This window comes from Populus nigra, chromosome 18 (assembly GCF_951802175.1).
Source record: "Populus nigra chromosome 18, ddPopNigr1.1, whole genome shotgun sequence".
NCBI lineage: Eukaryota > Viridiplantae > Streptophyta > Magnoliopsida > Malpighiales > Salicaceae > Populus > Populus nigra.
The window spans coordinates 3,722,910-3,867,088 of NC_084869.1; the positions used below are offsets into that span (position 1 = coordinate 3,722,910).

At 31.8% G+C, this 144,179-nt stretch overlaps 11 protein-coding genes and 1 long non-coding RNA gene across 19 annotated transcripts in view; 6 read left to right on the forward strand and 6 right to left on the reverse strand.

The window, feature by feature from the left end:
• Positions 1 to 4,344: 4,344 nt before the first annotated feature.
• LOC133678222 (thaumatin-like protein) lies at positions 4,345 to 6,028 on the forward strand. The gene is made up of 2 exons (XM_062100467.1): positions 4,345 to 4,913; positions 5,155 to 6,028. The coding sequence occupies exons 1-2, from the start codon at positions 4,847 to 4,849 to the stop codon at positions 5,829 to 5,831; spliced, it is 744 nt and encodes a 247-aa protein (XP_061956451.1). The 5' UTR covers positions 4,345 to 4,846; the 3' UTR covers positions 5,832 to 6,028.
• Positions 6,029 to 12,770: 6,742 nt separating this feature from the next.
• LOC133678335 (putative disease resistance protein RGA3) lies at positions 12,771 to 17,052 on the forward strand. Its single transcript, XM_062100629.1, has 2 exons — positions 12,771 to 15,994; positions 16,218 to 17,052. Exons 1-2 carry the CDS (start codon positions 13,164 to 13,166, stop codon positions 16,267 to 16,269), a joined length of 2,883 nt encoding a protein of 960 aa, XP_061956613.1. The 5' UTR covers positions 12,771 to 13,163; the 3' UTR covers positions 16,270 to 17,052.
• Positions 17,053 to 24,630: 7,578 nt separating this feature from the next.
• On the forward strand, positions 24,631 to 25,617 carry LOC133677956 (probable calcium-binding protein CML27). The gene has a single exon (XM_062100102.1). The coding sequence runs from the start codon at positions 24,768 to 24,770 to the stop codon at positions 25,257 to 25,259; it is 492 nt and encodes a 163-aa protein (XP_061956086.1). The 5' UTR covers positions 24,631 to 24,767; the 3' UTR covers positions 25,260 to 25,617.
• Positions 25,618 to 35,052: 9,435 nt separating this feature from the next.
• On the reverse strand, positions 35,053 to 36,792 carry LOC133678788 (peptidyl-prolyl cis-trans isomerase FKBP17-2, chloroplastic-like). The gene is made up of 3 exons (XM_062101286.1): positions 36,350 to 36,792; positions 35,607 to 35,651; positions 35,053 to 35,527 (listed from the first exon to the last, which is right to left on the reverse strand). The coding sequence occupies exons 1-3, from the start codon at positions 36,724 to 36,726 to the stop codon at positions 35,173 to 35,175; spliced, it is 777 nt and encodes a 258-aa protein (XP_061957270.1). The 5' UTR covers positions 36,727 to 36,792; the 3' UTR covers positions 35,053 to 35,172.
• A 2,280-nt stretch (positions 36,793 to 39,072) lies between these two features.
• LOC133678787 (probable serine/threonine-protein kinase SIS8) lies at positions 39,073 to 51,301 on the reverse strand. Of its 6 annotated transcripts, XM_062101282.1 has the most exons (14): positions 49,923 to 51,299; positions 48,163 to 48,610; positions 46,841 to 46,944; positions 45,418 to 46,631; positions 45,295 to 45,345; positions 45,137 to 45,177; positions 44,532 to 44,600; positions 43,310 to 43,410; positions 42,495 to 42,573; positions 42,278 to 42,376; positions 42,093 to 42,161; positions 40,322 to 40,371; positions 40,061 to 40,237; positions 39,073 to 39,503 (listed from the first exon to the last, which is right to left on the reverse strand). In XM_062101282.1, the coding sequence occupies exons 1-14, from the start codon at positions 50,390 to 50,392 to the stop codon at positions 39,386 to 39,388; spliced, it is 3,090 nt and encodes a 1,029-aa protein (XP_061957266.1). In that variant the 5' UTR covers positions 50,393 to 51,299; the 3' UTR covers positions 39,073 to 39,385. The 6 variants fall into 6 exon arrangements, with proteins under 6 accessions (XP_061957266.1, XP_061957264.1, XP_061957265.1 ...); XM_062101280.1 differs by having other exon boundaries at positions 45,295 to 46,631; positions 49,923 to 51,298; XM_062101281.1 differs by having other exon boundaries at positions 45,295 to 46,631; positions 48,163 to 48,591; positions 49,916 to 51,298.
• An 11,282-nt stretch (positions 51,302 to 62,583) lies between these two features.
• LOC133678595 (uncharacterized) lies at positions 62,584 to 66,516 on the reverse strand. Its single transcript, XM_062100966.1, has 4 exons — positions 66,187 to 66,516; positions 65,186 to 66,106; positions 63,334 to 63,426; positions 62,584 to 63,245 (listed from the first exon to the last, which is right to left on the reverse strand). The coding sequence occupies exons 1-4, from the start codon at positions 66,346 to 66,348 to the stop codon at positions 62,991 to 62,993; spliced, it is 1,431 nt and encodes a 476-aa protein (XP_061956950.1). The 5' UTR covers positions 66,349 to 66,516; the 3' UTR covers positions 62,584 to 62,990.
• A 13,020-nt stretch (positions 66,517 to 79,536) lies between these two features.
• Positions 79,537 to 86,121, forward strand: LOC133678741 (mitogen-activated protein kinase 9-like). Its single transcript, XM_062101223.1, has 11 exons — positions 79,537 to 79,962; positions 80,991 to 81,399; positions 81,474 to 81,601; positions 82,122 to 82,181; positions 83,516 to 83,665; positions 83,900 to 84,055; positions 84,179 to 84,316; positions 84,406 to 84,479; positions 84,708 to 84,809; positions 85,072 to 85,324; positions 85,709 to 86,121. Exons 1-11 carry the CDS (start codon positions 79,726 to 79,728, stop codon positions 85,775 to 85,777), a joined length of 1,776 nt encoding a protein of 591 aa, XP_061957207.1. The 5' UTR covers positions 79,537 to 79,725; the 3' UTR covers positions 85,778 to 86,121.
• A 12,157-nt stretch (positions 86,122 to 98,278) lies between these two features.
• On the reverse strand, positions 98,279 to 100,228 carry LOC133677865 (UDP-glycosyltransferase 73C25-like). Its single transcript, XM_062100002.1, has one exon. The coding sequence runs from the start codon at positions 100,031 to 100,033 to the stop codon at positions 98,573 to 98,575; it is 1,461 nt and encodes a 486-aa protein (XP_061955986.1). The 5' UTR covers positions 100,034 to 100,228; the 3' UTR covers positions 98,279 to 98,572.
• Positions 100,229 to 106,746: 6,518 nt separating this feature from the next.
• LOC133678275 (pentatricopeptide repeat-containing protein At4g02750) lies at positions 106,747 to 110,635 on the reverse strand. The gene is made up of 2 exons (XM_062100555.1): positions 108,627 to 110,635; positions 106,747 to 108,288 (listed from the first exon to the last, which is right to left on the reverse strand). The coding sequence occupies exons 1-2, from the start codon at positions 110,133 to 110,135 to the stop codon at positions 107,482 to 107,484; spliced, it is 2,316 nt and encodes a 771-aa protein (XP_061956539.1). The 5' UTR covers positions 110,136 to 110,635; the 3' UTR covers positions 106,747 to 107,481.
• An 8,379-nt stretch (positions 110,636 to 119,014) lies between these two features.
• LOC133677822 (laccase-1-like) lies at positions 119,015 to 121,382 on the forward strand. Its single transcript, XM_062099949.1, has 5 exons — positions 119,015 to 119,174; positions 119,275 to 119,426; positions 119,507 to 119,748; positions 119,840 to 119,968; positions 120,045 to 121,382. The coding sequence occupies exons 1-5, from the start codon at positions 119,067 to 119,069 to the stop codon at positions 121,151 to 121,153; spliced, it is 1,740 nt and encodes a 579-aa protein (XP_061955933.1). The 5' UTR covers positions 119,015 to 119,066; the 3' UTR covers positions 121,154 to 121,382.
• Positions 121,383 to 132,900: 11,518 nt separating this feature from the next.
• Positions 132,901 to 135,241, forward strand: LOC133679005 (uncharacterized GPI-anchored protein At4g28100-like). Its single transcript, XM_062101561.1, has 2 exons — positions 132,901 to 133,806; positions 134,628 to 135,241. Exons 1-2 carry the CDS (start codon positions 133,147 to 133,149, stop codon positions 134,967 to 134,969), a joined length of 1,002 nt encoding a protein of 333 aa, XP_061957545.1. The 5' UTR covers positions 132,901 to 133,146; the 3' UTR covers positions 134,970 to 135,241.
• A 7,023-nt stretch (positions 135,242 to 142,264) lies between these two features.
• The window catches only part of LOC133678967 (uncharacterized), a 1,986-nt gene continuing 71 nt past the window's right edge, over positions 142,265 to 144,179 (reverse strand). Inside the window, exons 1-2 of one of the 3 annotated variants that reach the window (XR_009836067.1) lie at positions 142,880 to 144,179; positions 142,265 to 142,574 (exon numbers count right to left, since the gene is read on the reverse strand). The exon at positions 142,880 to 144,179 is cut by the window's right edge and continues 71 nt beyond it. This is a non-coding gene — a long non-coding RNA (uncharacterized LOC133678967). The other 2 variants (XR_009836068.1, XR_009836069.1) reach the window with 2 other exon arrangements.

A 144,179-nucleotide genomic window follows, 5' to 3' on the forward strand; every position in this document is an offset into this window, starting at 1 on the left:
GGACAGTATGTAGAACTTGTGGCAGAGATGAGCCGAAAGTAACAAGACCCTCATTCGAGTAAAAACGAGATTCATAGACATGCTACGTACACCAACAATAAAGATGATATGGTAGACTATACATTGTTATCAAACTAGTCCTTGGCACTGGTCTGGCTGTTGGAGTGATTAGCAATAAGCAAAACAAAGAAAAAAAGATATCAGTAAACCCAAAATGTAGTATTAATACGGAAATAAACAATTTGAATAATTAACAAAAGCTAATAATGCTTAGAAAAACACTATTTATAAGACTTATAAGCACTATTTACTAAACAGTGCTCATGTATATGCATGAATATAAGCATTGTTCATTAGAAAAGTATAATATAATGGTTGATTTGACACCCTTTTCACAAAAAAAAAACTTTAAATTGGTTATTGAGGATATGATTGTGATTTCAGAAGGTCCATTTGGTCATTCCTGGATTGTTCGAGGGGTAAGTTGATCTTTTTTTCATTTTAAAAGCATAGTGAAAGGACTAAAATACATTTAGATGCAAAAAATTTAAAAATAAAGTCCAAAAGCATTTTATTCTTTTTATAAAGAGTATTTTGCTAATAATTAAGCTAGGGAAGGGTTAAATTAGTCTTTGAATAAATATAAAATATATTTTTAAAAAAATAGTTGGCGTTTACGCATAGGCCAGTAAGTGGGAGGTAGAGCGTTATGTCATCCTTTTCCTGATGGAGTGGCGTGTGGTGGTGTTGGTTTGGTGGAGTGATGTTAATGACTTTTTTTTCTTCTCCTATTTTTCTCTCTTATCACCTTGAAAATCGTGCTACTTATAGAAAAATCCAGAGTTGTCATCTAATCTATGGGGATGTCAACTTCAATCCTTGTTATTTTTATTTCTTTGCCCTTTTGTAAAATTTTGAATTGTTTTCAATTACAACCTTTAATTCTAATTTGTGATATGTTATTTTGTCCAATTTGATCCTCATTATTTTGATTTGTTTTTCTTTAGCCTTTTATTAAATTAATTGTTCTTTACAATTTCAACATTCAATAAAAAAAAATTATTTTTTATTTCAATGTTGATCATCATTCTTTTGATAATTTTTATCCTTTTGTTTAATTAATTTTTCTTTTTAATTTCAATCTTTAATTAAAAATAAAGTTTATTTCGTATTTCAATTTTGATCCATATTCTTTTAATTGTTATTTTTTGTTTTATATCCTTTTGTGTAATTGATATTCATTTTCCAAGTTAATCATTCAATATTTAATTGGAAATTGAGACATTTTCAAATAGTGTGCTTTCAATTTATTGGTCACGGGTTTGAAAAAATAACATGGATTGATGTTGTTTTATTATTTATTTTTATTTATTTTCTCTTCAACTTTGTGATTTTTTAAGTTTTTTTTTATTAGGTTATCTCGGTCTCATGATCTAGTCCACGGGCTAACTTGGGTTGGCTTGTCCCTTATTTCCGGATTATAGATTTATCATGTTAACTTAGATTTTTTTTTTATCTTAATTCTTACCCAATTTCATCCTTCTATATTTAATGGGCTGAAAATTAAGCTACAATATTGATCTCTTTTTACGGAAAACTTTTCCCCATGTTATCATTATTTTTTATTTTAATTTAGTTTATTTTTTGTCATTATCTATTTTTTATCATTTGATTAAAATAAAACCAGCTTATTTGATCCAATCGTAGATTTTTTTTCTTCTTCTTTAAAATGCATTTGCACTACCTATACATTATATTTAACACATGAAAAAGGCCTTATAGTGTAGCATAAGTCCACGACTAGTATTATCCAAGAACTTTCTTTTATCCTTATACTAGTTAGTAGGATTTTCAATTTCATTCTTCATCACTTTATCGAATATTAGAATAAATATTTTTTAATTATTTGTTTCTAGTTGATTTACATTTGTAAGCTTAAAAGACTGTGATTTTAAATTTAGTATAGGATTATTTAGATTGTATATTTAAGATATAAAACTGATGTGTTAATGTGCCTAAAACATGGATTGCATGTTTTCTAGACTAAATAACTCAATAATGTTACATATAATTATTAATCATTTTCACTGTGAAGACTATGAAAATGCCTAGAATAATCCAAAAATAGGCATACAATATTACAATATAAAATATTAATTACATCAAAATTCATCAAACAATTAAATTGAATAATTAATTAATATTTTTATTAATTATGTTTTTGATATTATCTTATGTTGTTTTTATTTGTTTGAACATTGATATGACAACAAAGGCAAGATTCATTAAAAATGACTTATAGAAGTTTTTTAATGTCTGGATTATTAATTTATATTCAAGTTACAATGAATTTATTTATACTAACTAAATTTATATAATTTTTTTTTAATTAAAACATATTTATTTTATAAACATTAAAATTCATTAATTTATAAATAACTCTAAATAACATATTATAAATTAAGAAATATTATGATTTAGTTAAATAACACACGTGTCAAAAATTAGGAGTTCGGCGTAATCGCTTTTACAAAGTGGTAAAAAAATCAACGTGGCATGTAGTCAGAACACTATTTATTTAAAATTTAATTTTTTATATAAATTTTTTTTGGATATATTGATATAAAAAATAAATTAAAAACATATTATTTTAATACTATATAAAATAAAAAATACTTTAAAATACAAAATCTAATATCCAAACCCGGCAAAGTGTGACAATCCATCTTTTGTCAATCAAACGAGAATCTTACTTCTAAAAACCGCATCATTAGTAACAATTATTTTGTTTTCAAATAATTAGCCCATAGGGTAAAGTAATTCCCCAGCGAATCATTTTCCCATGCAAACGAATCATAGCCTGGTAGGTAACAAAAACGAAAGTTCTTTAGTGCGGTACAACTGCTTTTGGGCTTACCTTTACCTTTTCCTGTCTTCCTCCATGTGCGTTGGCATACATCCAACCCTACCATAACCTTTTTTTTTTTAATATATATTGTTTTCGTGTTTGTTTATAATTATATTAAAATAATATTTTTTTATTTTTTAAAAAATTATTTTCATGTCAATATATCAAAAAAATACAAAATTTTTAAAAAATTCCACCATTTCCTCAAAAACCTTCGAACGACGTGTTTGTTTTGGTGGTTGAAATCGAGTTTTGTACATGAAATAAGCATGTTTGGGAGTGTGGTTGTGGTTACTTTTTAAAGTATTTTTCATTCAGAAATGTATCAAAATAATATATATTTTTTATTTTTTAAAAAATATTTTTGATATCAACACATCAAAATGATCTAAAGCAATATTAGTTGCAATCAACAAAAAAATATTAATTTGAAGTAAAGAAAAAATAAAAAAAAATTAATTTTTTTTAAAAATGCTTTTGAAACACAAAAACAAACAAAGTATTAGAGAGAGATATGAGGGTGTTTGGTTTGGAGGTGTGATAGCTTTTTTTCAAAGATACAACCCTTTTAAAGTATAAACCACACCTTTAAAAACTAAAAATACATGTTTTTTTAAACATCTAGGTGGTGGTCCAGTGGTAAGAGCTTGGGACCAAGAGGTTTGCTCCCTCTGTGGTCTTAGGTTCGAGCCCTGTGGTTGCTCATATGATAGCCACTGGAGGCTTACATGGTCGTTAACTTCAAGGCCCGTGGGATTAGTCGAGATGCGCGCAAACTGACCCGAGCACCCACGTTAAACTAGAAAAAAATACATGCTTTTTGTGTAAATACATGCTTTTTGTGTAGACCCGTATAAAAACAAAAGCCACCTCCAAACCAAACAATAAAAAACCTAAAAAAAAAGATAAATTAACTTTTATTATTAAATTTTATATATAATTAAATTATTCTTAACTTCAATTCCAACCCCAACTACTAAGAAAATCCGCTAATCACCTAAAAAAAAATGACAAGATGACATGGTTACAAAGGAGAGCCAATCTTTCTCTCTCATGAACTTTATTTAGGTTTTATTTAGAATTGTTTTTCAAAAAAATATTTCATAAAAATTTAAATATTTTTTTTAATGACAAGATGACATGGTTACAAAGGAGAGCCAATCTTGCTCTCCCATTAACTTTTTTTTAGGTTTTATTTAGAATTGTGTTTCAAAAAATATTTCATAAAAATTTAAATTTAATTTATATTTAAAGTCGATTTTTTAATATTGTTAAATTATTTTAAAATTTTTTTTAAATTTTTTTTTAAAACAACTTCAAACGTATCTTTAATAACACCGCCTCAAGGCGGTCTTACTGAACTACGTGACAAATGGTTTTTCTTTGTAAAAAGACACTTGCTTTTCATCGTTGGAAGCCAGAGGGAAAAAGCAAAGAAATGGAGAATGTAGTTGCAGGGTGACTGGTCATAGGGCTCCATTTGGGCTACAGAGTACTGGAAGGAATCCACTACGGCATGTGAGCAGGTTTTCTTTCTTTCTTCTTCTTTTTTGTTCTGCGATGCAGACATCTCTCCGACATGACCTTGAAAGCTGTGCAGTTTCTCCACCGTCACTCTCCCTTCTGCACAGAGCAATGGTTGAAATTAGAGGTTTCGACAGTGAAGAGAGAAAGGACTTTCGCTAATGTAATTCTGACCTCAATCAATCAAATTGGCCCCCTCTTTTCAACCTCATTAATCGCTTTTCAAAAAAAAAAAAAAAAAAACAGCCAGTAAGAGTAAAATTTTCCACTCCTCTACTATACCGTCGTGTTTTTTTAGCTCTATAAAAGCCATGTTAATTGTAAGCAACTTAAAAGAAGAGAGAGAGAGCTCTGTCTTCTTCGCTATCCTCAACTCCTTTCTGGGTGTTCACTAGCTTCCCTCAGTCTTCCACCATGGCATTAATGCTGAGATCTCTGCTTGCTCTTTTGCTCTTCACTTCAATATTCTCCCACATTTCAGGTACTAGCTTGTGCCCTCTTCACTTCCAAGTCCTTTTTTGCCTGCTTTCTTAGGCCGAAGCAAAGATCTAGCTTTTAGAAATTTTCCTTTAATTGTATGTGTTGTTATTTATAGTTTGGCCTAGACCATACCATATTGCCTCTAACTGCAGAATATTATGATCAGCCTATATGCTCTCTTAGTTATTTCTTAAATTGTTGATTATTAACCTTCTAAATATTTTTCTTGTTGCATAACGTAGAGGTCTCATCAACAACAATAACACTACACAACAAGTGCACGCATCCAGTGTGGCCAGGTATCCAACCAAGTGCAGGAAAACCCATATTGGCCCGTGGAGGCTTCAAGCTCCCACCCAACAAGGCATACACTCTCCACATCCCACCACTCTGGTCCGGCCGTTTGTGGGGTCGCCATGGCTGCTCCTTTGATGCCTCCGGGCGTGGCCGTTGTGCCACTGGAGACTGTGGTGGCTCCCTCTACTGCAATGGCATTGGAGGCACCCCACCTGCCACGCTAGCAGAAATCACCTTAGGCAACGAACAAGATTTCTATGACGTTAGCCTTGTAGATGGCTACAATCTTGCAATCTCCATAACCCCATTTAAAGGATCCGGGAAATGTAGCTATGCAGGGTGTGTCAGTGACTTAAACTTGATGTGTCCATTAGGGTTACAAGTCAGGTCAAAAGATAACAGGAGTGTTGTGGCTTGCAAGAGTGCTTGTTTTGCTTTCAATTCTCCAAGGTATTGCTGTACTGGTAGATTTGGTACCCCTCAAGCTTGCAAGCCGACTGCTTATTCCAGGATATTCAAGGCAGCTTGCCCTAAGGCCTACTCTTATGCTTATGATGATCCTACAAGCATTGCAACTTGCACTCGTGGGAATTATTTGGTCACTTTCTGTCATCACCGCTGATGTGTGAAGGATTTGTGTCTTCTGATCACTTCAATTAGGAGTCTGTCTTCCTTTGGCTTATCAATGTAGCTAGTATTATATGTTGCTGCTGAGGTGAAGGGCTTGCTTCAGTGTATTGTTCCAGTAGATAATGAATTATGTTATATATCTAATTAATATATATGGTAGTGGTCTTGATTGAGTTGGCCAATGTTGTACATTGAGATTATGATGCCTAATTTCTTCTCTGCTTTTCCCTTAATTTTTACCTGTCATTGAAAATTTTTGAAATTTTTTAGTTTTAAATTAATTTTTTATTGATTTAATATGTGATTTTAAAAATAAAAAATATTATCTTGATAGAAAAAAATTAAAAATAGTATCCACGGCTGCATTCCACATGCTTTTGCTTTTACAGGATTAAGGATTTAGAAATTCTTTGTTTTTCAAATTGTATTTTTTAAAATATATATTAAAATAATATATTTTTTATTTTAAAAAAATTATTTTTGATTAAAATGACCTGAAAAAAAATTAAAATAAAAAAACAAAATTGTTAAATTACTTTTAAGTTTTAAATGTAAAAATAGATGAGGTTTTAATATTATTTGTAATTGTTGTCATGGTTTTTTTTTTTTAAATGAGGTTTTTTTTTATTTTAAATTAATATTTTAAGTGTTTTTGAATTATTTTTTATACTAAGATAATGATAATTTTTTAAAAAATTAAAAAATATATTATTTTAATATATTTATAAAATATATTTTAAAAAGCAATTATTATAATTCAAAAAGTGAAAATGCATGAAAAATGCAATTTGTTTTCACTTTTTTCTTCTGAATTCAATTTGGCATGATGACATGAACAGTTGAAGAACTATTTTGTATCATTATTCGAACGGGGAAGGCAGGTGGCTAAATTTTTTGTATAGATTATTGCAAGTGAAAGGACGTAAATCGTTTGTTATTTTATATCTTTTGGAGACATTTAATCGAACTCTCTGTTTTTTTTTTTTTTAAACGACATTGTTAGAGAATCATAGATGGTCCCTGTACGCCTAGTGTTAGAGACCAGCCAGCCAGTGATGGCTCCGGTAGCAACAAGCTCATAAACTCATGATTTGTGCTAGCTTGTGTCGACAGGAGCCTCCCTGTATGCCTAGTGTTAGAGACCGACCAGCCAGTTTCAACGATGGCTCCGGTAGCAAGAAGCTCATAAACAGCAAGAGATGCCACTCATGGTTTGTGTCGACAGGAGCCTCCGCTGTAATGGAGCTGGCCATCTTTATTGTCAGATGTTTCCCCTCAGGAAATAATGGGGCTATGGTGAAAGCGGGACAGAGAAGCACGAGTAACCATGTCTTCACCTTCGAATACAGTGTGCTTTTTCCCTGTGTATGCAGATTCTTTTCCTATCATGTCTCGTTTCTCAATGTTTCAGCCCTTTTGGGGGGGACACAATACGGCTTCTTTGTTTTTTTTCCTTCTCATCTTTGGCCTATACAAATTTATTGGTTAATTAAAAAAAATAGTAATTACCAAAAATCTCCAATAATTTGATTTGATTTTATTTTATTTTTGCTCGAAGGTTTTTGAGTCCAGAATTTTTTTTAAAAAAAGACCTCAAAATCTCACTGACAACACATTCGATCCTCACCTTGTTTAGAAAATCCCTAGCAATCTCGAAATCCATTTCTCTCACTCTTTGCGCCTAACACAATTTCTTATTCTCCCCATCATCAAGGCTGATTTGATGGCAAGGGCGCATCATAGAGGTGAACTCATAAATCACCTTCGAGGATTGCTTTAGCTCTAGCTGGGAAATCTTGAGGTCGCCCTTCTGTCAGCATCCCTGCCATGGCTTCTTCCACAATCCTGATAAAGCTGTGCAGTGGGGATTTTTACATCAAGTTGATTTCCTTTAATAGAGAGGTTGTAAATTGTGTTTCGATAGGTTGTACTGTTTATATATATATATATATATATAATTTAAATTCAAAATAAATTAATTATAAATTATACAATACAAATATAATACTAAATAAATATAATTCAAAATTTTAAAATATTTCTAAATAGTCATGATTAAATAGATCTTTAACTTAAAGTAATTCAACTTAAACAAAATATCAAAATCTTATGAAAGTAAAATGTATGGAAAAACATCAACCCTAATTTTTTAGTTATTATAATGACTGAAATTTATGAAAAAACAGATGATACGTCGTTTGTCTCAATAGCGAACGCATTGTCTAACTTTATTTTTTTTCCATAAAAATTTAGGTTGAACAACATGTCATCCACCTCATTTGTAATTAAAATAAATAAAAGCCCTCATGAAGATAAAAATTGAAATAAAAAATAAATTAGAGCGCAATTATAAATTTATTGAAAAGAGAAATCAATTTAACAAAAGGATAAAAAAAAAGGGATCAAATTGAAAAAAATAATATATCACAAATTGAGATTGAATGATGAAATTGAAAACAAATAAATTTTTTTAAAAAAGATCAAGAACAAAAAATTAAAAACCAAAAAAATAAGGCATGAAGTTGAAATCTAAATAAATAAGAGGGAAACTCTAGAATTTTGCATTGCTAGTGTGAATTTCAAGTGGATAAGAGAGAAAAGAGGGGGAAAAAAAAGTGTCACTAGTGTCGCATCACTGTGCCAACACCACCACACGCTAGCCCAATAGAAAAAAGATGGCATAACGCTTCCAAGTACACGACAAAGAGGATTTTTAGTCACCAAAGGTGTTGTATATGTCATTTAAAAGACACAAACGCCTCCCACATATACGTTCCAATGACTTTTCTTTTTAATTATATTTTTATATTTATTTGAATATCAAATTCCCTTCAAGTCAACCTGATAATAAAAAGTGTGTGTGTGTTATGAAAATACAAAAAAAAAAAAACATTGTATGCTAGATTAATTAATTTTCTTTGAAATGTAATTAAGTCATTTCAATGTGTTTTAGAAATATGAAAAGACAGAATTGTCTTTAATCAATCTAATAATGACCAATGGTCTTTGTAAAAAAGACCTCAATACCCTCCAATAGCCAATTTAATTATTTTTAATTGGAAAGGCTAAACAATTATTACAATGTTCTAGTAAACATGGTTATTGAGTTTGGATAAACCATATTTTTCTAAGAGGTTTTAGCTTTTGTTAATTAGTCAAGTGATCTAGATAGCTTAAAACATATAAGTAATAGTAGAATTAATAGGAAGCTTGAGGTTAAGGTTAACATGAGAATATTTTGGTTGACCTTGAAAGTTTTATATAGAGAGCTCGTGCAGTTAATATTTTGTGGAGATTGAGTAAAAGTTTTTTTTTTAATGAGAGATATCTTTGGTGTAATTGAGATTTGGATAATAAAGTATCTATGTATACTTGGTTAGTGGTGTGATATCTAATATTTGCATTGAATTTAATAGTTTTTATTTTTATATATTACTTTTTAGTGTTATTTATGTGAGATTAATGATTTTAATATTTTCTGTACTTGAAAACTATATTGTGATGTTTATCAATTGAATTCAAAATAGGATTTGAATGAGCTTTTGGGCACCAATGACCCTACTATCATATTAAATTAAATAGTTTAGTTTGAGTTCTATTTAAAAAAACTTAAACCTTAGGATGAGTTACTCATTTTCAACTTTATATATATCATTTTTTGAGATTTTGTTTTTTTCATATAAAGTTGGTGTATCTAATGATTTGATATGTGAAATTGATTTATCTAACAATGAAGTTTTCATGAAGTAAGTTTTCGCTAAATCACATTAAATATTTAATTTTTTATTTGATTTGATTTTAGATTATTGTTTTGTTTATGTGTTTTTCACAACAGACACATAAGTAGACAATAACTAAATAATTCATGTGCTATGTTGAGAGGGAGCAAAAAAAATTTACATGTAAAAATAATGCCCAGACCAAGGAAAATTCTTTGATGATGTCATTAAACCCAACTCAATGGATCAAATCTAAGACCTCCAGACCATACATTTTGCCCAGCTCAAACCTTAAATTAAACTATATAGAAGCTATCTCGATGTGACCTGGTCAAATTGACGGGTTAGTGGAAACTCAGACGATTAGTAAAAACATAGTTTGACTTTAAAAATATTTTCAAGATGACATCTTTTTTTAAAAAAAAATTGAGACAGTGAGACATTAAATCAACCCGAGTCAACTTAAGTTAATCTACCAAACTCATGTATTCAGTCAATAACTCCATTGAGTTTAATAACTCTTTCTTGAAACTTTTTTTATTTAATTATATAATGAAAACATAAAGGCTTGCAAAATTGAACACCAACTCAATATCATAATGTTTTTTCTGAGACCATGATAACCCCATAAAAATTAAATTGAAATAAATTATGAAACCCGATTATGAACAATTAAGTTTTTTATGGAGTCATTTTTTTTAATAATATGATAAAACAAATAAATGCTAAAAAAGGCGAGCACCAACTCAATATCGATATGTTTTTCTAAGATCACAATAATTTCATAGAAAGTAAATTGAAATAAATCATGAAGCTCAATTCATAATAATTACTTTTCTTCTGAACCATTTTTTATTTAATAGTATGATCATAAAACTGAGCATCAACCCAATACCAGAACACTTTTCTAAGACCATGATAATCTCGTATATAGAAAACTAAAATAAATAACAAAGTCTAATTAACAATTAACTTGATGTTGAAATATAAAAATGGAAAAAAAACAAAAAAAAATGTTAATGTTCCAATAAACAGTTACATGTAAAGAGGGGAAAATGATTTCCCTTCCTCAATTAGTCCTTGTTAACTACATTTATGGCCTGTGTTCCACTGCGGCAGATCAAATTTTTTTCAATGTAAAACAAATGCTAAGGAAAACAAATCCAATACTCGATTTTTTTTTCATATTAATAATTTAAATAATTTGAATAAACAAATACAACATAATACATAAATTGATAAAATATTACATCAAATAAAATGAAAACATCTTGACTTAAGCCTATTCAGAGTATTAAAAAAATCTAATGTTGAAGGGTGAAACTAGAAAACAAAACTATAACAAGAAAAAAAATAAAAGATCCTAGTATATAGTTAAACTGGGTTAACTCGCAAACTCCATGACCATGCGCATAAAAATAGAAAAACCTCATAGAAAAAAAAAGCAAGAAAAAAATTGAAAACCAATTTGGAATAAATCAAATGATAACATAATAACTTCATATAAGACAAAATAAAAAGGAAAAAAATTAAGCTCAAACCCTAGCAAATAAAATATTGTTAGATGAAAATAAAAAAGAAAATATTATTAAAAAAATGTCAAAAAAACTCGATTCAAGCCTACCCTAATCATGATGCAAAATCTTTGACTCAATATCGTGATATTAGGATAACCATGTTCAAAAGCAAACCGAATAAAATCATGAAGTTCAATTATCGAACAACTCAATGTTGAAGGACAAAGATGAAAAATAAATTTAATTAAAAAAACAACAACAAAAATATGAGCAAACTCGAGTTAATCTACTAACCTTGTGACCAAGGATATGGGATCGAGATAAATCAATAGAAAGAAAAGGAAAAAAAATATATGAAGATTAATTTTCAATAAATAAAATGTTGAAAGATAAAATTGAAATAAAGCAATTTAAGAAAGGGAAAAAAAACAAAAGGCAACCTGTATTAAGCTTTAAAATCAATGAATTTGCTCATGAACCTGGGACTAAACTCATAAAAGGCAAACCGTAAAAAATAACAAGCAAAACTCTAAAAAAAAGGATAAAAAATAAGAAAACATAAGTTTAAAGAAGGGGAAAAAAATAAAGTAAATATGAGAAATCCTATTAAACCTAGTCTAATTTTTAAATCTCGCAACCAATGAAATCCTAGATTCCGGGTTCAATAAAAAAGCTTAACGCCCAACCAATTTAATTATGAAGAATGAAATCGTGAAAAAAATACCACTTTAAAAACTTTTCCAAAGAAAAAAAGATAACAATAAAAAAAATAAGGATCAAGTTTGATAGAAGAAAAAACTCAAAGAGGATGAAATTGTAAAAACAAAACAAATAGTTATCAAAAGAACAAAACTAAATTTGAAAGACTTAAAAATGGTAGGGTGAAGAAATTAAAAAACATTTATAATTTACTAGATTACTCAAAATAAAAAATATAATCAAAAGGATAAGGACAAAAAATAAAAGAAAAATAAATTGCAGTGGTTGATTTGACTTTTTGTAAGGGCTAGCATTAAAATTGAGAGAGAGAGAGAAAAAAAAGGTTGTCAGCGCTAAACTAAAGGCGTGTTTGATGCACGCACTACCTATCATGAAAGGTGCACTGAGACCTTTCAAAAGCCACTATAAAAGGCAGTGTTTGGTGGATGGATGACTCCGTATGCGATGTCTAAAGAGCGTATAGGTCATCCATCCTTTATTGTGTGCTATACCCTTGGTATCATGTTTTTTTTTTAAAAAAAAAAAACTAATATTTAATATATATTCAATTTATAATAGTATGCTGAATAAGTTTCAAATTAACAATAAAATCATTATAAAATGAAAAAAACCCTAGTAAAAGAAGAATGTTGATTTTGTCTTGGAAAACAACAAAATAATTTAATTATTTTGAAAAAAAATAAAAAGACCATAAAGCCTTTGATTTTATTGTAGGTGTAAAATAATTAATTTTCTGTGTATAAAAAAATAAAATTACTAACATAATCCTACACAATTGAAAAGACCACCTTACCATCTCCTTAATTTTGTCAAATAACTATTCTATATTCATAGAGCTACAGTAACTTCTCCTCTTCCTTCTCCTTTGGGTCTTTGTTAATGTATTTAAACGGTTATGCTATTAAAAATAGTAAAGGTACCGTAAATAGTTGGATCCAATGCAGTTTAACTCTAAGAAATCTATCCATGGAGTCATTCTGCCTCTTCCTAAAGGAAATCTGATTCTTTTAAAAGAACTCGCATCCCTTTGTCCCTCTCTTCACATTTATTCCATTCTCTTCTTCCTCGTAAACGCCTAGCATATATTCTTGACTTGATTCCTAAGCGAGTCAGTTTTCGAAAATGCCTGAAAATTAAGGGCAAAAACGCCTGGTGGCACATTGTTGAACAACAGCTTTTCCTATTCTCGCATAGTTACATTTAGCTTTTCTATCACCTTCTCTCTTTTGCTGACAACAAAATAGCATAAACGTTGTCGCAGTAGTAACAAAACATAAAAGGCCCTTGTATTTCATTTTGTAATCTTTCATTTCTCGATTTCTACCTCAGAAAAACAAAAAACTAATTCCTTTGATATATTTTTTTAGTATGGCCCACCTTGTTTCCGAACTCTTGGAGCTGCTGAGTTCAATACGTTTTTATGAGGTCAAACAAGAGGTGAGATTGGTTGTTGGTGTCAAGGAAGAAGTAAAAAATCTTACTCGCAAACTCCAGTCCGTAAAACTTGAGGTTGCAGATGCAGAGAGAAGATGGAGGCATGCACAGGACAAAAGTGCCAAAGAATGGCTCGATGACTTCGAAGACATTTGCTATGGATTGGATGACGTGTTGGATGAGTGGGTAACTGCAATTCTGAAATCAGAAACAGAGTCAGAGTATGAAAATCCCAGCAAGTCTAAAAGGAAGCTGAAGATACATTCCTCTCGTTTCGCTTGTGGTCAAGTTAGTCTGCGTGATGGTATTGCTTCCAAAATAAAGAAACTAAATGAAAAGGCAAATGGGTTTTTTGGGCGGAAAAAACCAGATTTTGAAAAGAGCATTCAATATTATGCAACTGCTGTGGATGAAACATCAGTTTGTGGTAGAGGGAAGGAAAAGGATAGAATAATGAAGTTGTTGTTGGGGGAGAGCACTGATCAGGGAGGACGAAGCTCCGATGTCATCTCTATAGTAGGGATAGCAGGGGTGGGAAAAACTTATCTTGCTGAACTAGTCTACGAGGAGAAAAGTATAAAGGAAGAGTTCAATTTTAAGATATGGGTGTCCGTCTCACAATCCTTTGCTAAGATCATAGCTGAAAAGTCAGACTTCCAATCTGTTCCTAATCGTTTTTCATCATCAGATAGAGTTGGCTTGAATGATCTGCTCGAAGAGACTGCTTTGGCAGTTTTTGGAAAGAAGTTTCTTCTTGTCCTTGATGATGTGCAGGAAATCGATTCTTTTATGTGGGACAAATATCTGAAGTGTTACTTTGAGTTTGGTTTGCCTGGAAGCAAAGTGTTGATAACCACACGCAGTGATATGGTTCCGGTTTCTATGAGCAACCACACCAGCCTTTTCCCTCTACATGGAATTACCGAAGATGATTGTCGGTCATTATTTAGTCACTGTGCATGGTTTGGAAACAGTAGTACAGAGAGTGAAGGTATGGTAAGCATTCATAACAAAATTATCAGTGGCTGCAAGGGACTTCCATTTCTTGTAAAGGCTCTAGTAAGTCTTTTGCAAGTCAAAATTTCTACAGAAGAACGGCAGCATGTCTTGGATAGTAAGGCTTGGGACCAATACAAAGATAAACCTGGTTATCCTCCTCTGCTGTTGTGCTATGATGATTTGCCCTCCAAAATGAGACGTTGTTTCACATACTGTGCTGTTTTCTCCAAAGACTGCAAGAAGTTAGAGCAAGAATACTGGATCAATTTGTGGATGGGACAAGGTTATCTAAGGGCAACACAGATTAAGGAAGAGGAATTAGTTGGTAAAGACTACTTTGAAAACTTAATCGCACGATCTTTCTTCCAAAATGCTATAAAGGATGGGAATGGTAGCACAGCAGCATGTAAGGTGCATGATCTGGTGCACGAGTTCGCGCAATTTCTTACCGAGAATGATTGTGTTAACGTTGAGGTCAGTAGTCATGGAGTGATTGGGATGGTCTCTTCTTGGGACAAAGTTCGCCATTTGAAGATAGAGTTTTCAGAAAGGAATGCCTCATTCCCTGTCTCTTTTGCCAGCTTAAAAAATTTGCGTAGCCTCCTCGTTGACTACTGTAAAAGTGACTATCCAATTGTATCAGGGAACCAGGACGATTTATTAAGTCGATTGACTTGTTTGAGAGCATTGAAGTTGAGCCACATCTCAAGTGAAGAAATATCGGATAAGATAGGCAAGCTGATACATCTGAGGTATCTTGACCTGTCTGACAATCAGCGTTTGAAGTATTTGCCTGAAGAAATTGGTGAATTGTACAACCTGCAAACTCTAAACCTCAGTGGTTGCTGTGAGCTTCAAAGGCTACCATATGGCTTATGCAGGTTAATCAACTTGAGGCATCTCAACAATTATCACACTGATAAATTGACTTTCATGCCCAGAGGAATCGAGAGATTAACTTCTCTGAAGTCACTTTACAAGTTTGTTGTGAATTGTTCCTACCATGGTCGTGAATTATCTAGTACTCTTGGAGATCTGCAAAATTTAAACTACCTTCGAAAATATCTTGAGATAAGTGGGTTGGGAAATTCAACAGATATGATCAGTGAGGCCAGAAAGGCACAACTTAAAAAGAAGAAACAGCTCGTTACTTTGAAACTCAGTTTTGTAGAGTGCAGAGCGTTGATACATGACCAGGATGAAGAAATTATTCAAGCCTTAGAACCACCTCCAAGTTTGGAACATCTGGAGATAGAGCACTATGGAGGCATCAAGATGAAAATTCCCAATTGGATGATGCAGTTAGCCAAGCTGTCCAAGATTTGTATCTCCAAGTGCCGAAACTGCGACAATCTGCCTCCATTGGGCAAACTACCGTTCCTTGAGTATCTTGAGATATCGGATATGAGTAGTGTGAATAAAGTGGGCGATGTATTTTTGGGAATAGAAACTAACCATAAAGAAAACGAAGATAAGAAAAAAGCTTTCCCCAAACTGAAAGAACTCAGATTTTCTCACATGTATGCATGGGATGAATGGAATGCTGGGATCGCCCTGGAAGAAGAAGTAATGCCATGTCTTCTTCGCTTATACATTGGATTTTGCGATAAGTTGAAAGCACTTCCAACACAACTTCTTCAGATGACCACTCTAGAGGAACTGGCTGTGGATCATTGCGGTTCTCTGGGAGGCCAATATCATTGGAATGTTGGAGTGGATTGGCACCATATCTCTCACATCCCTATCATCTATTTTGATGGAAAGAGGTAATTAAACTATAAATGTCCTGCTTGTGATTTGGCCTTTAATTTCTTGTAAATATATTTTAACAAATGACAAATTTCTTGTACAATGGTTTTACGCACCTGTGAATTATCAGTTGTTTCGAATTTTCTTTTGTTTGAATTTCTCTACTACTGATGAATTTCTAATGTTGCAAGAGATGGTCAAAACTTTTCTAATTAATTTCTTTTTCCTTTTTTTCTCCAGATTCTCAAAACAAAAGCACAAGTCAGAATCTGTAGAAAAAAAACCCTTTTGAAGCTAAAAAGAGAAGAAAATCCGAATAAAAAAGGGCCAAAGTTCAAGGAAATGGTCTTTACTCTTTACTCTTCAACTTGCTGGAAATGTTGATTTTAACTATCAGGGAAACATGGAGGAGCTAGTACAAGATGTTCATAAGGCAAGCAGTAAATTAATCTTTAGTCCGTGGGTTTTGAAATGAGATTATAATTTACCACTTTTTAAAAAAATTACAGGGACATAGGGACATAAGAAGAGATCATCTGTTTAGACTTCGAGCAGTATGAAGGTTTATGGCAAATGGATAGGAATGAATAACAGTGAATGCAAAGCATATTCTGTAGAGCACATACCGGAGAAACAGAGGAATTCTGCTTTTGAAGGAGATTATGGGTTCAGAAGAACGTACATTCTGCCACTCTTCAACTTGATTTGAGGTATAACAAACTGTTTTTGTGGCTTATAGGCTACAAAACCATTATTGTATTCTCCGAACAGGGAAGTCACAAGTTTGTCTGATCAGTAGTGACTGTCACGACAAAGAGGTTCATCACATCTACTATTCACACAAACAAGAGTGTTTCGTCTGCTACCTTATCTCTTGTTTTGAATGCATGTAAAGTCATCTCCAACAAGTCACTCTACTTTCCATTCACACAAAACCATTATTGTTTTTTTTTTTTTTTTTTTGCGTTTTTGAAATTTTTTTGTTTTAAATTAATATTTTTTGTGTTTTTAGTTCATTTTGATGTACCGATATCAAAAATAATTTTTTTAAAATAAAACAAATATTATTTTGATATATTTTTTAGTATAAATACTTTGAAAAATAATCACAATTATATTTTCAAACACGCTTTAAGCACGCCCTCAAAAGTTGTGTTATTTTTTGGAGAGAAAAATGGGAAAGTTTTGTTTTTTTTTTTGAGAAAAATTAGGAATACTTTCCCAAAGACAAAAAAAAGTTTGGATCTCCCATATCTTTGACTGTGGATTTATCATTTGAAGAAACTTAAAAAGATAATTCTTGTGTTAGTTAGAAGTTAGGTGGAGAAATATATTTGATGAGGCTGGGAGATATATTGCATGGAGGGTGATTTATTCAGTTTGTTTTTTATTTATAATTTTGGATAATATGAAGATAAAAACACTCGAGGCCAAAGATACTGCAAAAACTAATATTATTAGTGTGTGCTGGTATTATTAAAAAAACAACCTTTGAATCAATTTTAGGAGCATCATATATCTGGGATTTTTAGTTTGAGCTAGGGTTTATTGGCATGTTCAAGCCCCTTCATTATTAGTTCAAGCACCCCTTGGTATGGCCAACATCATTTTATAACTGTTTATGAGTGTGTTAGTTGTTGATTTTTATAATATTTTTTTTAAAAAAATATATTAAAATAATATTTTATTTATTTTTAAAAAATAATTTTTGATTTTAGCACATTAAAACAATTTAAAAATATAAAAAATTAAATTTTAAATTAAATTTTTTATATTTTTTTAAAAACATGTTTTAGGATACAATTCCAAACAATATCGTTAAAGTATTCAATCGGTTAGGTATCCTCATGCATTGTTAACTTAGAAGTATAGGAGCCCAACAATGACCATATGTTTATCTAGATAGATTTGCATTTATCCCAAAAAAAAAAAATTGAGTCTTGATGGAAATTAGAAATCCATGAATTTGATGGTTAAGGGTTTAATTTATGAATAAAAAAGAAATAGGTACACTAATTTTTTATCTTTTTCTTTTTTCGAGGAAGGTGATATGGTCTTGAATACAACCTCTCATATAAATATATATATTTTTAAAAAATTTAAAACTACATTGATTATCGTATGACACTTATTGCATCAAAAAAGCATTGGTCTAGTAGTTAAAATATTGTGATATCTCTATAAGGATGAGAATATAAATTCGATACCCAGAAAGTATACTTATTAGAAAGGACAGTTATGAATCCCGAACAAGACTAGTTTTACTTTTTAAAAAGGATGTGAAAATATCCGGGTAAAAAAAAAAACCACACTTATTGCACAATTAAATTACATTGGTGATTTGGATAAATAATGATATATCATTAATTGTTATTATTTAAAATCAAAATATATATATCGAAATTAACAACTTCCTACTGAGTTAGCAAATGTGTTACAAAAACATATTGTAAAAGAAAAAAAAATTAAAAACCTCAACATCATAGGACACTTTTTTCTTTGGTCGGCGCAATAATTATGTGGCCAATCTTTAATTTGGTGCCAGACTAGAATTTATTTTTCTATTTTGATAAAAAAGAAGAAGAAGAAGGTTTATTTAGATTAAAATTAAACTGTAGTCGGTGGTAAGGGAAAAGGCATAAAGAATATTCTAAGAAAGATGTGTGATTAGAAGATATTTGAGATTATTGTAATAATTATTTTTTAAAGTATTTTTTATTTTAAAATATATTAAAATAATATTTTTTATTTAATTTTTAATATTAATATATCAACATGATTTAAAAATATATATAAAAAATTTTAAATAAAAAAATTAATTTTTTTAAATACAATTTTTGAAACGCGTTTTTAAACAGAGGCTTTACTGATCACGAACTTAATTATTTGAAAGGACAGGTGTGCAAAGAGACAACACTTTGACGTTATTCAGTCCACGTGCACGAATCCTTAATGTACGGATCCTGCTTTGGCCTTTTCTGCGTCCGTTCCGTGTACTAGACGCGTTAAAAAAGCAGCCACGCGGCCTCTTCTCTATTCAATTTTGCATCTTTATTATTATTATTATTTATCAAAGCAGCCACGCGGCCTCTTCTCTATTCAATTTTGCATCTCATTATTATTATTATTATTATTATTATTATTATTATTATTATTATTATTATTTATCAAATCATCACCACTTTCCGTCTCTTCCAATCTGTCTTCTTATTATCATTTTATCTTAATAATCATGACAACCTATGAATGTATTAATTAATTAACAATCAACATTAACGATTAAAAAAAAACCAAACCGCACTTGAGGGTCTAGCTGCTGTGGTTAACCGTGTGACTTGTTCCGCTCCCGTCCCGGGTTCGATTCTTTATGTGCATGCCTGTCACCCCCGCGGTGCCTAACCTGCCCCTGGGCTTGCAGGATGTCCAGTGGGCCGTGGGGAATAGTCGTGGTGCGCGCAAGCTGACCTGGACACCCCACGTAAATCAAAAAAAAAAACCTAACCTTTTATTGTTTCATCAACTGTACATCTAAAAAAAAATTGCAGTCATTGTTTTTTTTCATGTATTTTTATTTTTATTTTTTAATTTTATCATTTCATATTATTATTTTTTAAGGTTGGCATTCATAATTTGATTTAATGGATTTTTTATGGGTTCTTGCGAAGTAAAAAAAAAATCTAATTATTGAGTTGTTGCTATATTTTACAAAAACAATATATTGTTTTCTAAATGATTGAAACTAAATGGGCTACAATTGAGAATTAGCAAGAAAATCCAACCATTTTAGTCCCAAGAAAGAAAAAAATTAGGTGTAAAAACCGAGAGGAGACGAGAGAAAAAAAAAGAAAAAAAAAAGGAAAAATGGATCATTCAAAGAACATCAAAACTTTATCGCTGCCACACGCCATCTTGGAAGGAAACCCCTATTAAGATGTTTTTATTAATATCAAGGAAGGCCACCATCAGAGCTCGGAGGAAGTTCCATGTGCCACCCTAATGCAATGACCTCCCCCACATACTAAGACATGAATTAAACACCCAGGAAGTTTTTTTTTAATTAAGTGTTTGATTCTTTAATAACTCTTCAATTTAGATTTGAATTTTATTCCACTCGAAGCCAATGAAGGTCCACTCGGAGAGAGAAGAAAAGATGGAAAAAGAAAGAAACAAGTGGCCTAACCGAGTTTTTAAATTTCATTGTGGTCGTGTTTATGACTTGGATCGTGAATTTGACGTGTTAACTTAGATTAATCAAAATCGATACAATATATTATCATCTCAATAATTAAAAAAACATCATTTAAAAAAAAAACTAAAGTCAAATCATGATTTTACCAGTTTTTCAGATTCCATTTGGACCCGTCAAATAGACTTTGTCATTTTGTGTCAAATCCTATGTTTTTACTATTTTTTTATTTTTAAATTTAATCCATAATTCTCTGATAACTTTTTAATTTAGTCCTGAATTTCATCACACCAAAACTTAATAAAAACCCAACCAGGGAAAGAAAATAGGATGGGAAAAGAAAGAGATAGATAACTTAACTAGGTTAGCTCATTGTAGTGGTGTCAATGTAATGTGGAATTGGCATGTTAACATGGGTTCGGGGTTGATCAAATATATCATTGTCTTAATTATTTTTTTAAATGATGTTATCTTGATTTTTTTTTTAAGACAAAACATATTTTTACCAGTTGTTCAAGTTATCTTTCGACCCTCTAAATCGACTATGTCAATTGTGGCAACTCCCACAGGATTTAATTTAAAGATCAAGTTAGACAAATAGTTGGGTTACGAGGTTTCAAAGTTAACCCGTTAAGTTTGGTTTAATGACACTATCAAAGAGTTTCTCGAGACCTAAACATTCTTTTTTTAAGTTAAAAAAATAATGTTATTTAATATTATTCTTTTTTAAAAAATAAAGTTCGAACATCATTGTTTTGTATTTTTTTTTGTCATTTCAGGTTTTGACCAGGTCAGTTTGGTATGTTGTGAGTTTATTGTTGAGTTTCCTGAAACACTTACACGCAGCAGTAATGGTAAATTCAAAATTTTTCAGGAGTCTCAAGGATCTTGTTAAATAGATATGGGGTTGTTTAGGGTTTATAAGAATATTACTTGAAATTAGACATTCTTTTCTGCTTTGAATAATTGTTTCAAGACTAAGTTATCACAAATTACAAGTCATCTAAGTGTCTAACCTCTAACAGTAATCTACTCGAACCACTAGTGAGAAATCTTTTAAATCCTTTTAAGGAGATATGAATTATTAAACCTTTGAGTGCTATTTCATTTTTTTTTTATGTTTTTCAGGTGTTTTATAACTTACATAGTTTTTGTACTGTGTACCACTTATTATACTAAAATAAGAGGCATGACATTTTTATTATAGGAAAACTTAAAAATCATATGAATAGCAAAATATCAATTTTACCTTAATTATATCACATATATTATTTCAAGATAATTTTAGAAATTTATTCAATCAAATCCCTACTTGATTTTTTTAGGTTTATAATTGTATTTCTTATATAAATTACATTCTAACTCTTAATTTTTATAACTTATTTACAATGAAGTCACAATTAATTAATTATCTCATTTTAGTTTCTGACTAATGATTCTTATGTGTGTGACTCATTAGGTTTTCTAATAAGTTGATTCAAATATAAATCACAATCCTAAATAAAATAGGATTAAATAAATTAAACAAATTAATTTATTATCAATTCAACAATTGATTTATTTATATTTTAAGATCAAGTACAATGTTTATCAACTTGTCATGATCCCCCAAATATTAGAAAAGTCATAAGTGGTTTGATTTAACCTTTCATTAACTAATATCTTAGTGTATTTATTATTCCTTCATTAACAATTTTCTAATTTAGACATTATACAATGGAGTGTGTCTACATTGTTAAACGATGTTTGTTGTCAACACGATAATCATTGATTTTGTTAAATAAAATTTGGAATTCTTTTCAAATATCATTCAACTTTGCGCAAGGATTTATAGTCAATACTATTTGAGAACATATATAATATTTTATCTAATTCACCTAAGATGATGAAACCTCTCTTAATTATATAAATACTTTCATATAGCTCTTGTTATACCCAATATTTGCTCATTTGTTACCCTTAATTAAAACAACATATAATAGAATCAAAGCATAACATTTCATATATAAGATAACTTAATGATCTCAAGTATAGGGACCATTTACATAACTATCACGTGAGTTTTTTTCATAGACACAAATGATCTCTCCATATAGGATTTTCATATAAGTCAACTCAGTGTACATGTCATTTGACAAGTACCTACATATTAGTTTTAGGTATCCCTCATGCTATAGTTTACGAGAACAACTGCTTTCTTTCATAAACGAAAGAACATAATATGTATCAGTCTCAACAACTCTAATGAATATCCAGTCTTAATAGAGCATTGACTAAAAACTTCTAGGAACAAAGTTTTGATGTAATAGTAATCCTATAATTATAACAACTTTATGATTTTCTCTACAAAATAATTTTAATCCTAAAGACTTTATCTTTACTCTAGATTCATTAATCAAATACTTGATGAATATTAAAAATAAACAAGCCTTTGTTAATAAATTAAATATATTTACATAAACAAAATCGATATCACATGTAACCAACTGATTGATTATATGGCATATACACTAACATTTATGCCTTTTTTTCAAAGAAAAAATGCTCACATAAACGTTACTAACAATCTATACCCGCAGTGAAGCGCAAACAACACTGATAACGTAACTACACCAACAGCCTATATCCCTTACAAAGAGACTTAGTAGAAAGCAAATTCCATAAAATTTTAAGAGGAAAAAAAAGGCATCGTTAACATATCTTGAATTCCATAAACCCAAACCATTACATCTTTTAGGTTGGCAAACTTTATATCAACCAACTAAATGAGTTTTCCACTTACTATATGTAAAACCCCAAATAAACATACATGATACAACTCTACTTCTTAGTAGCTTCACAAGTAAAACCTAGTAACTTTGTTGACTGCGTGGCTTACATTAGTTTAACTGTTAAAACTGGTTGTGTTAAGAGTTAGTTTGCCTACTAAAGATAGATGCTTAAACTTAGAGTGTGTTTGGCAGTGTGGTAGCGGTTGCTTTTCAAATAGCTTTTCGTGCCGAAATACATGCCAATGATGTTTTTTTATTTTTTAAAAATTATTTTTAACATCAGCACATCAAAACGATCCAAAAAGTACAAACCGCACTCAATTTTAGCAAAAAACAAATATTCAAAATTTGACGAAACGCAGGTTGAAACGCACAGCCAAACAGACCCTTACAATAGATGTTTAGCCTGTCAATACGATAATCTGTACTTTACTTTGTCAACAACATGCTAAGTGTTTTGTTAATGTAATGTAGAGTATTTTTTTTAATTAGAAATAATATTTTTTTATTTTTAACATTAGCACATTAAAATTATCAAAAACTATAATAAAAAATTCATTTTGATACTTTTTACACAAAAAATAATAATTTAACAAACATTTTAAAAAGCATATTGAACCACAAAACAAACATTTTCTTAGTATTTAAGTATTCTTGTTAACCTAAGTATGGATCGAAGATAACCCCAGATATATTCCTAAGTCATTAGTTGGTGTGAAACCTAATAAATTATAAATGGCACGTTCCACCAAGCATTGGTATTAAAACTTGTTTGGGAGTATGGTAAGGTTGTTTTTCAAAGTGTTTTTCTCTTGAAAATACATTAAGATAATGTTTTTTTTTATTTTTAATATCAATATATATCAAAATGATAAAAAAAATATTAATTTAAAACATTTAATTTCTTTTTAGAAAAATATGGTCTAACCACACTCTCAAATGACTTATCAGGAGAGCAGAAAATCCAAGTTTAGGTGACATCCATACATAGCTTGCATACATGCAAAACACCAAACAATTATTCTTAAATAATATTTATTAACATAATCAAATAATTAAAAATAAAAATTTTACATATAAAATATTTTAAAATAAGTTATTTTTTATATGACACAAACAAAATGATGTTCAGTATATAAGTATTTTTATTATTATAATAATTAGTTTCACTCTTTGTTTTCTTTTAATTTTATCTTGCCTTTTAACTATAGTCATATACATAATTTATGAGATTACAAAGATTATAATTGATAAGTTACAAACACAATGTTCCCAAATATTACAAAATAATAATAATAATAATAATAATAATAATAATAATAAGGCATCATAATATGATACAAATCAAGATTAAGTTACTAGAAAAGTCTTCTCGTTTTTTTTTTCATTGACCATTTTACCTCTAATTTAATCACTAGTAATCCAATTTAAAATCCTCACAGATTTTAAGATGGTTTATTTATGTCATCACGCTGTGTTTTTTTCTTTTTAAAATAAATTTTATTTATTTTAAATTATCATTTTTATATACTAATATAAAAAACAAAATTCCATGAAATTCCCAAAAGCAGCATGGACCATCCAATTTTTCCGTCTCCCTTGCCCATACTTGTCAAAAATAAATATTTCATCTCTCTCTCTTCCTTGTATAAAAAGTTATTTAAAAAAAAAAATCACAAATAACTACCAAACAAACAATTCTATAGTATTCGCCTCTGTCCTCTCATCCTATATAAATTTCCAGTTTCCTTTCCTCACCCTCCATAACCCCTTTCTCTTTACTCGTGCAACGGAAACTCGCTTTCCTGCTTCCCTTTAAAAAAATTCCCAAAAATGGCAACCCCAAACGCCAAAACCACTGCACCAAAACCCGCCGCCGCCGTGAAACTCGACGACACGGAGGAGCTCAAGGTGGTCTTTGACCAATTCGACGCAAACGGTGACGGCAAGATCTCAACTTCGGAGCTCGGAGAAGTGCTGAAATCCACGGGGTCCACCTACACCACGGAGGATCTCTGCCGCGTGATGGAGGATGTCGACACCAATAAGGACGGACACATTGATTTGGCAGAGTTTGCGCAGCTTTGTCGATCGCCCTCCACTGCGTCCGCCGCCTCTGAGCTGAGGGACGCGTTTGATCTGTATGATCAGAACGGTGACGGGCTGATCACAACGGCGGAGCTGCACCAGGTGCTGAGCCGGCTGGGGATGAAGTGTAAGGTGGGCGAGTGCGTGAAGATGATTAAGAACGTTGACTCTGATGGTGACGGGTGTGTTAATTTTGAGGAGTTTCAGAAGATGATGGCCGCTAACATGGGTTCCTAGATCTTTATTTTGGACGGGGACGATTGATTTGATCAATGGATGATGCTGCCGCCGGTGGGGTATAAATTTGGAGGGATAGATATACGTAGTTGCTTTTTTCTATGCACAACTTATTTAATGCTTGTATGGGTTCATAAAAAAAACCACATCTTTATCTATATTCCAAACAGACCCTAATCTATTTTAGCATGGGATTTTGGGCCATGTCGCTAACTGGGTATTATGTGGTTGGTATTTTGTCTTTGTTATTAGTACCCAGCTTCGTCTTTGTTGATTGTTGTCGAATGTTTAAGGTATCGTACATCTTAATATCAAGAACACAATAATAAATGAGTCAATAACACACCTCTTGAGAAAATTGTTGATGTTATTGAACTGTATGCCATGAGAATCTTTGATGTGGAAATTTCAGTGTTCGTGAAAATTCTAGAATTTTCCTTGGTAAAGTAGATTCTTGAAGGGTTTCAAAGGAGTTGTAGCAAAAAAACAGGTGGTACATGTGTTCGGATAAAGTAGTAATGAGTGATGATAAAGGAGGAGCAAAAATTTGAAAGAAAGAAAGATAACGGTACATGTGGGCTAGGTAGATGATAAATATTAACTCTTTTATTCAAAAGTATACAATATAACTGAGATATAATTTTTAAAATTACCTGATATTAAGTATTGTATTATCTGGGATTTCTTTTTGTTTATTCAGGTTGCATCTTTTTTCCATAAAGTATTGGAGATATTCTATAAAGATAAATTTTTCTATTTAACTTTTTAGAGCACGGCATTCCTCAACATCATGATTATGGTTATGATGAAAGTGAAAAAACTTGTTAGGGTTTATTGTGTCCGCGATGCGAACCTCATGATTACAAGGAAATTATGTTGCAGTCCATTAAGGATCCTTATAGAATTAGGAGATTTTCAAAACAAGCTATAATATTTTTGTAGGAAAATGATCGTTGACAAATAGGAAGTCCTTCCCGAACTTCGATTCACTAAAAGTTTATCCCAACATAGATAAATACCTCTAGAATCTTCTGGTAAAGTTTCAGCTCGATCCAACCGTTAGATTTGGAGTTATGCTTAATAGCATAAAACAAGATAGCAGGAAATTTTACGCCAAAATCTGAATCTAACCTTGTTTGAATCGTATCAATTCGTCTCACTCTTTTGTATCTTAAGTTCTAGAATGTTTGTGATGTTTTAAATGTGCTCTCTAGGATCTGTAAAACCGTCGTAGTTGTCCAAGTTGATCTTTGCAGAGACACATTCTTTGAAGAGGTGAATGACAAAGAGAATAGTCTATCACATGGTGGAAGTAGTGTTCATTTTTAGGAGGTCATGTGGTAACTGATCTCGTCTCGGGTTTGGTTTTTTTTTTGTCGGGGAGTATACAAGTGAGAGTTAGAGGAGGATTAATGGAGATAACTATGAATGTGGCAAGAACATGTTGAGGAGTGCTTTTCTTAGTGAGAGTGGGCCATTTAAATAGTTAGGGTATCATACATACTCCACAGATCATTATGTCTTGTTCTTTTAAGGAAATAGAGTTATCTTTATGTATTTGATATACTTATATTATTCTATCTTTTTAGTACCTTATTCTTTGTGTTTTATGCAAGATCTATGTCTTACAATAGCGTATGTAATTTATTTTGTGCTTAATAGTGTTATGGAGACATAACATGTAAAATGGAGCTAAATGAAGCATTTTTAACACAATTTCAAAGACTAGAAATAGCATATTGGGATGAGTCATGGGAGCTAAGAAGTGTAAATTATAATTGCATTAGAAATCCAACATAAACACGGAATCCTAGTGGGATTAGGATTAATTAGAGAAAATCTACTAGATTTTTGGACGATATCTGAAGCTATACGTTAACTAAAAAGCAAAGATAAGTAGAAAAACTTGTTTTTCATAATTGATTTACTTATGATCATAAATTATATTAGAAAACATATATAATTCAATGATTGATGTTAAATTATCCTTGAGAAACACTTCCTTTAAAATTGATGTTAAAACCTTTTCTCTATATATTTTACATTATGTCAATTTATCTCTTAATTTTCAGAATTGATTTCTTTTATTTTCCTAACTTTCTAAGATGTTTTTGTTAGTTTAGATCATAAAAAACTTATCTTTTACTTACTTATCAATTAAAGTATGTTTAGTGCAGTTTTACTTGATTTGCTTTAATTTAAATTTAAATAGCTTGTCTTGATTGAGTAATTAAGTTCTAATACTTGTATCTTTATGGTATGATACCTTTATTCTGTATACTACAAATCATTGATTTTAAAGGTTTAAATTTGCATGACTTCAACACTCATCAGTATTTTGTGCACGTAATGGAGTTGCGTGTTGTATTTCTAATAGAGGAGTGCAAAGTTGTTCTTAAATGGCTTGAACAAAATTATTAAGCAATTGGAGTTGATAGGAGAGTTGTTAGAGACTATAAGGGTTACAGTTTCTACGGTGAAGAGATTAGTTATTCTATTCTTTACTATAGTTTTATTAGCCATGGAAAATACTTTTGATGAGGAGTGAAAGAAAATGAACTAGCTTTTGTTTTATTTATCATAGATAGCGCAATTGATGAGGTCAAAAAACTTTTTAGACATGATTGGGCTTTTCATGACTGTCTTTTAGGTTGATGGAGTGACTAGGCTTGGCGAGTCCATGAGCTTTCTTGTAAAATAAGTCATGTATTGAGACATGTGACCCTCTAATACTTAAGCTAGCAAGTGTAGGAGAAATGTAGTGTGTGTGTGTGTGTGTGTGTGTGTGTGAAGAGAAATGTATGAATAGAAAATTTATGTGTGTAGCATGGAAAAGATTGTCTTGGTATGTATTTCTAGGACTTATCTCTTGTATGGTCAAGAACTTACTCTGACTTTTTATGGCCAAAAACTTGCATGTTGCATGGCTAAGGCTTTGCGTATCATAATATGGCCTTACATCTATATGGCTAAGGATGGGCTTGCTTTCTTACTTGCTGACTGAGTATATTTATATACCCTATCCTTGAACTTACTATATGGAGAAAGAAAATATTTTAATGAAATATTGAGTTATTGGGTGTTGTGTTATATTTTTTATTGGTGGAGATGTTGGTAAGAATATTTTATTTGATGTGCCATACTTACCATTAGTGGAGAGTTGATGACCTTAGCTAATGACAGTGTCTTTGGCTAAAAAAATGGTGTTTGCATGGAAAAAATGCATATAAAGTTTGTGTGTGCAATTCTTGAAATCTTAAAAAAAAAAATACAAAGATGTGTGCGAGGATGAGGATATTATTAACACTAATAGAAAATTAGTAAATAGTGACAAAAATATTAATAAAAAAATATTCTATAAACAATTTCCAATGAAAATAGCAATAAAAATTTACATCAATAATTTCTTATGTAAATAGCAATATAATATATTCCATTGTCGCTATTTTTTTATAGGATTTTTAATAAAATAGAGAAAATAAAATGATAAAAATTGTGTCGACAATTCCCTTCAAAGTCTAACATATAGATATTTTTTGTAAGTGATTTTAAACATTATTAACTAGAAAAAAAAATTTGTATTGATGATATCATATCTCATCTCTTGTTTATTCATTTCCTGCATCCCTTTAAAAAATGGAGAGGGTTGTTTCAGATGCATGTGACAAAAAAATATTAAAAATGATTGTGTTACTTAAGTTTATAATTGTCTTTCTCTTCATCTCTATCAATTAGGTGCATGAATGGTATATACTTTAGATTTTGTTTAACACTTCAATGTCAAGATCATCCTTGGATTTTTCTGAACTTAAAAGAAATAGTATATACTTTACAGATGACATGTTTAGTTGTCACTATGAAAGAATATCTAGAGGCTCTAATATAGGTGTATGACTTGAATAGCAAACGAATTGAGTCATTGGTAGGCTACAAATGTGATTCTAATCTTGTTTGGCCACCATCAATTTGGCTTATTCCTTTTCCATACTAGATTGGGCGAGACATCGTTGTATTTGTTTTCATTGATTATGATGCTTTTATGTCCAAATCAAATAAGCATATTATTATTATTATTATTATTATTATTATTATTATTATTATTTTCCTTTCTTGTTTGATTATCAACAATTCAGATCTATCAACAAGCAGTAGAATTGTTGAAAACTTGACGATGAAAAGTTTAATCTTTTGAAGAAAGCCGAAGGTTTTATATCTTTAAAGGATCAATTACAGAAGAAAACACATCACCTTAGCAATGAATATAAGGGAAAATTGAATGTTGATTTTGCGTTTAATACTAATAACAATGTTTATAGTTTTAATGGTAGTAGCTATACAACAAAAGCTCTTTGTTCTAGAATTTAAAAGTCATGAGAGATTAGCAGTTATGTTTTTTCCATGGTTACTTGGGTGTGTTGTTCTGCTTGAGCCATAGTATCCAGTTTACTTATATAACCCAGCTCGCTCTAAACTTAAAGAACATAGACCTATTAGCTTTAATATTATAGTAAATTATAGATCTGCCGAGTGATTTGGTCAACATGCACAACATATTGGTGGTCAGTGATTTCGATTCTTTCATCTTGATATTTTCATTTGTAGAATTTGAATTGTAATCAGCTTATCCTTTCTTTCAAACATTAATTGTATGATGAATTCTTTATTTCTAGGATAAGATTCAGAGCTGCAGTCTACTATGATCGAAACGATGGAGGTGGATGAGTTAGAAAAGCATAAACATAATAGTACTAGAATGGAAGCTTTATCCCTATTATTGGAATTCAGAATCAATAACAATTAAAGTTTGATTTTTGGATCATATCTTAGTGATCGAGTCATATTGTAATTACTATAATTTAGTCCTAAAGTTTAGGTGCTAGTCTGTCAATTAACTTTTTTTAGACGAGACCTTTTCCTATATAAGCCATGTATATGAGTTGTACAAAGCATAATGAACAAATAAGAGTAATAGTAGTTCTTTCTCTTCATTATTAGTTCATTTGTTTTCTTTATGGTATCAGAACAAAAGTCTAGTGCCTAATATTGCTCATTGTTTTTGCTTCCGCCAATATCATCATGACTGAAACTTCATCAAAAAAGCATTTGATAAAGATAATGAATTTTTATGATCCCTATTACATTCATCCCTCATATCACACCAGTCATGCTATCGTCACTCAATCCCTAGAAGGTGACAATGACACAACATGGAGTCATGCCATGATGATGTCTCTAGAAGCCAAAAATAAGCTTAGCTTCACTGATGGCACGATCAAAGCACTTTTAAAGAAGGACCCTAAATATAGAGCTTGGAGAAGATGCAATCAGATTGTGAAATCATGGATACTCAATTCTATCAACCCATCCCTAACTAATATCATAATCTTCTCTAACACAACTATTAATGTCTGGGCAGATCTTAGTGAACGATTCTCACAAAGGAATCTTTTATGTATCTTTGAACTCAAGCAAAGGATTGTTGAGCATCGTCAACAATAACATACCATAGCAACTTACTATACGACACCCAAGTCTTTTTAGGACAAGCTTGAATCATACAACGATTCGCCTTTATATAACTGTGCAGAATTAAAGCAGATTGCTGAAAGAGAAGAACATGAGCGGATCCTTCAATTCCTCATGGGCTTAAATGACACATACTCTGCTATTCGTGGATAAATTATGTTGATGCAACCACTTCCCAACATTAAAAAAAATCTACTCACTTCTGCTTTAAAAAGAAAAGCAGTGACAACTTGTTGATGCTCATGATAACCTTATTCATGCCATAAACGTGAAGAAAAACACAAGGAACACAGAGAATAAGCAACCTACAAGGTTACAAAATAGCAAAGGCAAATCCTTATATTGTACACATTGTGAGGGCAAGACACGTATAGTTGATCGTTGCTATTATATCATTGGATTTTTGCCAGGGCACAAGTTTCATGGTAGAGCTGTCAAGCTACCAAACTAGAACAAATGATTTCCAGCCAATAATACCCACAGCATGATCAAACCCAACACTACAGCAAATGGACTTCAAACCATACTTTAGTTCATAGAAGAAGAGTACAATCAAATAAAGGCATTATTCGGTAAAAATCAGTTTTGTGGAAATATGACAGGTAAACACAATTCCAAATGTTGTAAAGCTTGTATCATTAATAACAGTGTAAGTAATCATAAATCCTCTTTTTCTTATTTTTTGTCTCAAACACCTTACTATGATATTGTTCATTTACCTAATAGCTCGCACATAGACACTTTATCAATTGGTTTTGTACAAGTTAATCCATATTTATACATCAATAATGTCCTTCGCATACCCTCCTTTCAAGTTAATTTGCTCTCAGTCAGTAAACTTACTTATGATTTAAATTATATTATCACTTTTCATTCTAACTTTTGTATCTTATAGGACCTGAGCATAATAAAGATGATTGGACTCGAGAAGGAGCATAATGGCCTATACTACCTATCCAAGCACACAACCATCAAGTCACCATCAGAAATTTGAGCCAAGCCATCTTCACCATTCTAGATTTATGGTATTACTGTCTAGGACACCCTTTTACTACACCATTTCAATTTTTATATAAGACAATTCTTAATTTTTCTTTTCATCCTAATATGCATTATGAAATCTGCCTTATGGTAAAACAAACCAGACTACCTTTTAATTTGAGTTCCATTTCATCACATGCACCTTTTGATCTTATACATTGTGACATCTAAGGTCCCCATTGCACTCATTCACATTCTGGTGCCCGCTATTTTTTTAACAATTGTAAATGATTTCTCACACTGCAATTGGATACACCTTATAAAATTTAAATCAGAACACAAACTTTACTAAAATCCTTCATTGCATTTGTCAAAACACAATTCCAATATGATGTTAACCAAGTTAGAGTGGATAATAGGAGGGAGCGAGTTTACTTTTATGTGACCTCTCTTTAACAACTTAGGAATTCTTTTCAACACTCTTATCCAACAACACCACAATAAAATGAAATCATAAAGCGCAAATATCATCATCTTTTAAATGTTGCTCATGCTCTACGATTCCAAGCTCATATATTGCTTGAGTTTTGGGGGGAAAACATTCTCACTGCAGCCTACATAATAAACCGATTACTAACACTTGTTCTTTCCAAACACTCACTATATGAAAAGCTTTATAATACCACACCTAATTACCATCACGTGAAGGTTTTTGGTTATCTTTGTTATGCCACCAACATTACACTCTCCCAAAAATTTGATTCTAGGGCATGCAGATGTGTTTTGTGGGTTATCCTCTAGGATAAAAGGCATATCGTCTTTATGATCTCTCCACCAAAACCTTTTTCTTTAATCACGATGTCACATTTCATGAATCTATATTTTCATTCTATACTCAACCTTCAAATAAATAAACTAGTTAGCCAGACCCCTCAGTACTACATTTACCTTTACTAGATGTCATTTACCCACATATACTACCCACTTCCTTACACCTATCAGATGCCCTACCTACCATGCTGCCAATACATTCCTCACACGGTATTACAACAACTTTTCTCACGCCTTCTCTTTCCCCAAACCACATCATACAATCATTCTCCTTTAGGGAATTACCATCTCCTACATCCATACATAATACCATTAAGACGTTTTTATCATCAATAAAGTCTATGTCACCTATCATTCCATGTTGTAGACACCATGATCGCCACCGACTACCACATCTTCAAGATTACCATTGCTTCAACGTCATCATGCTTCCTCCTGTATCATCATCTTCTCGTCGAGGTACCCTTCACCCTTTTATCTAATTTTGTTTCTTATGTCATATATCTCTCTCACCATAGTTTTATTATAAGTCTTTCTGCCCATACGAACCAATATCGTTTGCACAGGCTGAATCTAATCCCCGATAGAGGGATGTTATGCAAGTTGAATTAACAGCCCTTGAACAAAACTATACATGGACTTTATCTCTCTTGTCAGCAGGAAAATGAGCCAGTGGGAACAAATGCTTAAATAAGCTTAAACACCATTATGATGGCACGATTGACCGATTCAAAGCTCGCCTAGTCGCCAAGGGTTACACATAAATGGAAGGTTTTGATTATACAGACAGCTTCTCACCTGTAGCCAAATTAGTAGCCTTTAAATGCTTACTTGATGTTGTTGCAATCTGTAAATAGCCCTTGCACCAACTCGACATCCAGAATGTCTTCCTTTATAACGATTTGGATGAAGAGGTTTATATGCAACCTCCCCCTAGCCTTCGTCGACAGAGGATGAATATGGTGTGTCAACTTTAGAAGTCCATAAATGGCTTAAAGCAAGCATCATATTGGTTCTCTAAATTTTCAACAACCATCAAAAGAGCTGGATTTCAATAATCCAAAGCAAACTATTCCTTATTTACTAAGGTACGAGGTGCCGTTTTTACAACGATATTACTTTATGTTGATGATATGATCATCACAGGAAATGACAATGCCACAGTTTAAGAGCTTAAGAGATTCCTTCATAATAATTTTTGGATCAAGGACTTGGGCCATCTTAAGTGCTTTCTTGGAATTGAAGTTGCCTACTCCAAGCAAAGTATTGTTATTTCCCAACGTAAATACACTCTAGATATACTTAAGGATGCATGTATGATTGGGGCAAAACCAACTAAAATTTCAATGGAATAAAACTAATGACTCACCCCTTTAGATGGTGAACTGCTCAAAGATCCATCACAATATAAATGCCTCGTTGGTCGTCTTCTATAACTCACCATCATAAGTCAAGACATCACCTTCCTAGTCTACGTTCTTAGCCAATTTATGCAGCATCCAAGGAAAACCCACCTAGATACAGCTCACCGTGTTCTGCGTTACTTGAAGCAAGCACCAGGCTAAGGCATTTTATTGCCATCATATAGGAAGCTGTAGTTGAAAGGGTATTGTGATGCTGATTGGGCAAGTTGCCCAACGACTAGACGATAGGTTACTGGCTTCTATGTTTTTCTTGAAGGAGCACCTATATCTTGGAAAAGCAAGAATAATCGATTATGTCACGTTCTTCAGCAAAATTAGAATACAAATCCATGGCATCACTTACTTGTGAATTAGTTTGGCTCAAACACCTTTTACATGACCTGCAAGTGACACACTTACAGTCAGCCCTCTTATATTGTGGCAACCAAGCTGCTCTACACATCACAGCCAACCTTGTATTCCATTAAATACACAAAACACATTGAGATTCACAACTACACTATGTGTGAGAAAATACAATTAGGCTTAATCAAGACAACTCATGTTTATTTAGCTCAGCAAATAGCAAATATATTCACAAAGCCATTTGATAGCTTATTATTTCATACACTACTTCACAAGCTAGGAACTTTGGACATCTATGCTTCAGCTTAAGGAGGCTTGTTGGAATTTCAGAATCAACAACAATTAAAACTTAATTTGTGGATCGTATCTCAGTGATTTGATTGAGTCAGGTTGTAATTATTATAATTTAGTCCTAAAATTTAGATGCTAGTATGTCAATTTACTTTTTTTAGACGAGACCTTTTTCTATATTAGCCATGTATATGAGTTGTACAAAACATACTAAACAAATAAGAGTAACTATGGTTCTTTCTCTTCATTATTAGTTCCGTTGTTTTCTCTACCTATTTTGGCTAAACTCAAGGTACATTAGCTAGACCATGACCATGATAGTCTACTCGTGAGAATCACCTGCAGCCATTCTGTTTTTTATTTATTTATTTATTTATTATTATTATAGCTATATATTATAAAATGGAATATTTACTATGTTCGGTATATTTTTTCAATCATAATTCAGGGGGGAAAAAGGAAATGTTTTGAAATATTGTAACAGAAACTGAGTGCACTCTCCGGATCACGATCATTTAAGCTGGTGCAATGGAAACTCTCTCAACCTCAACAATATACTCAAGAGTTGCAAATGGTTGAATCTGCACACCGGTGCCTAAATCTGCACCATTCTCTCTAAAACCTAAATTAGGAGGGACTATAACTCTCCTTTTGCCTCCAGCCTTCATTGATCTCAGTACATATTCTACCCCTTCACACATTCCCTTGCTATAAGGCCTTGACCCCATTACTAAAGCCAATGGTTTCCTGTCACCGCCAAATGTGTCCACAAACACTTCTCCACTGCCTTCAATTTTCCCCTTGAGATCAATCACCACCAAGTCCCCTGGCTTTGGAGAAGCCCCGCCACCTACTCTCAACTCATAGTACCTGTTATAATAACAAGTGCAATGAGTTTCAGGACAAGAACATATGTCACGGGGGTCTCATGGAGTTTGGAAACAATTACCTTATGCCATTAGGTAATGCTACTTCTTCCTCTTTATCAACATTTCTGTACAAGACTGAATCTTGTTAGTAGCAGCATGGTTTTAAGACTGATACAAATGGTGGGGCTTTCTAATCATTAAGGAATCTTAGCAGTATATTTCAGCTAGCCATGAGCCATCCAATTCATTCGATGGTTACTAGAGTTACTGCACTGTACATGGACAAGTAAAAATGACACCCACTGGCATGTCATCGTGTCAAATCTTTCAAAGTGGTGCTGGTATCAAAACTGTTTAGAATTAATGGTGGCAGAATTTTCATTTTAGATGGTAATCACAATCAATATTTCTGAAAATGTTGTGCCTATAATGTTCTGATTTCACCAATTCTCAAAGCACTAAAATTACCCTGCTTGCTGGATTCATGTTGCTAAATAAATACCCACTGTAATTTAGTGCACTTGTACTTGCTGCATTCTGTCATCCAACGTTCAGAATCTGAAAGCCCCAGTTCATTATGGTCACAATGGAGGTTTTCAATTACAATTTCTAACATCAAGCCAGTAAGGGGGTTAATGCTTATTCATTTCTCAGTGAAATTCAAACAATTCTGCAAGACTGCAACTCAATGAACATTTAATTTAATTCATGTGCCTATAATAATTTTCAACTCTTCGCTGGACAATCGAGGAAAGCAATATGAATAAGGTCAGCATCAAAGTGAAATAACGTGATGGATTGATCGAAAAGTTATGGTACAGACCTTGTATCTGCTTCTTGTTGGGAGACTTCGATGCGGGTCTTGATCTGTTCTGAAACCACACCAACTGCAAGAAAGGCTGCCCATGCTAGGCCAGCACCAAGGCCGAACCGCCTAGTTAATGTGGAAGCTATCCAGTCAGTGGTTTCAACTTTGGTAGCAGAATTGCCAGCAGGTTTAGGAGGCTTCTGCTGTTGCACTCTAACCGAGGCTGGTAGCTGCGGTTGCTCAGATGAACTGCTGCTTAGCTGTGGAGATGGATTTGGCTGCGAGGGTGGGAAAGGTGGGGTGGGAGGCGGAGGTGTTTGTGATGACGAAGAAAAGTTAGTTCTTGTTAACGGATGGGAAAGAAATGGTGGAGACCCAAAGAAGGTAGCCATCTTTTAGGCTTCAAGATAGTTTCTTGGTTAAGATAATGAGAGATGGAAGAAAAAAAGCGATTCTTTGCAAGTGTAAATATTTGGTCCTACCCTATCCTTTTATGTGATAGAATTTAAATGGTGGATCTCTCTCTCTCTCATTGCTACCATTTTAAAAATAAATTTATTTTATTTTTTTATTTTAAATTAATTTTTTTTATATTTTCAAATTGCTAGTATTAAGAATAATATTTAAAAATTAAAAAAAAATATTATTTTAATATATTTTAAAAAATAACTATTGCATGCCTGCTCTCATTTTTCAAATTTCTCCTAAAGCTCCATTTTCGAGTCTTTCGAGTCATGAAACATTTAGGACTCCATTTTTCTGTAATCACAATCTTTCAGAAATTTAAATGGATTTAGGTAATATTCACACACAAAAACCAATTCCTTCATGATCAACAGCATCACACTAGTTATTGCCTCCTGATAGAAGTGCCTGTAATTCATGGCTGGTTATGATCTCATGCTTTAAACCAGTCCCATTCCATCCAAATATCCAGAAACTAGAGAAAATTAACAGCAACAGTTGCAGGTTAGAAATTAGAAATGGAAAAATGATTAGTATCATTTAAGGCCATCAATCAATCCCTCCAATTCTTTCATCCCGAACCTCCTTCCACCTGAATCAGCTTCCTTACACATTGTCCGAGAAGCTGAGTCTTCTCCGAGAACCCGACTGAGATGATATCTTGCAGCTGTCCCTTCAACAATCACATGTTCATAACATTTAATCAGAACTGCCTGATGCCACATCCTTGATATCAAATCACACCTTCCTTCATAATCTCAAAACCAGTCCTCCGGGAAGAATCGATCGTGATCCAGCAATCCAACGCCATTACCAACGCCACCACCTCATCCAATGCCCGCCAAAGAAGGAACTACATCGGCATGTACCTCTCGAGCTCGAAAAAACATGGAAACACAATCGAAAACGGTATCAACTTCAGCCATATAAAAAGCTTAAAAAGAAAATACCAATCATAAATCCGAGGAACAAACAACAAACCATTCCCATGACTTTCAGAATTTCTTACAGCCCATCTCAAACAGAAAACCAAGTTAGCTTCTTAACCCAACTTTAGCCCCAACCCAGAAACCTCTGAAATGCAAGAATCATGTCTTCCTAACAAATCATTAGCCACAACAACAAAAACAATCCCTGAAATACAAGAATATAAGACGGTAAATCCTACGATCGTTAGGAGATAATAACCAGGCACAAAAAGGAACCGCAAATTCATATCCTGCTGCGAAAACCCATTTTCCTCATCATCTCCTCCTTTGCTAATCATCACCATCATCATCTTCAAAACCTAAAGCATTCTTCTCGGCATCAAATTCAATTCCAGAATGTATGATTTCAGGGAGCTTAACTCCATCATCAAATTCAATGTTTTGGAGAATGACGGATCTACCATTGGAAGGGAGAGTGAAGAGGGAGGAAGAGTCGGCATTGTCTTTCCCGGTGAAGGGTCGTCACGGTCGAAGGTGGGGCGGAGGGGATGAAGGCTACCGTAGTTGCGGTCAGCAAGGTCGAGGCGGGAGAAAAAGGAATCGAGGGAAGCGTCGCGGGTGAGATTGCGGGTCCCGTTTTCGATCAAAGTACGGAAAGTGAAGAGCCACCGAGAGAGAAGGATTAAGGTGGAGAAATTAGTATTGAAGGTTGCCGTGGTTTGTTTGATAATCTGCATGGTAGTGCGTAGATTGTTGATGCTGAGGCGGGTTTCACCAGCCATGATGAAATCAATGAAAAGTATAGCTAAAGGTTTTGAGGGAGTTGGGTTTTTAAGAAAAAATAGAAAAAGAAAAGATGGTAGGGTTTGGGCTACGGCGTTAGCGTTTGAGATAATTTTGAGGGAGGAGGGTTTTTGTGATGATGAGAAGGGATGGCAATGAAGAGGCTTATTAAACAGTATCTCTTTCGTTGCAGGGAGGCGCAAATCCAGAATGTGGTCTTTGGGAGGGCAGAAATGTATCATTTTCAATTTGCGGTGGCATTGCTTTAGAACTTAATTGAGAAGTCTCTAGAAAACAGGTGAATTTTGGAAGTTTTGTGCCCTTTGGGGGTTACCAGCATCAGGAAATAGCTTTCCTTTCCAACAGTGCGATCTTGCCGCCGCCACCCCCTTAACCTCGGCAAATACCCATGTTTTCTACCTGTGAAAAAGGGTGAGGTTACTCCCCAAGTTTTGCTTGGGACCCAATGAGTTGGAGCGTTGCCCTTTGCTGTCTGCTCTTCGCAGCAGCAGCAGCAGCAGCACAAAGCTGACGGCATTTTAGATCTTGCCTCAGTTTCCATGGCTAAAAAAAAATGGTTTACAACTATGTTGTTGCTTCTCCAGTTCATATGTGAAAATTTTTACAAAGAAATATACAACCTTGAGAACGGCTGAACAAGAAAATAAAACAAGGGAAAACAGAAAAAGAACCACAAACATCTCAAATCAAAGCATATGTCTGGTCTTCGACCAATCTCTCTCTCGTTCTTGTCCCAAGCAGTCTGCGATTTGCCTCCATATTTAGGCAATCCAACGAAGTTAATGCTCAGTTTAGGCACCTACTTGCTCTGCTAACCTGCCTGATCTTCAGCTCCTTGCGACAGCTGACCCTTCTAATGCCCACTTCTCAACGCTGAATTTGGTCTAGGCACTTGTGGACCAGTTATAGGCTTCTGCAATAGCTTCAGCGCAGCCATGATTTCTGCAAATGTTGGCCTCAATCTTGGATCTCTACAGTTTCAAGGAATGTCTAACGTCAATTTTATGTTGATTCACTTCACTAAACAGATAAAGAACACATTTAAAGTAAAATTACATGCACTGACATGATACATAGCAGCATAAATTTGATCTATATGATATGCTCAGAAGCTCTAACATGTAACTAGCTGTGTTTCTTTCACGTGCATTGATTGAATTAATTCCTTTGGAGATACCAGTGGCAAGTCAGTGATCAAAATGCAATCTCTACAGATGAGGTCGCTGCTTCAGACACAAGGGCCCAGACTCGACACCTGATAATTTCTAAGAGATGTTTTACTTCTGTTTTTTAGGTTCAAATATGAAAGAGAGGGAGAATGGGCCTTTAAAAATCGTTACAATATGTTCAGTCAAGCCACCAGTTTCATTAGCATTAGTACAGCTTCCATAGGTAGAAACTGTTTATACTCTAGCTTAACTCAACCAGAAATATAAAGCAATGAATGTTTCCAAACTATCGTATCAAACTGAGATGAAGAAATCAGGTATATCTAAAACAGAGAAGATAAAAGGACCCGAATACTCACGTCTGCCAGCACTTCCTAATTATATCAGCAATTGCAGGATCCATATCATTTGGAATGTCAAGACTGCGATGTTGAAATCCAACCGCACCAACAACTTGCATTGGGTTCATTCCACCCCATGGTTGTTGCAAAGTAGAGAGCTCCCATAAAATAACACCAAAACTATAAACATCGCACCTGCATGTTGATTCTTGCATCAATATAATCATAAAATGAAAAGTTTCTGAGGTTTCTGAAAGAATATTAGAAATATCCGCATACTTTTCATCTGAAGGTTCATTTCTTAGCACTTCTGGGGCCATCCACTCTGCCTAAAGAGTCATACAAGAGGAATTTAAATTTTTACAAGTAATAATTCTAATAAGAAAACACCAACAAGATGATTATTCAAGGAAATAAGAAACCAGATTACAAACTAAATGTTGGTATATGTAAATAACATAGCAGATGAGCTTTTTTATATTAGAAAAAATTTGACCCAGCCCACGACATAGCATGGACCACCTATCTAGTGCAAACTAGCCAATCACCCACTGTTGCATGGGTGGTACATGTTTTTTTTTTTTTCATTTTTTATAAAAGTATACGTTTACGTAAAACATAACAAATAATAATCATTTCTAAAGCAACATAATATTTATCAAAACTAATGTTATAATATTTCCTAAAATTTGGTAAGATTTTATTATATTGATCATATAGTACACAATCTTTCAGAAATTCATATGATTACTTCTTTTTATTTATCCATCTTTTTACATTGTTAAATTTAAATTTATTAATTTATATTTTTGTGTCTTTTCATTTATGGTATTTTCATCTCTTTTTGATGGAATTTTATTATGTTGATCATATACATTGGATCCTTACTCATTAAGTAGTTTACATGCACTCTAAAAAACACAAATTTTTTTGGCAATTAATATACTTGTATCTTTTTTTAAATTTGTTGAATTTAAATTTATTATTTCATGTTTTTGTGTACTCTTCATCTATGACATTTTCATATTTTTAGTAATACTTTATTATGTTGATGAGATTGAAAGTAAAAGTAATTTACATGAAACAAATCAAACATCAATTAAAATAGATTCCTCCTAGTTAGCAATCTATTTGTCAATCCGGCATTCGAAATGATTTCAATTGGAATTGCTTCTACTCTACTAGTATACTAATTACGCACCCATGCATGCTTGAATGGTTGTAATTTCTATGTAAAAAAATGATTTGAGATAGTAATAGTAAAACCACATGCCTTTGTTTGATGCTCAAATAGTCTCATTGGTTATGGTATAGAGTGTTTGGTATCCTGAGTTTTTTCTTCCTTGGCAAGAATTTCTTTTTCTCTTAGCTTTGTTACAGGTTCCCATGTTGTACCAGCACTAATGTATCTTAAAGGATAATCTCCTATATTTAATGTCATAAATTCAAGTAATTTGTTTGCACAACATATGTTAGATTCATGTGTGTTTTTATGATTACTCATTAATTATGGATAATTGTAGTATAAACAATAGACTAGATTCAATGCAATCTTGTGAATGCAAAATGACTTTTTATAATAATGGTCATGTCCCTAAGAAACATTAAAACAAAAAAAGCAAACAACAATCATCCCTCATAATTTTTTTTTTTAAATCATAAATAAAAACTCAAAAATCACAAAATCATGAACCATGATTAGGTGAGCACATGGCAGTACTTAATTCTCCTTGTGTTGATGTGATGAGTGTGCTAAGATCAAAAAACTAGAATTCTAGATATACTTTTCAACTAATAAAAATTCATTAGTGGTTATTAGATTTGAAGTTAATTATTCCTAACACATTTTTATACATTGGTACGAATTCTATAATAAAAATCATTGTTAGTGAACAATCAAATATAATCATTATAATGTTATAATTTATGATAAATCCATGTGATGCATGGGGAAAATGCTAGTACTTGCTTGTGCGCATAGGCATACATACATAAGTACATACTGCATAGCTACGAGAAAGAAAGGTGCAGCTTATCTGGCACAGCTTACCGTTCCTGCTGTTGATCTTGAAGATAGAAATGTGCTGTTCTTTATCCTCGATAACCCAAAATCACATACCTAGATAAGAAAAGGAAAAGGAATTTAGAGTCATGCTGGGTGAAACTTGGAAGATAATAAATGCATGGAAGATATTTCAAATGTTTTTTCAAAGATCTTGGTGAAAGGATAGACACCTTCACTACCCAGTTTTTATCAACCAGAAGATTTGGGGACTTCAAATCACGGTGTACTATCATTGGGGTGCAGCTGTGTAAATAATTCATTCCTCGAGCCTGAAATGGTTCAATTATGCAAAAGAGAGAATCTCCAATGAATTCAACAGGATCAAAAAGATTTATGCTATCTGGTATTTGAATATATATACATATATAAAGATTAACAAAATCATACAGCATCAAGAGCCATCCTCAAACGCCTACGATCATCCAATTGATTGTTAGGCCGGTGAAGTAATCTATACAAACTACCTCTGCAAAACATTGGAATGCTTCAATACACCCTTTAACATGAATATTTGGTATAGAAAAACTACAACTCTAACTCAAAGGCAAGGGCACCACCACAGTTGTTGAAATCTAGCCAATAAACTATGATACAGATTACAAGAAAAACATTACCATAAGTTCAACTAAGAAAACAGAAAAAAGAAAAATAAAATGAAAGTTCCGGTGACAAATTAACACGTCTGATGAGCCAATACAACAGTGTACGTGCCTTAAACTATCTGATCAAATACAAAATCTTCTGATGAAACCATTTCAGTTGTTACAAAAGCATAGAGTATTAGCATCTCCTTTCCATCTTGCTACAACCTCATTTTTCATCGGAACTTGCACATTATCTTATAGGAAAATGAACTGTACAAGTACTTGAGCATCATACAAATTTCATTTTAAACCCAAATTGAGCAGAACAGGTCAAGAAGTCCTTAGAAGTAAGATTATTCATGCATCATGCACCTGAACAAACCATATCGGTGTTTTTATAAGGCTCATATTATACCACATAAATGGACTCTTGGGAGGGAGAATTTGGAGACAGTCCTACCCTTCATCAAGTTTGCAAGAAAATGATTGTTCTCATAGGACCAAACAATGGCCCCTCAGAAAGTTCCATTAGCAGTTAATAAAAAACAAATATTTAATTGCAGATGATATAATATGAGAAACAATTAAGAGCATGGAAGTTATGGAGCACCAAAATACCTAGGAATAAACTCTGTAACAATTGAAAGATTAGGGGCACGAGTTACTGCTCCCATGAAGAGAACCACATTGGGATGCCTGACTCTCTTCATGATTCGAACCTAACAATTCAAACCACAGGCAGATTTGCTAAATTAAACATTTCCTTTGCATATTTTAAGCAAATCCTAGTAAGAAGTATGAAAAGATTTTGCTAACATGTAAAGAGAGAAAGAAATGGCCAGGTGCAAGACATAACACTGCTAAACCTTAAAATTTAAAAACAACTCAACAAAAATTCTGAACAGAAAGGTGCAGTTAAATCAAGCAAACTTATAAGTGTCTAACCTTGAAAATTTAAAATGTCAAACAACTTCTTAATTTGCAAAACATGGACCCTTTTTTTGTAATTGCAAAGATGAATATGAAGCAGCCAACATTAGAATAGAATTTTTCATGATCAATAATTTGGCTACAGAAGCAAAGCATTTCACCATATATGCCTACCAAAATCCCCTCTTTGCACGCATATGAAGGACCAATTCCTGGAAATCATTTCATCTACTCCAGCCAAGATATATTTTATGCAATGACTACAGTGTCCATGATGCGATAGCATACAGAACAAAGCATTGAAATCCTTTGAAGAAAGTTTTCACTGGTTTAGCTGTTAGCAGGTTAAGTATACCAAAGATCTCAGATTGGAAGGCTAATGATTGGAACAAATGATCTGTTGCCAAAGTATTGGAGCCAAAAGAAAAAAAATTAAAAGAGTACTATAACCGTATCATGATTTGCAATTTCAATGTGGCATCTATGAGGCTATCCCATAATGTGTGAATTTTCTGTGAATGTGTTTATATACCTATAGCATCAACTTAACGAACCCAATTATCATTAAGTTGCTGGAACATGTACCCAATACTAGCATAGTTATTTCTTCAGCCTGTCCTTGTTTCTTCAGATTGGCTACAGAGCATGAAAATCACAATACCATCAATTGACACGACTGCTGACCTAAATCATCTACAGTACGAGATACCTGGGAAGCAGCATTATACCATGCAATAAAGAGACATAACGTGCATGGTCACCCAGATATATTCTAACAGTATAGAAATTACCACAAGGTTAAGACATCTTCAACTGCAAGCATTATAAAAATATTCAACTAGGCTTTGCTTTCGAGGATATCAAATGAGAGAATTACTAAGACAACAGCAAGAACAGAATGGGCTTATACCTCACTTCTGAATTCTGCAAGAGATTCACCCGTAATATCTTGGTCTAGGAACCTCTTCACAGCAACTTCCTACGAAATACACGAGTAGAAACAAATATATAAGCATTGAGATAGAGTATTATGATCGTTAGCAGATATTCTGTTTAGTAGGCACAATCACACAATCCCAGCTGTCAAACTTCACTATAACTTTTTCTCTTGGCAAAACTTGCTACCTTGGATTCCCTTTCCCAAAACTGATGAGAATCTTATAAGGATTTAAGAGGACCTAATTTCCTAACATGAGAAACAATTAAAGAGTATACATAACCTCGTAGAATTATATACCAATTGGGTAAAACCTTCATATCTAGGTCTTTTAGATTGTTGGTCCCAATTTTAAATATTTCAAATTGTAGCTCTTATTATCGGGGGGTAGGGGGGGAGGGGTTAGCTAATAGAAAAGAAATGGAGAAAAAGAATCTTCAAATTCAACTGTACTCGTTCTGGCATTCATCCCATATATCATTCCAAAAACAACAAGCCATTTATTGTCTTTCTAGCACATCTATGCAACACAGATAGCAAACAAGCTTCTGCTTTCAGGTCAACATGAAAATACTCACAGTTCCATGCCAGTCTCCACGATATACCTCTCCATATGATCCTGCAACACAAAGCATGCACCAAAAGCAATCAGAGGAAACCTAAATGAGAGTGAAGTAACCAGGATTGACAATAGATATGAAGCCATGAAAATAATGGCATGTGCACATGGCAGTACCAAGTCCAATTCGTTCACCCAAGGTAATTTCCTCCCATGGAATCTCACACTCTGCAACATCATCCAGTCCAGCATCAGATTTTGAGCGATCATTGACAGCCAATCTGTCGGATATTCTCTCACCTTCTGAATTGACAACTAAAGCTTTGTGTTCTCGGCCGCCACTGCCACGGCCTCCACTGCCACGGCCCCCACTGCCACGGCCCCCACTTCCCTTGTCCCCACTTCCGTGTGGCTCATAACCAGCACTATCTGCATCTCCATCACTTCGTGCACCCTGCTCATATTGCTTGTTGACAGCTGCAGTGGTTGCCATCACTGCTGCAGCAGTGGCAGTGGCAGCAGCTGCTACAGGTAGTTCAAGGTTTGAGTCAGTACTTGACTTTGCTGCAGCAACAACCATAGAAGATGCAACAACAGCAGCAGCAGCTGCTGCTGCTGCAGCTACAGGAACCTTTTTTACATATTTCACAGGAGTAACTTCAGACTGCAATGATATGGGTAGTCCAGTGATCTCCTTTGTATCAAAAGGATGTTTGACACCTAAACCTTCCACAGGTTTAGATTGCTCAGGTTGATTACCAGGTGAACTGGATTTATATGGCAGTTCATTAGGAGGCAGTAGAGGAAAAAATCGAGCAGGAACAAGTTCATCTTGATCCTTCACATATCGGATTTCAGTCCTCTTTTTGTGACCATCCTTGTCTTCTGTTGGGGACGTGGCCTCAGCAGTAGACGCATTTAACTGTTCAGCATAAATCTCAGTAAACAAATTAGGAGGCGCAACAACACCACTTTCAAGTAACACATCATGAAGTTTCTGGGCTAACTGTGGATTCTCTTTTGCAGCATCTATCATATATTGTGAAACATCTTTCACTTTCATTCTACGCACGGAAGGAGAACTAACACCTTCAGTCCAAGAAGGAGAGCGTGCATGTGAAGAAGGGTAAATAGGTCTGCCAGGAAGTTCCTGCACTGGCACCTTCTCAGCAATGGAAATTTTTCCAAAATCATTCAAGGAAATTGTAGATTCTTCTTCACCTTTGCTCGGCTTAGTTAAACTAGCACCCTCATGAGAGTCACCTCTAACATCAGATTGGTTCCCTAAAGCAGCAATATTTCTCGATCTGAATCTCTTTTCCAATGTCCCTAATTCTGAATGTTCTTCAAATGAACTTGTGTGTCCACTACTAGAAGAAGCTATACGATAAGAGTCAATGTCTCTAGAAAAAGGACTGGAAGAAAAGAATGAATCATCATATTCTATATGTGATCCAGCTGCATCAGAAGGAATAAGTGTGCCAGGATCCGCAGTTAGATCAACAATGTATTCCCTGAAATTTGCAACATCTATCACCTTAATAAACACTTTTTAAGCATTTCAATTGTTTCCTACAACATATTACAAAATTTTAGAGGCAATTTACTACTGTGCACTGTAATTACCAGCAAAGAATGAGCTAAGCCCTAAACAATCCAGTAGAATTTATTTAACTTCAGTACTGATAGGAAAATAAAATAAACTACTGTGCACTGTAATTACCTTCCATCATCAATCTTTACAAAGTTCATAGCCACATCATCAGAACCGGTGTACAGATGCCCTTTTACCAACCGACATGGTATACCAACACTATCAGCCAAAACCTACACAACCATATATAGCAAAAGGTAGAGATGAGAGGCAATTAGTAAGATACCAGGACTTCCAAACTGTACAAACCATCTCATAAAAAAAATTGATGAAATATGGCAAATTCAAAGCTCATAATTATGAAAAAAAGTAACTGGTCAGGAGACTACATCAGTAATATGTCAATGAATTCTCAAACACTAACATGTGGAAGATACTTGAACTAAATATTCATAGGCATGCTTTTCAGCATAGAACAAAACATGAAAGGGAATGATGATTGGTGTAAATTTTTGCTCTCTTGAAAAATTGGCATAGAATATGAAACGCAGAATTCAATGCTGTTCAACATTCCTAAGGAAAAAAGATGTGTGCAGCTTCAGCAAGACAAGCCATGAAAAATCTCAGATGACTTCAACAATGCCAGTGCCTTTTCCAGGAAGCAGTTTTGCTTCTGCAATGAAAGACACCATATTTCCATGTGCTTAGTTTCAGAAAGTTCAAACCAGGATTGCTATCAACAAAATTGATTTTTTGTTGCTACAAGAAGGATAAGAATACAATTGCATTGCTCACTGGTGCCAAGGCCAATCATTAGTGATCACACGTCAGAATCTTTGGCAACAGCTGCTCTAAGAGAAGGTGAAAACCAGCTTATCTCCAGGTGAGTGTTTTCTATTAGCATGAATATCCATGTTGTTGGTAAATGCACCAATAATTATCCATGTCTTTGAAGAGGTTAGAGGCTAAGTTTAATTAATAAATGTTCTTTGTAGGTCACTTTCTAAAGAACCTGATAGAGGTTGTTTATTGAAGTTTGTTATCGGATAGACTGGAGATGCAGTGGCCAAACTGAGTAAATGAAGATCATTGCAGATATTTGCAATTCAAAAAATCAAGGACCTATTTGGTTCATTTGTGGAGGATGTATTTTAGCCTGCCTTAAACGATAGATCTATATAGCATGTTCAGGATTGATTTCAACAAATCCATCATAACAATTGCAAACTTTTCTCCTACAGCACAGACTCATTAATGGATGCTAGAAGAGTGTTGATAAAGATATGTGCTCAGCATGAGAACATAGAATGCTCAAGTACAAACTTCGATAAAATGTCCAGAACAATTTTCAAATTTGTCTGCAGAAGTTCACTGTTTACCTAAAAGTTGAAGTAGCATCCTAGACTAGGAGTATCTGGTACTAAAATAAAAAATGAAAACTGGAGCAATACCTTGAACATCAATGCACGATGACGAGGCAAGCCAATTGTAAGAGAACCAAGTGGCAAAACCATGCTACCAAGGGTTGCTCTCAAACTGTAGCTAAGACTCCGCCATGCTCTTGACAAGTTGCTGGGATCCCCAACTGATCCACCCATGTAATCAGAAACTAAAACAGCAAGCCTCCGCACGCCTATGAAAACTTGAGATTCTGACCTTGACTTGACAGCAATCTCTAGTGCCTTCTTTTCAAGTTTCAACAAATTAGCGTCAGCGGCCCTATTGACCAGCACTGCTTCCCAGGTGACACCACCTGAGACTGGTGTTGCTTGCAAATCAACAAGAGAAGGCATCTTGTCTGATGTGGACTCGGTCATGATACCATAGAGATCATAAAAACCATCCAAGACCTTGTCATCATAGCTAAGAGCATTGTAATTCTGTGAAGCACGCATAAATCTATGATATGAGATGGGTTAGAAAGGAATAAACAAATGAAAAATTAAGTTTGAGAAAAACATGTCAACTGAAGGGAAACATCTAGTATATAACATATAAACTTCCAATTAGTCTACAAATATCTTCAGCGCATAGCAAAGTGAGATACGATCCAAATCTAGAGACTGCAGAACAGGTCTGCAAAGAAGATAACAGATGTCATGATCGAACGAGAAAAATTGAACTTTGCTATGTTTCCCAGGTGGAGAAAAGTAACATTGGAAAAGCACTGACATTCTCCTAGATGATTTTCCAGTGACAATAGGCCAATAGCAGGCACTAATCCATACATGTAATAATATCCCCTCCATTACTGCAGTATTCAAGACCATGGTTTCCAATTTCTAGAACAAAACCATCAATTATCTCCTTGACAGTGAGTATTCCAACAAGATCATGTCTAATAGGACCAAAATAAGCATGCTTTCAAGTAATTGGTCTCATTAAAATCGGGACACAAAACAGGAGTTGGAGGAACCAACTTCACACACTAGTAAATGTCCAGTCATATATAATGAAAGAGGAAACTAAACAGTCAATTGTCAAGAACACTCCTGTCTTTACCACCATAGTTTCACTTACAATACCAAAATTGAGAAGGATGTGGCTTTCCATGTCCTAAACTTTTTCTCTTCCAATCAGCATTTTTGTAATCTCCACTAACTTGATAAAAGTTAAAAAGTCCCTACTCCTTCCTCCTTTCCTTTTCTTCTTTCATATGTACCAAAATTTCAGATTTTCTAAATTGTGTTCATCATTTGTCCACTATTTCTGCTTTTCATCTGCTTAGAGTTAATAATTCAAAGGAGCATTATAGTGAACTTTTAACAAAATTATAGTGAACCTTTAACAATATTATTTATAATACTATAATGATACTATAGGTTGATAGTTTCAGAAGTTTCTTTCATTACAGATAAGAAGAAGGATGGAGACAGGAACATAGGATTATAACGACACCCTCATCGGCCATTTTGCTCTGCTTCTCTTGTTTTCGCAGTTCCATTGTCATTATGTCAGAAACAATCTAATTAATAGAAGCAATTTTTATAAATTTATTGGCAATTTCAATTTTGTCAGGAGAACAATGTAATGAATAAGTTCCATTCGTATTCATTTTCCTCAAAACCATTGTATCATAGAGGAGTTGGCTTAACAAGTAGCTACGAAGCAAAAATTCTTCCTTGTAACTTTCTACTGTGCTAGATTATGAAAAAGGAAACTTTGAATAGATTAGACAAGAGGAAAATGAAGAGACAAACTAACCCAGTACCGATAAGCAATGAGTTCGGCAAGAGTATGCTCAGGTGCACAAGAGCCCAAGCTTATTTGCTTAACAGCCTCAATCTGGACTGCCTCAGGATCCTCTCTTGCACTCAACTCCAAAGCAAGCTGTATCTGAAACTCCTCCTCAACATCAGGATCCCTGGAGGTGGAAGACACTGAATCACGCCTTGCACCTTCTGAAACATCAAAACCACTACTACTAATCGACTCCGGTTGCTCCACCCTCTCTCCTCTAGTCACATTTGAAGATGGTGGGCTAGGACTTTTCCTATTAGCAACTGAACTTAACCAATTTGAAAGACCCGAAAAGGGCTTATTCTCCTGCAACCTAGAATGCAGAAACTTATTATCAGAGGATGATTCATTACTGGACTTATGGCCTCTTGAAGAATTCGACCCCTCTGCATCCTGTGATTGATTGGGCATGATATGAAGCTTCTTAAGAAAGTTCTTCATAGTATTATACTGATTTGTTCAATGCTAAAGCAATAAAAATCAGGCCATAAACCTCTCCATTGCCTTGGACCAAGCATGAAATCTCAATCACTAAAAGTCTAGAACAAAACCAAGAGAAACACAAATTAAGTTCAAACAAACGAAAAGGCCTCAAAACCCCACAACATTAACTGACCAAAAATCAACCCATCAAATCCAATAAGCTTTTAATAACCAATTCAAGCAATACCAAGTTCAGCTTTTCTAATATCAAGAACGCCCAGATGCTTGAATTGAAAGAAGAAACCTTCTTTTCCAGGGAACAGCAACACCCTTACTTCATAAAGAAACAAAAGTTCCAGCTCAAACTCCTTGTCTACTTACATGCAATACACAAAAAATGACTATCCCGCTAACAAGAATTGATATTTGTTGCCTTCAACAAGAATACACCAATACCAGGACAGAAAAGAATGGATCTTTCTTGGATATAAGGCAGATAGGTACATAAAAGAGAGAAAAAAGAGTCTTAAGGAGGGTTAAGCTTGGAAACAAGAAAAGGTCAGAGATGCAGCAGAGAGACAGCAAAGCCAAAGACAAACAAGGGGGATAGTAGGACCTCAGGAAACCAAGAAAGAATGACCCACTTGGAGTTTTTGAGGCACAAAGATTTAAAGGTCACATAAAAAAGATTAATTTGGTGGCAAACAGAAATAATCTCAAATGGCTCTCTCCTATAAAAAGTCCAAAAACAAAAACTACTATGCCTTTCTCTCCCTTTAGAAGGTCAAAAAACTGAAATCTCTTTTCTTTGTATCTCTGTTGATGGGAGTGGGATCGGAGTCTCAAACTCCCAAGAGCATGGTGATGAGTGGTGGCCTAAATTGGAAATTTGTGAGATATGGAATAGAATGGGCAAGTTGGGAGATTTTCCTTTGAAATTAGTAATGGTGTTAGTACCAACTTGTTGTTTTCGAGTGGATTTTTTCACTTGTCGTTTTGTGTTAAATGCAACCTTTTCCGTTACCTTTAGGAATTTGTACTTCTTTTTTTAATGTTTAGCGGATTTTTTTTTGGTTTTTTTAGTTTTTTTAATGATTTTAATTGGCTAATTTTAAGAAAAAAATTTCAAAAAAATTATTTCAATATATTATTAAATAAAAAATTATTTTAAAAAGCATCACATGCTACAATTTCAAACAACTTTTAAACTGAATATGGTAAAAGCTTTTACTTGCAAGTTGCAACTAATAGCAAGTTAATATTAAGAGTATATACTATATAACATTATTTTTTTATTTTTTTATTTTTGAGATTAGTCTATAATAAGATTGTATTAACTCTTTTTAGTACATCCAATTAAGGTAGAGGGTGTCACGCAAAAAAAATCAAATATTAATGTCTAAACTAATCTGATTGTATTTTTTATTATCGAAAAAAATCACGAATTATTATCTTAAATTAAAAAATTATTAGATGTATTAGTAGTTATATTTTCTTATCTTATATTGATTTATGATTTTTTACAAAAATAATTCGTAAATCTACAGATTTTAAATATATCATTTATATATGTATGATTTATTTCTAGGGTTTGTTGTCGGATTATAATATTGAAAGATGGATAATAATTCAAGTTACTATTAAGATTAACATAAGACAATATATATATGTTACAAAATCTGGTCTTCGGTTATGAGAGAAAGGATGTTGACTTTTGACATTAATCTTAATTAATTCGGATCACCTTTTTCACTATAAATGGAAAAGCTTTAAACTCTCTTCTTACCTAAACAAGAAATCTTGCGTTTTTGGTATGTTTGTTTACATGGTATAATCGTGTTAAATGGTATGTTTTAAATTAATTTTTTATTTGATCTTTCGGTATTTTTTTATCTTTTTAGTGTGCTGCTATAAAATATTAATTTTAAAAATAAAAAATATTATTTTTATATATTTTTAAACAAAAAATAATTCCTATAACAATGTCAAACACTTCCTAATAAAATACCGAAATCACACTACGAAAAAAGAAATCTATAAGGCAACTTTAAGGCTTCTATATATAATTATCTTTACATATAATCACAAATCAAATAAAGGATGCAAAACCCTCTTGCTAGGGTATCGTGATCATTTCATTTGATGATGCATAGTTAACCAGTCAAGGATTATACAGGTATTTTATATACTTTCAAGATACAATATATTATATCTTCAAGAAAAATAATATTAATAAGAGAATCATATTTTTTCAAAAAAAAATTATGATAATATTGTATATGCAATTACATCCTTGGAATATTTCCTTTTCATTGTTTGTTTTTTTAGGTGTCCATTTTATTTTATATATTCGGGAATCCTTTTGTATCATGGATGACTTTAAGTGTCTGTTTGGAAATGTAATTATGGTTATTTTTTAAAGTGTTTTTCATGCTGAAATGTATTAAAATAATATTTTTTATTTTAAAAAAATTATTTTTAAAATCAGCACATCAAAACAATCCAAAACATATAAAAAAATTAATTTTTATAAATAACATTTTAAATTTTTTAGAGATACAAGTTCACTTGGGTTTTCAAAAGCTATTTGAATCTAGATGGATATTATTCTTACTAATAAAAATTCTATCTTTATAAAAAAAAAAACACAGAAAAGATTATCATCTTACTTGCAAATATCAACTTCCCTAGCATAAGGTCAAACTAATTGTTTTGCAATATTTTTATAAAGTACTCCTCCAAATTAAATTTTAAATCTATATATAAAATATTATCCCTTTTTCCTTACTTAGATGATGGAGGTGACAGGACTATTTTTATTGCAGCATTATCCAATATCACACATCAATCGATCTTTTTCAGAATCTGAACAGAAGGCAAAATATAATATAATAAAGTGGAGTAAAAAAAGTTAGGTGGAGGTGGTAAAAAAAGTTAGGTGGAGATAATGGTTGTAAATTCAAGTGAATGTTTATATTTATGTTTTAAAAATATTAAAAAAAATTAAATTTTATTTTTTTTGGTTTTAGATTATTTATTTTGATACGAAGATATTAAAAATATTTTTTAAAAATTAAAAAATATTATTTTAATATATTTTCAAGCGAAAAATATTTTAAAGAACAACTATTACATTATTTTTAAATACCCTTTAATAATTTAATGATTTATTTTTAAAATAATTAAAACAATTCTTTCAGATTTCTTTTTTTTAATGGGAAGATGATCAGGATGACAACTTTGCAGATAAATATACCTTTCTTTCTTACTTACTCTCTGTCCCCATTATGATGCCCTCATCGAACGGGAAGATGGGAGCAGTCCTCAGCCAGTTAAAATCTCCCTTTTTATAAAAACAAAATTTTTCGGACCTGGCTAGATGATAAATGTAAAATGTTTGTTTTTGTGTTTTAAATAAAATTAAAAAAATATTTATTTTATTATTTTAAATTAATATTTTTGATATTTTTAGATCATTTTAATGCGCTGATATTAAAAATAATTTTTTAAAAATAAAAAAATATCATTTTGATATATTTTCGAGTGAAAAATATTTTGAAAAGCAACCACAGTCACACTCCCAAATGGACTCTACATATATTTTTTTTATTTCAAATTAATTTTTTTTAGTATTTTTATATTATTTTGATGCGTTGATATCAAAATTGATTTTAAAAAAATAAAAAAATATATTATTTTAATATATTTCCGAGTAAAAAACACTTTAAAAAACAACAATAATCACAATAACACTCCTAGGAACTTGTAAATCTCGAATAAGACTTGTAAAACAAGATTTATAGACTATGATATCATTATTAATATAATCATAAAGATTTAATTCACATGGAAGGATATCTCTTCATACTCATCCGCTTCACCGACTTTACACACTTATTCTTGAATGTTTTCTTTTCCCATAATCACTGTATTAAAAGAAAAATTATCCAAAAATTTAGATAAGCTTCTCTGTTTCCCTCGACGGGAGAGTTTCCTCTTGCTTGACTAATTGTTGGATGTGTATTTATGATGTAGTGCAGCTAATAACGTTTTAATTACGTGTAAAGTATCAATTTTATATATATATGCCAGAAAATAAAATTAAGAAGGGCCAGGATTTTAGTTATTTTACTATTTAAGATACAACTACAAATATTATTAAAAGAGGGATTGAAAAAACAATTTTTTTACGAGGGCTAAGGTCCCTGCCAGCCCTACCCTGTCTCCGCCCATGTGTGTGTTGATTTTAGGAGAAACTTTTTTTATCCCACGTGATTCGAACACTCAATTTCGCTTTAATAAATCAAGTATAAAACTCATATTAACTTACTTTTAGGATGGACGATGCTAAGCATAGAGAATATTTCAAGAACACACATGAAACATTAGAGGAAGCTATCACTAGGCCACATAAAAATATAGTTCAAAATTATCTAGATGGTGGTCTAGTAGTAAGAGCTTGGAATCAAGAGGTTTGTTCCCTCTGTGATCTTAGGTTCGAGCCATGTGGTTGCTCATATGATGGCTACTGGAGGCTTACATGGTCGTTAACTTCAGGGCCCGTGGGATTAGTCGAGGTACGCGCAAGCTAGCCCGGACACCCACGTTAAACTAAAAAAACTAAAAAAAAATAATACAGTTCAATGGTTCATGATCTTTTTTAATTTTTATTTCTGTTTTAAGAATATTACTTAGTTGTGAACCTATGTTTCTCTTTTAAGAATGTTACTAGTTGTGAACATGTGTTTCACCATGAAGCTAAGTTATTTTTATTTTTTTTTACATAAAAAATATTGATGAAAGCTAAGTTATTTTTTGAGGAAAATGAATACGAAAATGAATACGAATTGAAAAAAGAATTTGATTATATAAAAGGATCCAAAACAAAAAAATAAAATTAAAATAATGATGATCAAAGTTGAAGTTAAAAAAAATAGAGGAAAGTACAATTTTTTTTATTGAATGGCTAAACTGAAAAAAAAAACAATTTCTCAAAATGACAAAAAAAAATTAAAAGAATACTGATCAAATTAAAAAAATAACATATCACAAATTAAGATTGGAGGATGAAATTAAAAATTTTACAAAAGATCCAAGAACAAAATTAAAAATCAAAAGAATAAGAACTAAGGTTGAAATCCCTATAAATAAGAGAACAACTTTGAGATTTTGAAAGGCCAACATAAATATTGAGAAGAGAAGAGAGGAAAAAAGAAAGCAAGCATCTTTGGTGACAAATCATTCCGCCAACACCGTCACGCCTTGCACACGTTGTTAAAAGATTGTGGACGCCTCCCAACATTTATTTTTGTTTTTTTGATTATATTTTATATTTATTAAAATAACAAATTTCCCTTCATTCAATCTGATAATAACAAAAAGAATACATGAAAAAAAATCACTAGACACCGATTGTAAAAATCTTGCTTTTAAGAATAATTTAATTATTACATTTAGCTTTAGGAATGTAAAAAAATTGAGTTATATCTGATTAACTTAATAATAACTAATAAATCTTGTAAAAATATTAAATTACCTTTAATAGTCAGTTCAATGATTTGTATGGGAAAGATAAGGCCATTATTACACTATTTTAATGAACAATAACCTTGAGTTTAAATGAACTGTGTTTTTTCAAGGTGTAGTTTCTTTTAATAATTAATAATAGTATTTTTAATTCTAAAAGAAAAAAAGTAAATAGAAACTTGTATAAATCCCTAATCTAGATACCAATTCTAATTAGGTCTCCAAAGTAATTTTTCTCAATTGAATTCTCAATATATAAAAAATCATTAATTGAGTCCCTTCATGCATTGTAGTGCTCTTTTACATGGTTATTAAATCTAATTTTGGATTGACTCGTCCAAGAAACCAAGTCCTAGGTCACATAAGATGATCCGAGCCAACTAGAAAAAATAAAAAAAATTATATTTGAGATTTTAATATCTCACATGAAAAAGTTTTGAAACAATGTATATAGATATAGGGTATAAAAAAACAAAATGTAGGGCATGAAATATAGTATAATTATCTCATATCAAAAGGTTAATAAACAATTTATATGGATGTAAGATATAAAAAAATTATAAATTTCACATCAAAAAGTTAATAAATAATTTATATGAATGAAGGCTAAAAACATCAAGTTTTACTTGGGTTACGTTAAGTCACCCGAATTTTAAATTGATCTCATTCAAGTTTAATTGGATCAATTTTACCTTTAAGTTTGACTTTTAATCCCGAGTCAACAAGATGCTTTTTCTAAATCTGTTAGACCTCATCAAATCAAATATAATACATAAAAAATTTAATCATAAAAGATATTTATTTAAAAGAAAAAAAAAGAATCATACTTTTTTTATTTAGATAAGCTGAATAATACAATTTTTTTTTTTTAAAAAAAGAACATCATTACGGAGAGATAATTGGGGCAAGCAAAATTTAGAAGGTCAACCCGTAACACTCAGCCGCCACGACTTTTGGATGCTGATGAGGATCGTACTAATCCTCTAGTTAAAATCAATCCATCTTACTGTATATATTTTGGCTTTTTTTGTCACTCTACTTGTAAAATGTTTATTTCCACTGTACCGAGAAACAATTGTCATTATCATTATATTATAATTATAATTATAATTGTAATTATTTACCAAAGCTAATTGTGTCTGGAAAACATCGTACATATAGATTCGTGAGCACTATTTACTTAAACAGTATAATGATTTTGCTATTCTTACCCAAAACAATCTTTAATCAAGTTTTTTTTTCTTTTTTTAAATATAATAAAATAATAATTTTACTCTTAAAAGCAAAAAATTTAAAGTTTTCATTAAGAAGTTTTTCACTTTGCTTTTTTTGTTAATACAAAGCAGAACAAGGAAAATTTATTTTTTAGTAAAAATTAAATATTATTTAAATAAAAAAAATTATTGTCACATGCAACGCACGCTCTATTATATAAGAGGTTGTGATGTGTCTTTATTTTACAATGGCATGTGTGATTGATGATGTCGTGATGTTGTTAGCAAGTTTTTCTCACATCTTTTTTCTTTCTCATCCCATTAGAACTCACGCTGGTCATGCAAAGTTTTTTGGTTGTTCTATAATTTATAGGGATTTTTTTTTAGTTTTTATTCTTTTGATTTTTTATTTTTATTCTCAGTCCTTTTATAAAATCTTGATTTGTTTTTAATTGTTTCCTTCAATTCTAATTTGTGATATGTTATTTTTTTCAATTTAATCCTCATTCCTTTGATTGTTTGAATTTTTTTCGGTCCTTCTGTTAAATTAATTTTTCATTTCAATTTCACCATTCAATAAAAATAAATTAACTCATTCAATCCAATCAGGTTTATAACTCAAACCATGAATTTTTTTTTAAAAAAAACATCATGTCACTTAAATATTATTTTTTATAAAAAAACAATTTAGCTCCGCGGAAAAACATGAATACACGGCGAGTAAACACGCTAAAAATTTATATTACTATACTCTCCAAGTGCATTATTATTGTTCTTTTAATTGAAAAGTGTCGATTGAACCCCTCAATTTCAGTTGGCCTCCCGAGTGAGCAGAAGAGAAGGAATAAAAAAAGGAGTCAGAGATTGGAAACGTCAAGGTCTCTAATCAGTGAGTCGGCTTGGACTTATTGCTGATGGGCGGCTTTGGCTTGTCAGCAAGTGTTAAATGCCTCAACTATAATATGTTTGCCATTCTTATTTAAGAGCCTTGCCCCCCCTCAAAGTGTTGAAAATCTTCAAAATCCCCCTAATTTCCATATAATTATAATTATGTTTTGCAAAACGACCCCTTAAAATTAAATATTATGTATTCTTACCTCTCCAAATACAAACAATTAAAAAACAATGTGTAAAATATAATTTTATGAGGGAAAATGTTCATGTTTTAAGTGATCGTTTTGATAACAAGCAAGTTTATTCTTTGTATTGTTTTCTAGAATAGTATTTAAGAAAAAATCTCTCATGAATATTTTTTTTAAATTCAATAATAAAGAATTTACTCTCAATTTAGAAAAATTGAGGTGAAAAAAGTACACTATGAAAATATTTTAAGATTTTATTTTAAAATGAGAGTGTGCATCGTGACATGCTTACTTGTTTGTTTTTGTGTTTTAAAAGCGTTTTTGAAAAAAATTGAAATTTTTTTATTTTTTTGCTTCAAATTAATTTTTTTTAGTGTTTTCAGATCATTTTGATGCGCTGATATTAAAAATAATTTTTAAAATTTAAAAAATATCATTTTGATATTTTTCTAAATAAAAAACACTTTAAAAAACAACCAAAACTATGCTTTTAAATAAACTTTAAAGATTATGATTGGACCGTGAGTTAGCCGTGTAATTGTTAATTGATCCTGCAATACAAGCTGGAGGAACGCTTTGTCCACTTTATAATATTATTTGTTTTTTTTTTTCTTTTTTGCCTTCCCAAGATGCAACGTTGTAGGCATAAAAGTAAAAAAATAAAAAATAGTAAAACAGAAGCTAGGTTCTTAGTATCCCTCTCTCTCTGTTTTTTTTTATTTATTTATTTAGAAAACTCTTACTTCTGGTATTCTAAGCAGATGTTGATTCTTGGAATGCAAAACAAATTTCTAACTAGATAATGGAAGCATTGTTATTAATATGATAATTTTAAAAAAAAACTTAAAATGATATTTGTTTTGATTTTTTTAAAAAAATCAAGTTAATATGGCCGAGTTGATCGGGTTTCAAATACACCTGTCTGATTGATTATATTAAAAAAACCAATTTCAAGTTGATTTGTTTTTACATTGATCTAGACTGAAAAGAGGGTTGGTAGGGTCATGGGTTCACCTATTAAGGATACAAGTCATACAACTTATTTATTACAAAAGGTCATTTAAAATAGATGTATATTTTATATTGAACTAATTATTTGATTCGCGCTATGTTATGTTGTAAGTGACATTTTTTTTTAAAGAAAATTTGAATATGCAAGCTACTTCAATGGGTTTTTTTTTACATAAAAAATTAAAGTGTAAGTCGAAAAACTTATGTAAATATCTAATTAAATAAATTAATAATTATCTATATAATTAAATAAAAAAAATTGCTAGCAATAACTAAAAGAGAAACTAGAAAAATAAAGAGATAAATGTAAATCAAGATATTTGATCTTGTAAAATAAGACATTTACTCTGTTGTGTTTACTGAATTTGTTTATTAAAATCAATAAAAGATAATAGAAAAAGAAACACACATGAAACTGATTGAATAAAATAAAATAAAATAAATTAAAATTATGCAAAGCCAAACATATTAGAAATATTATTTAAAAATAAATATTTTTTATTTCTAAAAATAAAGTTCATATGCATAAAACAAAACAAAAATTATCGATGAATTAGAATAATATCTTCAAAAATTAAATAAACACAGAACAATTTTTTTAAAAAAAAACTCTATTAAAAAAGGCCTACAAAACCTATGGTCTAGGTCATGATATCGGGATAAACCGATATAAAAGAAATTAAAGATAACAAAAAAAAATATTTTTTAAAATAATGTAAAACAATGAAATCAGAAAAGAAAAAAAAGATATTGAATTGCATTAATTTTTTAAAGCCTTGACCTAAGTCATTAGATAGAAAACATCACAAATTAAAAAATTATGAAGCCCGATCCCTAACAAATCAAACGTTGAAGGATGAAACTAGAAAAAAAAAATCAATCACATAAAAGGATCTAAAACAAAAAATTATAATTAAAAGGATGGGGGTGAAAGTCAAAATAAAAAATAAATTGGAAGGCAACCAAAAATCTTCAAGTGGAGGATTAAATTGAAAAGAAAAATAACTTTAACAAAAGAAAAAATAAATAAGGGCCAAGTTAGACAAAACAATACGATATAAACTTTTATTGAAGGATGAAATTGAAAAGTAATAAAACTTTAACAAAAGAGTCAAGGAAAAAAAATAAAAATAAAAAAAACAAGGACCAACTTGAAACAAACAATATATAATAAATTGTAACTGAAGGACTGAATTGAAAACAAACCAAATTTTTATAAAAGGGTCAAGAACAAAAATAAGAAATCAAAAGAATAACGACTGAAATTGAAACACAAAAAATAAAGAGGACAAACGTGTATTTTTTCGGGTAGAAGAGAGAAAAGAATGGGAGAAAAAAGAAATGACCACTGATGATAAATAATTGATCATTCATTATCACACTTCACATTAGAAGGAAGAGAACACATTAACACTTTTAACGACACGATAGAAGAACATGTTTGGCCACTAGAAGATGTGACATGTATTGCCTAAATGGTGCATACGCCACCTACTTACTAGCACGTAATGAGCACGGGCCAATAACTTTTTGAAATAAAAATTAATTATCCTATGTAAAAGACCAAAATGCCCTCCATATGTAGGGAAATTACAAAAAAAAATGTGTGGAAGGACAAAAATGCCCCCAAACACATGCCTTATTCTTTGTATTTTTTAAGGGAAAAAATGTCTTTTTACTAAATTCTAAGAGGCAAAAAGAAAAAAAAAATTCATTACTCAACAATTCTATTTTTTTTTTTATATTAGAGATAAACAAGTTATTTTATTGTTTGAATTTTTTTATAAAAAACAAACATATTTTCTAATAATCTTTTAATGATCAATAGTTCATTGAAAAACATCAACTTGCCTCGAACACTAAGATATTTATTTTTTTTTCCATTAAAAAAAAAGAAAATAATTTTACTATTCATAGTAATCTATATCTAATACTATCGTGAAAAAGACGTCTTTCAAGCTAGCCATTCAATGAAATACCTTGGTAAATTAGATAGAAGGAACAACAAGTACAATTTTGGCTCGATTTCAACTGAAGAATGGATAAGGGATAATTTTTATAGAACTCATCTTCTTCTTTAAGAGACAACGACGGCCTCATGGAGTCTTTTATGATCTCTAGGCCCATAAGTTAATTTACTCAACAAAATGACGAATCATGTATACAGACATGGATAACGAAGGACATTAACAATGGTGATTAATGCTCAAATTATGCAAGTAGTAACTGACGACTATGATCACATGGAGAAGGAACATCAAAATCAATATCCTCAAAAGTTCTTTCTCATTAAATTTTACAGGGAACTAATCCATGGCAGAAAAGCAAAGGCCTAAAACTTCACGAGAAAAAAGGATACTCCACTCTGCTAGAACCTTTACAGGTGAGACCACATCGCCCTCGGAGGGGGAGTTGCAAGACAGTGACGCCGGAGGGCTCCTGATCACTAATATTTGAAACGGCAACCACCACAATTATGACCCAAATCGCTAGCCCGAGTAAGGATTCACTTTTTCTTTGGTGCTGCTAAGAACAGAATACAGCTAATTAGTTATTTCCAGTTTCAATCACGTTACGATACTATTTGATGTTGAGATAGTGATTGTTTTTCAAAATCTTCCTGACACAGTGGTCACTTAGCTGAAAGAGTGATTTATGGTCAGGAGTTAAAACTTCAAACGTTAGATATGACCATGCCCTTAAAGTATTAATGAGCCCCAACCCCTTACATTCAATTAACCTGACCAAGTCGCTGAGAATTCAAATCTTCCAAGAAGGAAAGAAAGAGGAAAAACAGAGCCCCACAATCCACAAATTTACAAGGTTTTTTTAAAGTAAATTTCTGGCATTGCTGCGCAGGCTTATGGCAGGATCAGCTCTCCTCCTTTAGGACTGCCCGTTGAAGTGTCTTCTGACTGCTGGCTGATGATGATAACTCTGTTTCAAATCAGTCAAAATCAAGTAAATAATGGCTAGAAATGTTGTTTCAAGTCTCTTAAATTCCGAGGGGCCAGAAGAAGATGCATGCAATTTAAATGTTACGCTTTCAGGTTGGTGATGCAGCTAGTGTTAAAACATGAACTTGATACTCAATCCTGCTTACGCCGTTGACAAAAAGGACTGCAGTGATCATGTACTAATTGAAACCATTGTGATGAGAACTCCAGATTTTGTACGTTAGACGACTTAAAGCCATACCACAAAGCAAAACCTAACCACCTGTTGGCACCCATACCCCGTACATAAATGCTCATCAATGCTCAGCTACATTGATTACACTCAACTTGCCAGCAGTAAGAAATCTGTGCATCAAGGCACACCAAACATTCAAACTCGTCAAAACAGCTTGCTAATAGGTTTGTGTTCCAAGCAACACTCAAAGCAAAACCACATTTGAAACTTATGATAAAAAGTGAGAAGTTATGGCAATAACATATGAACTACAATTTTTTTTTTGACAGAACTAACATAAACATTCTCACATTTGAGACAGAGATTGTAGATCGTTAAGACAAATCACTGCTAACACTAACGCAATTCAAATCTAGTCCAAATATACTAAACTCATAATGATATCTCAAATCTAAAACAGAATGAAATCCATGGTCGCTTAAATAAAAAGCTACATCCTCATTTTCACAACAATTAGTCCTCCCTAATTCCCTTTACAGACATTTAGGTTTTTTACTCCTGTCTTGGTTAGAAAGTTTCTTGCAAAGTTCTGATCCTGAAAATGTGGTTCTCTAACATCACGAACAAATTCATGATCCTTGTACATTTCTCCTAACTCTTGAACAGTTGCTGCAGCGGCAGCGGCTGCGGCTGCGGCTGGGGCAGCAGCTGTGGCTGTGGCTGGAGCTGGGGAAGCAACTGCGGCTGTGGCTGGGGCTGAGTTTGTGGTTGAGGTTCCTCTCTCCATGGTACATTAATGTCCATTGATGCAAGCCCTTCTAATTCTTGGATTGCTGCAACTGCACTGATTGTGGCACTGGTCAAAAGAGGCTTTAGGACCCCAGCGGCTTGCTTAATTCTTGATTGCTGAAACAACATAATCAGAGTGAATTGTAGTTCATTACAAAGAAAAGTACATTGCATAGCAGTGCAAGAAAATTGTTGTCTGACTTACAAAAAATTCGAGTTTCCTCTTAAGATCTCCATGCAATTCTGCTTGTGCTTGAAGCTGAGATGCCCTGTTAATTGCCCATGGTGCATTTGCATTCTTGTTTCCAAAATGAGAAGTACAGATGATAATTAATTCAACATGCACAGATGAAGAGAAAATAAAAAACAAAAATGGAGATTTCTGCAATTCTACTCAAGACAGGTAGCAATTTATCATATAATTGACTTAAAAATCACTACAAAAGAGCACTTTATTGATATTTAGAAAACAAGAGTACATATGCATTTAGAAGAAAGCTTCCCTTTGAACAACTAATTTTTCAAACTTCTGACTGACCATATTATCCACATTTTTCTTGAGTTTGCAAATTCATGGCATTGTTCCATAGAGTGGTGGCGATATTGATTAATAAAACAATACCCAACAAAATTTTTGACAGAAACTCAATAACATGTCACAATATTAGCAGATACTACATACCATTACAAGACAAATTAAACACAACGTCAAGTTACTGAAAAGGGGGAGTAGACTTTTGAATTTTGCGCGGGGAGTTACATAAAATGGCGGATATTAAACAATTTAAAAGGAATGAGGACCAGACTTTAAGTAGAAAAATTACAGGGGTTATTATTTTTTAAACCACTTTAAAATCTCAGCATATTTTTAATTTTTCAAGATTTTTCTTTCTATTTGGTGGGGTTGATTTTGCAACTAGCCAGTATATTGGTCCAGCACCAGTTGGTTGGAGAAACTTGAATTCAACAGGACAGATCCATCTCAAATGACAAGTATTTGAAATGATCTAATGTTAAATATCCAAGACCAAATGTGCTTTCTCAACAACAGCAAAGAAAAAAACAGAACAAATTCAAAACTTTTGGACCATGACATGATGATGACTGTAAACACTGCATCAATAGCAAACCAAATCTTTATAAGCCTGACTGAGTAAGGATGTGATAAATATTTTATAAACTCAAATTTCGAAACATGAACTAATTAGGAAAAAAAAAAGAGTAGGCAACTTCTCTCTCACCCCATCCGAAGTAAATCTCATCCTTCAATTTTATTTGCTTATCGATCAATCTCTTAATTTGGCGTGGTTAATAACATCATGTGTGAAAGGCTTGAAATAAGGAGTGTCTAGACTCACTTTAAAGTACAAAACTCAAACTGAGCTTGAGGCACGAGAGGATCAAGATGGCTTCTTATCAGGTTAGATCATTTTTTATTTATTCCTCAAAAAACCATTAATTAATAATGTCATGTCCATATTGTAGGATCATGGTGTAGAACTCCCACATATTCAAGAAGAGGCACCCCATGTAGAGGGATGAGAACAAGAGATTCAGGAAGAGGTATATATTTTTGTTTATTAATTTTGAGTTCCAGTCTTATTTAAAGATTTTTGCATGAGCTTTTCTTATTTAATTATTTTTAATGTTCAATAAGCCTATATATATATCCAGTAAATTAGTAAACTTAGAATATAGCATTGAAAATCAATACTAAGCAAACAAATCCATTTGAGAAAGCTGATATAATGCTAATCAATTCTCAATCTGTTCAATCATGACGAGACCAGTATATTATTAGATAACAAATAACATAATTCTCTGGGAAAAAACACAAACCCTCCTTCACTATTTGCTAAACTGTAGCGATGTCATTTAATGCCTATTTATGCCGCATACCTATCACATATTAAAAAGGAAAACACATACGTTCTTGCACAAAAGATAAACTACCCACACAATTATGGAATTTACCAAACACTACCAATAACAACCAACTATTAACACTATAACAACAGAAAATCAATCTATACCCTAATGCGTGTAAAGATAATTACCTTCCTAGGCCGGCCGACAGGCCTTCCAGAATTCTTCTTAGGCTTCAGCTTCATGACCCCAGGAACCTTAGCCGGGCGACCCGGTGGCTTAGCCTGCACCATCACAACAGCGCCAGCATTAGTTGGGGCTGCACCCTTCCTTGGCCTGCCTCTGGGCTTTGGTGATGCCACATTAAACACAGCTGCTGCATCAGTAGCAGTAGCGGTAGGAGAAGCAACAGCGTAAGGAACAGTAACTGGCTTTAACTGATTCTTAGGTGGACGTCCAGGACCCTTTTTAGCACCCACCAAAGACTTAGGCTTTCTGGGCCTTCCTTGACTCTTCTTGGACCCCAACGGCCCGCTATTCGGTGGCCTCCCTCTTCCTTTCTTCACCACCAACGGCCCAGCTTCAGTCACCACCATCTTCTTCGGCCGTCCTCGGCCTTTCCTCCCCGTCGAGGTGGAGTCCACAGGAGTCCCAACAGAACTCACAACAAGCTGACTTTGAGTCTGGGCAGTAACAGAAACATGTGAGCCAAGACCAGCCTGTGGCTGCCCATTAGCAAGCACAGACGCAGGAGTTGGAGGAAGCCCATTAGCCTTAGTTTTAGGGGGCCTTCCACGGCCCCTTTTCTGCTCAGGAGGAGCTGAAGAGATAGGAGCAACATACTGTGGCTGACTTTGAGGTGGGTTAGTGGAAACAGTAGCTGTGGTAGTTATAGGAGCACTGATGTTTGTGTTAATGTCAGATCTGGGTAACAAGTAAGATTTCTTGTTGAGAACAAGAGCCCCACTATTTTTCAAGCGTTTTAAGTGATGTGTCAACAAATCAGAGTGACTCGGTGATAAACCAGGGTAAGCTTTCTCTATATACTTTGCTATGGCTATCCTGCTTGACCCATCTTGTTCTTTCAAAGCTGTAATCGCTGAATATATCATCTGGCAAAACAAGAAAAGCAAATCAAGATTAGAACTTTATAAGAAACAAGAAAAAAAAAACAAGTCTTTTTTTTGTTTACCTCAGCATAGGAAGGATGGGTTATGGTGGGGGTAGGGTTGGGTGGAGGAGCTAAATGGGGGGTTTCGGTGGTGGTGGGGGTTTCGGTGGTGGGTGGTGGTGGTGGGATGGACGGCGGAGCTGGTGGAGGGATCAATAATGAAGGAGGAGGCGGTGGGTCCATGGAAATTTTAATTTTTTTTAGACAAAGAGAGAGTTAAGGGTGAGAAATTGAAAAGGAGATTAGATAGGGTGAGTGTGTGTTTGGGAGAAATTGAGAAAAAATTGATTTTGAAACGACGACGGCGATGATGTATTGCAATTTGCATAGAGAGCACTGTGTGATAAAGTGGAAATATATATATATATATATATCTATATATATATATATATATTATGCGGAAAAAGAGAAAGGAATCGAACCGTTGAAAATGGCTTTTACTTGCTTTGTTTTATTTTTATTTTTATTTTATTATAAAAGGGGGGGTGACGTTGGAGGGGCTGTTTTTCTGCTACTTTTTATTTATTTATTATTATTATTTCGTCATCTAATCTATTTATTATTTGTATTTATGTCCTTTCCTTTATGTCTTGTGGCATATCGAGCCAGTCATTCTTTCTCCCCTCCGAACTTACCCCAAACTCATCTTCGTTTTCAGGAGGCATCCTCCGTTCTATTATAAATTTATAATTGTCAAGTTCAAGGCGAGGACTTGTTCGAAAAAAACGGTTTGGGTTATCTCTTAATTGTTTTATTAAATAGTGTTTTTTTTATTAATGTCAAATTATTTAAATCACTAAAAATATAATTAAGTTAACTAAGTTTCTTCATATTAATGCCTTTTTCGATTCAGCTTAAATTTTTATCTCACAGTTAGTAAATCTAATTCGGCCTATTATTTGATCCATAATTTGCATCATAAGTTAATCTAGTTAATTTGGATCAATTAGAATGATGTTATTTTAATTTTTTTAAAAAATAAAAAAAATATTGTTTTACAAAAAAAAATAGAAGTTAATTTTGATAAAATTACCAGGATTAACGAGGTCAATTCCAAGTTTTTTTTTAATGTTTAATCCAAGTGAATTATATTAGGTTTAATAATTTTATCTAGCTAAAATCAAAATTTAAATTATAAATTTCTCAAATTAATCCATTATAATATGTTAAGTTTAATAACTATAATTCTAATGTTTTAGACCGAGCAGAGGATGTTAGATTGTTGTGTAATGCAAGGTTATTATCTAATTAGTGCATAATTGTTTAGTCAATAGATGATGTGATTAACAAGTAATTTTATCATTTCTTGCAAGTCTTAATGAAAGTATTGATATTTCATCATTATTATATTCTTAAGGTTATCTAAGAAATGCCACGTACGATTTTATAGAATTACCAAAAACTTCTTTTTCAATCACAAAGTTAATAAGTTGTAAAAACCACCAAAATCCTTAAACTTTATTAGGATCGATGAATTTCGGTTGTTCCTAATATAATAAAGTAGATTGATTTTGAAATTAAGGCAAATATAATAGGCATTGAGATTTCATTTATATATCTATGACTTAAGTTATAAAAAGCAAGAAACATTTTATAAAACGAGAGAGAAAATAAATTATTCAATAATGCAAATACAATCATCTTTCTATGATACACTTTGGAATTTATTTAGTTTCAAAATGTTGGTCACTTTTGCATAATTATAATGTAATTTTCTTTTTGATATAACCATAACATACGAGAGAGAACTAATTTGACCAAATCTAGTCTTATTCATGCTGACTAGTTAGTTATGTAGCTCATGGTTATGAAATTAAGTAAAGGTATTCTCAATTTAAAGTCCAGATCATAAGTTAAGGATTGATCTAGATCAATTTAGTTCTTAATTTATTTTTTAAAAATAAAATAACATTATTTTGATAAAAATAAAAATAATTGGTTTTTCAATTGATCTGGCCTAGATTAGAGTCTGGATTAACATATCATTGAGTTGATCTTTGTTGGTGATGATTCTAACCATCAAACAAGTTAAAATTACTATTGACAGGTTTCACTAGGTGATGGGAGTTTTGTGATGGTTGTTTTAAGTCTCAATGTAGCTTAAAAACCAGATTTAGGTCAAATATGCAATTTTTTTTGTTTGATTTAATGGTTTAGACCTTTTTTTCAGGTTTAATGGGTTGATATGTTGGTTTCTTGGTATTCTAAGAGTGTTTTTGTGATTGAAATTGATTGAAAAATAAGTTTTTTGGGTTAAAACCCCATAGGCTTGATTTTCCAGCCACTATAATGGTGGCCTAACACAATCTACTACACAAGCTAGCAGAGAAAAAAAAGAGTTTGTTGAGAAAAAAAATTCAAAATATATCATTCTCTCACATGAAAAAAATATTCATCAATTGACATATGGCCAATATTGTCTTAAAAAGTTTGTTTTATCAACCTGTCACTTTTTATTATTATTAGTAACCTATTTTGCCTATAACAATATAACTATTTATTCAAAATCAAGATAACTCATATTTTTATTTTTTGTTTTTAAACAGGCTCATCACTTTTCATTTTTAATGTAGGAATAAATTGTAAGTTGTTCTTAAAAGCCTAGATTGATGGGAGTAACCAAATTTATTCTTGTATTCACTGGATCATAACATTTTAGTCATAAACCCAATAGGCATTTTTATGTTTGGGTTGCCCCATTGTGGGTCTTTTACATATCTGTGTGAGTTGTCTTATTATAAATATTATAAATATCACTAAGATTTCAATTCGAAAAGGAAGATGATGTTTTTACACATTCACCCCTAATGAGTAATCAATTTTGATACCTCCAATTATAATATCAACTGATGTAACTAAACCTAAAGAATAGGAACTAGGGAATAAAAAATTCTTGAAAAAAAAGTCACAACAAAAACCCTAATTCATATTTTATTATTGTAATAATTCTTTTTTGATAGTCTACTCTTGAATAAATGATTATAATCTCTTAAATAGGCTTTAAACCAACCTTGAATAATCAGAGTTCTAGTTCACATAGAAAAATAACATAAAACTCAAAAAATTAAGCGAAGATTATAAAATTAACAAGGATAATAACAAGATTGATTGAAACAATATCTTGTGGGCTTTTTTTGATGGCCTTCCCAGAGTGAGTTGGCAAAGCCAGTTAGGCCCCTACATATAATAGGACTTGTAAAACCTCTTTATAAAATTTAAGTTCAATCCAAGTTTTAGACTTTTAAGTCTAACAAATCATTTGGCGTGATTATGCCTTTTCATGGGCTTGAGCTTGTTTATCTGGTCCAAATATATATACGTTAAGCTATTTACATGATTCGAATATAATAAATCCCTATCTGATTGATCAAAACCTCATGTATCAATTTTGAACCACCAATTCTACTAAAGCTAAAATGCGAGCATATCATTCTCTTAGTCTTAATCATGCTGCTTCACTTCATCATTTATTGAGATCTTTTAAAGCCAAATTAAATGATGATAGAGTTTATGCTTGAACTTGTATATCTACTAAAGTTATTGTTATCCTCATCTTTTGTTGAGTTCAATACTTGTAAAGGTGAAAGTGATACCTAAATATTTAAAATTGTATCTCAAACTTGGAATAAGCTTTATAGTTAGATTGAATGACTTAAGCTCAACAAAAATATCATGATTATAAGGGTTATGATTTTAAGTCTGTAAAAAAATCACTATTATAAAAAGATATGGTCTCACCCTTGAAGAGGACCAAAGAATTAAATAGATATGTCTAAACCTAATTTAGGGAATGGACTAAATGGTTTAGTTAAATCATTGCATAAATCAAGCTCTTTAATTTCTCTTCCTCGCTCTCTTTAATTTTCTTAGCAACTTAATTTTTTATTGTACTGTGTAGGTGTTATTATTAGTAGTGATATTTGAGGTTTTAGGTTTATGAAAGAAATTAGAATGTTTTTAATCTATCACTTAATTTACTTCCCCTTATACGTCTCTAAGGCTTTCATGTTAGACAAATCGGATTTAGATATGATTTGCTCCGAATCCAATTCATTGACAGTCCTTGTTGTAACTTGATCTTGATTATATCTAAAAAAAATATTAAAAATTGCATTTTATAACTTATTCTTATTTTTTAATATTGTCTTAGTTATAACTTGATTCTTTCATTAAAGGTTTTTGTCATTCCATCTAGTTGGGTGTTACATATCAAACATTTAATCAATAAGACATAAGAAAATTACAAATTTTACAAATGATCAAACAATTAAAAAAGAAAAAAAACAAAGTTTGAATTTTAAATAAATTAACTAAAAATTATAAGAATAGAGGTTGGGTTTTTTTTATAATTGTAAATTAAATAAATGTTAATCAAATTAAATTAATATTATTGGGAAAATATGTATATGTTTTCCTCTGATTAGGAAAAAAAGTTTTTTTTAATTATAAATTAATTAAAATGAGATAAATCAACCAAATAATTGGGTGTAAAGATTAACAAATTGTTTCTTTGCTTTATTTGAAAAAATAATAGATGTTTTTTTTTCCCACAATTAGAGATTAAAATAATATTCATTAAATATTAGAAAATGAAATTAAAAATGTTGGTTAAGGTATGCATATTTTTCCTATAATTGTATATTATTTTTTTCTTTCAGTTTTTTTATATCATTTTGTCAATTTTTTAGTGCGTAATTTCTTAATGTATTGACACACAAATTAATCTTTAACATGTGTCACCTGTAATGTAAAGTAACTAAATGGAAGGTAAAAATTTGTAATAGAACCTAGAGTAATAAATTATAATTAAAAAAATAGAAAAAAATCAAGAATACATGAAAAAAGAACATAATATTAACTTGTAAAAGATACTCACACTTTGATGAAGCAACTACCAAGTATTAAAAGCTTTTATTATCCTTTTCAATATTTAGGTTTCATTTGATTGGTTATTAATAATGAAAAACTTGAAATGCAAATGAAGGAATTAGAAGAAAAATGTGGGTTTGTATGTAACTTCTTATTTATGAAGTTGTCAACATAAAGGATTAAAAATATGAAATGTTGTGATGATTTTCTTGTTAAAACGGAGTGATGATTCTAAATCCTGTTGATGCAGGAAAGACCATGGGATCTGTATAGCCAAGGGGAGTCGCAGTGAAAGCAAAGATGTCATGTAGGTGTCTTACACAATAACATTTTTATTTGAGTAGGTTGAAATGTTTATCTATAATTTTCTTTAATATGCAAATCAAGAGTAAGGTATAAAAGAATAAAAAGAGTCAAAAAAGAAGAAAAAGAATGTGAGTTTGACTAGTTGTTCAAGGTAATTTGGAAGCTAATAATATCAATATAATACATCGATATCGACATTTACTTGAATTTGATTAGTCGTTCAAAGTTATAGAGGCTAATGATGTCAATGGGTATATTGGCATCAACATTGATAAAGTGGACAATTGACAATACTAAGGAATTTGATTAGTCATTCCGAGTTTGGAAGACTAATAATATCAATTGTTTACATTGGTATTGACACTTCTTAAATTTAATTAGTCGTTCAGGGTTTGGGAGACTAATGATACCAATTAGTTATATTGGTATCAACATTTTTTAAATTCGATTAGTTGTTCCCGGTTGGGAGACTAATGATACCGATAGGTTATATTGGTATCGACATATCTCAAATTCGATAAGTCATTTTTGTTTTGGGAGACTAATAATACTAATGGGTTGTATTGATATTGACATTTCTAAAATTTGATTAGTTGTTTCCAGTTTAGAAGAGTAATGATACCAATGAGTTACATTGGTATTGGTATTTTTTAAATTTATTAATCGTTAACGATTTAGAAGACTAATGATACCAATGAGTTATATTTGTATCAACATTTTTCAAACTTGATAAGTCATTTACGGTTTTAGAGACTAATGATACCAATGAGTTATATTGGTATCAATATTTGTCAAGTTTTATTAGTTGTTCCTGGTTGGGAGACTAATGATATCAATGAGTTATACTGGTATCGATATTTATTAGACTTGATTAGTTATTCTTGGTTTTAGAAACTAATGATACCGATGAGGTTCGTGGGTATCGATATTAATACAGAACAAATATAATTAGGAAATGAACTTGATTAGCTAATTCCGAGTAATGAGAAGCCTAATGATGTCAATGAGTTCTTTGTCATCCACATGTATTAGAAAATTTGATTTTCTAATTATCAGAATGAAAGTTAATGATATTAAATTTCTATCGATATTGACTAGTTACCTAGATTATGAGTGAATAATGATAGCATAAAGAAAATAGAACGTGACTATAACTTATATATATATGTGTGTGTCAATTTGATTATATAATTTATTTATGTTGGTTTATTGTAATTTTTCTCAAGATCATCTCATACTTGTTAAGAGTAGATTTCCTTATCACTTATGCTTGTATAAGCTAGGTATAATATCGTAGATTTTGACTTGTAATATAACTTTGTTTAAGCATGTAAGATTTGTTTGCTTAACTTTCAGTTGTAGACTTATGAACTTTAAATGACCCACTATTTTTACTTGGTGTTTATGTGTGCTGGGATATTATGTTTAGTCTTATCAATATATAATTTTTGTGTCATATGAATAATTGTTTGTGATGTTGTGTGGTTTGGATTTGATTGATGAATGGTTGATGTGGATGATGATTTAGGATAATTGGATAGTGGTTATTTGATAAGTCGATAATTTATGATATTCTATTTACAGAGGAAACACTGCTAAAATTTCAGTTGAGTGCGCGTGCAACTGAATATATATATATATTCATGATAAAGTGATAAATATATCAATATAAAAACAAAAAGGAAAAAAAACCTAAGCAATTTTTTTTTCTAACACTCTAAAAAACTATAGATATGCCACTATTACAATACCCACACAATTATACCATTTCTATAGGAAAACACAGTTTCCTTTTAGTATATGTACTAGATATTTAGCTCTCACTTTGTTGATAATCGAATAAAATTTTTTCAGTAAAACAAACATGTAGGCATTTTCAAAGTGTCTTTTGACAAAAAAAAAGTGTTAACACATCTATTTGACTCTTCTCCCTACGGGTCAAATAATGTTTTTTTACGCAAAAAAATAAATGTGTAGTTGTTGTTAACAAAATAAAACAATGATCATATCCACTAATAAAAACATATAGGATCTAAAGTTAATTTTTAACGTTGTAGAAAAATAAAACAAGGTTGTGAGTGCGTTTCATTATATGATGATTCTCTTAATTGAGAAATGTAAAAATGTTATTTACGTAAAAATAAATAAATAATAAAATGTATGAACCAAGAAATTGATATAAAGTTGATAATGACAATGAAATTCTAAAATAAAAAATATAATCATCTTTGTAAAAGTAATAAATAAATAAGTATGATATTTAAACATAATTCTTCTCTTTGATGCACATATATTTTTTTAATCTTAAAAGTCAATGGTTTTTTTACCAAGAATAAATAATATTTATTTTTGATAATAAATTTTATTTATATAAAACATAAAAAAATCATTGATGAATTAAAATAATCTCTTTGAAATATTAAATACATATAAAATAAATAACCAAAGAGAAGGGATATTAATTTAAATATAAATTTAAATATTATTTTAAAAATAGGTTAGTGTAAAGTGATAAATATACCAAGTGTAAAGAAAAAAACAAGACAAAAACAAAAAATCATAAAAAGTTTTTCCAAAAAAGAAAAGCAAAAGTTACAACTTTGCCTTCACTACACTAACAAAATAAAAAATTATAAATTTTTCACCATTAAAGTAAAAACAAATTAGAAAAATTTACACAATTACAATCTTTACTTTCACTTACTATTTTCTTTCAGTATATTGAATAATAATAATAATAATAATAATAATTAGCATTGCTTTTCTTTTCTTTTCTATCCCGTACAGCGTTTAGCAATGCTTTTGGGAACTAGGCAGGCGTTCTTGGTTTTTGGGCTGCTCAAAGTAGATAGCTCATTCCTGTAATAATCGGCATTGTATGGTATTTATTGGATTTGTCTAACCAAGAATCCTAGAGAGATGTACGTCAAGGACAATGTTCAATAATTGGCTGATTGCTCTTTTATATATGAAAAAATAGCGTCTTGTCCTCCTTCGTTTAATTTTTGTACAATAAAGCCTCTTTGGTTTTTGGACCACAGAAAGTGGATTGCTCAGCTTGTTCAATTATGGGTGTAATGGCATTTGTTTTATCCCTAAATCGTTGGGATTGTAACAAGATAAGATTTAAATTATTAATTTTACCAATCATATCATCAAACCATTATTTAAGACGAGTTATTTAACACGGAGTTGAAATTTTTTTTTTTTTTTATCGTTTTAGATTAACATGGATTGACCTGTGAAATTTATAAGGATAATCGGGAAAGAAATTTTTTTTGAAAAGCTTGGTTCCAGATTAATACAATGTTAAAATATGAAATCGGTAAAAAATATAATTTAATTAAAAAACCTAAATAAACTCGAGTCAACCAAGAAAAATCGAGACGCAAGTCATGCATGTCATCAGATTCGATAATTATTTTATTTCAAGGTTTATATTTTATTTAATTATACGATAATAAAACACATGATAATTTTTTGTATGAAATATTTTGTTTTAAAGTAAAAAAATCATGATAAGCACGTGGTGCCAAGATAGTAATAGTACATCATTGATAACAAAGGGTGATATTACATTCTTTTAGGTTTGAGCTAAATAAAATAATAGATGATCACCAACAAAGGATGAAATTGTAATGAGAGGAAAAAAGTAATAATAATAATAATAATAATGGACCTAGTGGCCAAATGTGCGTAGGCATTAAAAAAAATAGCCTAGCCCGTGCGTGCTAACTTATTGTAATTTTTTTTAAAAAATATTTTTTAAGTTATCCATCTTTTTTATTTAAAAAAAAAGATAATATATGATGTGTTGTCTATATTCTGTAAAATCCAGCAATTAGAGGTCGTTGGAAAAATAGAACTTTGGTTTTTTTGATTTTAAAACTCATTTTTTAAATTATTTTTGACTCATGATACCTTGATAAATTTATTTATAATCTAAAAAAAACTTAAAAAACAACTAAAAACCTAAAATTAACCCGAACCTAAAAAAATCTTATGGTTAGATCTCATCGGGTAAGGAAAAAAAACATCTAAATAAAACTACATAGTAAGATAAACCCATTGTAAATGTTTTTGTATTTAACCCACACTTGCAGATCCCGAAGCCATAAACTTTGACCACCGAAGCTTGTACACACCAAACCTATCAAAAGTGGCTAGCCCACACGCGTACCAGCCTCCTTTAGAGTTATAGTAGCTTAACAAACAGGAGGAATAGAGGCCCACAACCACTCATTTTCTCTGCCTAGTAAAGTGCACCTCCATTTGTCTGAGCCGCGTGCGGCGTGCCTCTCATGGTTCTAGCTAGCACGGATGATGTAGATGCCTATGCTCATGGGCAGTAACAGATTTGCACTGATGGGGATGGACAGTTTGTAAGGCCTAACTTGCACTAAGGGAGATGGGGTCAACGTGCTTTGAGGTGACAATATGACATGACAAATTAAGTATTTGGTTCTTGGAGGAAACATTTTCCGGAGGAAAACCCGCTGCTTCCTTCCTTGAACATGTGCCACATTCCCTCCCGGGAAGCAGGAGATGCCGGGCCCTTGATAAATTAATTTAGATTTCTTAAAAAAAAGGAGATGTGTTAGGTTTTGTTATGGCAGTGGTAGTTTGGTTTAACTATATTTTCAATTTTTTTTTTATAGTTGTTAATAAATTTTTAAGTGAAAAGCAATTTCTAATATATTTTCAAACAAGCTTTATATTTGCTTATCAAAATTTGGGCATACTTGATGAGGGCAATTAGGATAGTAAGAGCCCATTTAGAATTGCGGGGTTGCAAAATTAATATAACCAAGATAAAAACGAGATATCACTTTTAATTCTGGAGTGGCCATAAAAGAGCATTTGTCCTGCACTAATATTTTATTTTGTGCAACAAATGTTCGTTATGATGCACCAATATTTACTATGTCAAATTTGATTTTTCATTTCCCTCGGGTTGCCAACACGACCAGGGTGAGGAGTTGCATATGACTAGTGAGTTGTTAAAGCTCTTGTTGGGTATAAGTGTTTGCAGCAACAAGTAGCCTTGTCCTGCGTCCTAGCCCAGGTGTGCATTGATTGTGTGCCATGAAATAATTTGAAAATGCAAAAAATAAGTTTTAAGAAGATACCGATGGCTTTTTTATCAGTTTCTCACAGACGGCGCCACTGATGAAGTCCTAAAAATTCAAGTAGCTTAGGAACACGACTCTCGGGTTGGATAATCGATTAATCAATTGGTCCAAGCAATTCCATTCTCCTTAGCCAAGGTGGTTGATAACTTGTACTTCTTTTGTAAATGTCTATGTATCATGATTAGTTGATGATGAATAAAATAAATAAAAAAATTATTTAACCCTTAATATGTGTTACATAGAAGTGTATATGCCTTGTAGCTAATCATTTAGTTACATGTAACATTGATTTTGTTCATGTAAATATATTTAATTTATTAATATAGACATATTTATCTTTAATATCCATCAAATATTTAATAAATAAATCTAATATTTGATTAATGAATTTAGAGTAAAGATAAAGTTCTTGGGACAAAAACGCTTTCCAAATAAAATTATAAAGTTGCTATAATTATGAGATTCTTATTGCAGTTATGTTTTGATCACTCTATATGTTGTTCTACTTAAGGGTAACAAATTAGCAGTTATTGGGTATAACATAAACTATATGAAGATATTTAAGTAATCAAGAGAGAATTCATCACCCTAGGTGACTTAAAGAAAATGTTACATGTATTCTCAAATAATATCGATTGTAAATCCTTGCGTAAGGTAGAATGAGATTTGAAAAGAGTTTCAAATCCTATTCAGAGAATTAATGACTATGATGTTAAGAACAAAAATAATTTGACATAGCAAGCATATTCCATACTATAATGTTTAAATTAGAACATTGTTAATGAAGATATAAAGATTACATTGAGAAACTGGTCACTGAAAGTTTAAGTCAAACCACGTATGACTTTTCTAATATTTAGTAGGTTGCTAGATATTGTACTTTATCTTCAAATATAAATCAATCAATTATTAAATTGATAATAAATTAAAATTTTCAATTTATTTAATTCTATTTTATTTAGGATTATAATTTATATTTAAGCCAACTTATTAGGGAACTTAATGGGTAACACATATAAGAATCATTGGTTAGAAATTAAAATAGAATGCTTAATCAAGTGTGACTTGATTATAAATAAGTTTTGAAATTAAGGATTAGAGTGTAATTTATATATGGAATAACAATTCTAGACATAGAAAAATCAAGTAGGGACTTGATTGAACAAATTTCTAAAATTATCTTGAAATAATGTAAATGATATTATTCAGGGGGTAAACCAATATTTTGCTATTTATTGGGTTTTCAGGTTTCCTTACAAATTAAATGTTATGCATGTTATTTTTCATGTAGTACACAATACATAAAACTACATAAGTTACAGAACACCCAAAAAATATAAAATAAAATAGCTAGAACTCAAATGCATACCAATTCCTCTCGCCTAAAAGGATTTAGGAGATTTTTTTAAGGCCAAATACTTTATTGACTTGTGGTTTGCGGTAACCCAACCTTGAAGCAATTATTCAAAGCAAAAAAAAACATCTGATCTTTATGTAATCTTTGTATAAACCCTAAATATCTCTAAATCTTTCTAACAAGATCCTTAAGACTCTTGAAAAATTTTAAATGTACCGTTTCCCGCTGCATATATATGTTTTGGGAAACCCAACATTACAATCAAACTTATATATATATATATATATATATATATATATATATATATATATATATATATATATAGTTTTAGACTAAATGTTAGAGTTAATAATAGTATAATAACCCTAGTTATAAAATCTGAACCGACTCAATGGGTCAGTACAGAACTTAGCTAACCTAGGACTCAACAAACCAGGAGCCTGAACTAATCCGGGCTTAAAAGAAAATATAGTGACAATTGACTCGGCTAGACTCAATAAAAAACTTGGATTGACTAGCAATTCGAGATAAAACTTGATTTTTTTTGATTTTGTTATCAAAACGATATTATTTTGATCATTTAAAAAAGAAGAAGTTAATTTGGGTCAAAGGTGGACCCTCTCGTCTCGTTAACTTGACTTTGTCTCAGGTTAGTTATAAAACTATGATAAGAGTAACTTTTATTCTTGTATATTTTGGTTGAATAATTTTTATTTTACATGGGTATTTTAGAGATAAAAAATAAAAAGTATTATCTTTAAATATATATCCTTTATATACATTTTATTTTAAAAGTACAAAAATTTAGTATAAAATTATCTTTCCTAAAATACAAATAGTATTATGTGGTCGTTGTTTTTAACCATGACCGTAACTTTTAAGTGTTTAGTAATATTAACCATCTAGTAGGTGGTCCAATGGTAAGAGTTTGGGACTAAGGTGTTTGCTCTCCCTGTGGTCTCATGTTCGAGCCATGTGATTGCTAATATGATGATCATTGAAGGTTTACATGGTCGTTAACTTTAGAGCCAGTGAGATTAGTCGAGGTGTGCGCAAACTAATCCGGACACCCTAGTTAATAATATAAAAAAAGTATTTAGTAATATTTTAAAAGCAAAATCACAACTTTTCCTTGAATTATCATGAGAAGGTAAGATTTATAGTTTTTCAAAAGCTACTACAACTTTCCCAAAACGAACAAAAGCGTTTACATCATCTAAATAGACCAGACCATCAAAGTTTGGTTTTCTACTTTTTACCTTAACAACTAAACAAACACGTGCCACGAAATTAGTCCACATACTAGGTAAAATATTTCTTTTAAGTACGAATTTTATATTCTAATCTCGTCATTAATTTTTTTTCTTTAAAGGGTGAAGATAATCAAATACTTGTGGAAATGAAAATGCAACACGTATATTATTTTTGTACTAGTTTATTTATCCACTGTGTTATATAATTGAAGACACAAGAATATGTCCCCGTCCGTCCGTCCGTCCGTCCGTCCGGCCGTCCTATGAGGCTAATTATGTGATGTCATGTCATAAAGTCACAAGCCTAAAGAGTAGCCAACCAGACAAGGGACAGCGCATGTTTTTCTCCCTCTCCTCCGCACGCGTCTCCCAGTCCATGTTTCATACATAAATGAGAGAGAAAAAAAACCCAAACACACCACGCACACGTACATCTCTCTCTCTCTCTCTATATATATATATATATATAGAGAGAGAGAGAGAGAGAGAGAGAGAGATCATCCCAGGAGTGACAAGACAAGAGGTTTTTTTGAATAGATGGCAATCCGAGAGAGAAAATAGGGGGGGGGGGGAGAGCGAGGAATGCTGGGAAGTTGGTGGCTGTAATAGAAGAAAGGGAAATCACCAGTATTTTTATATATATATGGGTGGGAGTGGAACGCTCGTGAACGGTGTTCGTCGCTGGTTTCAACGCCGAAGCAACAATAATAATAGTAGTGGTATTCCACAATCATCGGTAAAGGTGAAGGAGGAAATAGAGGAGACAGAGGAGCAGGAGTTAACTGTGATTGAGGATTTTGATATTTCTGGTCTCCAACTTATTAGAGTTCCTAAACGCATCCATTTCCCTCCTGGTTTTACCATGGATCCTCACAAGAAGGTAACCTAAATCCAAATCCCATTCAAGAATATACATGGATAGATCTCTGTCTTGTGGGTTTTCTTTTTTCTTTGTTTTGTTCCTGATCTCTTCTTTGTTTTCTTTGATAACTACCGTTTCATTTTGTTTTTATGATATGGTTAAATATGTTTTCTTTTCTTTTCTTTTCTTTTTTAATGGGTTTTCTGGGATTTGTTTGGCTGCCCCGTTAATCTGTTTTAATGTGCTTAAATTCTCAACTTTTGATTGCAAAAATATAATGGGTTCAATGAGAAAATTGAGTTCTTGTATGGTGTTTGATATCGATTTCACTTTTGGTACAATGTATTATTCCTTCATTGGACTCATCTGCATTTTTGGGTCCAGAAGAATGTGGTTTTTTTAAAGTGTGGGCAGTTGTCATTGTCGATTTGCTTATTAGTTGCACAATTGTGTTAACAATTATTATTGTGCATGGTTATTTATGCTCATAGTCAATTACCGTAATCGGCAGTTCAATCTCTTAGTTGTTTCACTTTCTCATATTTGGTTCTTAGGAATCATTTGTTAATCTTACTTCCTTTTAGTGAAAGAGTCTTTTATTTGACTGGATCTGTAGGTGACACCGTTTTTATTAAAAAATGCGCCTTATGATATAATTCAATTTTTTTATTTTCATATTATGGTGAGAATGCAAAGCTGACCATTTGGTGAATTTTGGAAGTTCAATCAACAGTTATGATGTTCTCACATGAGTTTCATGGAAATTGAAATACTTTTATGAAATTCATCAAGAAGTTTCAATTTTTATCTGAGTGTTAGTTTTAGATTCGTTTGCTGCATTGTACTTGAACCAATAAGCCATAAAAGATAGGTTTTAACATTACCTCCCATTGTAGATCTTCTTTTGATCAATGTTTACCAGTGACATGATTGCATGAGATAGGTGATGCTATACCTTTTACATGTACTTCAACCCTCTACTCTGTATCTCTCTACGTAAATTGCAGTTTGATGTTGATAAAAAGTAAGTTTGATTCTTTAAACAGGGCTCGGCTGAGGCAGATTTCTTCACCGAGTATGGAGAAGGTAATCGATACCAAGTACAAGAAGTCGTCGGGAAAGGTAGTTATGGTGTTGTTGGCTCAGCAATTGATACTCATACTGGAGAAAAGGTTGCAATCAAGAAAATTAATGATGTTTTTGAGCATGTTTCTGATGCCACACGTATTCTGAGAGAAATTAAACTCCTTCGGTTGCTTCGTCATCCTGATATTGTAGAAATAAAGCACATTATGCTTCCTCCTTCGCGTAGGGAATTCAGAGATATCTATGTTGTTTTTGAGTTGATGGAATCTGATCTTCATCAAGTAATCAAGGCAAATGATGATCTTACACCTGAGCATTATCAGTTTTTCTTGTATCAGCTTCTTCGTGGTCTAAAATATATACATACAGGCATGTGTTACTTACTGTCTTTTGTCTTTTTATGCCTTTTTTGATAGTTGATTCATTTTTTACACTTCTTGCAGCAAATGTGTTTCATCGAGATTTAAAGCCAAAAAACATTCTTGCTAATGCTGACTGCAAATTGAAGATATGTGATTTTGGTCTTGCTAGAGTATCTTTCAATGATGCCCCATCAGCTATTTTTTGGACAGTATGTTCTCTAATGCAAGTCACGAGCTTCTGTTTTATTTTTTATTTTTTTTTCCTGTTCTTTTTTAGGCCTCAAATGACAAAATAAGTAATTACGCATTTGTTTTTCCATTTTAGCTCATTTTTCAAGCTTTCCCATAAATTCCTGTTTGTGTATTTGATTTGGTGCTGTAATTGTTTCCTGTTGTCACTGTTCTGTCCAATTTGGGTTTAGTTTTATTACACGGATTTTTTCACTTGTAATGAGTTTGATGGAATAAGTTTGGTTGTGTTGGGTGTTTGGCTGTTGCAAGCCCGGTAATGAGATTGAAGAGATGGGCTTAATGGATAGGTGACCATTTGAATGTTGACGTTTTTATTGCTGGCTAGGGTTTTTTCCTCGTATGCTTGACTGGCTGGACATGGAAGTGGGTTTGTGAAATGTTTATTTTGTTGCTCTTGGATGTGGATTTTGGTGCCTTAAATGGTTGGATATGTAAGGTCTATAATATACTAACTTTTTATGCCTTTTTTTTTGGAAGGACTATGTAGCAACTAGGTGGTATCGTGCTCCTGAACTCTGTGGCTCTTTCTTCTCCAAAGTAAGCTTCCTTTTACTGTTTGATGTCTCAACCCCTTTTATTCCTTTCCTTTTCTATGCTGGTTGCTATGACAGCTTTAGGTATCTGAAAGAGTGGTGCAGGGAAACTAAATCAGGGTACCCTGTTTGTTGGTTTCAACTTTCTTCATTTTCTCCAATTTATTCCTCTGGGCATCAATGGCATTGGTTACTTCACCTTGTTATGCCCAAATAACATATTATGTAATAGGACACTCGTTTTGGACCTATCATTGGGTAATTTTAAACAATTTACTTGATGTAGATAAACTTTTATCCCATTGTAGTTGCTTTTGGATTTCAATAAGGATCTTAATCCATCCTAAAATATGTTGAAATTCAGTTGCTGTTTTGCCAATCTAAGCTGTTTGAAATGCTACCAGCCAAATATTTTAATCTGTCAGTAACAAGTGGTACTACTCCTTAATGAGAAAAACTTGCTTGAACAATATTGTCAGGCAGCCATTTATGATAAATATATCATTTCAAGTGGATCGTGGCTGGTATTTTATCAATTTAAAGTATATAGGATCCTATCTTAAGTCTGAATCTTGGCATTTCTTTCGTTGTTTTCTTAATCCTTTGATTATTTTCATCCAGTGAAATTCATTCAAGCGTATCTGAGTCCTTCCTGCTGTGAGACCTTGCAAAGGCAATGCTAGAGTTAGGTGTTACCGAAGTATTTGTACGTGAAAAGTAGTTTGAATGTCCGTTGAAGCAAGCCAATATAGCATATTTATTGAACTGGTATTAATGTTTCTTGGATACTTGTAAATGTTTATTCTTCTACTAGAGATTACAAAATACTCTTATATCTTGTAGCCCGACCTATATACAGCTCTTAGGATGTACATTCTCAGAGCCAAGTTTTTGTCATGATTTTCTGCCTTGCGATGCCAAGATATAAGGGGCTGACAGATATCCACACCATACTTGGGAAACTAGGAGCACAACCTTTGGTTAACTGGCTAGTTGTACATTGGATCTAAAAGATGTTATTGAGCCTGGATTTGTAGGCCCATTGCTAAGATATTGCAGCATGGACCAGATGGTCATATTGATTCTAAAGTGTATTTTATTTATAATATGCATGCACACACATTCACATGCATGTGCTCATGATAGGTATGGGATTGTGTGCGTTCTTCATTCTTGACGACTAGCATGTTTTCTCTTTCTTCTCGCATATTGATAAATGTTATCTTCTCAATTTCAATGGTCAATTTCAGTTTATTCTTTTATTGACAAGCAATTACTCTCCTCATTTTCATTCAACTGTTGAAAACATGCAGTGACTAAGTGTTTTCATCTGTTCAGTACACTCCTGCAATTGATACTTGGAGCATTGGATGTATATTTGCCGAAATGCTTACAGGAAAACCACTGTTTCCTGGGAAAAATGTGGTTCACCAATTGGATCTCATGAGTGATTTGCTAGGCACTCCTCCTCCTGAATCTCTTTCAAGGGTTAGTATCTCATTTTAGTCACTTCTTTTCTTTTGTCAATAGACAAACCTATTAAACACTTTTATGCTGTCATTGTTATAAATCTTTTGCAGTAATAATTTGCTCTTTCTTGGTCTTAAGGAAGTGCACTAATTTGATGCTGCTCTGCTTTTTATGTTATGTAGCTTGTTGTTTCCGTATGTTCCTTCATTCATCCATGCTTTCCCTGTATGTTACTTACCATTATGTTGGCAGATTCGAAATGAAAAGGCAAGGAGGTATCTTAGTAGCATGCGGAAGAAACCACCTGTTCCATTCTCTCAGAAGTTCCCTAATGTTGATCCCTTGGCTCTTCGCCTACTGGAGCGTCTGCTTGCATTTGATCCTAAAGATCGTCCATCAGCTGAAGAGGTACTTAGATTCAGTAATTTTGATATCATTATTTCAAACTCAAATTAAATAAAAATATAAAAGAGGTCTCTATGAAAGTTGTTTTTGAATCGTGATACATTCTAACATGCCTAATGCTTCCAGGCTTTAGCTGATCCTTACTTTAATGGTTTGTCAAATGTTGAGCGTGAGCCATCCACTCAACCTATTTCAAAATTGGAGTTTGAGTTCGAGAGGAGGAAATTAACAAAAGACGATGTAAGAGAGCTGATCTACAGAGAGGTATGGCAGTAATAATCTGTTGCTTTTTTTGCACTGTGGCTTTCACACATCATGGCGACTAAAATGAACTTTTGGTTTGCTCTGAACAGATATTAGAATATCACCCACAGATGCTGCAGGAGTACCTTCGAGGTGGAGAGCAGACTAGCTTTATGTATCCAAGGTAGAATGGTTGTTTATAACCTAGAAAACACATGTTTTCAAGAAAACAATTATTAGTAAATATTTTTTTTAACAATTTCCTGATTTTAGAAAATCTTTATTGAAACTAGAAATTCTCCTCAAGTAAACATGACCTTAGAGAGGTTTAAAAGTTGGCATTTGGCATGCGCATTAGCAAATTAACACCTGATTTTATGAATTATATACTAATTCTTTCTGTCTACCATAGTGGCGTTGATCGATTCAAGCGACAATTTGCGCATCTTGAGGAGCACAATGGTAAGGGGGGAAAAAACACTCCACTCCAAAGACAGCACGCATCCTTGCCTAGGTAAGTGCTGGATATGAGTTTTTTCTTTTTCTTTCATTTGAAGCTATATGCTATATGATCATATGATTAGGCAAGGTTCCCCCCTCTTTACATATATATATATATATATATATATATATATATATATTGTTTGTGTGCGCCTGATTTTGACCAATTTCAAATGAATCATGGCTCTCCGTTTGCAAAACACCAATGATTCAACTATTTAATGGTGCGATTTTTAGTGAATAATGATGACCCACAAACGTTACCTCTTCTTCAGAGAGCGGGTTCCTGCTCCCAAGGATGAGACTTCAGCCCGAAACACTGATATTATTGAGGGGCGAACTGCAGCTTCTGTTGCAACATCTCTTCAAAGCCTCCCAGGGTCACAGCAACCAGATGGTTCAGAGGATGCGACAGCTGCAGCACAAAATGGATCTAGCAAGCCAAACTACAGTAATCGAAGCTTATTGAAGAGTGCTAGCATCAGTGCCTCCAAATGTGTGGTTGTGAAACCAGAAGGAGATACAGAGGTAACATCATTTTACACAAGTACTCTGTTTGTCCATCTGTGGAAGAGTTGAAGGTACATTACATAGTAGAAGTGATGAACATAAAAAGGGAATTATGACAAGTAATCTTAGGAGACTGGTTGCTACTAGTGCGGCTAACACTGATAAGAGTCCTAAAATGGGTATCACTTGTTTTGCAGTTTTCGGTTTCCATGCTTATTATATTATTTTAGGGTTTATTTTCATGCCTGTAGTGGAAGTTTTGTTTAAATATTCATTTTCCCATACCTTTTCTATTGATAAAATGCTGCTTAAATGGGTGATTGCACGCAGTCATAGGAGGATATTATAAGCCTTGTGGCATGTTTTCATCCCCTCTTCATTTTCTAGTTTTTCTTATGGCAGGAGGAAACGATTACTGAGGCCAATGATGAGGTTGTAAATGACTTGTCTGAAAAGGTGGCAGCCTTATAGAGATTCAGATGGCTGCCTTTGGCGACCTGCCTGTTTTCCAGCTTATGTGGATAGTGGGTGCTTCGCAATGACCTACACGGAAGATCAGGCAGTAGCTAGTTAGACTCCATTGTTATACTTGCCCCTTTTGTCAATGTAACTCCATTCATACAAAAATGTACTCCATTCCATTTCTTGGTGTTATTTTGATAGGGAAAACCATTTCTTAGTGCTATTTGATAGGGAAAAAAAAAAAAGAGGTTTGGTCTGGAGAGGATATGATACCTGTGGTATGTTTTGTTATTGTAAATGACACTACTGGCACGCTTTAGAGCAATCTTGAAGAAATGAGATGTTCAATGGAAGCTGGTTTAATGCTGTGATGCATAGTTACTTGATTGTTATAAGAATAATTTTAAAAATGATAATTTTTTTAAAAATTTGAGTTAACTTGTCAAATTCATAAAAAATAAAAAAAATATAAATTAAAATTTCTTTTAAAAAAGCAACCTCTTAAAAAGATCTCAGTTAACTTATTAAATTTATAAAAAATAAAAAAATATAAATTAAAATTTCTTTTAAAAAAATTACTTCTTAAAAAGATCTAAGTTAACTTGTTAAATTCATGATCTAGATTATGGGATCGGGATAATCCGATAAAAAAAATAAAAAAATTCACAAAGAATATTTTATTTTTAAAAAAACTAATGTCGAATAATGAAATAAAAAATAATAATAATAAAAATTACGCCAACCTACATTAACTTTTCAACTCTCAACTCTATGATTCATTAAAATTTCTTTTAAAAAAGCACCTCATCAAAAGGCCTAAGTTAATTTGTTAAATTTATGGTCTAGATCATGAGATTTAGATAACTCGATGGAAAAGAAAATAAAAAATTTCACAAAGAATATTTTATTTTAAAAAAACTAATGTTGAATAATAAAAAAAAAAAAAAATTACGTTAACATGAGTTAATTTTTCAACTTTGTGATCCGAGTCATTAAACCAAAAATGTCATATTTGAAAAAGCCACTAAGCCAACTTCCCAACCAATAAGATATCGAATGATAAAATTAAAAAAAAAATTCAATTACACAAAGGACCCAAAACCAAAAATAATAATTAAGAGAATGAGGATTAAAATTGAATAAATAAATAAATTAAAGGACACCTATAATTTTTTTTATTGAAAGGTGAAATTAAAATGAAAAATTAATTTAACAAAAGAACAAAAAATAAAATAATAAAACAATCAAAATGTGGACCAAATTGAAAAAAATAGCATGTCACAAATTAGAAATGAAGTATGAAATTAAAAACAAATCGAAAGTTTACAAAAGTATCAAGAACAAAAATTAGAAATAAAAAGAATAAGGATTAGGGTTGAAATATCAATAATAAGAGGATAACTCTGAACTTTTGCATAGAAAACATGATTTTCGAGGGGATAAGAAGAAAAAAGACCACTAGTGTCGCACCGTCACACGCTGCCCCACTAGGAAGATCTCAACACATTGATTTCAAAGACACAGTGAAAGGGGATTTTTGGTCGTAGGAGGCACTACATGTGACGCCTAAAAGCATGAGCGCCTTCCACATGCTAATGTGTGTTGCACGCATCCGCTAATTTTTTTAATTATATTTTATATTTATTCAAACCAAATTATTCCTCGGTCAACTTGTTTATAACAAAAAACCAGTAGAAAAATATAAAAAAACTCTTGGACATCAATTTTAGAATTTTCACGTTTGAGGATATTGTAGTCATTTCATTGTATTTTTAAAATGCAAAAAGATATATTTGTTCCTATTCAACTTAGTAATGAGTAATGAATTTTATGAAAAGATTTTATTGCCCTTAATAGTCAGTTCAATCTTATTGTTCTTCATAGTCAGTTCAATAATTTTTCAAGGAAAAAACAAAACTATCATTATATTATTTTAATGAATAATGTTTTCACTAAATATGAACAATGTTTTTGTAAGGCACATTATACTTTGTTAATACCATGTAAATTACAAGAGCAATTCACTAAAGCCCATTTTATTGTCCACCAAATAACTTGCATGTTGGACCGTATACATATGAATAGTTTACAATTTCTTTTTTCTTTTAATATCAATCATTGAGCTTTTATTTTTTACAATTTTGCCTTTTCAAGATACATTAGTCATAGTTTTTTTTTTGTCATGAAGTTTTGAAAAATATTCAAACATGAATTAAAAATTGATTTTTCTAGATCAAACTTTGATTGTAATTAAGAATAAAAATTAACAAGAGAACCAACTTTAACACAGAACAACAAAGCGAAATCCATTTAGATTTTTTTATAGGAAAATTTCAAATTGATCCTTAGAGTTTTGGTTTTTCTATCATTTGGTTCATGTTGTTTTAGAAATTAATGTTTTAGTATCAAACTTAATTTTTTTTGGAAAGTCACTTAAAAATGTCGAGGAGAGAGAAAGTCATCGAATGACCATATTTTGACTTTCAAAAAGATTGATTTTTATGTGAATGAGTTAGTTTTTTTCGAGAGGAGTTCAATAGAAATAGTGTTTTCTTATAGCTATGCTATAAAAAGTAGATTGAGGTCTATAATATTTTTTTTATGCATTTAATTTTCATTTTTTATAGTGATTAAAGGGTGTTTTGGATTTGAAAATGAGTTTATTAAGACTCTTATGAGGTTTTTATGTGAAAATTAGTTAAAAAATAACTTTTTTAGATCTAAAAACTCAAACATGATAGGTCATTTGTCACAACAAATGACCTGTCACCCATTTAAAAAAAATAAAAATTGGACAAAAAAAACACTTGCTAAGCACACAAGCCTGGACTAGAAGCTCCTAGGCTTTTTGAATGTTATTTAGGTGAATGGGCTTAGCTTGCTAGGCTTACAACGCCTAACATATTTTTCCTTTTTTTTTATAATTAATATTTTTTATTTAAATATTTATTAATAACCTCTCTTTTATTTTTTAAATTGTTGAGTTGAACTTTTTCTTAAATGGTGATTATTTTGTTTTTAATTTTATGATACTTCAAATAAATTATCAGCAACTTTTTCCTCTTATATGTTATATAAATAAGGTGTATTTGCATGACACATTTATAAAAGCACAAATATTTTGTTTTTAACCTCTAAGATAAAACAAATTAAAAATATAAAATAAAAATGATAACTTGTATAAAATATTTACATTTGCATTTATGTTTTTATTTTACAAGGAAGATTAGCTTCTTGCTTTGCTATTTAATTAACATTAATAACTTTTTTTTATTTATCGGTTCATATATTTTTTTATTTATTTTATTAAGCATAAATAATATAATTTTATTTTTCAATTAAAAAATTCATAATATTCAGAAACACATTCATAATACAAGCACTTATTTTTTTTGCATTAGAAATTAACTTGAGTTCCTACCCCGACATAGCATGGGTAGGGAACTAGTTTTAATTGTCATATTTGAGATTAATTTATTCAATGCATGAGAAGCTTATTAAACACATGAGATATTTTGGTAGGTGAATTATATAATAATATTAAGATTAGAATTGCTTAAAATAAAAAATTAAAACACTACTTTTATAACCTAATATTCCTATTTTTTAAATTTATTTTAGTTAACATAAATAATATATTTTTATTTGTCAATTAAAAAAATTCATGATATTCAAAAACACATTCATAATGCAAGCACTTCCTTTTTTTATATTAGAAATCAACTTGAATTCCTAACCACAATATAGTACAGGTAGAGAACTAGTATTAATCATCATACTTGATCTGTTTATTCAATGTATGAGATGCTTATTAGCACATAGATTTTATAGGAGGTAAATTCTATAATAATAATAATATTAATATTTATTAAAAAAATAATAATGAAACACTACTTTTATAACCTCACATTCTTTCTTTGTAGCCAAACTGTAAATGTTAGTGGTTAGGAAGGTGGGATAAAGAAAGCTCCAATTATATTGCAAAAGATGTTATGCAACTGAATCTAAGGAGATTAGGATTCAAAGAACAAGGAAGATAGAATTTTTAGAAAAAAGATCTTACACAAAAACCCTATTCATAGTTTTATTGTTGAAATATTTCTTTTTAATAGTCTGTCGCTCTAAAAAGGATTACAATTTTTAAATAGGTTTGAAACTAACCTTTATAAGAAAGGAAAATAAGAATCCCTAAACAAATAAGTGAAATAAAAACAAAATCCAAAATTAAGGTTGAAAATAAAAAACTAAACAAAAAATAATACAATTAACGAAAACAATATCTTTTAGATGTAATTTGAAGGTCTTTCCGATCTCGGCTCGTTATAAGAGCCGACCCATGTTAAAACTAAGCTTGTAAAACCTCTTGAAAACATTTGAGTTCGATCCAGTAGTCGGATAAAAAGTTATACTCTTTTTTTTACTAAATTTGTCATATTGCGTAATCAAGCCTTTTCTTGGGTTTGAACTTATCTATTTGGTCCAAAAAATATATCTACTAAGCTTTTCACTCAAGTCAAATATAATAAATCTATATCTAATTAATCTCTCTTTTATCAAAACCTCGAGTTCTGCTAATCCATTAGACATGTGGATAAAAGTTGTACACTGTAAACTTTAAAGGTCTTTAAATGACTATGAAAATGAAATTAATATGCATTATCATTGATCTTTTGCAAAACCTTACAAGGATCAATCTTTCTCTCTTTAAACTTGCTATACTCCGTCACAAGAAACTTTAAGCTGTATGTTCCAAGTCACCAACTTCAAAAGTGACATTTTTATAATGACAAGTTGCTTAGGTTTTTTACCATACATTACAATAATTTTTTTTCTTGACTGAACATGCCACTATATGAAAGTAGACTTCCATGTCTTTAGTTTGGACACTCAGATGTCCGATATAAAGGATAAGTAATAACTCAAGCATACCTGATAAATCATTTCCATACACAATATCAAAAGGACTCAATTGAGTAGTCCAATTCTTTGATCTATTATAGGTAGATTTTTCTTGAGGTAAGGCCATATCTCATTGATTCAAGTTTCTTGCTAGGCTTAATAATAAATTACCTAAACTATGATTCACCACTTTTATCTACCTATGTATTTGAAGATGATAAGAAGTATTGAAGTTCAAATAAGTTTGCAACTTCACAAACTTTTCTAGAAGTTGCTAATGAACTTAGTATCCTATGTAGAGGTAATAAACCTAGGAATCCCATGTAAATGAACCATATCATTAAAATATAGATGGGATGACTAAGTAGTTTTAATGCTTTCATTACATAACTAAGTGAGCCATCTTGAAAAAACTATCTACTACATATGACAAGGACTGAGTATATAGTTCTAATGGGTATAGGGCAAGCCTAACACAAAATCTATTCTAGCATCCAACCAAGGAGTATCAAGTACAAGTAAGGGAGTATACAATCCAACATTGGTTAAAGAACCGTTAGATCATTAATAGGTAGTACACCTGTTTAGGAATCTTGATACTTGGCTTGAAAGTTTGGGTTAATAGTAGTCAGATGAAACCAAGGCCAATGTATTATCATGTTTGAAGTGACCCTTATAATATTATTCAATGATAATATGTTCCCATAAGAAATAATTAGAAATACATGATTGCGTATCATGAAATAAATAACCATATACCTTCATCATCTAACTCAACATAAATCTAACTAAAAAATTGGTCTCTTAGGTACAACTCTTGAAAGTATCAAAACCTACAACCTGATTACAAATAGTGCTAAGAAGAATAACCCATCTACTCAATGCTTTAACTAATTTATTGAGGCTACCAGACTAGTTCCTTAAAAAAAGGTGAAATATTAGAAGAAAGATACCCATTTGACATACTGATAACTTAATTTATACTGCCCATTAATGTACTTCAATGCCTCATGATTAGTGGTGAGTATGAACTCTTTTTACACTAGGTAATGTATTCAATGCTTCAATAACTAAATAATAACATAGAACTCCAGGTCATAAGTGGAGTATTTTTTTTTGGAGCTTATAATTTTTTTACTAAAAAACTCCATGGGTGCCCATCTTAACAAAGGACTTTAATATCTTGACATTATGAATGCTTTTAGAAGTTTGCCACCCCATAAATGTTGCTACATTGGATTGATCTACTTACATACCATTAACAAATACCATAAATCTAAAAAATGATAGAATTAGTAAAGAACGATTCGTGTTTACAAAAAACAAGTTATGCCTCAAAATGTTTTTAAAAAAGCCCATATATGCTTTAAATACCTAGTAGTAGTTTATAGATTAGGACATCATTAAAGTAAACCACCTCATACTTGATCTCAAAACCTGGTATATGAACCTTATAAAGGTACTAAAGGTACTGGACAACCCAAATGACATCACAATCTACTCATACAACCCAAACCATATATTAAAGGCTATCTTCCACTTATTCCCTAACTTGATTTGAATCTAGTGGTAATTGCTTTTAATATCAATTTTTGAGAAGACCTTAGAATTAGTTAGTTGATCCAGTATGTTACCCAATTATGATATGAGACATCTTTACTTAATAATCATTTTTTTAGGACAAAAAAGGCTAGAATTACATAGCGACTCATGCCCTCTCAAATGTACATCTTCTCAAGTCCACCACTTATTGCTGTAACTCTTCATACTTCTTAGGATTAAGCCTATATGTCAGCCTATTTGGCAGGTTAGATCCTGGAATCTAGTTAATCTAGTGCTCGATGTTTTATTTGAGTGGTAAAACTAGGGCAACTCTTCTAGCATTAAGTTTATAAATTTGGCTATACCCCTCCTCAACTTTTGTGGGATTATCAACAATCTCCTCTATAAAACTACTCACATGCATTAGTGCAAACACCACCCTCTCATTTTCTATCTCCTCTAAAAATCATGATAAAGAGAACAATTTCTTACCCTTGTCTGGTAACAACTTCTCTCTTTCTTTTAGGTGCCAACAATTTCTCTTTTATGCTAAAGGTGTATATGTTGTATTGTCCATTATACATTAAATTCCTATCATACTGCTAAGGCCTCCCTACCATTACATGATATGCATCCATGTATAATACATCACACCAAACATTACTATATATTTTTTTGTCTATAGAAAAGAAAAAAAAGACATCATTTATCCATGGTTATCTCGTTGTCTCACTTTAATCAGGTTAGTTTATAGGACATGAGATGACTATTTATTTTGAGTTGCAACTTCTTGATTGCTTTTTCGATGCTGCATTCTCATAGCTTCCATTATCGATGATGATGTTGCGTACTTTATCTTGAATTATACAAGTTGAAATATGTCAGCGCTTAACTAGTCACGAAATCATTCTTGGAAGTCAACATACTGTTTTAGATGACAAAGGTACACTTCTGTCTTTGTAAAAAATATCCATCATCTAATTCATCATAATTAGGCTTTTTTTCAGGTTCTTCCATCAATATATTTGTCGCTCTAAGTGGATGCCATAATAGGAGCTAAAAATACAAATCTTGAAAAATTAGAGTCGCCACCTAGTAATTAAAGAAAATTAAGGATTTTAAAATATATACTGGTTCTAGAGATTCAGGTAAAGTGTTATTTATACTTAAGGAAAGAACAATATCACCCTTATAATATCCTTTCTAATAAAAGATTACGTTTACTATGTGTTTTCTATTAAATTTATCTGTTTGATTGCCTTTAATTATCCTAATTATTTTTAGTTTATTTATAAAAATATTTGATATCGGTTTTTAGACACGTCATAAAATAACATCAATCCCTGGAAATAGAACTCGTAAAAAATGTTGATATTAAGTTCTAAAAAGAAATTTTTATTGAAATTTCTAAAAGTTAGCGTAACCTATATTTGATTGAAAATATGGACATTGATCCCTTTAAAGAGATGAGAAAAAAAAAGATGTTTATCTCAAAAAAAAATAAAAATTCTTCAAGCTAGTTAAAAGAATGAGTGTTGGATCTATACAGATAATAAAAATTGGGTTCTAAGGCCAGGATTAGCAAAAATGGACTTTTACCTTTTTATTAAAGAAAAGTATTGTAAATAGAGAATTTTGTATAATTGTTTATTTATATATTTAATTTATAAAAAAAACACATAAATTTTGATTTTTTAATATGCATGTCTAATGAGCTAATTTATAAACTAAAAGACAAATGCTCATATGTTTTTAATAATAAAATATGAAAAATGAATTTTTGAAAAGACTTGGCCGTGATGTGATGCTTAACATATACTCACATAACTTTGATTTTGTTTTTATATTAATTTTTTTTTAAGTTTTTTCTTGAACACATGTGTAGTTAACCCAAACCTATTAAACCCTAAGAACACAGTCCAAATAAATTAGCCCCAATTAAGAAGTTATGGCTCAACATTCATCAGAGAGGACCTAAGCCGACGGCCGTGCAGAATAAACCTATGGATTTTAAAGCTAGTCCACACTACACAAGACCTGTCTCTTACATATTTCTTACATATTCAGAGAAAGATCAACCAAAGACTTGAAAGAATTATTCCCACAAGACAGACACTAAAACCAAGCTGAAGACATCAAAATTGACAGAAAATACCTTCGTTGGCTACAAGCCTTGCACCGTGTTTTAATGTTAGAATGATTCTGCCTTCTCCTTGCTTCCTTATAAATTTTATTTCAATTTTAGCTAAATGAAATTAATTTAAACCAATTTTTTTCATTTTTTTGTTCAATTAAATCCTCAATTATGGCCTAGAAACTTTCAAACTTTATCTTCGGATATGATACTCAATTATTGGCCTAATTTCAATGCCAACTATATTTTTTTGGTGTTTTTTTTTTTGAATTTTGGTGTTTTTTTTTTATGATTTTCAAGATTTTTTTTGACACACAAGGATCAAATAAAAAATGAAGAAAATAATAAAATTAACTAAAATGATTAAAAATATATATTTTTGGATTTTATCTAATTTTTCAAAATATATACAAAAATAGAGGGTTAAAATTGAGTTAAGACAATATTATTACCTGAACAACTCTTTAGTTTATGAAACTCAAACGAATAACATCCCTGCTCACCACACTTGTTACATCAAACTATAGAATCAAAACCAAAACCATTACATTATTTATTGAGGAGTAGGTTTAGGATGGGTGGTTATCCTCTAGTCATTGGTGTGCACTCTCTTAGTATTCTTGTTAACCAGCATGGTTCATTAACTCTGTTAGACTACGGTTTCTCCATGTTTAAATTCCTCTAGTAGGCTTCTAAAACCATCCAAAATTACTGCAAATAGAGCATGTCTTGTATAGACCACCATAATCTACTAAAGTATTGGGCCACCAACAACTCCTTTATATTTGACAAATAATTCGCTAATAGAAATTATCAATGTACTCATCAAGAAACCTTGTCGTTTGTTTTAACATGTGAGGTCATTGGAGCAAGGTTTGGGAAAACTTGAAAGAAATAAAATACTATTTCATCTTTTTTGTTTTCACTTTTCCTTGTTGATAACCTTAGGTTTGCCTTGTCTCTCTTAAATCATCTCGAACTATTCCCGTTAAATAGAAGCTCGTCCTCTTAATCTAATAGTGATTAGGTTTATCTTTATTTATTCTAGCATATAAGATACCTATAAATTTAGATATTTTGATTTAAAACCTTAAGTGTTCATTATATTCATCTCGATAAAAAAACTGTCTTTTTTACTTCTGTTTGCAAAATGAGTTGTCAATACCGACTGTGAATCCTTAACCACTCTTCTCACGATCCTTTAGGTCACTCTCCGCTAATCGATCCCTAGAAGATTAAGATTAGAAAAAAAAAAGGATAAAATTTTCAAATTAAGATCTCTACACAAAAACTCTATTTGTAGTTTTATTATTAAAATATTTTTCTCCAGCAGTCTGTTTCTCTAAAAAGAATTACAACCCTTTAAATAGATCCAAAACTAACCTATATAAGGAATGAAAATTAGAATCCCCAAACAAATTGGAAAAATAAAAACAAAATCTGAAATTAAGGTTGAAAATCCAAAACTAAAAAAAATAAAACTAACGAAGACAACATATTTTAGGCCTAATTTGAAGGCTTTCGTGACCTTGTCTGGTTCATGTAGAATTTTTTGTCAGGAAAAAAAGTGAAAACTATTATCATGCTCTGTTCATGTAGTAGTGTATTTTTAAGATATTTTGCAAGGGCTTGATTTGATAAGGAGTTGGCTTGCTGGAATGGTTCGTGATAATGTAACACAATTTTTTTGTTTTTTACAGGATTCGATTCTGATTTAGGAGTTCTCAGTCAGATAATGAATTCCAAAGTCAAATTATATAGGGAAAATGTCAAAGCACCAAGCTGCGAGCACAGCAAGTCGTCAGAAGTTAGGAAATCAGGTAATTTGTTGTTGTTGCTAGATTACTTATTTCAGCTTGAGAAATGCTTCCTGCTGGTAACTAATGAGCTTCCCGTTCTTGTTTTTCAGCGGAATCTTCTCGCAAGCTATTCAATGTTCCAGTACGTAATCCATCTCTCTCAAAATATGTAAACCTGGATACACTTGCACAAGAACTATTAGTTAGTCAGTAGGTTCTCAGCTAGCAAGCAGGCATACTAAACAGCGCACACATAAAATTCTGGCATTCATTTCTTGCATCATAACATCTTGTCTTTCCCTTTGTACAGTCGGGAGGCCAAGCGGAAAGGATCTCAGGAAAGAAGAAGATGCGAAGATATGATCAGTGAATTGGTAAATATTCTCTTAGTAACTCTGACGATGAGATGATGAAACCAGTTTTCTTCATTAATCAAATCTTGTGCATTTGTGCATACGTTCACGCATATCTTTGACTTTCCTGCTAGACCTAGGCCTGAAAGTAATGGCCGGTGTCAATTTTCTGCTTACTCATAGACGTTCTCAAGTAATGCATATTCTTCCATGGCCTAGTAACTAGCCCAGGTTTCAAATTTTGGTAAACTATCCCATATCAAATCCTGGAAACCTGACACTGCTGAATTAAATTACAAGGTCGAATCTGAGAGCAAATGTTAGTGTCCTGAACAGTCAATGCTTAAGAATTCATCAATTGATAATGAAAATACAAGCATCATTACATTCAACCTTCTCTGCTTTCTGCTACAATCTTTCTGGGGATCATCCCATTTTCTCCTGTGATGGAGTTGATCTTGAGGAAATGAATTCCATGTTTTGAGACGCAGGTTTCGAGTTGGATGGGATTCTGCTTTGTGCTATACTTGGTGCTTCTAATACGTCTAGTTGAAAGATCTTTTACATAATATGTTTCTTATAAATTTCCCATGCAAAAATTGTATTCTACACCAACTATTATTTAAGCTTTGTTAATGCCATAGCGGCACATAAAAAAACCAACCCTGGTATCTATAATCTTGTGAAGTGTCCTAACATTTTGTTTATAAATATAGCAGCTATGCTTTTATTTCACAAGTAATTGGTAAGTTACTTCAGTCTAATCCTGAAATTGCTGATGCTGCTGTGATCCCGTAAGTTATCTAGCTGTTCCATCTGCTACTCACGCTGCAATGTCATGGTATATTTATACTGTTGTTGCTAGATGTTGCTTTTGTTTCATCGACTTGTGCGCCAGTTGCTGACAGAAAAAACCAACCCTGATATCTATACGTTTGTTTCTCGCTATTTCAGTCATTTTTCTGAAGTTTTCTTTGATTCACTAGCTCAGTCTTGAAACATGTTGGATCACATGCAATTTAACTATTTCTTAAAAATTGATCCTATCCATGTATATTTTTCACAATGTACCACTTTCAAATTGCTTTTGTTGGTTTAGTAAGGTTCTCTTGGCCCATTTATTAGGAAGCAAAAGAGGTTCTTTTGTTGAGAAATGACTTTCAGAAAGATTTAACTTGTTGAAACCATTTGATAGCTTGCTCCATGGATTAGATGAGCTTCCCTCAATCCTTGTAAAGACTAGAAAGGATAATCTTGTCCAAGTAGATGAAAAAAAAAAAATTGTTTTCCAACAAGTTATAGAAATCTCAGTCATGAACGATATTGGAAAATGTGGCTAGCATTCACAATTTCAATTGTGTTAGGTATATGTTGTTGTTGAGAAGACAATTCTTATTACCAGAAATCACCTCTCTATTATTTGAAATATTTATTTCGTACAAACACATATATTTGCATTTAAAAGCTAAAAATGTTTGGATGAGTTGTCATAAACTTGTCTTTTTATACGTAAAAGTCAATAATTTCATTGAGAGAAACCTGATTAGTAAAGAAACCTAAATTGCGATTAAATAAAGAATTGTAAAGAGACAGAACAACTTCAAGGCATTTTCAACACAGAAACATTATGGAATAGCAGATCCGCTATTGCAGGGAAGGAAAGAAAAACTGCGCAAGTGTAGGATGGATCAGGAAGTAAGCCAACAGCAAGGTAGAAACACCAGAGCCAGCGCAAAACAGAAGCAGAGGAGAAGACAAAAAGGAAGAAACTATAAGAGAAAAGTAAAAAAATCTCAGCTGTCAACTCCTGAAAATGGATGGGGTGAGATCCAAAAATGTGATTTTTAGCACGTGGAAGATGCACCTCTCTTTGCCCCTGAAGCACAAATTAGATCCTCATGTTCATGTGCAAACAATAAACTGTGCGTAAGACAAAGGTTACGCATATTGTATATTTTCTTGCAAAGCCCAAAACTAACATGATTTCATCACTAGCAGCTTATCACAGAAAACTAATGCTCATGTCTTAACCAACTTGGTATGAAATGAAATGGGAATTCAGATAATATTATGCTGGTTACTCTAAAAATGTGTGCTTCCTGATATCTTCAATAAGCAGTTTCATGCTGAGATAAGAGGAGCCCTCTTCTTCCACTGCTTTGTATGCCATCTTTCTAAGCTCTTGAACTCTTCTTCTTCTCTCTTCACTTTCCTCTCCATCATTCATGAGATTGTTTAGAGCGTTCTTTACCTGTTCCTTTTTCACCAACACTCCAAATTTCTCTTCCTCTCCCCATCTTATAGTAACCTCTGACCCAACCCTTACACCAATCTTCAACACTTCGACAACTAACTTCTCATTACAAAACTGGTCTCCGAAAAGTGGCCATGTAACCATCGGCAAGCCTGCGGATATACCTTCTAGAACTGAATTCCAACCACAATGCGTTAGGAAGCTTCCAATTGCTGAATGTGAGAGTATTACAACTTGTGGTGCCCAGCCCTGAATTATGAGGCCTCTCCCTTTTGTCCTCTCCTTAAAACCGTTCTCTTCAAACCAATTCTCCAATTCTCTTGATTTTTCTCCACCTCTTGTAACCCATATGAATGGTTTGTTTGATGCTTCCAAGCCCAACCCGAGCTCCATCAGTTGTGGGGTTATTAGATTACAGAGACTACCAAGACAAACATATATTACAGACCTTGGTTGCTGTGAATCAAGCCACTTCAAGCATTCCGATTCATCAATTGAGGATTTGTCACCTCTGTGAACTTTGTCTATGTCGTCTTTGTTGCATACAGAAACTGGACCAACGCACCAAACTTTACCTCCTGTTGCCCTTTTGTATTCTTGAACGTATGCTGGCTCCAACTCTTCAAATGAATTAATAATGAACCCATACCTCAGCATCTCAGCACCTGAAACTTGAGCAGAAAAATCTTTTACATCTAACATGGCATAAGGAAGCTGGTTTGTGGCCAATTCAATATGATCAGGCAGTCCAGGCACAACGAAAAGCTGCGATTCAGAGTTTACACTCTCAAGAACCTTGTTAATTTGTATGTTGTGCAAACACAGGGTACAAAAGCAAGAGAACCCATTGAAAGAGATTCTAGGAATACCGAACTTGGTCGCCACATCACTTGTGTAGGGAAGACACATATCCGAGATTATGCAACTCGGTCTTGGTGTTAGCACTTCAAACAATCTTTCGACCGGCTCTCGTAGCATATTAGCTGCCATGAATAACTCATAGCCTAAGCCTAGTGAAGGAAGCATGTCAAAATTCTCCATCTCATTTGGCAATCCTGCTTCTTGACAAGGAAACGGAATTTCAACAGACTTTATCTGGAGCCCGGATTCTGCTGCACGAGCAAGAGGAATGGCAACACGCTTTGCATTAAGCTGTGTGGTGACTATGGTGACGATGACACCATGGTGCGCCAACATTTTGGCGATATCAAACATAGGAATCATGTGTCCTTGAGCCATCAAAGGAAACAAGACAAAGTGGAGTTGGTGGGATTGGGAAGCCATGGTACTGATCAAGAGTAGAGGAGTTCTGTTATTTTTCCGGTGGATGATAAGTGTACATTCACAGAGACTCCCAATCTACTCTCTTAAAATTAATGCTTCATCACTAGCTGGAGAGGGATATGAGAGGTGGGCAAAGGTGAGGTCAGGACTTGGGAGATAAGGGAGAAGTTCTGGACTATATTATAGTAAAATGTGTCGCTTTTTTCTTATTTCCCGGAAGTTTCTGCCTAGTGGAAAGTAGGTACCAGTCTTCACGACTCTCCTTTTCCTTCACGCCCGTATACTTTGAACGCCCCATTAGAGACTAATGGAGCACAATCTATGGGCAAATGTTGCGTCAACCATCGGTAAATGTAGTCTTGGAAACTTATCGTTTTTCGGTAAAATTTTATTTATTTATTTTTGATTAAAATTATTTTTTATATTGTTAGATTATTTTAATGTGTTGGTGTTAAAAATAATTTTTTAAAATAAAAAATATTATTTTGATATATTTCTGAATAAAAAATATTTTAAAAAATAACTGTTATAACAATACTAAATATTATCATAGTAAGTTTTTTAATCCAATCATAATTTTAAATTAAAATTTATTTTAATTGATAAATTAAAGGTTAAAGTGAGTTTTTTATATATATATATATATATATATATATATATATATATATATATATATATAAACATACGGAGGAGTTGTTGTTTGAATCATGTTTAAGATTGTATAATTGAATTATAGAGGAAAAGATGAGCTATTAAACACCCTGTGAGGAAAGGATCTCTTATATCTTTGTATACCATATTCTTTATATTTGTTCTTTTTAATTAAAAATAAAATAAAATAAAATAAAATAACTGAAAAAGAAGGATCCATTCATTCAAAAAGTGATTTGATGAAATTTCCCCTAGCCCAAAAAAACCTTTAAACTAAGCATGGGGCAAGGTGTTGTTTTCATCACAATATAATTATCTTTAACAATTTATATAGGGTTAGGTTAGTAATTTTTTTATATAGTAAAATTACTAATTTAATCCTACAATAAAAAAATAGTATGTCTTTCCACGATAGTTTTAAAACCCGGCCCGGTTTGGCAGGTCGATCCAGGGTCCGGTTGACCGGGGGTTAGAACCCAACCGAGTTTATGAAAAAAGAAGGGTAGTTAAAAACCTGACTGACCCGATGAGTTGACCCGGTGACCTGGCAAGACTCGATTAAAAATCTAATTGCAATTCATTGACTATTTTTTTTTTATTTTTTACCAAAACGACATCGTTTTGATTTATAAAAAAAATGGGGTTGACCCGGTCAAAACCCGTGACTCGGGTTTAAAAACACTGCTTTCAACCAGAGGCATTATGGTCTTCTCAATTTTTTCAAAATAGTAAAATTATTTTGTTGCTTTTAAAGATAAAATCAACATTCCTTGTGTCATTTTACATTGATTTTATTGGTAATACGAAGGTTACTTAGGGATATTATTGTATTTGATCATATTTTAAATATTATTAAAAAAAACATGCTAATGCCAACAATCATTTCTTTTTTTCCCCTTCTTTCTCTTATTTTCCCCTTCTCTCTCTTACTCGAACTCCATGCTAGACCTTTTAAATTTTAGACCAGGCTTTTCAATTTCTTTTTCCTTCATATTTAATCTATAAAATTACAAATATTTTGTAATTTCACACTTTTTATTTTTTATTCTTTCAAACTTGATTCTTATTTTTTATTGCTATTTTTGTTATTGTTTGGGATTATTTTTTAGATTATTTTTTACAATTTCATTATTGTTGAGGTTTTTTTTTCTATAAAATTTGATCTTCATTCTTTTCATTGCTATTTTTGTTTTGTTTTGACAAGTTTTTTAAATTGATATTTTTTCACAATTTCATCATTCAAAACTGAATTGTTTGGGAATGAAGCTTCTTGATTAAACATTGGCCAAATATTTCACAAGTTGTGAGTTTTAAAAATTAGATAAGGTTTAGGAGGTTTGCTCGGGTTTTTTTTTTTTTAAGAAGGTGTTTTTTTTATCATTTTTTTAGATTTTTTCTTTGTTATTTTTTATATCATTTTTTTTTAATTTTTTTTTTGTTATTTTTTGCAATTTGCCTTCTATGAGGTTAGTCTCGGGTTCATGACTAGAGTCATCGGTTTCAAAGGTTAATGCAGGCTGACCCTTTTTTTTTTATCCTTTTTAAAATTAATTTATTTCATTTTTAACCTTTAACATTTAATTTATTGAAAATTATTCTTTGTGTTTTTCCCCCTTTCCTTTCTATTAGGTTATCTGATCTTGTGACCATAGTCGCGGGGTTAACAAGTTAACTCATGTTGACTTAAATTTTTTTTGTTGTTTTTTAAATTATTTTTTTTGTCCTTCAATATTAGGTTGCTTGATAATTAAGTTAATTTTATTCAATTTGCTTTCAAACACGATTACCCTAAAGTATTTATAGTTCAACAAAATAAACCCTACTGAAAAATTGGGCTAAAATTAAAACCCAAATATAAAGTAGTCTAAGAGTACTTTAAAACAAAATAACAAAGCTCAAGTCTTATTAAATAAAGTCTAATCTGCATAGTAACTTCTAGACTTTATCAGAAAGTTTTTTCGATGTCTGATTGCTATGAAATCCTAACCCTATTGAAAACATTGCCTTTAGAATCTTCTTGCAATATTTCAGCCCAAAGCAATTGTTAGATTGGAAGTTATGATCAAGTTCTGGTATATGTTTAAGTAGCTGTATCTTTTGCTTGGTTCATAATGATAAAGTCTTGATCCTTCTTAGAACTTAACTTAATGCTTGACGCCACCTTAGAAGTAATTCTAGAAGCATGCTGGGCTTAAACATCTCAAACCAGCATGTTAAATGTCTATTTGATCATTTTGGTTCTTGCCTTTATAATTGGTCCAATCGGCACATATAATGGGTCATATGGTGTTACAAAATAATTCTCATCATTCCTTATTTTCTTAAAAGGATTCGACCTCGAATCGTCACTTTCATCAAAAGAAGAAAGATCATAAATATTAAATGTAAGACTAATAATATACTCACTCGAAACTTCTAACTTGTATGCATTGTCATTAATCCATTCAATGACTTGGAATGAACCATCTCCTCTAGGATACAACTTGATATCCTATGAGATGTAAATATTTCCTTTCTTATATGCATCCAAACCCAATCATCAGGTTAAGTAATAACACAACTACGACCTTTGTTAACTTTAGATGCATATTGTTCATTTTTTTTCTATATGTGTTTCGAACACTCTAATAAAGTGTTCTTGATTTCACTCTTTTTGAATAAAAACTCATTTTTTCTCTTATTTTCCCCTCAATACTCCCTTCTTTTCTTTTTCTTCTTCTTTTCTCTCTCTTCTCTTGGCCATCTCTTCATTCTTCCCTCTCTCGATAAAAAAATTACTTTTCTCCTCATAGCCAAATCTGATTTTTGTCTCATCTTAAGGCTCTTAACCAAAACACCATTTTCATTCTCATCGGCCTTACTTTCTCTTTTTAATTTTAATTGATCCTTGTAAACTTGTTTTAGTGATAATGTTACATGGGTGATGTATTTTTCATCTTTTACAAAATGAATACCTAGTCTTAAACCTATTATATACAACCTTTTCCTATCAAATTGTCACAATCTTCCTAAAAGTAAATGTCTTACATGCATAAAAATAACATCACACAAAACTTCATCATTATACCTTCCAATAAAACAAATAAGATTAAAACATGTTTATTCACCTTTACTTTCCCACACTCGTACAACCACTACAATTTATATGGTCTAGGATGTTTTGTAATAGGCAAATTTAACTTTTCCATAAAAATGGTACTAGTTACATTAGTATAACTTCCTCTATCTATAATCATATTACACACCTTATTACTAATGTGGCATCTTGTATGAATTTGTTTTCCTCTTCAAATCATCTTCTTTCACTTGAACATCTAGTGCACGCCTAACCCTAATTGACTCACCTTAAAATGAATACTCTACCTTATCATCACTATCATCCTCAAGTGGTGGAATTTTCTTATCATCAATGTCATTTTTGGCTCCCATCTCCTAATTGTCTCGCAAGATCATAACTTTTTTATTTAGATATTGAAAAGCTATGTGACCTATTTCCAAACAGAAAAAACATTTAATATCATAATTAAAAGGTGGTTGGGAATTAGATGTACCTTTAATATTGGACGAGACTTATTTCTTGCTCTTAAGTGATTCGACTTTACTCTTTTAGACATCCTTATCATCTTTCTTCCAATTCGACAACAAAAACAAACTAGAACTTTAATTAGGCTTTGAATTTCCCTTTCTTTTGACTTGTTTTTCCACCTTTATAGTCATATGCACCATGTCTTTTAACTCTGCATAGTATTGTAACTCCACAACATTCATTATCTCACAGTTCAAACAATTTAAAAACCTTATCATGATAGCTTATCTATCATTCTCTATATTTGCTCGAATCATAGCTACCTCCATCTCTTTATGGTAATACTGTACACTCTTAAAACCTTGAGTTAAGCTTTGCAATTTCTGATACAAATATTAATAGTAGTTACTGGGAACAAATCTTCTCCTTTTAATCTCCTTCATCTCATTATAAGTATCAATAAGCCTCTCATGATTCCTCATGCTCAACACAAGTTGATCCCACTATATAATAGCATAATCAATAAACTCAATAACAACTAACTTAACCTTTTTTTTTCGTCGTGAGAGTAATTGTGATAATAAAAAATCAATTCTATTTTCTTCTCTTATTTTAGGTAAGTTTCTATATCATTCATTCCTTATAAAGATGAGATTTTAATTCTAATACTTCACTCCTAAGATTTCTATCCAAACCATCATAAACTCTAACATTTTTTATAAACCCTATATTACTGAAATTCTTGTTTTGTTGAATTCTCTTTAATTGGTTGAATGAAGTTTGATCAAAAGCAACTGCGTCTTCATCCTCATTCTTATTTACAATCTCAATTACAAGTATATGAACATGTCTCTCTTTGCCTCCTAGCATTAGAAAGCTTTTGGGATTGTTCCTCTTGCAAATTAGCATCACGATAACTTGTCTATTTATCTAATCTTTTACTTCATTAAACAACATATCCATTCTCTTAAACTGTTGTTGTGTTACTTGTAACACAAAGAATGCACTTTACTTCTTCACTTTGGGTGCTAATCGTCTTTGAAAGACATATTGAGAACTAGAAAAAAAAATATTAGTAGTAAACTTCATACACTACTTTACATGTTTACACTCAAAGATGTGTCACTCCACTCGTGTTTCACTCTTAACTTGACTTTTCTTGATATTATTTTTACGCCCTCTTGCCTTTTACCACTCTTAACTCCCCTCTTTAATTCTTTCAGGAAATAAAAAAAAATCAATCATAAAGTTTCAACTTATGAAGTTCAATCAATGAATGTCAAAAGACAAGGCAATCAAGAAAGCAAAAATGAATTCAAGAATGACTCAATAAAAACTCAAAACTAATATTGGAAATAAACTTGAAATCAATACAAGATAACTTAATAAATCCGATTCCTATATTGAATTCAATAAACTCGAAATCAATATAAATTTATGCCAATAAACAGAAACCATAAGAGATTTATCCAAGGTTGTCAAATTCAACAAACTCGATTTTACGATTTGATCTTTTTATATATATATATATAATACTAGATTAAAGATAACTTTTTTTTTTCTTTTTATATTTTGACAGAATACTAGTTTGACAAATAACTTTTTTTTTAATTAAGAAAGACACAAACAAGCAAAAAATCAAGGTAAAGCCGAAATAAGAAAAAAATAATAATGAAACTATAACGTCAAAATTAAGAACAAAAGAAACTAGGGTTAGGCACTTTTGAGAGAAAAATGAACCTAACAACAAAAAACAAGACTCAAAACACAAACAAAACTAAATTTAAAGATAAATAAATAGACAAAACATGATTTTAGAGCCAAGATTTGTTACCAACTAATGCAAACCTTTAATGTAGAAACTCTAGAACTCACAATCAAGATTGAGTCCTAATTTAAGAAAGCTAGAATTAGATTTGATGAAACCCGATCCAATGATTATCTAAACCAAATAACAATAATTATTGGATGAAAACCTTAACATGTTGATTAAAATGAACCAAGAACTAAAGTTATGAAGTTGAACATCATAAAAAAAATAAATCTTTGATAAGTTTTGAATAGTTCAATGAAGAATTAATAGCAAGAGAAATCTTCTTCAATATTATTTCTAAAATCATTGAGTTATTACAACTTACAAACCAAAAAAAATATTTATAGTTCAACAAAATAAACTATATTGAAAAATTGGTCTAAAATTTAAACCCAGATATAAACTAGTTTAGGAGTACTTTAAAATAAAATAACTAAGCTTAAGTCTTCATAAATAAAGTTCAATTTACATAATAACTTTTGGACCTTATCTAAAAGTTTTTCCAATGTTTGATTGCTACAAATTTTTAACCCTATAAAAAACAAGGTCTTTAGAATCTTTTTGGCAAAATTTTAATATAATCCAATGATTGTATTTAAAGTTATGACCATTAATATAAATTTGTGTAGCCAAACTTTAATACATGTTAAGCTTGCTTGGCCGAAACATCTCAAATTAGCCTATTGAATATCCTTTTGATGCTTTTGACTCTTGCCCTTGTAATTGATCCAATCCAATAATTATATTTAAAGTTATGATCATTAATATAAAGTTGTGTAATCAAGCTTTAGTACATGTTAAGCAGCCTCATCTCTTGCTTGGTCACATTGATGCTTGATCCTTCTTGAAACTTAATTCATGCCACATTAAAAGTAATTCATGAAGCTTGCTCTCCCGAAACATCTTGAATCAGCCCATTGAATGTTTTTTGATATTCTTGACTCTTGCCCTTGAAATTGATCCAATCATCAAATATAATGGATCCTGATGTTGCAAGATAATTCTCATCATCCCCTTCTTCTCAAAAAGAATTCTGAATGACTTCTTGTCCTGCCTATCAATAAGCAAAACAAGAGAATTCTGGATGTTTTCACTACATATTCCGGTTCATGGTAAGTACTGTACAAGGTCCCTGAGGTTTATGATCTCTTAGATGCGAGAAACTCTGTTACATTTCATGAAGAAGCTATACTAAACACACAACCTCCCAGGCTCCCACTACCAATCAACTAGAAACTTGTTCGGAAGTACTGGAACTCTGTAACTATTTTCTAAATTTTTCAAGGAATCCAGGATATCTTTTCTCAAAAAATCAAAAGTAATCCCATTTCTGGATACCTTCAACAGCCCTCTTTTCACACAGCAGCAGGTGCGGACCTCTATCCTTTTCTTACAAGAGTCAACAAATTCAATTATTCAGATACAGGAAAAGTCAACATACTGAGTATATCAGCTAGATCACCAAAAATCTCTACAGGAACATGATCCTCCCTCGAAGTAGTGAAAGCGATGGTTATCCCTTAAGATGATCAATCTTCCCACAATCTTTGATATGTACTTAATGGCATTATGACAATCTTCACACACCCGCAAGTTTTTTATCACACGGATCGGTCTCCCAGCAGGAATGTACAGAATGCCATATGCCACAGCTAATTTCTCACTGTGATACTTGAGCATATGCACCTTCTCTTCCTCTTCCACATCATGAAAGACCAACTTTGTAGAGGAGATATATCCCTCCTGCTTCAGTTTCAAATCCATCTCTTCTAAAAAGGTATATATCTTATCCGTATGCGGGTGTGAAGTGTCCCCAACTTTAAATGTGTGAATTTTATTTTGAACTTCAAGCCAACTGTACCCAGGTACTTTCTTCACACCTTTATTCCTCATTTCTAATCTCATCTTACCAGCATCAGACCATCTTCCTGAAGCTGCATATAATTTTGAGAGAAGTATATACATTCCTGAATTATGAGGCTCCATTTCAAAGATGATCTGAGCAGCCTTTTCACCCAATTCTGTATTGCCATGAATTCTGCTTGCACCAAGCAAAGCACCCCAGGTTGCAGCATCTGGTTCAAAAGGCATGTTTTTCATCAAATTCTGGGCCTCTTCTAGTTGCCCTGCTCGACCTAGAAGATCAACCATACAGGTATAGTGCACTAATTTTGCAGTTATACCATAATCACGATTCATCGAGTAGAAATATTCACTGCCCTGGTCTACCAAGCCAGCATGACTACAAGCAGCCAATACAGAAACCTGAAACACGGATAGAAGAGAAAAAGATATTCAACACTGTTTAATAGAGAAAAGATGCGATCATGAAGTGAGATGACTTGGTTTTAGGATATCAGCTCTAGAAATCTTCATATAATTAAATACAATATTTTCTCATACCATAATGAAATTTAGGTGGTAACTTAACTGGTTTTTTAAGTGCAGCAAATGGTTCTCTCTCAATAATGCATAACAAATTTACATGTTACAAGAACAATTAATTGTACTACAGGGATCAAAATGCTAGTAGAGGATTTGGTGCTTTAGCCTAAAAATTAGTTAGACATGTCAGATTAACAAGTCAAAGTGTCAAACCATACCATAGTGGCATCATCTGGCCTGATTCCTGTAGTCTTCATTAACTCAAAAACTGTCAGAGCCTCTTCCCCAAAACCATGCCTTGCATAACCATGAATCATTGTGTTCCAAGACACCACATCCTTTTCTAGTATTTCTTGGAATGCATCTCGTGCTTCGTCTATGCTTCCACACTTACAATACATCGCAAGAAGAGCATTCCCCACGTACCACCCAGTCTGGTACCCAGCCTTGACCAGCCGGCAATGCAACTGCTTCCCCAATTCCAAAGCTGCAATGTTGGAACACGTGCTAAAAGCACAGGTAAATGATGATCTATTCAACCTTTCACAATCTCTTTGCATTTCTACAAAAAAATGTAAAGCCTCTTCACTGCAACCGTTTTGAGAGTAGCCAGCAATCATAGCTGACCAGGAAATAGAATCACGTTGAGGCATGTTATCAAATAAGTTCCTAGCATGAGCAATATATCCACTCTGAGCATATCCAGTAATCATCGTATTCCAAGAACTAGCATCCCTAGAAGGCATTTCCTCAAACAATTCTCTTGCCATGTCCATTCGTTTACATTGCACATACCCTGCAATCATTGCATTCCAAGAAACTGAGTTCTTCTCAGGCATCCTATCAAAAATACTTCTTGCTTCATCCAGTTTCCCATTTTGCACATATCCAGAAACCATAGCTGTCCATGTAAACACATCCTGAACTGGAGACTCCTCAAACAATCTTCGTGCCTCTTCCATCTCTCCATTCTGTGCATAACCAGTAATAATAGTATTCCACGAAATCTCATCTCTCTTAGGCATCCTATCAAAAACACTCCTAGCATCCAATAACCTCCTCTTCCTCACAAACCCACCCATCAAACAATTCCAAGAAACAAGCGTCCAATCCATCTTCGACTCAAACAACCTCTTTGCATCCTCTATCCTCCCATTCTGCACATATGCTGCAAGCAACCCATTCCACGAAATCCCATTCTTAAGCGGCATCTTATCAAAAATCTCTCTTGCCTCGTCAACAAACCCATTCTGCGCATACCCAGATAACATGGCATTCCAAGAAACAATATCCCTTTCCGGCATCCTCTCAAACAAAGCACGCGCGGTTTTAAGATCTCTATTCCTGACATACCCAGTTAACATCACATTCCAAGAAAACAAATCTCTCTCAGGCATTTTATCAAACAAGTCCCTCGCAAGATCAAACTTGTGATTCCGTAGGTACCCAGAAATCATTGCATTGTACGATACCGAGCTTCTTCGAGACATGGAGTTAAACACTCGAAGAGCGGATTCGCATAGGCCATTTCGCATGTGGGTGGTTATGGCAATGTTCCATTTTACAATGTCAGAGTCTGTGGTGCTGAAGTTTTGCAGTTTTTTGTTGTTTTGGGACGTTGATGTTTTCTTTGAAGAGTATGAGTTTTTGGGTTTCGCTGATTGGAAATTGATGGTCGGAATGGAGCAGCTACTGTGTAACTGTCTCAAACGGTAATTCCCGCCCATTGCTTCTGTTGTTTTGGTCTTGGTGTGGTGCAGTTGGCTCAGGTGATTTTGTTTATGGTTTTATAGACTTTTGTGTTTAACGGATAACCTATTGGCTATTGAACCAGGGATCTCCAATTCTAAACCAGAGGGTCGTGTTGGCGGAGAGCGCGGCGGATGAGAGAGTTGAGACGTTTTCTGTTTTTAGTTTTTCAGACTCGAATCTTATTTGTTTTGATTTTTTGAGACATCCGATGGTGGGGGTAGGACTGTATCTGAGACGTCCGGTAGCCACGGTGGGACCAGGCCCCCGGAATCAAAGTTCGGGATCAGGGTGCCTAGGGCCAAGTCTGGTTCGGATGGCGTAACTGTACCTCGGAAGTGCAATCGGAACTAGATACAAGACACCCGAGGGCAGGTCAAGCCCAAGATGTATAGGGTTCGAGTCGAGGTTGGGTTCGTTGCTCCCAAAATTGGACCCGGACTGGATATATTGCGTCGACGGACTAGGTCTGGAATGCTGGAGGACCATGTCAGGAACGAGTCCAAGGGTTGAATGAGACCAAACTTGAGTTACCACGGATCTAGACGACAAGTCGCCCAAGTTTGGATTGGATTAACCCTAGTTTCGTTTGGTATTGTGGTTTGGGCTGCGTTTTACCCCAACTATAATTCATAGCTGTTTGGTTAAAAAATTGATATGTGATTTAGAGGTGGATCCCACTAAAAAATGAGTTCATACCACAGGTTTGATTTTTTTATGCTTTTATATTGCTTCCTTTTTATGCTGCAGCCAGTTTTGCCTCCCCTCCTCAAGCTCCTTGCAATATTGAATCAAAGTACCCATTTGCTGACCCGGTATGATCCGGGTATAGTTCAAGTCAAATCCCAATATTAGTATTTTTATATATACATATATATATTTTTTTATTTTTACTGTGTATTTATTTGTGTTTTTAGATTACTATAAAAAAATAGTTCATGGTCCACAAGGATCTTGATATTATTTTGCTATATTTTTTATGTGTTAATAATCATATACTTATGTAATTTAACATTATAAAATAAATATTTTTTTAATTATTTTATCATCAATAACATTTTCAACAACAAATTTAATCATATATCTTTTAAATGCAATTTCAACTATAATTTTAAGTAAACATATATTTTAATCCAACTAACAACAATTAAAAATGTTTTTTTAAATTTTATTTTTTTAAAACCACAATTATAAAAACTACCGTAATGCTAAAACCACGAGTCCTCCTTTGTGATCAACGCCGAGGAAGAAAGAAGGCAAAAACACAACGTAACTAGCATGGCCCCTAGGCTTAATTAGTCTATAGTAATCCATGCAGACAAAAACCACCGATGAGTATAAGAGCCTAAAATATCATCGGAGCACCACAGAGTAGTCTCCGAAGTTGCTGTTAGGAGGCAAAATATCATTAAAATGAACAGAACTGTAAAATTGATGTTGCCGGTGGAATCTTTCCTTCCCTTTGATTAACCTTAAAGTTCAAGACAGTAACACAGTTCTTGTCACTTGGATGCTTGTTCTTGGAAAGATATACATGGATCACCTAGTATACTCCAAGTTTATTCCAACTTTAATTCCTCTCAAAATGATTTTCTACTGCCGATTGCCCGGCCCCCTGAAACATTATTTGTACCATTGAATCTTATTTTCACTCTGAAAAACTCTCTAGTTGTTGGGGAAATTGTTTAGTGAAAATAATTAAATACATTTACAAGATAATAAAAAAATATATGAACAAAAAATAAGTACACATATATAAAATACTTGTGGTTGTAAATCTTCAAAGCGAAACCAAGAAGGAAAGGAAGCTATTAAGGATGATATCTTTGTGTTTAAGGATAAATTATTTGTCAATAGATACAAAAGGTCTCATTGCAACTTGCCTCCTAGAATTTCAATAACAATACCTTAAAAGGATGCACATTCAATCAAGGCATATGAACTAGAAAACTTACTCGAATTTTCTCTATGCAACAACGAAACCTAAAACCAGAGAAAGAAAAGCATAGAAGCAAACACGGTAGAGAGAGAGAGAGCATGGATTTTCTTTTTGTTTTTCACTTTTCTATTTCTTTTTCCAACTTTTAAGAATGATATCCCTTAAAATGATGTGGACAATCACTATATCAAAATAGATAATTTTTTATTTTAAATTTTTTCTTGTGAAGTACTATCAGATTTACTCAACTAAATAATAAACACGGTGTATTGAATTATTCAGTTTTTGACATAAATCAAGACACTCATATAGTTCTCTTCCTAGATGTTTCTTTAGTTTACATGATTGTGTTCATTTTGGCTCTAAACCATTTCTAGTTTGATGGATGGTTTAGAGAATTTAGTCCTATTTTTTTAAATTCTCAAAAAAAAAAACCACATTTCCCACTTACATAAATGATATTTTATTAAGAGTAATTTGCGATACTCCATTTGGTTAACCATTATATGAGAATCATTAAGAGCACAAATTGTCCTTGTCACATTGTAGCTAGATAACTTTCTTTTTATCATAGGAATAGGAAACAAATAATATTTTTTGAGTGTTAACAAAAGTGTCATGTGGCTTAGTTTTCCTTTTGAATCTAAATATTAGGATCTTAAGCTAGTTAGGTAGGGTTACTACCATGACACTCTTTAATCTTTAAAAGAAGTAAGTCTATTCCTCGTAATGGAAATATTCATAAGCTCTCTTATTAAGCCTTTAGTAAGAGGATCTATAATATTTTCATTAAGTCAATGGAAATGATTCCATACAAGAGCAAGTGTTTAATTATTTCATGTTTATGGTGTATATGTCTAGACTTATCGTTATATACACTACTTTGTGATCTTCCAATTGTTGACTGACATTTGTAAATGATATAAATTGTCAGCATTGACTTTGTCTAATATGAAATATCCTTTAAGAAATTTTAAAGTGACTCGACTTCCTCTCTAGTTTGATTGAGAGTAATAAGCTCTTATTTCATTATAGACCATCGATGCATGTTTGCTTAGAGGATTTTCAATATATAATTGCTCAATTGAGAATGAAGACATGTCTACAAGTGGATTTCAAGCCTTTGATATCTAATATCCAATTCACATCACTATAAGCATCACCATTTAGTATCGTTGGGCTTCCAATATGATGTAGCTAATAATCAAAGGTCTTATGCTTGCTAGCTGCGTTATTCCATTACATACATTAAGTTTATAATTATTCAAGAATATTCTAATTGATATATTCACTCACATTTATTTTTGGACATATGCACACTTATGTTTATTAATGTCTTGACAATGTTATTGTCTTTTTTAAAAATTTATCCAGAATTTTTTTAATATAACGAGATTGAGAGAAAATATCAATCCATAAAATATTATAGAAATTTTAATTTTTAACGTGACATCTACAACACCAAAGTCTTTCATGTCAACTTATTAGTTAAAGTTTTTTTGGTAGACTTTATCATGTATATATTGCTACACAAGATTAGCTTGTCATCCACACATACAATGACATAACATTTATATTTGTTTTTCACATAAGCATATTTATCAGTTTTATTGATTTTAAACTTGTAAACCCCGCATAAAAATAGGACCAAATGTATAAATAACCTACGAGTAATAGAAACTCAAAATAAAAAGAAAAATGAGTAAGCGATATAAATAATAGAGAATATGATGTGAAATGGAGATAATGGTCTCCATGATTACATACAAGATTATGGATGGGGTTCTTACATGAATTATAAATTTAATTTAAAATTCATAACGACGACAAAACCAATAATGAGTTTTAATAGATAAAAGAATAAGAAAAATGAGAAAATGATCCCAAAAAATTAGTGATATAATAAATAATAAACTATAAGAAAGGATAGTATAATAAGAACGCAAGAGTGAAAGTGTAAGCACTAGTTAAAAATCGGTAATGCTATTGTGAAACGATAATAAGCCCAATAAATAAATAAAAATAAAAATAATACAAAATAAATATATCTGAAATAATAAAATTATCTCAAGGGTTTAGAGGAATAATTGATATGATTTACGTAAGGATTGAACAAGAAAATTTAGATTTTTGATAAAAAATCACAACCAACCAATTTTATGTTATTGTACATAACTTTTAATCCAACCATCACATCAAGCTAAAATTTTATATAAAGTTGAACTACCTTGGGTTAGAAGTTAATTTCAGTAGGATTTCAAAAAGTCTTCATAACTTAGGTCAACATCTAAGTAGTTTACTCAAACAATATATGAAAGCTTAAGTAAGTGGAAAAATTATAAATAGAGGCAAATCACCTCTTTAAATAGACTAGAACAGCTGGAATTTCTTGCACCAATGAAGTTTCACTTCTTTTTTTTTTTTTGAAAATTTTGAGAGAAATACCTTAAGAGAATTACATTTAAGTGATTAAAAAGGGTTTTCAAAGGAATTAAAGGAAGGATTCAAGCCTTTTCAAGGGTTTTTAGAACTTAAAAAATAAGAGTTTAAGAGCTAAAGAGAGAAAGAAGAAAGAGGAAGAAAACGACTTAAGTTTTCCTTGCAAAATACTCATTGATTTATTGCTAACAAGAGGTAAGGAACTCTATTACCATGATTGATCAAGGTTTTATAATGTTTTAGAGCTTAGGTATGAATGTTGGTGTTATGGAAAGTTAGGGTTTGAGTGATGAATTATTTGAAATGATTATTTTAATTGAATTAATTGTTCTTGAGCTTGAATAATTAATGTGTATTGTGAAATTAACATAAAAATTGAAGAAAAATTAATGCTTCTTTTTTAATGAGGGTTTCGACCAATGGTGGAATGAGAGGATCAAGATCAAATAGATAAACCTGATAAAAAAATATATGTTTAATTATATTAAAAGTGTGTTCTTGAACTTAATTGTGATGAGTTAAATTGATATATGAGAAAGAAAAGTGAAAAGCAACCTAGGATGACCATAATGTTCATTTTATCCAGAACAAACAAATGGAGGAATTATGGTGTTAATGAAATATTTTATGATATGTATGAATGATATTGGTTTCAAAGAAAAAAATTCAAGAGGAAAGAACTTGATTTTTAATCAATACCTTTATTTGTTAGGAAAGGTGAAGATGATGTTGTGTAAAGTTGAATCGAAAGCTTGAAAACAATAGAATTTATAGTTGATTTCTTCAAGAAAGTTGTAGATATTAATGTTAGCTTTCAAATAGGCCTAGGCTTGTTTAATTTGGAATTATATAAATCAATACATAAGATAAAAACTGAGTAAAATTCTAAACAAACATAACTCTAGACAGATTTTGGATGCTATTGTAATTGTTGATTTTAAATTTTAATATGATGGCATTTGGTTTCTTTACAAAAGTTATATATATGGATGTTAACTTTCAAATGAAACTAGTCTTAATTAATTTGGAGTTATATAACTCCATCTATAAAGGTTCAAATTGATATAATACTGGATAAATTTTTTATACTACTGTAATGGGTGATTTTAGGTATGTAAATGGAAAAACTAGGTATTCCTTTCATCATGAAAGTTATAGCTCTATGTCTTAGCTTTCCATAGAGATAAATCATGCCCAAAACTAAGTTTTAAAACTTTAGTTATGATTAAAACACTAGACAATATTTTAGGTTGGTTAGGCTGAATCTACTAGAATTAGACAATTCTAATCTTTTCTTGGAATTGCTGTTGAGAAAGGGTTTTAATATCTGAATTTATAAAAATAAATATAAACATTAAAATTTGTAAGGATATAGTATTTTAAGGATTTTTCTTATTATTGGCTTGAAAGTAATAGTTAAATGAGAATTGAAATGAAGTTATGATATTGATTGTATTATTGATGATAATTGAATCTCTAATGGTACAAGGGAGGTCATGGAGATTGAATAGCAACAAAGAAGAACAACACGTACACGAACTTTAAGTAGGTGCCATACGCCTTTTCCTACTTAGAGAATTTCTTAAGCATTATAAACTATAAATTTCTATAAATGTGTTGCATTTATATAATGTTAATATCAAGAAAGGGTTGATTTTACTAGTTGCCCTGAGTAAATCTAGTGGTGTCGGTACAACTAACTGGTTATTAATGGTTCATTTAAGGGTGAAACTCGAAAGTTGATACATGGAAATGAGATTGTGCATTTATGTATAAAATGTAGATTTTGATCAACAAAGTGAATTTGTTATATATACAACTAATAAGTATTTGTTGAAATGTATATGTTGAAATGTATATGTCATAGAAAGATTAATTTGACTAGTTGCCCTGAGAGGAGTTAGTGGCATCAGTGTCAATAATGATAAGGGGTGTAGTAGCTCGTTGACAATCAAGCTCAAAAGTTCGTGATAAGTTAGATTTCAACAATTTTTTTCTTTAATTATTATAAATTTGATGACTTTTTTTTAGGAAACATATAACACCGTGTTGTAGGAGAGATATAAGAACAATCCTTCGACCTATTCAAAACTCGATCCAGATTTATGCTTGAAGGGTAGATCGTCTAGTGGACATGATAAAAATCTGGTTTATGGTATCTTTAACACTACAACCGAGGATAAACAGGGAAGCCATATTATATTGATTGTTGGTTCCTTGCAATCAGGTTTGAGCCAGTAATCTTTGGTCGTCCAAGTGATTATATGAGAACAAGTTGAAGCTTAGACGACCCAGTTTAGTGCTGAGACGACCCAACTTAAATTTGAGATGGTCACCTTGAGGGATAAAGTTAATTTTCTTGAGCAATTGTTTTCGATCTTTATTGGTTCATGTGGTCTACCTTGTCGCCCTCCTGGTTTGGATGAAGATCCGTCTTCGCCTCCTCCTCCTTCTTCCCCATCTGTTATCTACTAGATAAATTATATTCAATAATATTTTTAAAATTAATAATAAAATTTTGGTTTTTTATTTTAGTTGTATTATTTCTTAATTTTTTCGTTGTTTTGTTTATTTTATTTTATTTTTAAAACAACATCAAATACAATAATGATAGAATTACTAACGGACTTTGAATCATACATGGAATGACCAATAGAATAAGCCCCTCAAAAAGTACCAAAGAGTTTTTAAAAAATTACAGGACTTTGCCACTCACAGTTATAGATGAAATTACCAACAAACTAAATCCCTTAGAAAGTTTTAGAGAGTTTGAAAAAAAATTATAGTACTTACCACTATTAAATGTGAATTACCAGTTGTTTAATTCTGTCAATAATATGCATATGATTACCAATAAAATTACCAACAATTTATTATGCCATAATAACCAATGAAATTACCGGTAGAATGGATGTCAATTTTTTTTTGTTTGGAGTTGTTTTTTATATGTAAATTTATTAGTGATTATATTATCAAAAAAATCACTAATAATATATAAATTACTAACAATATGCTTTTTAAAAATATTTTACCTTTCATGATTCTATCGGTATATATTTTTCCAAAATAATAGGTGTTTAAAGACCAACAAAATATTTTGCCAGTGTTATACAATACTCTGTTCCTCTTCTTCTTCTTGAAAATTTTTGCTGTAAAAGGTTAAGATGTCGTTCCCCATCTTTCCCTCCATTAATTCACTTCTTTTTCAAACAAACGGCTAGTAATAGAGAATTATGATGTACCGACTGCAGATATTTATTAGATCTATTAGAATTAGAATCAGATAGCATTTAAACTTGATGTAATGATGTCCTTAAATTTATTTAATAAAGGTAATTGTTTGGAAAATACTATTATGATATGACATTTCAATTTTGTAGTAGTGATTTCAGCATTAAAGCTCGGAATATGGTATTTATTGAAAAAAATAAAATAAAGGAAACCTTGAAACTTCAAAACTGAAGGCCTTAAGTTCGGATTCTGCTATCATGAATCATGATTTTAAGGGTGATAGTGTGGAGATGGAGACCATGGCCACCTCTGCCTTTAATTTTCGATGGCCTTGAACAAGTTCACTGAGGCCATAGCCAACTTTCGTGGTAATTTGGAAGCTTTTGGCCTCTAACAAATCTGTTCTCTCACAGCCCTATCGTCTCCAAGATGATCACATGCACGAGAGGGAAAAAAGAATTCTTTTGTAATATCACATCAACTAATTTTTCAAGATTTTAAAGTTAATAATTAGATAAATTTTCAATTATTTTAAAATTTATAATACTCAAATTTATAATTTTTAAAAATTAACCCATCATGGTGGCACAAGAGACAACTTTACTCGGGTAAGAGGTGACATCAAAAATTGCCATAAAATCAAACTCTCTTCTTCTCCCTAGCCACTCTTGCCACGCTTAATTTGACCAGCCAATATCGATACCAAATCCCATGATAGAATCAGGGGAAACTACAACGAATTTGTGCCGTCTAGGTAAGCCAAAGATTCTGGTCTTCCCCACTCTTGGCTTGATTCGGTTCTCACCAACCCGCCCTTACTTTAGACTCCCACTAAGAATCCAATATGTGTGCTACTTGACAAAGGGAGTGGATACGTGAATCACAACAAGAATAAAGCTGGGTTTGCCCTATCAGACAGTTCGAAGGCTGAAACTGATGATGATCTACTCTTGCACTAGAAAAATGAAGCCTCTTGTTTATTTTCTTAAGTTAGTGAAGACAAGCGCATCAAACAATTTTTGGTGGAAAGCAAATTAAGCTCTACCAGAAATGTCGTCGGACGATGGTCACTCCTAACCACCCATGCATCCAGCATCATAAGAATCTGTCCTTATATCGAATTATTGAAGTTGTGATATATAATATAATAAAGTTTTAATAATTCAGAGAATCATCATGGCATATGTAAACTTTCCACTATAAACAGCGGGGGTGCATGCATGTTTGTGTAACTCGTTAGCTATAAATTGTACTCTGATTCATAGATTTGTTTTCTCAGTAGCTTCTGATATAGGTAGCAATGGAGGGTGGGCACAAAAATTGTGGTATTTTGCTGGTATCACTGGTTATAATCGCCGGGGCATTACCATTTTGTTCTTCGCAAGCAACTAGAAGGTTTCAGTTTAATGTAAGCTAGCCATGGATGGACATATCCAAGTGGCCTTTCAAACCCATATGTACAGACTTATTGGAACATAGGAATCATTCAATTTCGTGTACGTTTTCAGGTTGAGTGGAAGAAGGTAACTCGTCTATGCACTACCAAGCAACTTCTAACGGTGAATGGGCAGTATCCAGGCCCAACCATAGCTGTTCACGAGGGTGATCGCGTTGAGATTAAAGTCAAAAATCGTATTGCTCATAATACTACTCTTCATTGGTGAGTTTACGTTCTTGTGTTTGACACTTGCGAGCAAAAAAATAGAAACTATGAAGCATGTAATTCTTGAAATGTAACAGGCATGGACTGAGGCAGCTCAGAACAGGATGGGCTGATGGACCAGCTTACATTACCCAATGCCCCATAAGAGGAGGCCAGTCTTACACCTACAAGTTCTCTGTTATTAACCAAAGAGGCACATTGCTATGGCATGCTCATTATGCTTGGCAAAGAGCATCTGTCTATGGTGCTTTAATAATCTATCCTCGCATGCCGTATCCATTCTCAGCTCAGATTCAAGCTGAAATCCCTATCATTCTGGGTAATAATTATATGTTCATTATCTTCCACAGACAAGTGATCAGATATATTTTTTTTGATTCTTGACATGCTTTACGTGTAACAAAATGCAGGTGAATGGTGGAATGGGGATCCCGATGAAGTTGAAAAAATAATGATGTTGACAGGAGCAGGGCCAGATAGTTCCAACGCTTACACCATAAATGGAATGCCAGGACCTCTCTATCCTTGCTCTAACAGAGGTAATTGTAACTTTACTGTCTCTCTGTAATGGAAAGTGACGATGATCTGAAATGGTTCTGTAATTTTATGCCGTAGATACTTTTATCCAGACGGTGGAGTATGGCAGGACCTACATGCTTAGGATCATCAATGCAGCTCTAGCTAATGAGCTTTTTTTTGCAATAGCAAAACACAAATTGACAGTTGTGGAGGTTGATGCAGTCTACACTAAGCCCTTCACAACCACATCCATTATGATTGCTCCTGGACAAACCACAACTGTTTTAATGACAGCAAACCAAGTTCCAGACTCCACGGGCAAGTTTGCGATGGCAGCAAGGCCTTATCTTACTTCTGTTTTCCCCTTCAACAACTCCACCACAATTAGTTTCTTGAGGTACAAAAATGCAAGGAACCGCAGAGGAAAACCTCCTTTTAATCTGAGTAGCCTTAAACTTTACAACCTTCCAGCAATGGAAGACACTGCATTTGCTGCAAAATTTTCGGGCAACATTAAAAGCCTTGCATCTCCTAAGTACCCATGTGATGTGCCTAAAACAATTGACAAGCGAGTGATAACAACTATAAGCCTAAACCTTCAAGACTGTCCTGCAAAAAAACCCTGCCTAGGTTTCAGGGGAAAGAAATTCTTTGCTTCAATGAACAACCAATCCTTTGTTCGCCCTTCCATCTCAATATTAGAAAGCTATTACAAGAACCTAACCACCACTAGTTTCTCCTCCGATTTCCCAGAAAAACCACCAAATGCTTTCGATTATACAGGAGGAGATCCACTGTCTCAAAACATGAACACAGAATTTGGCACAAAACTTATAGTAGTGCCCTATGGTACAAACTTAGAGATTGTGCTGCAAGACACTAGTTTTCTTAATTTGGAGAACCATCCAATTCATGTCCATGGTCACAACTTCTTCATTGTTGGGAGTGGATTTGGAAACTTCAACAAAGCCAAGGATCCGAAGAGATACAATCTTGTTGATCCTCCAGAGAGGAATACAGTGGCAGTTCCAAGTGGGGGATGGGCTGCTATTAGGATCAAGGCAGATAATCCAGGAGTTTGGTTCATACATTGTCACCTAGAGCAACATACTTCGTGGGGTCTTGCCGCTGGCTTTATTGTCCAAAATGGTCAGGAACCATCTCAAAGGTTGCTTCCGCCTCCTCAAGATCTTCCCTCCTGCTAATTAATCATCTTCTTTAGACACCAGTCAACGCCTTGCTGCATTTAAGAATCTTCCCTCAATTTGTTTTTTTTTTGTTTAATTTTCTTTCCATGGATGCACAAATAGCTACATGGTTTGGTTTGCAAGTAGTAATGTTTTGTAATAGGCAAGTGGAGAAGTATAGTCTAGTTTGTTAAATAATATTTATCTAGTCTTATTTATTAAGGATAAAATAGTATTTTCAGTTTAATCTATATATAATTTCTTTGTATTTAGGTTAACTTGAGTACTCATAATAAACATATTATTAAGAATTCTAGCCTCCTTTTATATTTGATCTGAATTACTTTAACATGGTATCAGAGTCTGGTTGGTCGAACCCTTGGCTTGTTAATTTTATAGAATTCGCTGCCCCTGTAGAAATCATGTTCACCAATGTCAAAGCCATTACTGATATCAAAATCGTTATCATCATCCACTTCATTCCTAGTAGGATGTTCCAGCACGCTCAATGCATTCTTTTAAAACTTAACTTCAGATCCATTTTTCAAAACATCAGACATGGGTTGTTTGACCAATTAAAAGATAGAGAATGAAGATCAAGTTTTGTGCTTGCGGTTGAAGAATTAATATCTAAACCTTTATTTTGGATTATTTAGCTTCTACAATTTGGTATTTCTGTTCTGTCTCTGCAATTGTTTTGGTATTTCATCTTCTCTTCAGTTTCTGCAATTTGGTATTTGCGTTCAGTTTCTAAAATTTGTTTTGGAGTGATATTTTGTCTTCCGCTTCTGCAAAATCTGGTATTTTGATTTTCCTTCAGCTTCTGCAATTTGGTATTTCTGTTCTGTCTCTGCAATCTTTTTGATATTTCTTCTTTTCTTCAGTTTCTGCAAATTGGTATTTGCGTTCAATTTTTACAATTTTTTTGGAGTGAATTTTGTCTTCCGCTTCTGCAAAATTTGGTATTTCGACTTTCCTTCAGCTTCTGCAATTTGGTATTTCTATTCTGTCTCTGCAATTGTTTTGGTATTTCGTCTTCTCTTTAGTTTCTGCAATTTGGTATTTGCATTCAGTTTCTGCAATTTTTGCTAGTGATATTTTGTCTTCCGCTTCTGAAAAATCTAGTATTTGGACTTTCCTTCAGCTTCTGCAATTTGGTATTTCGTCTTCTCTTCAGTTTCTGCAATAAAGTATTTGCGTTCAATTTCTGCAATTTTTTTTGGAGTGATATTTTGTCTTCCGCTTTTGCAAAATCTGGTATTTCAACTTTCTTTCAGCTTCTGCAATTTGGTATTTCTGTTCTGTCTCTGCAATTGTTTTGGTATTTCATCTTCTTTTCAGTTTCTGCAATTTGGTATTTGCGTTCAATTTCTGTAATTTTTTTTAGTGATATTTTTGTCTTTCGCTTCTACAAAATCTAGTATTTCAACTTTTCTACAGCTTCTGCCATGACATCTACTACCAAAGAGATTGTCTGGTTACGTTGGTTATTTGCTGATATGAGAGTTTTCTTTTCTCATCCTATTCCTATGTATTGTGACAACCAGGGTTCTATTCAGATTGCTCACAGCTCGGTTTTTCATGAGCGAACTAAGCACATTGAGATCGATTGTCATCTTACTCGTCATCATCTCAAGCATGGCACCATTACTTTGCCTTTTGTTCCTTCTTCCTTGTAGATTGCAGATTTCCTTACCAAGACGCATTCCATCTCTCGTATTCGTTTTCTAATTGACAAACTCTCGATTCTTGTAGCTGCCGTATTGTGAGTTTGAGGGGAGATGTTAAATAATATTTATCTAGTCTTATTTATTAAGGATAGAATAATATTTTCAGTTTAACCTATATATAATTCCTTTGTATTTAGGTTAACTTAAGTACTCATAATAAATAGATTATTGAGAATTACAATCTTCTTTTATGTTTGATCTGAATTACTTTAACATTTTTGTGTACTGAAATTTGGCGGTACTTGGTGCAAATTTATAGTTTTCGGGCGAGACAAAGTAATGCTCGGGATTATTTGGCAAGATTTTTTTTCTCTTTTATTTAACCTATTTGTTTAAGAATGTATGTTCTCCTTGCAGGGGAAAAAACTCTATATATAGAACATCAATAAAAAGACAATAAAATTAACTAACGTATGTCTTGTTATGCAGTGACCAAATATTGCCTATGCATTGAGGTTGCATTCAGCATTGTGGTAAGCATCACATTTAGGTTTTACTTGATTTGTGCCACGCACTATGTCGAGCACTATGTCGAGGGCTTGAACCTTTTTTTTATCGGTTAAAAAAATATTTCTGAGTAATGTAAGTGTGTTTTGAGAAGTAAAAAGAAAACATGGTGATTCGGGGCATAGACCAAAATGAATAAAAAAAATAGTATAATTTAATTAGGTAATAAAAAAACAGATAATGATAGTGAATTGGCTAATTTAAACAAAAAAAATCAAGGAAACCTTTAATAACATAAAGGGTTACCAAAATGAAAACGAAAACAAAGCTAATATTTCAACCAATCAAATAAAATAAAAAGAAAAACAATTGAAAAAAAAATATCGGTTTTAGCCAACCTAAATAAATATGTCAAATACGTAAGTCAGGTCCTAAAACCGAGATAAGCCAACACAAAGTAAATAAAAATGTCAAAGTTCAACTCCAAACAAATCCAACTTAAAAGAATGAAATTAAAAAAAAATTAGAAAAAAAACCAAAAAAACAACTAGCAAATTAAGCAAGCTAGCGAAACTCTGCAACCCGAATCATGCGAATGAGATAATATAATAGAAGATAAACCAAAAAATATTAAAAAGCTCAATTCTAAAACAACTCAATGCCAAAGAATGAAATGTAAAAACTATTAAATTAAAAAAATCCTAAAAAAAACCCAAACCACACAAGCTAACCCGTCAAATGTTAAATTAAAGGGCTATTAATAAATTTTTTATTATTAATGTTTAATATTTACTAAAATAAAAGAAATGCTCTTAAATCAATATGATATTAACCCAAATAAAAAAAAAACAAGATGAAAAGGCATTTGAAAGATGGTTTAGCATATTTTCTAAAAAAATTGAAAAGACTAAGAATTCCCTGTAAGTTTAAATTTTTTTATTTCAAGAGTAACAAAGTCAATTTATTATTAAAAAAAATAAAAAAATCTATTTTATCCTCGTATAATTTGAAAATCATAATTTAGTCATGCTAAACACATCTTACTCCAATGCGTAGTTTAAAAATTTTATTGTTGAAGGGAAATTTTATAATTTCATTGTTCTAATAAAAAGTATTTTATGCTTGCATTTTTTATTTTTTTTCTAATTTCAACTACCCCGTAGCAGATTGTTTTGTGTTGCGTTTCTGTAGAGTGCAACCCAAATAAAGCCTAAGTGGTAGTAGTCCATTCCCCTGTAGGCCCATTTAATATGAGCCCTTAGCAATCTTGGAGCTATAAATAGCAGGGGGCAGCTTGAGATTAAAAAAATTAATTAAAAAATCAAATTAGATTTGATTTGGGTTCAGATTATTGAGAGTGAAGAGAAATATTGTTTGAAAAGAGAGAAATATTGTATTTGAAAAGAGAGATTTTGTATAATTAGTGTTTCTAGTATAATATACATGAGGCTAATTTGATTATTTTTTTATATTTTAATTTTTTTTTGGTAACCACCTTAAATTGTGTGGTTTAATTGAATGATTAACTATCTAAAAAATATTAAGGTGTGTCCTCATCAAAATTTAAATAAATAAAAAAACTCAAACTGAAAAATGCACAAAAAAAAGGAGGGTTTGACTAAAAATATAAAATAAAAAAACCAAAATAAAAAAAAGGGTGAGGTGAGGTGCGGTTGACAAGAAAATCAATCCCAACATTGTACGTCTTTTCTTTTTCTCTGCTTAGGCGACCTTTTTAAAAAAATAAACAATGTGTTATTCATAAAACTAGATTCTGACCACTATTATAATGGTTGAAAAATTAATATTTAATTGTTTGAACCTTAAAAATCTAATTTCCAATTAATTTTCAATTGAAAACATCTAAAAACACTCTCGGTGCTTTAAAAAATATTTTTGTGTCTTAAAGTTCTCAAGTCTGGATATACTCTCTGAAGCAAGATAAAGGTAATAGAAACACTCCTCTAGAACTCATTGAATGAAACTTGTTAACACCAAAATTAATCATTTTAATGTCCCGAATCAGTGACAATTGATGATTTTTTTTCTTTTTAACTAGAATCTAACGACTTTCTCTTTTATCTCTCAAACCAGCAACTAAAAAACAAGGAAAATAAAATTTTAGACCTAAATGAAACTTTCAAAAACTAAAAGGATTATAATATAAGAAAAATAAAAAATAAGGGGATAAAAAAGAATTTTGTCGTGTTAGTTTTAGACTGGCCATGTCAATTTACTGCTTTTTACAATTTGATCCTATGTCTTTTAATTGTGTTTTTTTACAACAAATCATAAGAAATCAGTTACTAATTTGATTAAAAAAAAGAAGAAGATGCAATTGGAAAAAAAATCCGAGAATGAAAAAAAAAACATTGGATTCATGTTACTTTCCCCCAAATCTCCTAGTTTATTGTATAATTAACTATTCAATGCATGCCATGTCTCATCCCTATAAAACTATCATAGTATTATTAAGCTTTAAACTACAAATATGTGCAGATAAGCCCTTGAACTTTGTACTTTGTAGCAATGTACGTCCTTCCCAGCCCCATCCAATTTTTCTTTCAGTGTTCAAGTTTAACCATTTATTAGATCATATGGCCGCATATTAGTATGGTTACGGTTGCTTTTTAAAATATTTTTTCTTAGAAATATATCAAAATAATATTTTTTTTATTTTTAAAAAATTATTTTTGAAATCAGCGCATCAAAATGATATAAAAACACCAAAAAATATTAATTTAAAATAAATAAATAAATAAAAATTTTATTTTTAAAAAAATTCTTTTAAAACGTAAAAATAAACAGAATAAACCATTCATTTATTTGAGTGGTTTAATTATTAACATTTAATAATTGAAAATCCATCTCTGCATATTTATTTCATACCTAATAACTAGGCTCATGTATAGCTGATGAACTCAACTAATAAAATTTAATGCTGTTCTTATCAGTCTGGAATTTGAAGGCTCTGGCTGTGTTAGAAATTTAAGGCTTGGTCGCAGTGAACATGACATATCACACCTCATTGAATTAATTGTTCTACACAATAAATATTATCATGATCCTTTTTTATTATTATTATTTTTTAGTTCGAGAAAAAAAAAAACCCGACGACTTTTGGGTTTGTATGGTGTCCATTCATCCTTTTTTAGGTTTTAAACCGATAATTTTAAAGTGAAAATAAAAGTTTTATACCCTGTTTAATAATTTGGTTGAATTCACGTTTTCAAAGATTTGAAAAAAAAAAAATTTTGTTTAAATTTTTTTTTATATTTTTAGATTGTTTTGATTTGCTGATATAAAAAATAATTTTTAAAAAATAAAAAATATTATTTTAATATATTTTTAAATAAAAAGTATTTTAAATCGTAATCACTATCACACTTTCAAATACTATTTAGATTTTAAAGTGATAATTTTAAAGTAAAAATAAAAGTTTTATATCTGTTTAATAATTCGGTTGAAATCGTGTTTCTTAAATATTTAAAAAAATTATTTAAAATTATTTTTATATATTTTTAAATTGTTTTGATTTACTGATATAAAAAATAAATTTTTAAAAATAAAAAAAATATTATTTTAATTGTTTGTTTGTTTTGGATGGTATATTGATAATTTGCCATGGCATATCAAGTTAAATTGTTTGTTCAACTTGATGTTGATTACAGATGGAAAGTGAAAAGGTGCTTGCCATTCGTGTGTGTGTGTGTGTGTGTGTGTGTGTGTGTGTATATACGCTTCTTTTTTCCCTCTTAAAAGCCATGGTTTCTGGACACTGATTTGAAAAAGAACTTGATTATAGGATTAATCATTGAGCTAACAGAACAATTTAATTATTTTTATTAAAATAATATCGCTTTATTTTTTTATTTTTTTCAGTGTTTAATCGGACCAGAAAACTTAACCGATTTAATTAAATCTTATCAAGCAAAGTACTTTTAGTTTAATTTAAAACTTTACCAAATCAAACTTTGATTTTCTAATCCCTATGAAGAAGTTTAAGCACAGACTCCAATATTCATGCCTTGTTTATTTTAGCAAACAAAGCCAATTCAATGAGGATACGATAAGCAGAACTGATTTTTTTTAGTTAATATACGTGTTCTAGCCAGTATGCATGTATTTTATTTAATTTTATGAATTTTTAAATTAACAACTATATAATTATCCAATCATTCTAAGATTTATAAAACTCGAACTAAATTTAAAATCTGATAAATTAATTATACCTCCTCTCAGAGTTATAACTGATACTTTATGTTGCTTGTAGACTTGTAGTTGCTGTCACATGCCCTTGTAGACAATTCTGGCAAATGGCAAAGTTGTATAAAGGCTTCCTCTATGCTTATGCTTGCTTCCAAAGTTGTAGTGTTTTTCATCTCCTCACAAGCATAAATAGGTCGAGAAAGGTTAAATGGGAAAAAGGGGGGAAAAAGAAGAAGAAAAAAAGTAAAAATAGAATCTGTCAATCTCATCAGGTGCTTGGTAATGTTAAACATGGCCAGGAAATTGCAAAGTTCATTATCATCTATATCCAATGAAAATACAGGAATAATCTTATTTTATATTTCAAATAGATAGTTACTCATGCTTCATCTCTCCCATTCTTTGAATTGATGAGCCTCTTGTGGACCGCAGCTCGACCCAATTCTCTTCGTGCCATGCATGGTACATAAGACAACAAAACAAGATTACACTAGCCAACCTCAAAAGAACATATTGGGCAATTAGCAAAGAAAGTGAAAAAGAATAGGCAAATTAACATATCGTTAAATTTTTTTTGAATGAAATAACATATTTTAAAATGTTATGTTTTAAATCCGCAATATTTAATTGATGTTATATTTGTAAAACATGAGATGTAATTGATGACACGTTTCAAAACTGAGACACCAATTAAATATCGTGTTTTATAAATGTGATATCAATTAAATTTCAATAGTCATCCCTAACCATTCCACGAAAATCCAGCTGTAAAATACCTTAAATTTCAGACATATAAATGATTTTTAAAGTAAGAATTTTCTAATTTAAACATAACTAGATCAACTGTCATTTTTTCATCCTTGTACGGAGTCCACATGACCTGTTGAAGGTAAATATCTTAAATATTAAACAACAATAATTCAATGAAGTTAAGGTTTTTTTTTAACAAATGGTTAAAAAAAATACTTGGATAGGTTATTGTCTATCTAGCTTGCTCTAATAAAGTGACAACACATGTGTTTGATTATTATCAAATATTCTACTAGTTTACCACCTAACATTACAAATATGCTAGTTTAATTGCATTCTTAAAGTTACAACTAGACAATATAAATGCATATAATTGCAAAATAACATTACATTACATGCATCTTAGTGGGAGTTGAAGTTTAACTCCTATAGTCTAAACAATTATAAATGACAATCTGTGAATTTAGGATTGATTCATATGGAGATGCTCTCAAGACTATAACTGTTATAAAAAAATGAGTTATTTTCTTTTTCATGTTAACAACAAACATTTAAAATGTAATAAAAAGTCCAAGTAAAACTGCAACGTCCTATAGTCATCTCCCCATGCCTTAGATGAAATATATGTCTCACATCTTCATTACTCAATCAATGCATGGATCAAGCCATGGTTAAGCAATATGCTCTAGACAACTAATGTATAAAAAACTAGTATGAAACAAATTTGGTTGAACCCACTCACATAGTTTTATTAACTTATATGTCCAATAATAAATCGTAACCTCATCCTACATAATAATTTAAAATATAATTATATAAATATTTAATACCTTTAATGTTATGTAATTAAAATATTTATTAAATCTAAATACACTTACAATCCCAGCAAAAAAATTCATCCAATCGATGTTTATCTTGCAACCATATAACATAAGTGTTAGCAAGCCCAATAAGCATATACCGTGACTCAAACTCTCCATAAAAATAGTCATGCTCTCTAGAAATATCAACCTTATAATGTGTTTGCCCATCATAGGAAGAAGATTTGTCACCTCGTGTGCGTGACATCTTATGTAAGAGTATATGTGTTTAATATGAAATTAGATAAGTTTAATATGCTTTAAAAAATATCATATATATATATTAACAAATAATTGTATTGTGATATATACATTGTCAAATAGGACATGTTTTCCTAATATGTCATGTTTCATTGCATATGCCACATCTATAATGTGCATAACCCTTTCTTGCATCTTTCTTGTTATGCAAGTAAACACTTGTCAACCATGCTCGAGTTTCCATATAAATAAGTCTGTTTCAATTCGAAGTCTAGTGTAATCATTTCATTCTAACTCATTTGCTAATGAATGAAATAACATTTCATATACTAATTCAAAACTTTGAATCGTGTAATGATCATTAATAAACTGTGTAAAATCTAAATGATTCTCAGCACAACATGCAATAGGGGTGTTGACATGAAAAACTTGTTATTTAGAGTTGAACAACATTGCAACATGATCTCTTGATATATCTCTTCAATGTATAAATGATATATTGCAGCTCGTTATTGAATAAAATCATTTGTTTCATGTCTCTATTTGACCCAATAACTATTACAATTGTAAAATATTAATTGCATTAAAGCTGAAACAGGAATTGCACGAGCACATTTTAAAATATGATTAAATAATTCTAAAAGATTTGTTGTCATATTACTATATCAGTGACCACCATCATAATATAATGTCTATTTTTATTTTGCTTCCCGTTCAATCTATTCTTGATATGCTAGGTCTAACTTATACATTCTTTCATACAATAAATCAAATTTAAACATTGAAGGTTCATAACACATTCTCATCAAATCTTTTTTTGTAGATGGGTCTTTAAATTTATGATTGAAGTTGCTAACAAAATATTGGGCACAATACCGATGATATCTTATAGGTTCATGTTAAATTTCTTCTATTCCATTCTTTATGCCTGCATGTCTATTTAATATTATACATTTATATGTTCCATCATCGGTAATGTATCTTATAAGCAAAGTAAAAACCATCTTCAATTAAAATTATTTTCTTTATTAACAATTGTAAAAGTTAACAAGAATATCTTATTAAAAAACAATTACAATGAATTATTTTTCATCATATCATCCATACAAATATGTATCATCAATATTGATTAGTGGTTTATAATACTTAAAACCTTCAATACGAGCTCTAAATGACAAAAAAACATCTTTTAAAAACAATTGTACTATCATCAAGATTTTATTTGTGCGCCCAATCAACAATTATTTTAGTATTTTATTATTTTATTGCCAACAACAACCTTGGTAGTTTTTCAAACGACTCCTCATATGAACCAAATAGATGCTCAAGCACCTTCTGTTTTGCAACTCATTCTTTGTTATATGATATTTTATACTTGTGATGAAATTTTATTTCATTTTGTATGCTTGCAACCATCATTGAAAGATTTTCCATCACAAGAGTTGATATAGCATTAATAATAAAATTTGTAGCGAGCTAATGGTGGTCTTTTTAGATAAAAATCGAGCTACATGTATATGGTCCTATTAACTTTTTATTTCAAATGAATCCAACCTTTTATGATATCCCGCCACGTAAATACCACTTACATTCAGGTGCTTGCATACATTGTAATTGATCAAAGGTTGAGTTCGACTATTGAACTCGATATTTAACTGAATGTGCAACATGCCATTATTTAACTGCATTAATTAAATTATTTTTACTATTAAATGTTTGTCCAACCTCCAAATCAAAGCCTCTTAACAAACATCTATGACTAAGTGCCCAATCATGAGAAATAACAAATGCAGACCCAAAAGCATATCTAAATTTAGGAACATAAGGTATTATTTAATCATTAACATCATTATCAACATCATCAATATTTACTGTGATATTCAGGTTTAACATCTCATCTTCTTCATTGTCACTAGACTCAAAATAGTCAAATCTATGTTGATCAACAAATGAGTTCTAAAAAATAGTATGATCAATCCTTTGTAGCAAATTATTTGACAATAAATAGTTTTTCCTCTACTAGTTGACTTTGAAGAATTAACAAATTATGATGCATTTATACATATTCAACTAAATGTTGGGACTCATAAATAATTTGATCGACTACTCACATGCAATACCATCATGTTCAATTCATTTTAGGTGACAGAATCAATCATTGCCTTAAAATTATTATCATATACAATCGGTACAAGATAATACTAATGTTCACCAATTTAACACTTCCAAGTTATTTTAACATCAATATCATTATATTTCTACCCAAGTCCATGATAAATAGTTCTTTCATTTCCACTTATGATATGCCTATATTATCTTTTAACAAAAAACTACTCCCGCTATTATATGTGATAATATTATTTACATCAAGAACAATAATGTCACTATAATAACATATCATAAATATATTATAAGTCATTCTGTTAAAAAAAGGAAACAAATTGAATTCTCGTCAATGAGATATAATTTTAATTAAATTGCATTACATCAACCTTAATTGTCAAAATCCATAGCAAATTCAGAAAAATTCTCAAAATTTCACGCAACACACGACAAAATTAAATGTAATTCATGATATCAATTCTAATTGATATTTTCATGTTCAATTGTATGAAATCAAATTCAAATTCATAGCAATTTCAAACAATTCAAAGAAAATACAAAATTCAACAACTTATCCACAATTCAATAGAATGTGTAATTCTTCAAAATTTTACTGCATTCATGTTCTATTGCATGAAATCATTAAGCATAACAGTTAACATTATTAGCTAATTTCAACCAATTCGCATAGAATTCCTAATTCGACAACTTATCTAAAATTCAACACAGCACATAATTCATTAAAAGAATTAATTCCTAATTAATTCAAGTTATTTTCATGTTCAACTATATCAAATCAACTCTAATTGATGGTATTCATAGCTAATTAATAATTAATTTAACAAATCATAAATTCAACCTTAACCTTAAACAATAATTGTATTTCAACTAAACAAAATATAAATTAAATATAAACTCATATATTTAATAGTAATGTAGTATGTTTACCTAACTTATAAAATCAAAAAATATTGGAGCGGTAGGGGCAACAATAATGTCGGATTTTGAAGAGAAAAACATCCTAAGATGTTTGGAGACTAAGATGTGTCAGTAAATATCGTGTTTCTAAAGCACAATCAAATAAAAATATATTATTTTATAAAAAAAATTAATTAATGTTATTTAGCCCAAACATTTAGGTTACTGTTGTAATTTTTTAAAAAAAATCACCTCAAAATCACCGTACCGAATAGGTACATTATACTAATACAGGCACCGGGAAAGCACACGAAAACCAGTCATGCTCGTATACTAACATGATAAAGTCCTCGTAAATCGAACTTTTTTGACTCAGGAATGATTTAATCAATGATACTATTCACTAATCCCCTCTCCCCAACTCACTTTAAACAAGACCAGCCATCATCCTGTACAACATTTTTATTAAGAAATATGAAAAAGGAGAAATGGTGGGATCAGACACTTGATAGAAAACACATTATAACTAGATGTTAGAATGATCATTCTACATCTGTAGGATAATGGATCGGTTCTAACCGAAGCTGTGAAAACCTTATATAGTATGCGTCTAGCTAGCAAAATGCCAAAAAATAACTCAGCCCCACTCTCTCAGCTCTGGTTTCCATAACCCCACCATTCTTTTCCTTCCTTCTTCTCTAACCTTTACCCTTTATTCATCTCACACTCTTCCTTACAACACCCTCTGAAAGGGCAAACCCACGAGTACAGACTACGTTTCTTTCTGACACCAATGTCCCTAAACATTCTAACTTTCCTCTTGTTACTCACTTGTTTTCCTCTTCTCCTTGCGGGTTTGCCCAACCCGGACCCGGCTACAATTCAACCATTTAAACCAGGCCCAACACCGCCAGCAACAATCCCTGCATCCCCTGAGCAATCTAACCTTGCTGGTTGCCCATTAGAGCTTCCCAATGAACTCTTCAATGGCATTAAATCAGCTTGTGGTAGTGGCTCCTCTGCTAGCGGGCACCTCCACAGGACCCGGTGCTGTCCAGTTCTTGCTGCTTGGCTTTACTCTGCTTACTCTGCCACTGCACTTAGCAGAGCTAACAAAGTAATCCCAGCAACAACGGGTCGTTCTCCATCGTATGACATGCCCTTGCTTCCTGATGACTCCGAGACTTGTGTTGATGGGCTCTCCAAAGGGTTGAAAGAGAAAGGCATAGAATTGGTTAAGCCTAATGAGACTTGTGATGTTGTGTATTGTTATTGTGGTATTAGATTGCACCCTCTGAGTTGCCCGGAAGCCTTTTCTTTGAACCGAAAGGGAAAGCTTGTTGGGGATAAGAGAGTCAAGAAATTAGAAAGAAATTGCTTGAGTAATAGTAACAATGTGAATGGATTTCCTGGTCTTGGTGGCTGCTCCAAGTGCTTGAACAGTCTTCACTTGGTAAGCTAGAATCTTTCTTTCTTTAATTAGTTTCGATTATAATGCTTCGAATTCTTTGTTTTTCCAATTCTTGGGTTTGTTTTGTTTTGTCTTGATTTGTTGTTTAATGGTTGTTGTGGAGGAAGGAAGATCAAGAAGTTGATAGGGTTTTTGTGTCTTGTTCTGCACTTGGTAAATTGGGAAAGTTGTGCCTTCATTTTTTTTTTGCTTACTTTACTCCCATTACCAATTTTCTATTGGTGGGAATCTGAGATATTTGGTGACAAAGGAGTGGCCTTGTTCCCAGACTGAAGTGCGAGTAAGAGTTAGCGTTTGTTTATTAGGCAGTTTCCTGTAAGATTCATCGTTTCTTACATTGTCGAGTACAATGCTTGGCTTGGATTAAGACCTGATTATGGTTTGCTGTTGAGTGTTGCCAGCAAGAACAGGTGTTGTGTGATCTTAGAATTTTTTTTATTCTCAATGTATAGTCACAGTGGTATATGCAATTAGATTCTGAACATTTCAAATATCAGTTATTTTATTTCTACTTTCTTATGATTCGGACAAGGAGAATTTGAAAACTTTGGAGGCTCTTAACTCTCTATGGCAATGCCTGAATTTTCACCACTTTTATGTTAGTGAGATTCTTTCTTTATTCTATGTTGGTTAGATTCTCTTACATTGGTTGGATGTTGGAAGACAAGGGTGTAGCTTACATTAGATTTTAATTGGAAGTTGCACCAAATAATTAGTTACAACTTCAAGCACCAAAACGTGTACTTCTCCAATGATAAACAATCTGTTATTTACCTTTTCTATTTGATAATGATTTGATGCAGCTTAACAACAAGAAGACTTTAAATTCAAGCAAATCAGACGATAGGACCGCAAGAATGCACAACAAAGATTGCCAGTTGATGGGTCTTACATGGCTACTTGCCAAGAATCGCACGGCTTACATTCACACAGTTACTGCAGTCATACGAGCTATGATGCTGAGCACCGGCGGCTTTGATCCGCAGTCGTGCACTCTCAACAGTGACGGAATGCCTCTAGCCGTAGATTCTTCTGAAATCTCCAACAATTCTTTGTCAATCTGTCATCAAGTTCCCATCTATGCAGCCATGGCTTTCATTTGTTTGTTAAATCTTCTACTCATTGTACCATCCACCAAATTTTAGACAAGAGGGCATAGCTTCTTCATCTTTGTGAATTTGTAGCTTTGAGATTGTATGGTATGTTGATCTCTGCTTTGTGCTATGCTTTTCCCTTAATTGTTTTGTATTTGTAATCAATCTTTTCACTCTCTTGGTTTGTTGACAAATAGAGGAGTTTGGTCCTGCAAGCTAGCTTATGATAATATGATTTGTAATGTGGGTCTCCTCAGGGCTCCATCATGAATATGTGCCATGCACTCATACTGTTATGTATTGATGAGACAATTTGTGGTTCATTTTCTTTTGTTTGGTGGAATTATTTTTGGACACAGCTGAATTCTTCACGGGAAATTTATGCAGTGTCAACATCACACAACGGGTCTTTTATCTTCTTTGGTTCTTCCATGAAGAAGATCTATGATGGGGAAGTGGCTGCCAACTGGCTGGGGATAATAATAACAACAACAACAACAAAAGGTTAAATAGGATGTCTGTGTGTATAGGGATTTATTTTAAATAAATCTGTGTTAGTAATAGAAAACTATTTTCTTTTTTTTTTCCTTTTATAGTTTTTTGTAGTAAAAAAAATTTAAAAGATATGTTCATTTGTTAAAAACAAGGATAATTTTTTTCATGAATTATGTCAAATTAATTATTTTTTAATAAAAAAATCAATTTTACAATATGAGCATTAGATCCGAGAGGATGATAACGGTTAATTTAGATTTAGATCCATTCTATTTAATTACACACCTAAAATGAGCTTGGAGATTTCAATTTACACTCAAAAGTATTGATGGAGTTAGATTGACCCAACTCAAATTCACTTGTAATAATGGAGAATATGTTAATACAAAAAAAAAATCTAAAAAAACACCTACACACATCAATTAAACAAGTATTTTTATAAAAAGAGACAAAATCAATTGCACAGGTCATACACGCGTGTTAGAAAAATAAATGTTATCACCTCGAAAACAATTCTGCTCGTACGATAATGGTTTACTATATGATACAAAAGCGAATCAGTAGGGTATTGGCTAACATCACCCTTAACTCACGTATCAAATTAACATTTCATAAAACAATATTACATGTATATAACTTTTAAAACATCATGATTTTTCTAACTTTCAAAGAATATGACTTGTTTAAGGACCATACTACCCTGTGTTGAACACAAACCACACAAAAAACTATTTTATTTTTTTTATTATATGAAAATAACAGAGTTTCCATCCTATTAACATGACCTATTTAAGGATCATACTTCTAATAGGTTGATCATTTGATAAAAATAAACAATACAAGCCTATATATATATATATATATATATATATATATATATATATATATATATATATATAGGCACACAAACCTACAAGAAAATAAACTTACCATTTGTTTTAAGAAAAACAAAAGAAATAAAAATATCTATACTTAAAACACATCCATACAAGAAAATCAAACAACCACATAAAAATTATCCACACATGACAATCAAACATTTGTATACATGATCATACCATCCTTCCAAACCTTTTGTTGGGTATTGATTCGACCTTATCACTTTTCAAAATAGATCTACGGTGGCTTTACAACGAAATAACACTTATATCAACCCTTTGAATATTTACAATATCCATATAAAAACCAATAAGATCATGTTACCAGTTATACAAAGCAAGTAAAAACTCATTTTATATTTGAGAATGACCTATTAGAGCTGCCGCAATTGACCAAAATTCATTGGAAAAAGGTAATGCAGTGTTAATGCATTAAGGATGTGGTGGTGCAAGCTCACACACTTTGCTATAATTGGTGGTATGTGGATTCACGCACCAACAAGATAGAGGAGTGTGACTTGCAGGAACTGGTGTGACTTTCTCTCCTCTTTTTTTTCTATGTCGGTAATGAAGTCCACCGCTATTCTAGAAGAGAGATTAGGGCTTAGAAATGTTTGTTTTATATTATTTCTCTCTCATTCCCTCTCACTTTCACTAGTTGCAGCTGCTATTGATTTTTTCATGGTAGTGGATGGGCTATTTAATAAAAAAAAAGGAGAGGGATTGTAAGGTAGTTTTGATGATTGAATATCAAGATAAAGATGAGAGGAGCCATTATATTTATTTGGGGTTGTCAATGAGGAGGACATGGTTATGTGTTTGATGGCGACAACGAAGCTTCTTCTGGTTGTTGGTAGTGGTTGGGTCAGTGTCAATAACAACTATTTTACTTTTGGAATGGATGAAAGATCATCACTTAGATAAATACATATTAAAAGGTTGACCTAACACCTACAAAGTGTAAAGAGCATAAAACGAGGCAATGACAAATCAGTTACTAATAATAACCATATAGACTTTTAACGAGAGTATATGGTTTAATATGTGCTAGCACGAGGTATAACCCATTAAGGCACCTCTAATTTCTCATGCTAACCTAAAATGATGTGTATGGAAATGAGTGTTGCGGAATGAGTGCATGGGTACAAGTCCATATCCAACCCAATATACATGATAACAAAATATATGAAAATAAAAAATAAATAAATAAACATGAGCACAAAAACCCATATAATAAAATCACACAATATAGGTAATTATATAAAAATAAAAGGAATAACAAGCACATTATTTTCAAACAACCAAACTAAGCCTAACCCATACTAATTCCTCTATGGAGTAGTCATTTTGTCACAAGAAAAATCTCGACGTTCTTGATTTAGGTTTGGTAAAGGTAAAAAAAAAGGACTTACTACCTAATTTTATGATAATCAGAAATCCTAATTGGTTTTTATAGTTCTAAGTATATGGTTAATTATGTAATAGAAAAGATAATTATCACCTATACATCTTATCTAAGTTAAGATATATTGTTGCTTATCTTTGATGACAAGGGTACCTATTATGCTCTTGTAAAAGTAATTTTGTCTAAATTAACATAAATTTTTATGGTAAAAAACTATTAATCCTAAGATAGTGATTTGAGACCTAGTCTAACAAAAAGCCTAATCCTCATTTTTAAAATATGAGTGATCAATTTAGGCTTAAACTCATTCTATTTAATCACACCTAAAATGGTTCTGAAGGTCTCTACTCACACTTAAAGGGTCTTGGTGGAGTCATATTGACCCAACCTATATTCACTTGCAATTATGGGGGTACTATCCTAAAATATGAAAACTTCTAAGAAAACATATGCACACATTGATAAAACGAATATTTACATACAAAGGAAAAAATTAAAAAAAATCACTTGGTGTTTATATTATTTTTAAAAATTAATATTTTCACTTCAAAGATGGTTCTGTTAGTAGGATAATGATTTATTATATGATAGGAAAGAGAATCAATAGGGTATTGGTCAACATCACCATTAACTTACAAATCAAATTCACATTTAAGAAAACAATATTACATATATAAATAGCTTTTAAAACATAATGTTTTCCAACTTTCAAAGAATATGATCCATTTAAGAATCATATTACCCCTCGATTGAACATAAATCACACAAAGCTAATTAAAAATATTTTATTTATTATTTGAAATAACAAAATTTCAACATCTGATTCACAGACTTGGTTATCAATAAGTCAATCCTTTGATAAAATGAATAACACAAACCTTTACATACACACACACACACACTCTCTATCCTATCATAGTTTATAAGAAATCATTAAAAAACAAAGAAATAAAAAAATTTATAATTAAAATGTCTCTAAACAAGAAAATGAAATAACCACGTAAAAAGTATCTACACATAACAATTAAACATTCATATACATGATCATCCCATCCTTTCAACCTTGCTGTGGGGGTGTTGATTCCACCTTATTACTTTCTAAAATAGATCCCTAACGGCTTCAAAATCCCAGGGTTACCACATAATATAATAGATCACAACCCTTCAAATATTTACAATATCCACACAAAAATTAATAAAAACATGTTACCAATTATACAAAGCAAATAAAATTTCATTTTGGATTAGAGGATGACCTATTACAGCTGCCAATTGACCAAAAAGAGTTGGAAAAAGGCAAGACAATGTTGACATGTTTGGGATATGGTGGTGCATGCGTATATGCACTACCATGATCGATGTCATATAGATTCACACACTCATGAGATGGAAAAGTGTGACCATTAGGAACTAGTGGTGCTTCCTCTTCTCTTATTTTATATGACAGTGATAAAGTGCAGTACTATTCAAGGAGAGACATCGGTGATGGGAACGCTTTGGTTTTTATTGTTTCGCTTTCTCGTTCCCTCTCACCTCTACTAGTTACAACTGCAATTTATTCTTTTAGTTTTAACAAAGGATGAGAAAGGAAATAGTGGCTAGGCTGTTTGATTGAAAAAGAGAGGGGTTGCAGGTTGACTACCGAGATAGAGATAAGAGAAAATGTTGTTTTTTTTCAAGGTTATCGATGAGGAGGACAAGGTTGCATGGTTGATGGTGGTAATGAAGCTTATTTTGGTCATTGGTTGTCTATCTTGGTTTGTAGGGGATGGTAACGACCATAGTTTTGAAACCCGGCCCGGCCCGGAGGGTCGACCCGGGACCTGGCCCATCCAGAGCTGGAACTGGGCTGGACTGATGAAAAAATAGGAAAATTTATGACCCGGCCGACTTGGCGGTTTGACCTGGTGACCCGAAAAAACCCGGTCAAAAACCCAGTTGCAACCCGTTGACTTTTTTTTTTTACTAAAACGACGTCGTTTTGAATTTTTTTAAAAATAGGGATTGACCCGGCCGACCTAGTGACCCGGTCAAAACCCGGAACCTGGGCCTTGGACTGGACCGGGTTTAAAAACTATGGTAACAACTATGTTAATGATGGAGGAGATGAAAAAGAGGCTTGAAAAAATATATTTGGTTAAAGTGGTGGTGGTTGTGAACAAGTATAGGTGGCTAGGTTTTTTTTTATATAGGCTTGAACTTTTTTTTCTTTTCTTTTTTCTTTTCCATTTTTTAGTCTTTTCGCTCTTATTTGTTTTCTATATTTTTCTGATGTTTTGTTATATTATTTCTCTTTATTTTTGGGTATCTGTGTGATTTCATTCATTCTCTTTTCTAAGTATTTATCTAATATATTAATAGGATATTGCATGTTTATCCTTTCCGCTCTTCTTATCACTCTCTCTCTTTTATTTTATCTCACAATCTCCTAATCTTCTATTTTATTTTTTCAATAGTTGTGGTGTAAAGGGACTTAAACTCTTATTTTGATTTTGATCCTTTGATTTGTCTTCTCATCACTTAATTCCCTAACTTTTCTTTGAGGTTATTGATAAGGATGACAAGGCTCTGTGGTTGATGGTGATAGTGAAACTTTTTTTGATCATTAGTCGTGGTTTGGTAGAAGATGGTGGCGACTACAGTAATGTTACAAGGGATGAAAGAGAGGCTTAAGTAAATATCTTTAGTTGTGGTGATTACTTTGAAGAAGCATAGGTGGTTAAGTTGTTTTGGTTAGCTTGGCTTTTTTTTTTTTTTTCTATATGCTAGATAAAGAGGGTCAAAACAAGTTATAACTTGCTATTAGGATTTTTGTTGATGTTAAAAAACATATTAGAGAAATTTGCATATTTATTTTTTTCACGCTCAAAAAATATTTATAAAACTGTGGTCTAGATTGCAAGTATAAACTAATTCAAATGTCATAGGGTTAGGATTTTGTTGGCTGCTTTCTCTATATCTGAAACGAATCTTCTTCTGTCTTTACATGCTATGTCTTATGGCCCGGCAACTTATTATATTTTGAATTCTATTATATATATATATATATATATATATATATATATATATATATATATATATATATAGATGCACTTTGAGATGACTTATAAAAAATAATTTTTGACTTTTAAGTTGTAAGTCAAAAGTTATTTCTTTTATATAAATTATGATATAAATAAATTAAATGAAAAGTATGTTCGATAAAAATGACTCTAACCAATTTTTGTTTTGAAAAAAATGATGTTGTACAAATTAGAATTTATAGATAAAAAAGTTAAAAATTTTAATATTTAATTAAAATAAAATCTTAACTTAATTTTATATATGTAAAATTTATTTTTAACTAAATATATTTATAAATTTTATTTAAATAAAATTAAATAAAAAAACCACTTCAATTAATTTTCAAAAATCACCTCAAACATAACCTGAACTTTTGCTACGACAAGAAAAATAGTGAGGAGAGTTTATGTCATATCACATCTTAATCCACGGCTCCTTCAATATACATAATAATTAAAGAGTATTATTTTACATATTTACAATTTATTTAGAAATATATTTTAATATAAACTTTAGCTAATTATATAATTAGAATAAAATACAAATTAGTTCTTCTAGTTTTGAAAAAATTAATTAAATAATTTTTTAGTTTTACATTAATTTTTTCATCTAGGTTATATAAATATAATTTTATATAATTGTTTTTGGTAAGTGTATAATATTGACCTACTAGGGATTAAGTTTGCAATAACCTATTTATAGCCTTTCCAAAAGTTTTTTTTTTTTTTGCAAATCTAACAGTTTTTTCAACTAAAAAACATCATATTCAAAAAGTTCTTGTTTATTTCTGGTTTTATAGTAGATAATCAAAGTTGACAATAATGGGAATAAATTTTAGTTCTTACTAGAATTGACTTTTTATCTTTTTAGCTTCTAAAATCCACTCTAAAACAGAAGATGAAGAAAGAGTTTTCAACAATATTAATTTTTCTAGATCTTACATAATTTTCTCACCTCAAATTTTAGTTTTTTGTCCTCAAGTTGATTCTTCTCTCAAATCTAGAGCTTAATTAAGACTATTTTATTGAGGAATATTTGAGTCCTTTTATTTTAGTTTGTAGACCTTATTTAGAAATGCATCAAAATAAGATGTTGCTGTTAGAGTCTTGTGAGACTTATTGCAAACATCATTTGTATTAAATGAGGAGCCATATAATCTTAAAAATAAATAATTTATTATTGACAGAAACAAATCTTGATCAACTTTAAAGTCCTTCTACACATAAGTGTGCGCTTAACCTTCTTTGATTTTGTTTAGTCTAATATATTGTATGCATGTTAGGATAGTTATTCAATCTCTTACATGTTTTTTAGAATATTTGCTTGGTATACATAGTAGAACTTTTATATATTTTGAGTCTTTGATTGCATATTTGATATGAAATATATGTTTACATGTTTATAATCTAAGTTTGTATGTTCTCTATTCCTTTTGTAATTTTTATTTAGCATGTCTTTATAATGCTAAACTAATAATTTATATTTAAGTTTTTGACAACAATCCATACCTTGAAATCCATCTAGGGTTTTTTTTTTCATAAAAAAGTCAGAATTAAAAGAAAATATCAAACACGAGAGAACAACTTGAGTACCATGGTTTGGTGGCAAAAGGAGCCATGTTTTGGACAAAAAAGCTACGTGATCGATTATAGTACTGGAGTTAGATTATTAGATTCGTTCCAAATAAATAATTAGTAGCCATACAATATTAAATTCCTACATAGATAAAAACCCATTTTCATTGCTGTAATTCGTTCTCCATCATTCATGGTCTCAAACTGACACTAATTTGACTGGGATTTTGATCGATTCAACCTGCAAAGAAAGCAATGAGCAATTAATTTTTACAACACACATGATATTATAAATCTTGTACTGTTTTCACTTCATATTTATTAATGATTCCATGGCGTACACAAACAATAATAAAAAACGTTCTTACACGTAGATCATCACATGCCACTTACCTGCATAATACCAATTTCTGAAATTTAATATTCATCATATTCATGGATCTATATATGACTGTATGTTTGTGAAAATGATCAGCTAGGTAGCTAGAGAGAGAGAGAGAGAGAGAGAGAGAGAGAGAGAGAGAGAGAGAGGTGAGATTTGCATACCCGCCGAGACTTTTGAAAAGGAAATACAAGTATAAAATCTGTCACCGGCGATGTTTCACCTTGCTACGAAATAGATTGGTGTTGGTGTCCACGCAAAGGCTTGTCAAGCAAGCAGTTCTGTTGGACGTGCCTTAATTCGTTGTCTGTACGACCTTGAAGTTTACTTGAATAATTACACTTTACATTTATGGCATGGTTCTAATTATTTAATTTGTCTGCTATAATGAATTAGACTTGTTTATTGAATATTAAATAAAAAACAAGGAAACAAAACTTATTAATAAAGTGCGCAAGAAAACCTTAAATCCTCAACAAGGGAAAACCTTAAATCTTTTGGATGAGTAAACGGGTCTTTCTTCTAGCCAGGGGGCTAAGTTATTCGTATGGAAATTTCCAGGACAAAAACATACAGAGAAAAAGAGCAATGTACATGAACATGGGCCTAGCTGCTCGAAGGAATGAAAACGACAAGCTTTGTGATTTCTGTGCGAAGTGCAACTCCAAGCCACAAGAGACCTTGGACGATTTGGTTATAACCATAGAGGAAATTGCTCAACAATTAAGCTATTGATCTTGTCACCAAACAAACATCTTCATTATCTATAACAGGATGAGTTGAAATCATGAGGATTTTCCTTGAAGTTCTAATATGATTACTAGCTGCATGGTTTCATCCTTCTTTTTTTTCTAATATGCAGAATAACAAAAGAAGAAAAAATAGCAGTAAACATTAAGAAAAAAGTCCAACAAAAGTACGAATGAGATAATCACATTCAAATCACTTTTTTATTTTTTTCGTTTATAAAGAAATTGACTTTTTGTAACATATGATCATATATATATATATTCCTCCGCAGATAGACAAGCATTGAAAACCTCAAGGTCGAACAGACAACGAGATCAAGGAAAATCAACCAGAAATTGTTCACTTGACAAGAGTAGCGTGGAAACCACTCACCCAGTTAAATCATATATATATATATATATATATATATATATATATATATATATAGACGGGCTTCTGACCAAATCATCTGTAGGAGTCTCCTGATCATTCTCCATTCGCCATGATCAAACAGACTATGCCCAGAATTATCAATATAGACTTTCAGCCCTAGGCTGAAGAAATTAATAGGAATGATGAAGGCGGAAAAGTGAATGACTCTCTATATATAGAAGCTGCAAGTTGAGATGTAGATTAGGCGAATATCTTTGTTAGGTTTACAGGTACTCTTACGACTATCAGCTTGGCATTGACTTGCAGTTACAGCTCTGTGGTTTTTTACATGCGTGGTAGCTC

Excerpts from the sequence above, each read along its gene's own strand:
- LOC133677865 (XM_062100002.1), bottom strand. The coding sequence starts at position 100,033 with ATGGCTTCCCAATCCCACCAACTCCACTTTGTCTTGTTTCCTTTGATG.
- LOC133677956 (XM_062100102.1), top strand. The coding sequence starts at position 24,768 with ATGGCAACCCCAAACGCCAAAACCACTGCACCAAAACCCGCCGCCGCC.
- LOC133678275 (XM_062100555.1), bottom strand. The coding sequence starts at position 110,135 with ATGGGCGGGAATTACCGTTTGAGACAGTTACACAGTAGCTGCTCCATT. Across the intron at positions 108,289-108,626 it reads GGCCAGATGATGCCACTATG|GTTTCTGTATTGGCTGCTTG; the intron begins GTATGGTTTGAC and ends TCCGTGTTTCAG.
- LOC133678741 (XM_062101223.1), top strand. The coding sequence starts at position 79,726 with ATGGGTGGGAGTGGAACGCTCGTGAACGGTGTTCGTCGCTGGTTTCAA. Across the intron at positions 81,602-82,121 it reads CATCAGCTATTTTTTGGACA|GACTATGTAGCAACTAGGTG; the intron begins GTATGTTCTCTA and ends TTTTTTTGGAAG. Across the intron at positions 84,056-84,178 it reads ATCGTCCATCAGCTGAAGAG|GCTTTAGCTGATCCTTACTT; the intron begins GTACTTAGATTC and ends TAATGCTTCCAG.
- LOC133677822 (XM_062099949.1), top strand. The coding sequence starts at position 119,067 with ATGGAGGGTGGGCACAAAAATTGTGGTATTTTGCTGGTATCACTGGTT. Across the intron at positions 119,749-119,839 it reads TGAAATCCCTATCATTCTGG|GTGAATGGTGGAATGGGGAT; the intron begins GTAATAATTATA and ends AACAAAATGCAG. Across the intron at positions 119,969-120,044 it reads CTATCCTTGCTCTAACAGAG|ATACTTTTATCCAGACGGTG; the intron begins GTAATTGTAACT and ends TTTATGCCGTAG.
- LOC133678787 (XM_062101280.1), bottom strand. The coding sequence starts at position 50,392 with ATGAAGAACTTTCTTAAGAAGCTTCATATCATGCCCAATCAATCACAG. Across the intron at positions 48,611-49,922 it reads GCCGAACTCATTGCTTATCG|ATTTATGCGTGCTTCACAGA; the intron begins GTACTGGGTTAG and ends CTCATATCATAG. Across the intron at positions 46,632-46,840 it reads GTAAAGATTGATGATGGAAG|GGAATACATTGTTGATCTAA; the intron begins GTAATTACAGTG and ends TGCAAATTTCAG.
- LOC133679005 (XM_062101561.1), top strand. The coding sequence starts at position 133,147 with ATGTCCCTAAACATTCTAACTTTCCTCTTGTTACTCACTTGTTTTCCT. Across the intron at positions 133,807-134,627 it reads GCTTGAACAGTCTTCACTTG|CTTAACAACAAGAAGACTTT; the intron begins GTAAGCTAGAAT and ends GATTTGATGCAG.
- LOC133678595 (XM_062100966.1), bottom strand. The coding sequence starts at position 66,348 with ATGGACCCACCGCCTCCTCCTTCATTATTGATCCCTCCACCAGCTCCG. Across the intron at positions 66,107-66,186 it reads CCCATCCTTCCTATGCTGAG|ATGATATATTCAGCGATTAC; the intron begins GTAAACAAAAAA and ends TTGTTTTGCCAG. Across the intron at positions 63,246-63,333 it reads AGAGGAAACTCGAATTTTTT|CAATCAAGAATTAAGCAAGC; the intron begins GTAAGTCAGACA and ends ATGTTGTTTCAG.
- LOC133678788 (XM_062101286.1), bottom strand. The coding sequence starts at position 36,726 with ATGGCTACCTTCTTTGGGTCTCCACCATTTCTTTCCCATCCGTTAACA. Across the intron at positions 35,652-36,349 it reads CAACAAGAAGCAGATACAAG|AAATGTTGATAAAGAGGAAG; the intron begins GTCTGTACCATA and ends AGTCTTGTACAG. Across the intron at positions 35,528-35,606 it reads GCATTACCTAATGGCATAAG|GTACTATGAGTTGAGAGTAG; the intron begins GTAATTGTTTCC and ends TTATTATAACAG.
- LOC133678335 (XM_062100629.1), top strand. The coding sequence starts at position 13,164 with ATGGCCCACCTTGTTTCCGAACTCTTGGAGCTGCTGAGTTCAATACGT. Across the intron at positions 15,995-16,217 it reads ATCTATTTTGATGGAAAGAG|ATTCTCAAAACAAAAGCACA; the intron begins GTAATTAAACTA and ends TTTTTTCTCCAG.
- LOC133678222 (XM_062100467.1), top strand. The coding sequence starts at position 4,847 with ATGGCATTAATGCTGAGATCTCTGCTTGCTCTTTTGCTCTTCACTTCA. Across the intron at positions 4,914-5,154 it reads AATATTCTCCCACATTTCAG|AGGTCTCATCAACAACAATA; the intron begins GTACTAGCTTGT and ends TGCATAACGTAG.